We start from the raw sequence: 144,179 nt of genomic DNA, 5'->3' as shown, positions 1-144,179 counted from the left end.
TGTTACCGTTTTCATCTCGCGAGAGGGCATTCCAAGCATCTACCACCCTCTCCATGAAAAAATACTTCCTGACATTACTCCTGAGTCTGCCCCACTTCAACCTCAATTCATGTCCTCTAGTTCTACCACCTTCTCATCTCTGGAAGAGGTTTGTTTGCGGATGAATACCTTTCAAATATTTGAATGTCTGTATCATGTCACCCCTGTTTCTCCCTTCCTCCAGTGTATACATGTTCAGGTCAGCAAATCTCTCCTCGTACGATTTGCAATGCAAATCCCATACCATTTTTGTAGCTCTCCTTTGCACCACCTCAAGTCTTTTTACATCCTTGACAAGATGCAGCCTCCAAAACTTAACACAGTACTCCAAGTGGGGCCTCACCAATGACTTGTACAGGGACACCAACACCTCCTTTCTTCTGCTGGTTATACCCCTCTTGATGCAGCCTAGCATCCTTCTGGCCATGGCCACCGTCGTCTTGTCGCATTGTTTCTTCACCTTCAGATCCTTGGACACCATCACCCCATGGTCCCTCTCCTGAGTCGAGCCTACTAATCTCTCTTCTCCTATCTGGTAACTAGGAGTCCCTTTCTGTTTTTTTTGCTATTGATTTTGCTTGTAAACCACCTACTCCCTAAGGCCGTCTATCAAGTATAAATAAACTTGGAAAGTGTAATTTATTGGATTCCAAAAACTTTACTATTCTCCGTTTTAAAAGTGTTTCCATTAATCCACTCACCTCTTTCTTACTTCCGCTTTCATGTGGATGTAACGGCTCATGTGGATGGCGGCCACTCTAAACTCAAAGTCCTCGATTTCAAGCGAGCTGACTTTAACAAAATGGGAGAATACATGAGGAAGGAGCTAATGGGCTGGGAGGACATACGAGAAGTGGAAGGACAGTGGTCCACGCTAAAAGAAGTCATAAACAGGGCCACAGACCTTTATGTAAGGAGAGTAAATAAAAGCAAGAGAAAAAGGAAACCAATATGGTTCTCAAAGCAAGTGGCTGAGAAAATAAAGATTAAAGAGTTAGCGTTCCAGAAATATAGAAAATCTCAAGAGGAGGAACACGGGGAGGAATACCGGATGAAACTGAAAGAAGCCAAGAGAGAGGTACGTCTGGCGAAGGCGCAAGCGGAAGAACAAATGGCTAGAAATGTAAGGAGGGGAGACAAAAACTTCTTCAGGTATATTAGTGAAAGGAGAAAGACTATAAAGGGAATTGTGAGACTAAAAGAAACATCAAAACGCTATGTAGAAAATGATGAAGAAAAAGCCAATTTGCTAAATAGATACTTTTGTTCTGTTTCACTGATGAAAACCCTGGGGAAGGACCGAGAGGGACTGGCAAAAGTACACCTGAGAAGGAGGTGGATAGAGCGCCATTCACGGAAGAGATTGTGTATCAACAACTTGGAAAGCTGAAGGTGGACAAAGCCATGGGGCCGGACGGGATCCACCCCAGAGTACTGAGGGAGCTCAGAGAGGTTCTGGCGGGTCCTCTTAAAGACTTGTTTAATAGATCCTTGGAGACGGGAGAGGTTCCGAGGGATTGGAGAACGGCGGAGGTGGTCCCTCTTCACAAAAGTGGGGATAGGGAAGAAGCTGGAAACTACAGGCCGGTAAGCCTCACTTCGGTTATTGGAAAAGTAATGGAAGCCATGCTGAAGGAAAGGATAGTGAATTTCCTGGAAACCAATAAGTTGCAGGATCCGAGACAACATGGTTTCACCAAAGGGAAATCGTGCCAAACGAATCTCATTGAATTCTTTGACTGGGTGACGGGAGAATTAAATCAAGGACGTGCTATGGACGTCATCTACTTAGATTTCAGCAAGGCTTTTGACACGGTTCCCCACAGGAGGCTCTTAAATAAACTAGACGGCCTGAAGATAGGACCCGAAGTGGTGAACTGGATTAGGAACTGGTTGACGGACAGACGCCAGAGGGTGGTAGTAAATGGAGTTCGCTCGGAGGAAGGAAAGGTGAGTAGTGGAGTGCCTCAGGGATCGGTGCTGGGGCCCATTCTGTTCAATATATTTGTGAGTGACATTGCCGAGGGGTTACAAGGTAAGGTTTGCCTTTTTGCAGATGACACCAAGATTTCCAACAGAGTGGACACCCCGGAGGGTGTGGAAAACATGAAAAAAGATCTGAAGAAGCTAGAAGAATGGTCTAAGGTTTGGCAATTAAAATTCAATGCGAAGAAATGTAAAGTGATGCACTTGGGGAGGAGAAATCCAAGGGAGACGTATGTGTTAGGCGGGGAGAGTCTGATAGGCACGGAAGGGGAGAGGGATCTTGGGGTGATAGTATCTGAGGACCTGAAGGCGACGAAACAGTGCGACAAGGCGGTGGCAGTAGCTAGAAGATTGCTAGGCTGTATAGAGAGAGGAGTGACCAGCAGAAGAAAGGAGGTTTTAATGCCCTGTATAAGACGTTGGTGAGGCCCCACCTGGAGTATTGTGTTCAGTTTTGGAGGCCGTATCTTGCGAAGGATGTTAAAAAAATGGAAGCGGTGCAAAGAAAAGCTACGAGGATGGTATGGGATTTACGTTCCAAGACGTATAAAGAAAGGCTTGCTGACCTGAACATGTACACCCTGGAGGAAAGGAGGAACAGGGGTGATATGATACAGACGTTCAAATATTTGAAAGGTATTAATCCGCAAACGCACCTTTTCCGGAGATGGGAAGGCGGTAGAACGAGAGGACATGAAATGAGATTGAAGGGGGGCAGACTCAGGAAAGATGTCAGGAAGTATTTTTTCACGGAGAGGGTGGTGGACGCTTGGAATGCCCTCCCGCGGGAGGTGGTGGAGATGAAAACGGTAACGGAGTTCAAACATGCGTGGGATATGCATAGAGGAATCCTGTGCAGAGGGAATATATCCTCAGAAGCTTAGCTGAAATTGGGTGGCGGAGCAGTTGAGGGGAAGAGGGGGTGGTGGTTGGGAGGCGAGGATAGGGGTGGGCAGACTTATACGGTCTGTACCAGAGCCGGTGATGGGAGGCGGGACTGGTGGCTGGGAGGCGGGAAATACTGCTGGGCAGACTTATATGGTCTGTGCCCTGAAAAGGACAGGTACAAATTCAAGGTAAGGTATACACATATGAGTTTGTCATGGGCAGACTGGATGGACCATGCAGGTCTTTATCTGCCGTCATCTACTATGTTACTATGTTACTATGTTACTATGAAGAGGACCACATCTGCTCTTCTCCTGTCCTCTGGGACCATTTCCCATTAAACTTCCCTAATTTCCTCAGTACCCTTGGATATAAGCCATCCAGCCTCATTGCTTTGTCCACCTTTATTTTAGATTAGATTAGATTAGATTTATTTAAAATATCTCTTCATACAAAAAATGAGTTCTAACAGTTTACAATAAAAAAAAAATAATCAATTAGCAATTACACTAACGTACATTATTACAAAAATACACACAGTATTCTCAATCACAATAGTTAAAATAACCACCTACAACTGAATTATCACTTTGCTCAGAGACCTAATAACAATCATTAAACAACTAATAAGTCCATAATGCTTTTGAAACAGACATGTTTTCAAACTTTAATGGAAAATAATATAGCCAGCTCCTCACGAATTCAGTCCTCTGAAAATCATTCAGGGACTACCACCCCCTTCTGCGGTCCTGCTCCCGGCCCTTCAGCTGTGAACACTGAACAGAAATATTTGTTAAGTGATTCAGCCTTATCTTTATCAGCTTCTACATATTCCTCCCCTTTATCTTTAAGTCTCACAATGTCACTTTTGCTCGATGGACCTTTGGTCTTTCCCAGTATGGCAATACTTATGTACTTATACGATTAGTAGTAGTAGGACACAGTCCCTATTTCCACCTTCATGGCTTTGGGTTTAGTCTCTCTATCCACTTTTCAGTAAAACATGGGGATGGGACTTGATACACTACCTTTCTGTGGTTACAAGCAAAGCAGTTTATAAATTATATACAGGTACTTATTTTGTACCTGTCGCAAATCTCCTGGACTGGATGGCATTCATCCCAGAGTACTGATAGAATTGAAAAATGAACTTGCAGAACTATTGTTAACAATATGTAATTTATATTTAAAATCAAGCATGGTACCGGAAGATTGGAGGGTGGACAATGTAACGCCACATTTTAACAAAGGTTCCAGAGGTGAATCGGGAAATTATAGACTGGTGAACCTGACGTCAGTGCCGGGCAAAATAAAAGCACAAAATTACAGATCATATTCAAAAGCATGGATTAATGAGTAAAGCTAACATGCATTTAGTGAAGGGAAATCTTGCCTCACCAATCTACTACATTTCTTTGAAGGGGTGTACAAACGTGGATAAAGGTGAGCCGGTTGATATTGTGTATCTGGATTTTCAAAAGACATTTGACAAAGTATCTCATGAAAGATTCCAGAGGAAATTGGAGAGTCATGGGATAGGAGGTAGTGTCCTATTGTGGATTAAAAACTGGTTAAAAGATTGAAAACAGAGAGTAGGGTTACATGGTCAGTATTTTCAATTGAGAAGGGTAAATAGTGGAGCTCCCCAGGGGTCTGTGCTGGGACAGCTGCTTTTTAACAAATTTATAAATGACCTAGATATAGGAGTAACTAGTGAGTTAATTAAATTTCTCTGTGAACCATGTCCCTGTGATCACCGCTAAATCCAAATCAACCTCTTCCATCATAGGCTAATTTCCCATACTAGGGCATAAGTATACACTGCTTTCCAGATGTTGCCCCTCTTTCCCATTTCTATAGGCAGGACTGCCAAGCAGGGGCGTAGCCAGACTTCGGCGGGAGGGGGGTCCAGAGTCCGAGGTGAGGGGGCACATTTTAGCCCCCCCCCCCCCCGGTGCCACCGACCCTCCCCCCTCCGCCAACTTTGACGACCCCTGCCACGACCCTCTCGATCCCCCCTCCCGCTGCCAACCCTCGCTGGCGTGGGGACCCCAATCCCACCAGCCGAGGTCCTCTTTTTTCCCGCAAAGGCTTCGTTCTGTTTCTGACATCCTGCACGTTGTACGCGGGACTCCTTGGAAGAAGGAAAGTGTAACACTGGGAGGGGAATCTGTTGCACGGGGTGGGGGACGGTTAAGAGGAGAGAGAGAGGTGGGGGAGGGGGGATAAGCTGGATAGTGTAATTGCTCTGTCGGGTTCTAAGGCTTCGTTCTGTTTCTGTGAGTCTGACATCCTGCCAGAAACAGAACGAAGCCTTCACGGGAAGAAGAAGACCTAGGTTGGTGGTTGGGAGGCGAGGATAGTGGAGGGCAGACTTATATGGTCTGTGCCAGAGCTGGTGATGGGAGGCGGGACTGGTGTTTGGGAGGCGGGAAATACTGCTGGGCAGACTTGTACGGTCTGTGCCCTGAAAAAGGCAGGTACAAATCAAGGTAAGGTATACACGTATGAGTTTATCTTGTTGGGCAGACTGGATGGACCATGCAGGTCTTTTTCTGCCGTCATCTACTATGTTACTATGTTACCTCCTCGGCTGGCGGGGATTGGGGTCCCCTGCCAGCAAAGGTAGCTCACGGCGATGGCGGGGGAGGGTTGGCGGCGGAAGGGGGGATAGAGAGGGTCATCGGCAGAGGGGATCCAGGCCCAAATCTATAGGGGCCCAGGCCCCCCTGGCCCCACGTAGCTACGCCACTGCTGCAAGAGACTGAGCTGGGCCCCAGGATTGCTGCTGCCCCCCCAGAATCACTATTACCTCCTGCCTGCCGCAACTGTAAATACCTTGGTTGGCGGGGATCCCAAGGCCCCGTCAGCAGAAGAGATCTTCCTCCAGCGCTGCTCTTGTTCACTCTGCCGTGTGGGCTGCCCCTGCGGCTGCTTTTTCTCTCACGTCGCGCATGCTCAGTTTCAAAACCCAGTATGTGCGGCCTGAGGGGAAAAATTAGCCACTTGGCAGGCCATGCGGCAGAGTGAAAGGCAGTGCTAGAGGAAGGTCTCTTCTGCTGGGACCCCTGCCAGCCTGCTGTGTTTGCTCCTCCGGGTCCTCTCCAGCCTGCAAAGGGGGCCTGGAGCCTGAGTTTTCTCTCTCCTGCACCTGTCGGGACGCCATCACCTGGGTCTTGTCAGAAGCAGGAGAGAGAGAGAGAGACCCTGGCACTGGGCCCCCCTTGGAGGCCCAGGCCCAGGGAATTTTGCCCCCCCCTCTCTCCGGTGGCCCTGTCTATAGGGGTATTTAATGTTTCACGTAATTGAGGGATTTTAATGAAGTGGGGGTTTGTCAAGTATAGAAAGTGCCCTGTTGTGGGACTTGATTTAAACTGCTAACACCGGTTTTTGATGTGCTCTGCCTCTCCCTCTGCGCAGGCTGGAGGAGCCTCTCAGGAGCAGGCAGGCTATTTCTGCAGCACTGAGTTGAAAACCTAACACTGATAAATGTTGATTAAAAATAGGGGGAAAAAAAGCCCTTCCTAGGAGTGTCAGTAGGGGCATAATACTGTATTTCCATGGTGATTCGTGAAGGCCATGCATTTGGCGTGGTAATTATATTTACTTACAGGAAAAGTGCCTGCTGCTTAAGCCATTTGCTTCAATTACACTCTTTATTCATATGAGTGGGTATTGCTGACGTTACAGAGCAGCTTTAGTTGTGGATACTCAGAGAGTGTTTTCTGATCTATTTGGGCTCAGATTTGGGGCCCTGTGTTTTCTGAGCAAGATTTTGTACCCAGAGAACCGAAGCTAGGCCACTGATTCCCAGAGAAGTTTCTGCTCAGGTGTATGTGGGCTTCAGCTCTCATGTTATGTGACCTGCAGCCCCTGTACACGTGTGTGTGTGTGTGTTTATCTTTATGTATATGAATACATATTTGTGTGTGTTATTTTTATATATGCTTACATGTGTATCTGTATGATTATCTATATATATATGTGTGTGTTTGTGTTTATTTTTATATATCTTTCTGTGTTTTTCTTTAACTATATGTGTGTTTATCGTTATATATATCAATGTATGTGTTTATCTTTATATATCAGGCAGCACCTTGTCACATTCCTTTTCATCATTTATTGTTTATTCAGTTTGCTATATCGCTTGGTTGTGAGCAAATCAAAGTGGTTTATAGTTAAAATTAATGGGTACAGCTTGTAGGAAAGAAAAGAACGCCAAATGATGATAGGAAAGAACTAGCTACTATCATTCATTCAGGACATGAAAGATTTCATCCCACCAAACACTCCATAAATGAAACACCTGACAAGTTATCCAAGAGTGGAATTTATTATGGCTGCTGCATTCCACCTACTTACAATTGTGCAATTACATTCATGCCAACAGCAAGGAATTAATGGCACGAATGGATTTCTATCTAGAGCATTCGGGCAGGGTGTATAGCCTTTAGAGTCATACAGCTCCAACCATTTCTACCTTACCTCATGAAGCACTTTACTGCATTGCCAATGTCATATACCGTAGAAATGTCAAGGCTCTATCATCACTTCATTGAGGAGGGAAAGCCTTCTCTTCTTCATCGTTGACTTTTTCTTGATGCCTTCAGCCTGTTCATACTGTCCAAGTCCGAGGTAGGCACCACCAACCTTCTCCCTCCCCCATCCGTACAAGAGGGGGACTGCCCCTGGTTTTGACTTCATCCATGCCACTTCTAGCATGTGACAAAACCACTTCACATTTGACCACTGTTGAAGCTGATTTGGCCTGAAATATACTGCTGTGTTCTCTACCAGGCTAGGACCCATCAGCGACACCTCACTTGTCGCAATCTCCCCACCAACACAACTCTCAGCTGCGGCAATTCTTAAACCCAGGTGTACCGATGTCGCTCAAACCCCTATTTATATAGGTTGCTTTGTTGGAATGTCATCACCCTTGACTCTCTCATCCTCAGTTGAGATCACCCTTACTCCAAGCAAACATGTGCAACTGAACCTTATTGGACGAGCATGCCTAGTGGAACTAGTGAGCTTGCCCTGTATGCTTACGTACACAGGCACTTCTGCATGATTTTATATTAACTATGCAAAAGTTCTACATCTGTAATAGCGAAATGTGAAATCTCAAGCCTGCTCTCCAGCTCTCTCACTGTGGAGCCTTCCCCTAGCAATGTAACTGAAGTTGTAGTAATTCGATGAACGGAGAACGAGGATGAGTGCTGCAATGAGACCCTGTGTTAAAATACCACAACGTCCGATAAAATAACCCCATTTTAACCTCCCCCCCCGAAACGTCGCTACACAAAACAGTTCAATAGTAAGTAAAGTGTCTCCTTTCACCCACATATTAGGTAAACAATAATGAAAGCTGTATTCATGGAAAATGCTGTTTTATCAACAGAAATCGGCTTTCTGATTATTCCTACCCGACCTATAGACTAAAGTTCTACGGTCTGTGCTCTGAGAAAGGCAGGGACAAATCTGCCATCATTTACTATGTTACTCTTTGGGGTTCTACATGGAATGTTGCTCCTAACTGGGATTCCGGAATCTTGTAACTCTTGATGATTCCAGATATTTCAGAACTTTTAGGACAAGAACAGTACTGGGCAGGACTTCTACGGTCTTTGCCCTGAGAATGGCAAGGACAAATCAACTCGGGTATAAAGTATCGCATATCATGTAAAATGAGTTTATCTTGTTGGGCAGACTGGATGGACCATTCAGGTCTTTATCTGCTGTCATTTACTATGTTACATATTGTCTACCCTACTTGTAGGCTAAAGTAAGCACATATGTCAACATGTCAATGACATGCTAATTCAGGACTAGCCCTGTCCATAGGAACCGTAACAGCCACTTCAATAAAGAGCAATTCTCACCTCACCCACAAGCTATTGGCAGAGATCGCAGATAAGCCAAAGACCAGTTGGAATGTAGCAGGAACTACATTGTAGTGTAATCTGCATGTCGCTGCAACCTGTAGACCCTTCATGACACAACTCATGGGTGGGACTGGTATTCAGTCGGCATGGTAAATGTGCACAAGAGCGGTTGCCATGGACTGGCAGGAAAGGTATCCAGTGCCCGGAATTGTATTCATAGTGGTGACAGGTGAATTCTGAGCACTAATGTCAAAGTATGTTACCTGAGTGGGGAACTGTGTGTGTGGATAACTGCCACAATGCCGTAGGTGGATTTGGAGCGCATTGCTTCCATACTGAATTAACATTTTGAACCTGCCGCGTTATGTCATAAATGATCTCAACGAACGTCATGAGCTGCTACATAAAAGCAGTGCTGTTTCAGGGACAGTCCTATGGTCTAGACACAAGCCGTGCCATCCAAATAACAACCCTGCAACATTTAGAAAACAAAGCATACACATGTTTCCAAATTTATACCCTGCATGCTCCACTTGAAAATCTCAATCATTGTGGTAGTCAATGTCACTCTCCCTTTTCATATTGTTGTGATGCACCAGCTTCCTGGCTCCACCAAGACTTGTGTCAGCTGCTCCTTTCTACTATATGCCAGGTCTCGTACCACTAAATCAGCTGCAGAGTGGGGAGCTCCTTTCTTCACTGCAGCTGCCGACACTGCAAAGCTGCTAAAATCACAGAGAATTTACTTCCTGTTTCATGTGCGCTACATGAAGTATCCATTCTCTACTTTCAATTCCTGTGTGGTACTGTCCAGTGGCATAGCGAGACCCAGTATTTTGGATGGGCCCAGAGTTAACTTAGACAGGCCCTTCCACCACCCCCCCCCCCCCCCCCCCCCCAAAGATATTAAAAAAAATTGTAGTTTTATTTTCACCTACCCCACATCAACATCTCTTTTCCTCTGCGGCATCCTGGCATCTGCCTGAACATCGCTGACCTCATCCATCTAGCCCAGTATGGCCAGAATGTTGCCCAGTTTCTAACAGATCTAAATCCCTCATCTTTGCACTGTTATCTGCCTGCTCTTGGATCCTGTGCGTGGAACAGGAAACATTTCTGAAAACGCTGCCCTGGAGGATCTGGATTTCAGTCTTCTACCTAGGATCCTACATTTGGCTTCCAGAACCTCCCATATGTACCAAGACAGCCAGCTCCTCCCCAGCACTATCTAAAATCCTTTCTAGGTAACATGTGAGGTTCACCACCTTCACACCAGGCAGGCAAGTGACCAGGTGATCCTCATGTCCATCAGCCACCCAGCTATCTACATGTCTAATAATTGAATCACCAACTATAACAGCTGTCCTAACCCTTCCCTCCTGGGCAAGAGCTCCTGGAGACGCATTTTCAGTGCGAGAGGATATCACATCCTCTGGTGGACTGGTCTTGGCTACAGGATTACTTCCAAATTCACCAGGGCGATGCTCTCCTTTTAGGAGACCTTCCTCCTCCAAGGCAACACAGGGGCTACCAGACTGGAGGTGGGACTTCTCTACAACATCCCTGTAGGCTCAGCTCCTTCAAGTCTGCTACTCTAGCCTCAAGAGAATGGACTCGTTCTCTGAGAGCTAGGATCTCTTTGCATTGAGCACACACATATTACCTGTCACCAACTGGGAGATAATCATACATTTGACAGTCAATGCAAAAAAACTAGATAGCACCCCTCTCGCTACTGGACTGCTGTCTGCATCTTAGTATTATTGAGTTGTTTAATTAAAACTTCTTAAGGTAATAGGGATATTAGATTAATATAAAGAGTCTTAAGATATATGGTATAATGTGTAATTTATTTAGTGCTTGCTTCTCAGAAACTAATTAAATATAATTAAAACTCTAATGAAAACTAATTAGAATAATTGGCTATAAATGAACAGTTGTGCTAGGGTTGGGTGGGAGCTGGGAGAGGTGGGACTAAAGACTGAAGTAGGCCCTGCTGTGCCTTCTAGAGGCTATTTGTTAATGCTGTGACAGAAAGTTCAAGTTTTAAAACTATGGGGAAAAGGGTATGGGGTCTATTTAATAAAGTTTGCTTTTTTTTTTTTTAATTCTGTCTTTGTCAGTAACCTACAATTCCTCTTTTAAGCCCAAATCTTTAAGTTACCAAAGTAACCTTTGCAACTCTTCTACTTCCTCACACCTTAATTAACACCTATTTCAGGTCAGTACATGATGCAGCTGATGAGTCTTTGCCTGGTACAAGAGGTCAACTGGGAATTCTTCAATCAGAATTCTGTCAGTGCAGTTACAACTTCAGTTGCAGATTGACATGCTGAATGCTGATCTAACTGGGTTATATGAACAACAGAAACAAAAACTAATTCCAGAAAAAAAGGATAAAGCTCTGAAAGAAGCGAAGAAATGATGGAATTAGAAATGAAATTAAAGAGGAAGAAGAAGAATTCAGAAAAGGTTTCAGAAGGCCAGAGACAATAAGAGAAAAACGGTTCTGGAAGATTGTGAATAGAAGAGGGCCAGTCGTTGGTGCTGAATGCTATTGTAGACATCACTTTGCCATTGGCTACTCAGGTCCAATGTACATTGCAATCAGATCAGGAAAGCGTTTGTTGTCAACAGCATTGAGTCATTGTCTTGACTCTGAAAGGTTATTAGATCTGGGGAAGTGGTATTCATTGTTTGGTAAAAACCAGATTTTGGATTAACTGTAGACAGATGTTCCAATGAAAAGATGTTCACACTAGCAAAAAGTCATAAAGGTTGGCATTCGTAACATAATTTTCAAACTTAGATTCTCAGTTCTTAGGAAGTTACTAGGAATTACAAATTATAAAATAATAACGCAGTCATTTCTACTTTAACTGTACCAAAATTTCACAATAGAATATAATCAAACATTGTTAATTCTCTCTGCCCAGTACATATTGTTGGAAAAGAAACGATTTAACATTCTGTCTGAACAGCTTATAATTCAACAAAGAAGCTAAAAAGAGCGACATCTCCTTTTCAAATTTTGCTGCCTGAAAGGCCAGTAATTTTGCAAACAATTTTAATTTCCTTATACCTCTAGATGTTGGAAAAAAGATAGAAATTAAGATTTAGACAAATTAGTAAATAAAAGTGATCATACTATAATAGTGTAGCTGTTCCATTTAAGATTTTAAATAAAAGACATTGCAGTTTAAAGAAAACCCTTGACTCTACTGGAGCCAGTCTACTTTGTATAAACTGAGAGACCCTATCATACCTTTTAACCCATAATATGACTTATTATGGGAACATTGGGCACTACTACTACTACTTAACATTTCTAAAGCGCTACTAGGGTTACACAGCGCTGTACAATTTAACATAGAGGGACAGTCCCTGTTCAAAGAGCTTACAATCTAAGAGACAAGTGAACGGTCAGTCCGATAGGGGCGGTCAAATTGGGGCAGTCTGGATTTACTGAACGGTAAGGGTTAGGTGCCGAACGCAGCATTGAAGAGGTGGGCTTTAAGCAAGACTTGAAGATGGGCAGGGAGGGGGCTTGGCGTAAGGGCTCAGGAAGGTTGTTCCAAGCATAGGGTGAGGCGAGGCAGAATGAGCAATGAAAAAATAAGCCTTATTGCAGTATTTGAATGGACTGGCGCTTTTTCAATGTGTATTTGGGCTTTCTAAGTTATATTGCTATAATCTAGCTGATTTACTCTCCCCCCCCCTGTTTACTAAGGCTGCGTTAGTACGTTTATCGTTTATTTATTTCTATACCATTTCTTATTGCATACACAAACCAGAACGGTTTAATATCTTAAACAGTAACATTATCAAAATTTAAATAAATATAAGAACTCCATTAGTACCTGCTGCATGGCGATGCTGATACACCCCATTCACACTGAGGGCACCTTTTACCAAGCTGCGTCAAAAAGGAGCCAGTGCTGGCATCAGCGTGTGCTTTACATGCTCGCTGAGGCCCCCTTTTACTGCAGCTGGTAACATGGAAGGTCTCACTTTCCTGCAGGAAACTGCCAGGCGACAAGTAAAGCCCTTGACGCATGGCCATTTGTGGGGGGGGAGCCCTTACCACCACCCATTAAGGTAGAGGTAAGCGGCTCCTGTGCTAACCCAGCGGTAACCGGGCAGCACACAGCACTGCCCGATTACTACCGGGTACAGTCCCGGCGCTACAAAAATAAATACATTTTGTAGCGCCGGAAATGACAGCGTGGTAGGGGTGGGAAGTAGCCCTGGTGGTACTTCCATTATAGCGAGCAGTAAGTCCGCGATGGGCTTACCACCACAGAGTAAAAGGGAGCCCCTAGATGTCTATAAAATAATGAGTGGAGTTGAACGGGTAGATGTGAAGCGTCTGTTCACCTTTCCAAAAATACTAGGACTAGGGTGGTATGCGATGAAGCTACAATGTAGTAAATTTAAAATGAATCAGAGAAAAGTTTTCTTCACTCAACGTGTAATTAAACCTCTGGAATTCATTGCCAGAGAATGTGGTAAAGGCCATTAGCTTAGCGGAGTTTAAAAAAGGTTTGGACGGCTTCCTAAAAGGAAAAGTCCATAGACTGTTATTAATGGACTTGGGGAAAACCCACTATTTCTCGGATAAGCAGTATAAAATGTTTTTGTACATTTTGGGATCTTGCCGGGGTATTTGTGACCTGGATTGGCCACTGTTGGAAACAGGATGCTGGGCTTGATGGACCTTTGGTCTTTCCCAGTATGGCAATACTTATGTACTTTTGAATGGGCTGTGTCAGCATCACTGCACTGGCAGGTCACGCTAGTACAGCTTTGCAAAAGGAAAGGATTAGAGTTCTCTGTATTCAGTTTATGTACAAGTATCCAATCTTCCAGCAAATTAATGGCATTTTTGTTGAGGTCTCTGAGTAAACAGAGTGTGTAAACCTCATTGAAGCTGATTTCATAAGGACAAAGGGACAACTGTCTAATTGACAGTAGGATTTAAAAAATAATTATGTGTGGTCCAATTCAAGGGGGAAAAACTGACCAGATCCTGGGGCAATCTCTTAATTGTGTATTAAGTTATCAGTCTCATACGCAGTATTTGCTTATTAAATTGATTTCGAATAGACAGTATTTTGGTTTGAAAAATAATCTGCTGATGAGATGATGGCATTTTATTACATAAACCGCCTATCTCTAAATGAGGGTCTGTTAGATCATTAATTAATTTAAATAAGTATTTGGTATTTAGAACATCAGCGCCAACCAATCTGGAATAATATTCTCTTCATTATAATTTACACAAGGTGAATTAATTAGGTCAATTATTCTACATGATGATATGAAGAAAATAAATCTCTGTTGTACACCATTTTGCTTTCTTAAAAAACAGCCCTGATCTATACAATAAAAGCAGCAAACATGCCATTTTCTTAATGTTTTTTGGGGGGTTTATTTGGAAAGGGTATCATAAGGAACTTTTAATTATTACAATACAAATGAGCTTGAAAGGGACAAGAAAAAGAATTTTCAAATGGCAAAATATCTGCCTTCCGTCCACACTCATTGATTCAAAAAACAGACTTCTGATGGCAGAGAAAGATACCAAGCTTGAGCTAGTCTGCCCACGTCCCCTTCATTTCATCTATACAGATTAAAAAAAAATCCAACCGATCCAGTTCCATCATAAAGAATACATTAAACAATAATCCAGACCGCTCACCCACCACCGTGCTTTCCCCTTCATTTCTGTGTTTACCCCATGATATGGCCTGGTTCCAGCAACCTTTCTATGAAGCCAGTGGCTAGTCCTACGTAGTTCTATTCAGAAAGTCCCTGGCTTGGTTTGGCCTGGCCTGGACCTAGTGAGGCAGCATTCACAGCACCCATGAGTGGAGCTGAAATGAGACGTGCTGGACCCGGACCCCTGACTCAGGACATCAGTCTAATGATCTGATTAGCTAGGCTGGGGAGGGGGAGTTCCTGGGTGATTGTGGATGAAGGCTCATGGCACCAGATCCCAGCCCTGATTCTGATGTAGCTGGATGCCTGAAGGAGCATTTTCCAGAGCTTCCTGAGGTACAGTATTTAAACGTTTCTATCATATCCCACTGTTCTCCTTCTGGTACAGAACTTATGGGCCAGGTGGTTCTGCACTATTTTCATTCAGTTTCTCTCTAACTCTCTCTCTATAGGATTTCTTTCTACCACATAATTTCTCTACTCACCCATTTCTAATATCCGATGTCTTCACTCAACTCCCTCTACTCACCCATCTATACTAGAAAATCCACCAGTCATCCATCTGCACCACCTGTTATTCCATTACCCAGGAGCACCATTTCCATGACCCAGTTCCCATCCTCTTGGGCTCTGTATGGCTGCTGAGGTCAATCAAGCCCCAGGGATGTCTTGGGTAGCCATTAGTGAGTTGAAGTCATGGCCCCTTCCTGCCAACACCAGTAGTGTCTACATTGCCATGAGGGGATGGCAAGGAAAGCAAAAGGGGTGGGGGGAGTGTGTGTATGTGCTGTTTGGGGAGGGGGCTGCAGGCTGCTGTGACTTCCTGACATGGTGCCCATCAAGGCTCTCAGCAACCTTGACGTAAGTTTCAAGTTTATTATTCTTTGATATAATTGTCTATGGGCGAGGCCTTCAGGCAGTTTACAAAAGTATTCACATGTTAGGGTAGGAAAAGAGAAGTGCAATAGGCAGAAGAAGAGAAAGAGAGGCCAGAGGTAGGGGGAGAAACACCATAACATATAGGCAGGGCTTTTTTGGAGGGGGTACTTGGAGGTACTGAGTACCGGCACCGTTTCCATTGTCAGCTAAAATTGACCATGGAACCCATGTTTTAATGATAGAGCTCAGGTTCTACACACCAATTCTATCTTGTCATAGATTCTGTGACTGGTTGCAGGGGGCCTGGCTATTATGGGGTGGATCCTTCCAGTGATCACCCCACTCCTGAAGGGTGCCTAGTATTTGAGTACCGGCACCTTGTTTGCTAGAAAAAACACACTGCATATAGGAAACAGGATCAAAGAGGGGAGGGGGAGAAAAACGTAATGTACTGTCTAAGCAGGGTCGCCTGCCTATGAAGTCCCTAGGGGTAAGGAGAGGGAGTCATCTACAGGGCTTCTAGACACACCAAAAAGCGTTTCTGAAAAAAATGAGTTTTAAGGGCGGCATGATATTTGGTGTGGTTGGCCAGAGAGCAGAGCAGGGAATTGCAAAAGGGTGGGGACAGTTTCACTGAAGACTTTGGTGCGAACAGAGGCAAGATGGATCTGGTGCAAGGACTGGAGGAAGAGTGAAAGAATTTGGAGAAACTCTCTTTTGATACACACAAATATATTTGGCATTCAAAGATATCTTTATATTTACAAATTAATTACTAAAAGAAAAGGGAATTTTACTCCAGCTAGTCGATTCTAATTTGCACGATTCTCACAAACTGTTTAATATTTTGGAAACCTTTTAAAACACTGACACTTTATTGTTAGATACTGTTTCTGGCAACAGTCCTTCAGAAAGTGCTTTGGCTTTTTGAGGAAAAAAAAAACAGCGATTATCTAGTATGGATGAGGGCGTGTTTGCAGTTCCGCAGAATCAGATTCCAGGTGACCGAAGCTGGAAATATTTTGACCTAATAACAACTACCGAGACTAAAAAATTGTTTCCATAGTTCTGCTAACTGTAATTGCGGGCTGGATCCTTGTCCAACGTAAGTGATGAACTCCCTGTTATGCTTTTTTTTGTCTGTTTTGACTTCCTGGCTAAATTATTGCTTAAGGGGAGGGCGGTTTCCAGTGCACTGGGGTGAAAATGCACTGACTCCCATTCCAAAAAAATGCTGGAGGTGATTTGCAGGCTGCCAATAATTATTGCCTGGTGACATAAATACCACTACTTGTGTATCTTTTGGAAGCCTATGAGCTGTATTTGCAAAGCACTTAGACTTACGAAGGTACATAGCAACCTACTGAACTTTGTAATCTAACTGCTTTCAAAATGAGCCCCTATGTCTCCGTGAGTTTGGATAATTATTTGGAAGAACATAATGTGTTACATTCTTCGCAATCTAGCTTCAAGAAATGCTACAGTACTGAGACGGTTAGAGCTGCTATTTTTGGCTGTGGGTAGAACTCTATTGAGTCATGGTAGAAATATGACTGTTATCCAATTTGTAATCAAGTGCATTCGACCTGGTCGATCATAACAACTTATTGGCTGGGTTGAACGACATTGGAATATGTGACAGTGTCTTAAATTGGCTCCATGGTTTTCGGATTTCCATAGTAAACATAGTAGATGATGGCAGAAAAAAACCTGCACAGTCCATCCAGTCTGCCCAACAAGACAACTCATATGTTTCTACTTTTGTGTATACCCTACTTTGATTTGTACCTGTGCTCTTCAGGGCACAGACCGTATAAGTCTGCCCAACACTAGCCCCGCCTCCAACCACCAGCCCCGCCTTCCAACCACCGGCTCTGGCACAGACCGTATAAGTCTGCCCAGCACTATCCCCGCCTCCCAACCACCGGCTCTGGCACAGACCGTATAAGTCTGCCCAGCACTATCCCTGCCTCCCAACCTCCAGTCCCACCTCCCACCACTGGCTCTGGCACAGACCGTATAAGTCTGCCCCCGCACTATCCCCGCCTCCCAACCTCCAGCCCCGCCTCCCACTACCAGCTCTGCTATCCATCTCGGTTAAGCTCCTGAGGATCCTTTCCTTTTGAACGGATTCCTTTATGTTTATCCCACGCATGTTGAATCCCTTTCCGTTTTCCTCTCCACCACCTCCCACGGACTTATAGAGTAATAAGAATAGTAACTTTTCAGATAGTTGGAGTCCTGGATGTGGGGTGCTGCAGGGCTCCCCTCTCTCAACCATTATTATTCAATGTCTTCCTCCAATAACTTAATATACCTTTTTTTCATCTACTACCTGCTGCTTGTGAATGATATTGCCAATAGTTTATACTTATTATGCTTTCTATACTGCTCAAGCTGACTCCGCAGGGCAGAGCGGTGACCATACACTAAAAACATTAAAAGGAAAAAGAACTCCATTGTTTGATAGGAAAGTAGAGTCACTCGAGGGAGAAAGGACAAACAGGTAGAGAAAGGGAACCGGGGGATGGAAAATAAAACATCATTTGAAAGAAGAGGGGAAACTGGTAAACCTTGTGGTACTCCGAAAGCCTGGATGAACAGCGAAGTCTTGAGTATGGATTTAAACTTTTTAAAGGAGGTGTTGCTGTGGAGGGAAAGAGGAAGGTTCTTCCAGGCGTGAGATGAAAGAAAGAAAAATGTGCAATGTCTAGTCGATTCTAAATATGCAAATTTGGGACTTGGAAGGGTTAGACGACGTTCGTTTACAGAACGTAGGACTGTCGCTGGAGATAAGGAATTGTGAGACAGGAAAGGTAGTCGGGTAAACCTACTCGAAGAGCCTTGAATGTCAGTGCTACAACCTTGTAATGACGTGTTGTTGGACTGATAACCAATGATACTGCTTTAACAGATCCCTACCAGAAACAGGTACTTACGTGGGTCAAATCCTATCTGTCAGATAAACAACATTCAGTTCTGTTCAGCAACAGCACATCTTCACCTTGGGAACTGGACTGTGGGGTGCCACAGGGATCTATACTGTCTCCCATTTTACTTAATATCTACCTCAAGCCTCTGGCTGAGCTACTTTGGTCAATGGACGCAAAATTCTAGATCTGTGCTGATGATGTGCAACTACTCATACCCACTGAATGAGATCTAACCACAGCTCTGAGTAAACTGACTGCAACTCAAGAATGGGCAAACAACATCAAACTTTGCCTGAACCCAAATTAAACAGAGATTCTTTGGGTACCAAACACAAGTGGACAAAAACCTGACTTCTAAATACCTTACGGGAAGTATGAACTCCTCCTAAAAATCACAGGTCAGGAATCTTGGGATACTGCTAGACTCATCAATCACTCTGATCCCACAAATTCAAAAACTGTCTCTATCACCTACGGCAGCTACAAAGTCTCTCTCCATATATTGAAAAGATGAGTCTGACCACATTGGTCCATGAGATGATAACATCATGACTAGACTACTGTAATGCCCTGTACACTGGCCAAACCAAAAAGAGTTAACTAATTCATAATGCTGCAGCACGACTGATAGAAGGCTGCAATTGGAATGACCACATCACACCCTTCCTGCAAAAGCTACATTGGCTACCAGTACCTTACAGGGCCAAATTTAAAACTCCCGATTTTCAAGGTCCTCAGACAAAATGGGCCAGAGTACTTAAAGACCAAGGTAGCCCTTTACAAACTTTTTAAGACCTCTAAGGTCCTCTCAAGATCATCACTACCTGTACCCTCGTCAAAAGAAATTGTACATGGTTTATGATTTTTTTTTTTTTGGGGAGGGGGGAGGGTTGGGAGTGTTCACTAGGCTAAGAAAGCTTAGGCTGGGGGATATTTCAATAGGGAGGGGGGAGGGGGGAGAGGATTGGGGAGGGGAGGGGATTAAAGTTAAAAACTTTTTGAATGTTGCTTGGTATTGGAAGGTGCGAATTACTGTTGGGCTTCTGTTTACACCTTTTGCAAAGGGTGAATACGTTTGCACTATGTCAGTTTGTTCTTAATAAACATGTTGAAACATAAAAAAAAAAAAGAAGAAATTGTACAATGTGATACCTGCCAGCGACCTTCTCAGGAGTAGCCCCCACGCTCTGGAATTTACTCTCAGAGGGGCTATGTACTGTATAACTCGAGACTACCTCTACTTCAGGAAGCAGGTGAAAGCCTGGCTCTTCTCCCAAGCCTTTAACACATAGGGTTGACTGAATATACACTCACTCTGCACCTGGACTAGCTAGCTACACACACTGTAACTTAGATCAGTTCCTTATCTCTTGCTTAACTATACAACGAACTTGCCTTGAGTTTAACTAACCATCAACTAATCCCAATTGACTCTATATCAAGCATCTTGTTCGCATCATATATCTGCTCTTGGTCCCTATTGGTAAGCCGTATTGAAGAAACTCTTTAGCATCATATCTGTTAGTTGAATGTTCTAATGCTGCTTATTAGGTGTATCATTAGTATTATGCTATATTGTATTATACATCTGGTATTGAATTCCACTGCTGTTAAATGTGTATATTTTTGATACTGTTCACAGTAGTTCTGTTATTAGGTTTCAGTTTACTGTTTTCAAGTTTATGTCATTTATTATGTTTGTTTATTCTTGGTTATTTTACTATTGTTATGCTGTGAACAAAACTTTTTTATGTTAAACTGTATCTACTGTACACCGCCTTGGGTGAATCTCTTCATAAAGGTGGTTAATAACCCCAATAAGTAAATAAATAAATAACGATTGAGTAACAAGAGTAAACGGATAACAATGTGTGAGATTGGTTGAGAACTTGATCTCTTCTTACCACTGAAACTAAACTGTGATAAAACTAAATTCTTCTGGTTGGGTTCTTTATATTCTCAGCAGTTTACTATTGACTCTAATACCTTACTTTGAATTTCATTCCAAAATCTTAGGTTGGAATTGGATGGCTTTTTTTTTTTTACTGTTAATATTCATGTGAAATCATTAATAGGTAAATCTTTCTATATGCTACGAAAGCTAAGGACTGTGGGTTGTTATTTTGATCCCACTAAGTTTAGGCTGCTGGTTCAGGTGATTATTTTGTCTAGACTTGATTCTGTAATGTGATTTATATTGGCTGCTTTGTGATAAAGCAAGTACAGGTTATTCAAAATCAAGGCTTTTTTTGAGGGGGTACTTGGGGGTACTGAGTACCGGCAGCTTTTCCATTGTCTGCTAAAATTGACCCATGGAACCTAAGTTTTAGTGAAAGAGCTCAGGCTCTACACAACAATTCTGCCCTTGTCATAGATTCTGTGACTGGTTGCAGGGGTCTGGCTATTGTGGGGTGGATCCCTCAGTGATCACCCCACTCCTGAAGGGTGACCTAGCATTTGAGTACCGGCACCTTTTTTGCTAGACAAAACACACTGTGTAAGCCACATTGAGCCTGCAAAGAGGTGGGATAATGTGGGATACAAATGCAATAAATACAATGTAATCAGGGCTTTTTTGAGGGGGTATTTGGGGGTACTGAGTACCGGCACTTTTTCCGTTGTCTGCTAAAATTGAGCCAAGGACCCCAAGTTTTAATGAAAGAGCTCAGGCTCTACACACCAATTCTGCCTTGTCATAGATTCTGTGACTGGTTGCAGGGGGTCTGGCTATTGTGGGGTGGATCCCTCAGTGATCACTCCACTCCTGAAGGGTGGCCTCGCATTTGAGTACCGGCACCTTTTTCACTAGAAAAAGTGCACTGTTCAAAATACAGCTGCGAGATTGATCTATCAATTAGCAGATTTGAATCAGTGAATCTGTTATTAAGCAAGTTACATTGGAAGCCTGTTATTGCTAGGGATGAATTCAAATTGTGCTTTATCATTTTTAAGATTATTATGGGATGGATCCATCATACCTGAGCACTTTGCTTATCGTTTTACATAATAATGTGATAAGACCACGGGCTTAGCCAGACCTCGCCGGGAGGAGGGGCCAGAGCCCGAGGTGGGGGGGCACTGTTTAGCCGCCCCCCTGAGCTGCCGCTGCCACATTGGACCCCCCTGCCGGCCTGCCGACGATCCCCTTGACCCCCTCCGCCACCAACTCTCCCCCGCCGTTGCCACCCGCCCCACTTCCGCATCAGATACCTTTTTGCTGGTGGGGTCCCTGAACCCCCACAGCTGAAGAGTCTTCTTCAGCGCCGGAGTAGCGCCTTCATTCAATGAAGTTCCTGCGATCAGCTGTTTCGACGCCTTACGTCCTGCATGGGGCTACGTGCAAGGTGCAGGACGTAAGGAAACATCTGATCACAGGAACTTCGTTGAACGAGGGCGCTACTCCGGCGCTGAAGAAGGCTCTCTTCAGCTGGTGGGGTTCGGGGACCCCCGCCAGCAAAAAAGGTATCTGATGCGGCGGGGCAGGCGGCGACGGCGGGGGAGAGTTGGTGGCGGGAGGGGGGTTCAAGGTGATCGTCAGCAGGGGGGGCCAGGGCCCCTCAGGCCCCACGAAGCTACACCACTGGATAAGACAGACTAGGGATCGAATGCTATTATGTTTTCCTTCAGTGGGCCAGATTAAGTTGAAAAAACAATTTGATTCCTCCCTTCTTTATCAAATCGCTTTGGTATGGAATTCTTTTCCATTTGAGATTCGTACTTTTACCAATTATCTGATATTTTGTAAGATCTTGAAAACTTTTTTATTTTCCAAATAGTGAACGTCCAATAATTAATCTGATTGTTTATTAATTTTACTAATTATTACTCGTAATTAGTTTTTATTTGTATAAAGAGCAAGTATAATTTACCCCATTTGAACTTTTCAATCAACTTGATGGAGGAAAAGACTTCAGATGCTCGGCTTACTGTTGTATGTTCTGATGCCAGGCGAGATTCCTTAAAAACCTCCTGTTATTTTATGTTTTTAAAAAAATAGTTTTTAGGCAATATTCTTTTGAATTATTTTTTTTAACTTTTAATCTTTTTTTCATATATTAAAAATGTGTATAACTATCATTCTTACGGTACTATGTAAGCCACATTGAGCCTGTGAAAAGGTGGGAAAATGTGGGATACAAATGTAACAAATAAAATTAAATAAATAATAAAATTCTTTTCAGGAATTCTATAGTTTAAGGACACTTATCTTAATATGGATATGGCTCCCTTTGGTTTGCTCTTACAGAGCACCTCTGTTTCAGTGTTCACTTCTTCAGCAGTCAAAACGCCATCCCTTAGCATAACATGCCCAGCTATTCTTCCTCTGATTCCTTGTGATGAAGAGGAGTGTGGTAGCTGTGTTAGTCCACTCTTGAGGTTATCAATAGAAATCAAACAAAATAAAACATGGAAAAGAAAATAAGATGATACCTTTTTTATTGGACATAACTTAATACATTTCTTGATTAGCTTTCGAAGGTTGCCCTTCTTCGTCAGATCGGAAATAAGCAAATGTGCTAGCTGACAGTGTATATAAGTGAAAACATTAAGCATTACTATGACAGTCTGACAGGGTGGGAGGATGGGGGTGGGTCGGAGGTATGCATGGGGACATCAAAGCATATCATTGATATTCTAACAGGATGGGTGTGGGTAGGTGAGGGGAGGGTGATCAACAGAGACATACAGCTTTATGGTTTATAATGGGCTAGGAACCCCAGATCCTTGTTAAGTCCTTTCTGTTGGGTGTTAAAATATTCAATCATTCTGACTTCAAAGGTCTTACGTTCTTGTATGGTTTTAAAGTTACCTTTCAGGATTCTCACTGTGAAGTCACTGGTACAGTGTCTTGTTAAGAAAGGACTTAACAAGGATCTGGGGTTCCTAGCCCATTATAAACCATAAAGCTGTATGTCTCTGTTGATCACCCCACCCCTCACCTATCCACACCCATCCTGTTAGAATATCAATGATATGCTTTGATGTCCCCATGCATACCTCCGACCCACCCCCCTCCTCCCACCCTGTCAGACTGTCATAGTAATGCTTGAATGTTTTCACTTATATACACTGTCAGCTAGCACATTTGCTTATTTCCGATCTGACCAAGAAGGGCAACCTTCGAAAGCTAATCAAGAAATGTATTAAGTTATGTCCAATAAAAAAGGTATCATCTTATTTTCTTTTCCATGTTTATTTTGTTTGATTTCTATTGATAACCTTGTGATGAAGGAATCAGAGGAAGAATATCCATAATAAGATAAGTGTCTTTAAGCTATATCGTTCCTGAAAAGGAAGATATTTATACACATTTTTAATATATGCAATAAGATTAAAAGTAAAAAAATAATTCAAAAAGAGTATTGACTAAAAACCATTAAAAAAAACCCATAAAATAGCAGGAGGTTTTTAAGACTAATGAGGAAGCTTGCCCGGCATCTACAGTTGAGAACATACAACAGTAAGCGGAGCATCTGAAGTCTTTTCCTCCATCAAGTTGAATGAAAAGTCCAAATAGCGTAAATTATATTTGCTCTTTATAGATTAAGATTTTTCTCAACAGCAAGTTAGAGTCATATTATTGATTTAATTGCAATTGGTTTTATAATGTACTTCCTGGTTAATATTTGTTTCCAGTTTCTTTTCGGTATTGTGATCCGCAGTGAACCAAAATGTCTGTGGAGTAACGTCCCATATAACATAACATAACATAACATAACAAGGAAGGAATCTAGACTGCCCCAATTTGACTGCCCCTACTTGACTGTACATTTGTCCATTAGATTGTAAGCTCTTCGAGCATGGACTGTCCTTCTATGTTAACTTGTACAGCGCTGCGTAACCCTAGTAGCGCTTTAGAAATGTTAAATAGTAGTAGTAGTAGTAACATGTAGTTGGTTAGAGGAGGAGGAACGTAGGGATCTGAAAGGAGTGTATAGAACCAAGTGTCGCATAAGGCTGGTTTTCAGGATGTCCACAATGAATATGTATGAGAGAAATTTGCATATACTGACTCCATTGTGTGTCCCAAGGACTGGGTTAAGAACCCCTGGTCTAGATGAAAGGAGCCAGTTAGCCACTGTAGAGAGGTTGTCATTAAGGGAGGCAAGAGCAGGGGAAGTATTATCATCAAGAGGTGCTATGATTTTTATGTCTTCTGCGTAGACATATGCAGTAAGGCCAAGTGAGTGAATAAGGGTCAAAAGAGGAGCCATATAGATATTGGAGAAGGTGGGTGCCAGTAAGGAGCCCTGGGGGACCCCACAGCATAAGTAGAATTAAGCCATTGGACAAAGTAGTCCTGAACCGGGACTAGACTGTACCTGAGAAGCCTAAGTTTGACAGTCGGTGGAGAAGAATGGTGTAGTTTACTAGGTGAAAAGCAACAGATAAGTTGAGGGATAAAAGATGATAGGTTTATTTTGATCCAGGTGGTGAAGGATAGTAGTGGTGAGGCCAAGAGCTGTTCCTGTACAATGGGAGGTACAAAATCTTGTCTGATGGGGGTGTAGGGCGTTAGTCTACTCTCAAGATAGTCAGCTGATGAAGGACTATGTGTTCTGTTAGCTTGGAAACAAAAGGAAGCTGTGAAATTGAGTGGTAATTAAATAGGAGCGATGAACACAATTTATGGTCTTTGGGTTTAGGAAGAGACAGGCAGGTCTTCCATGATGATGGAACTGAGCCAATGGAGAGTGAAGAAGAAACTTTCTTCACATAGTGAGAGGGAAGCAGATCCAGAGATGTCAGCCTAACCGTCTGCAGATGAAGGGGTGATGTCAGCAAGGGAGACGAGGGCAAAAGAAGTAACGAGATTACTAGAGGTCTGTCTACCCCGAGGGGAGTGAGGGTGAGGGCAATGTAGGGGGGGGGAGGAGAGAAAGAAGAGCAGAGGGCGACGATCTTGTCCTGGAAGTGGGTAGGAAGAGCAGATGCTGAGGGAAGAGAGGAAGAAGTAGGTGGGATTTTTATAAATACTGACAATGGAGATCCACAAATTTCCAGATATTCAGCACCAATAGCTGGAGACTGGCCAGCGTTGAATATCCAAACAGGGAAGCCAGTGCAGGAACTGAACCTATAGCGGCAATATTCAGTCTGTCCTAAGTTATCCAGCTAAATTCTGGGACTGTACCAAAAACACTCACACTCTGATCTGGTATTATCCGGATAGTACAGAGGGGGTCTGTAAGGATATTCAGAGTCACTATCCGGATACTACAGAGGGGGGTCTATGAGGATATTCAGAGTCACTATCCGGATAGTACAGAGTGGGGTTTGTGAGGATATTCAGAGACGCTATCCGGATAGTACAGAGGAGGTCTGTGAGGATATTCAGAGACGCTATCCGGATAGTACAGAGGGGGTCTGTAAGGATATTCAGAGTCACTATCCGGATACTACAGAGGGGGGTCTATGAGGATATTCAGAGTCCCTATCCGGATAGTACAGAGGAGGTCTGTGAGGATATTCAGAGTCACTATCCGGATAGTACAGAGGGGGTCTGTGAGGACATTCAGAGACACTATCCGGATAGTGCAGAGGAGGTCTGTGAGGACATTCAGAGACACTATCCGGATAGTGCAGAGGAGGTCTGTGAGGACATTCAGAGACACTATCCGGACAGAATAGAGGGGGGTCTGTGAGGATATTCAGAGACGCTATCCAGATAGTACAGAGGAGGTTTGTGAGGATATTCAGAGACACTGTCCGGATAGTACAGAGGAGGTCTGTGAGGACATTCAGAGACACTATCCGGATAGTACAGAGGGGGTCTGTGAGGACATTCAGACACTATCCGGATAGTGCAGAGGAGGTCTGTGAGGATATTCAGAGTCACTATCCGGATAGTACAGAGGGGGTCTGTGAGGATATTCAGAGACACTATCCGGATAGTACAGAGGGGGGTCTGTGAGGACATTCAGAGTCACTATCCGGATAGTACAGAGGGGGGTCTGTGAGGACATTCAGAGTCACTATCCGGATAGTACAGAGGAGGTCTGTGAGGATATTCAGAGTCACTATCCGGATAGTGCAGAGGAGGTCTGTGAGGATATTCAGAAACACTATCCGGATAGTACAGAGGGGGTTTGTGAGGATATTCAGAGTCACTATCCGGATAGTACAGAGGGGGTCTATGAGGATATTCAGAGACGCTATCTGGATAGTACAGAGAGGGGTCTGTGAGGATATTCAGAGTCACTATCCGGATAGTACAGAGGGGGTCTATGAGGATATTCAGATACACTATCTGGATAGTGCGGGGGGGGGGGGGGGGGGTCTGTAAGGATATTCAGAGTCACTGTCCGGATAGTACAGAGGGGGTCTGTGAGGATATTCAGAGACGCTATCTGAATAGTACAGAGAGGGGTCTGTGAGGATATTCAGAGACGCTATCCGGATAGTACAGAGGGGGTCTGTGAGGATATTCAGAGACGCTATCCGGATAGTACAGAGGAGGTCTGTGAGGATATTCAGAGTCACTATCCGGATAGTACAGAGTGGGGTTTGTGAGGATATTCAGAGACGCTATCCGGATAGTACAGAGGAGGTCTGTGAGGATATTCAGAGACGCTATCCGGATAGTACAGAGGGGGTCTGTGAGGATATTCAGAGACGCTATCCGGATAGTACAGAGGGGGTCTGTGAGGATATTCAGAGACGCTATCCGGATAGTACAGAGGAGGTCTGTGAGGATATTCAGAGTCACTATCCGGATAGTACAGAGGGGGTCTGTGAGGACATTCAGAGACACTATCCGGATAGTGCAGAGGGGGTCTGTGAGGACATTCAGAGACACTATCCGGATAGTGCAGAGGAGGTCTGTGAGGACATTCAGAGACACTATCCGGATAGTGCAGAGGAGGTCTGTGAGGACATTCAGAGACACTATCCGGACAGAATAGAGGGGGTCTGTGAGGATATTCAGAGACGCTATCCAGATAGTACAGAGGAGGTTTGTGAGGATATTCAGAGACACTGTCCGGATAGTACAGAGGAGGTCTGTGAGGACATTCAGAGACACTATCCGGATAGTACAGAGGGGGTCTGTGAGGACATTCAGACACTATCCGGATAGTGCAGAGGAGGTCTGTGAGGATATTCAGAGTCACTATCCGGATAGTACAGAGGGGGTCTGTGAGGATATTCAGAGACACTATCCGGATACTACAGAGGGGGTCTGTGAGGATATTCAGAGACACTATCCGGATAGTACAGAGGGGGGTCTGTGAGGACATTCAGAGTCACTATCCGGATAGTACAGAGGAGGTCTGTGAGGATATTCAGAGTCACTATCCGGATAGTGCAGAGGAGGTCTGTGAGGATATTCAGAAACACTATCCAGATAGTACAGAGGGGGTCTATGAGGATATTCAGATACACTATCTGGATAGTGCGGGGGGGGGGGGGGGGGTCTGTAAGGATATTCAGAGTCACTGTCCGGATAGTACAGAGGGGGTCTGTGAGGATATTCAGAGACGCTATCTGGATAGTACAGAGAGGGGTCTGTGAGGATATTCAGAGTCACTGTCCGGATAGTACAGAGGAGGTTTGTGAGGATATTCAGAGTCACTATCCGGGTAGTACAGAGGGGGTCTGTGAGGATATTCAGAAACACTATCCGGATAGTACAGAGGGGGTCTGTGAGGATATTCAGAGAAGCTATCCCGATAGTGCCTCTGAATATCCTGATTAGGAGCCCTTAATCTGATAGCAGGTACTGATTTCTGGATAAGCAGTTTTTAATATTGACCCACAATGTCTTAGAATAGGACATGGAACCCTTTTTGTTATTGAGCTGAATCTTTATAATACATGGCGATGGTCCTTTCCCATTACACTGGTGCTTCAGTGGTGTTATACAGGATCAGAGCAGGGCACTGGGAGATCTCCAGGAAAGGGGAAGGAAGGAAGGGAGTTGTCTCAAGGGAATGCTTTAATATTGACGTCCAGAAAATCCCATCTAAACAAATGCAGACATTGATGGTTACGTCTCCTCAGATATATCAGGTGCTGGAGTTAGAGAAAGTTGTCTTCCTCCCACAACACACTCAGGCACATGCCTGCATCTATGACACACAAAGAGACACGTTTCCACAAATGGAACCAGTACAGCTACACTGACAGCATTACAACAGAAAGGACACGCAAGTACAGATTGGACTTTGATTTTGTTCCAGGTCATTATGATGACCTTAGTTTCCAGTGCAGGAAAGAAGGTACAGTTTCAGTTACCAGGGAGCCTTTCTCCTCCTATTAGCTGGACTGCTTGGCAAAGAGTCCCAAGGTTCACACTCTCCTGGGAGATTCATCCTGCAGTTACACGTCACAACGAATAGATGGGGCCTGGAACTCAGTACTTCTGAATGTGAAAGAGCTGGGAAGGTGTTCACCATCTGACTTTGCCTTTCCCAACAAATCTTACCCTAAGGGAATCCTGGAGGAGCAGCAGAAGGTCACTGCGGTTGACATCCCCCAAACCTCTCCCCCTAAGGAACAGCTGTGCCTTTTCCTCTCGTCCTCTTGCTTTTTCAAACTGTTCATGAGCTGCTTTCAGCAGTCTCCAGAAAGCCATAGCTTTGGGGCTGCTCGCTGAGGGTGAGGTGCTCCGTTGTGTGCTGGAAGACGTGTGCACTGGAGTCCTTGTGTGTCCCATTACTGCTCACCAGCTGATACTGATCAGTCATGCTGTTAATCCCAGTTCTAGTGGTGTACGTGTGTCTGTATGCCTCTTCAATGTCCTTCCCAACCTTCCAGCGTTTCCAGGTCTTCAGCAGCTCAGATTGGACCTGCAGCAGTGACGAGGACAGCAGTGATGAGAAGAGCAGGGCACACACACAACGCAGACATACATGTTCATACTAGTGGCTTGGCCAGACCTGACATTGTGGGTGGGCCCTGAGCTAATATAGCTAACGGCTCCTGGCTAGTTAAAGTGTTTAAGCGCCTAACTACCCTTCCCTACCCCCCCCCCCCATCCATCCCTGTAGCCTGGCATCAGCCCATAGCTATGCCCTTGCTGGGTGGGCCCAGGCCCACCCAATCTCGGTTCAGGCCCACCCAGTCTGACACTAATCAGTGCCTGTCTGCACAGCCACATTCAGTCACGTGCAGTTGTGCAAGGCAGCTTCCATGACGGTCCAGCAGCTCTCCCTGTCTTTACTGGGAGTCCATCGGGAGTCGTGCATCGGGGCGCAGGATGGGGACCTGCTTCAGTGGATGATGCGGGCGGGGTACCTCAGGATCTGCTGCAGACTTCATGTAATGGTGACACCTGCCCAGTGACCCGCCTGCACGGTCTGCTACAGCTGGGGTCTCCCTCCACACCGTCATGTGCATAGCACTTGACCCCCAGAAAACCTGCAGCAATTCTCTGGGTCGAATGCTGTGCTCGTGATGGTATGAGGGAGACACAAGCTATGGCAGACTAGAGCAGGTGGGCCGTGGGGCCACTGGGCAGCTGTCACCATTACATGAAGGTGTTGCGGGGGGGGGGGGGGGTACAAGTAGATGAGCATGGGCAATGCACTCTAAAGTCCCACTATATGCCATAGCCACAGGCACTGGAGAAGGCAGCTTGGTGATCTCGAGCCCTCCTCTCCAGAGTGCACCACCTGCATTCTGACTAAACAGCAATCAAGCCGGGCCTGATCGGGGGCAGCAGCAGACCTCTGTAGGGAAGGAAAAGCTGAAGCCCAGGTAAAAATTGTGTAATGCTGACGGGCTTCTGGGTGGGGCTCTGTAGTGCTAAGGATGTTAAAAATTTTTTTTTATATTTAACGATGCTTCTGGGTGGGGGAGGGGTAGGGAAGGGTAGGGCTGATGCCGGGCTACAGGGATGGATGTGTTTGTGTGTGTGTGGGGGGGGGGGGGGGGGGTTCATGGTCAGTTAAATAGTTTTGAATATTGAGCCTATAGCGCCCCCTCATATTAGCTTTGGGCCCACCCAAAATGTCAGGTCTGGCTACACCACTGCCACCCAGGCCCACCCGTAGCTATGCTCCTGGTTCATACCTGAGCAAAAGAAATCGTGTACCAGAGGTGTGAGCATGTAGCAAAGTGTGGGGGGGGGGGGGGGGGGGGGGATGTTTAGAAAACCTGGGTGGCAGCAAAGTTTTAGAAGCTAGGAAAAACCTGTATTTTCCCTTTTTAAAGCATTTCATGGAATGCGAGAGTTTCTAGAAGGGAGGGAGGGAGCATCTATCTGCCCCTTCATACACATTAGTGTGGCTTCATCTGTGGCCAGGACTTTTGGTAAGGTGGCTGTCTGTGCGCACATTGGGCAATTATGGATCTGGAAAGAGCAGCATTAGAAGTGGGATCTTGCCAGGTACTTGTGACCTGGATTGGCCACTGTTGGAAACAGGACGCTGGGTTTGATGGACCTTTTGTCTGTTCCAGTATGGCAATACTTATGTACTTATGAGTCTGTGGTGAGTTAGGGAGCTGCAAGAGTCTTACCATTGCTGCCGGAGACTGGGGAGAGGTTCAGTGGGACTCAGGACTGTCACTGCTGCGAGGGAACAGTGGTAGGCAGTGGTGTGCTGGAGCCGGCTCGCAAGAGCCAATTGTTAAATTTTTTAGAATCTTGCAAGCCGGTTGTTCTTCAGAGCGAGCCGGCTCTCCTCCCTCCCTCCCCCGAGCTACAGGGTCCCAGGCTCCAAGTCCAGTGTACATACCTGAAGAAGACAACACCCTGATGGTCCAGTGGATTCTTCGGGGCAGGCAGGAAAGATCGTCAGTCTTTCCTGCCCTGCCTGCTGCCGGCGCTGAGCTGAACCTCCCCTGCTGCTGGATTGCTCTTTAAAAATGGCCGCCAAGACTGCTGAAGTCTTGGAGGCCGCCCTTGTTAGGGTTACCATTTTGTGTCCTCTGAAAAAGAGGACACATGTCACGCCCCCTACCCCGCCCCTGCCACGCCTCATGCCACGCCCCCTTCAGGTCGGGTTCCGCCACGCCCCCCCCGTCACATAGTCCCCTCCCCCCCTCACTTACTATCTAGCCCTGGTGGTCTAGTAGCGTCTTCTCTTCGGGCAGGAAAGAGCCCCCTCTTTCCTGCCCGGAGCGCTGCCTGCCCTTGCCTGCTGCATCCTCCTCGGTATGGCTGGGGATTCAAAATGGCCACCGAGAGTTGAAGCGGCCTCGCGAGAGTTCAAATCTCGGCGGCCATTTGAATCCCCAACGAGAAGGATGATAGACAGGGGAGGCAGCGCTCCGGGCAGGAAAGAGGGGGCTCTTTCCTGCCCCGAAGACGTCACTAGACCACCAGGGAACATGGTAAGGAAGGGGAGGGGATGGGAGACCAGGTCACGACCCACGGCGCCGATCGCGCGCCCACCGCACGCACGCGCGCGCCTGCCCGCACCCGCGTTTGTCCAGAAATCCGGACAAACGTGGGCGCGGGCAAAATCCGCCGGACGCCCCGGACATGCCCTCAAAAAGAGGACATGTCCGGGGAAATCCGGACGTATGGTAACCCTAGCCCTTGTAAGTCTCGGCGGCCATTTTGAAGAGCGATGCCTCAGCAGCAGAGTCAGCGCCAGCAGCGGGCAGGAAAGACTGGCGATCTTTCCTGCCTGCCCCGAAGAATCCACTGGACCACCAGGGTGTTGCCTTCTTCAGGTATGTACACTGGACCCTGTAGCTCGGGGGAGGGAGGAAGGAGAGCCGGCTCGCCCTGAAGAACAAGAGCAAGACTTGTTTTCATTTATGGCTGCAGAAGTACAGTGGATAATTGGACAGGCTCAGACTGTTGCAGTCTACACAGGGACCTGTTGAATTACATAGATAATGGGACTTAACTGTTTGATGAAAAGGTTTTTAAAAATATCTGGTGAATGATTGTACCTTCAGTCCAGTTACTACTTTTTTGGAGGGAGGGGGGATGCTTAAGGACATTTATCTGATCCCAGCATTAATTTTTCTATGTTCAAGTCTTGGTTTATGTATGACATGATTTCTTATTTTTGAGTTTTGATATTTAGACATGGAATTCATTTTTTTTTTAATTACTTACTTTACCCTTTTTCTGGTGTTATAATATACCTAAAACCTTTCTATCAAATTGCAAAAGCAATACATGTGAGTTCATGAACCAAATTGGATTTATTTGATTAGAAAACCATCAAACTATCTTCACATGTTATGAGAATCAGGAGCTCAATGGAAGTTTCTATTTATTTACTTATTTATGGCATTTTATCCCACATGCAGAAGGAATGGATCCTCAGAAGCTTAGCTGAAATTGGGGGGAAGAGGGGGTGGTGGTTGGGAGGCGAGGATAGGGGAGGGCAGACTTATACGGTCTGTACCAGAGCCGCTGATGGGAGAGGGGGTGGTGGTTGGGAGGCAAGGATAGGGGAGGGCAGACTTATACGGTCTGTACCAGAGCCGCTGATGGGAGAGGGGGTGGTGGTTGGGAGGCGAGGATAGGGGAGGGCAGACTTATACGGTCTGTACCAGAGCCGCTGATGGGAGAGGGGGTGGTGGTTGGGAGGCGAGGATAGGGGAGGGCAGACTTATACGGTCTGTACCAGAGCCGCTGATGGGGGAGGGGGTGGTGGTTGGGAGGCGAGGATAGGGGAGGGCAGACTTATACGGTCTGTACCAGAGCCGCTGATGGGAGAGGGGGTGGTGGTTGGGAGGCGAGGATAGGGGAGGGCAGACTTATACGGTCTGTACCAGAGCCGCTGATGGGAGAGGGGGTGGTGGTTGGGAGGCGAGGATAGGGGAGGGCAGACTTATACGGTCTGTACCAGAGCCGCTGATGGGAGAGGGGGGGGGTGGTTGGGAGGCGAGGATAGGGGAGGGCAGACTTATACGGTCTGTACCAGAGCCGCTGATGGGAGAGGGGGTGGTGGTTGGGAGGCGAGGATAGGGGAGGGCAGACTTATACGGTCTGTACCAGAGCCGCTGATGGGAGAGGGGGTGGTGGTTGGGAGGCGAGGATAGGGGAGGGCAGACTTATACGGTCTGTACCAGAGCCGCTGATGGGAGAGGGGGTGGTGGTTGGGAGGCGAGGATAGGGGAGGGCAGACTTATACGGTCTGTACCAGAGCCGCTGATGGGACAGGGGGTGGTGGTTGGGAGGCGAGGATAGGGGAGGGCAGACTTATACGGTCTGTACCAGAGCCGCTGATGGGAGAGGGGGTGGTGGTTGGGAGGCGAGGATAGGGGAGGGCAGACTTATACGGTCTGTACCAGAGCCGCTGATGGGAGAGGGGGTGGTGGTTGGGAGGCGAGGATAGGGGAGGGCAGACTTATACGGTCTGTACCAGAGCCGCTGATGGGAGAGGGGGTGGTGGTTGGGAGGCGAGGATAGGGGAGGGCAGACTTATACGGTCTGTACCAGAGCCGCTGATGGGAGAGGGGGTGGTGGTTGGGAGGCGAGGATAGGGGAGGGCAGACTTATACGGTCTGTACCAGAGCCGCTGATGGGAGAGGGGGTGGTGGTTGGGAGGCGAGGATAGGGGAGGGCAGACTTATACGGTCTGTACCAGAGCCGCTGATGGGAGAGGGGGTGGTGGTTGGGAGGCGAGGATAGGGGAGGGCAGACTTATACGGTCTGTACCAGAGCCGCTGATGGGAGAGGGGGTGGTGGTTGGGAGGCGAGGATAGGGGAGGGCAGACTTATACGGTCTGTACCAGAGCCGCTGATGGGAGAGGGGGTGGTGGTTGGGAGGCGAGGATAGGGGAGGGCAGACTTATACGGTCTGTACCAGAGCCGCTGATGGGAGAGGGGGTGGTGGTTGGGAGGCGAGGATAGGGGAGGGCAGACTTATACGGTCTGTACCAGAGCCGCTGATGGGAGAGGGGGTGGTGGTTGGGAGGCGAGGATAGGGGAGGGCAGACTTATACGGTCTGTACCAGAGCCGCTGATGGGAGAGGGGGTGGTGGTTGGGAGGCGAGGATAGGGGAGGGCAGACTTATACGGTCTGTACCAGAGCCGCTGATGGGAGAGGGGGTGGTGGTTGGGAGGCGAGGATAGGGGAGGGCAGACTTATACGGTCTGTAACAGAGCCGGTGATGGGAGGCGGGACTGGTGGTTGGGAGGCGGGAAATACTGCTGGGCAGACTTATATGGTCTGTGTCCTGAAAAGGACAGGTACAAATTCAAGGTAAGGTATACACATATGAGTTTGTCTTGGGCAGACTGGATGGACCATGCAGGTCTTTTTCTGCCGTCATCTACTATGTTACTATGTAATTAGATTGGAACCTGGGAGCATTTAATTTTTTTTCCTGGAGAGAGTAATGCATTGCCCCCCCCCCCCAGGCTATAGTCAGCTCTGCAATTTGGGGGGTGCAGAAATGGATGGTGGGGGGGGGGGGGCGCAGAGGTGGACTGGGGAGAGAGCCTGTTGTTAAAAATTTACCATCACACCACTGGTGGTAGGACTTTAGTGGTTACGCAGACACTGGAGGAGGGGCAGAGGCCAAGAGAAATGGGCCACAGTTTGAGTAGTTTATGTTGTATCAGAACCCACCAAATTAAAAGAAATAGCACTCTAGGTGAGAAATAACAAAAAACGCATCAAACATACATCAGATTCAAAATGGCTCCTTTCACATTATTCTTTATTCAACTTTTTTTTTTTTTTGCTCTTTATGGACAAATGACTTTCTTTTCTACAAGGGAAAGTCAATCATTAGGTGAATTGTTACTGTTTTGGTGCCTATTAATTTGAGTCCTTGAAATTGCTTAGAATATACATGTCTGCTATTGCTTTGTGCCTTCTCCACACCTCACTGTCTCTCCGGGAAAAAACCCTGTCCTGAGCCTTCTTAGGCCCAAATCCCAAAAGGGTTTTCAGCAGTTCGGGGTGTGGAAACGACTTGCTGATCGGGTGCCTGGCACTGTTTCCCCCTTATCCATAGCACAGCAGAGAACACAGCTGAGACCTGCGTGGTTAGCCTGCGTGGCGGCTGCGGGTACAGGCCAAGAGCAGAAACTCAAAGAAGAAATCACATGACGCAGTTGTGATCCCTGAAGGATGAGATGTGATGGTGGCAGAGGTGCAGAATGTCTGCTAGCAAAAGGTGGAAGTAGGGACTCATGGAGAGGCTTCGGCCACTAAGCAGGTGCCCTGACATTCAAATAGGCTCCAGAAATTTATTATTTAGCTTTTGCTCACACCCTTTTTTTTCCAGTAGTTGCCCGGATTTGCCCCCCCCCCCCCCCCCCCGAGCCCTTTTATTTTACTCAATCAGAAATATAACGTGAAGATCAGTGGCTCCCGTCCAAGCCCTCGCTTTCATATGGGATACGTGCCCTAGATCCCGTGCTCTAGCCCTGCCCGTCAGGGAGTTCGAGAAGAGACAGTCAGGGTTTCTCCAGAGACTGGAAAGAAATGAGGATTTTCTCAGAGGTTTGGCTAGAAAACGAAGCAAAGATGGAGGAGCTGAGTCTCACTAACCTGCCCTTTTTCCTGCAGTGTTTCCATTAAACCTTGGCATGGAAATCGTTGCTTATAAATTTAGAGATTTATAAATCACTAGCTCCTGGCATTGGGCCTGCTTCTCTTTAAAAGGAGTAAGCAAAGTTCAGAATACCAAATGTTCTCAAGAGAGATGAATGTGTCTGGGACCCAGTGAGAGCTCAGATCCTCACTGCATGAACAAACTAACAGGATGCAGTAATCAGAGCGGGCAGAGCGGAGATAAGGTCTGTTCTAGGCCACAGTCAGCGATTGTGTATGTATTACTTCTGCATAGCACCTCCCACAAAGCTCATCCACCCACACCCCAAGTTGTTCAACCATAACTCCCTTCCTTCACCTCACACAGCTCCCGAAGTCCCCCTCTGATCCTCCCCCCCAGCAGCTTTTCTCCTCCCTACAATCAATCCCCCCATGCAGTTCCCTGCTTCTCCCCACACTGGTCTCCCCCAATGCTCCACTGCACAATCCCTCCCTGATCACTCTTCCAACTCCCTATTTACTCCTCTCTTCCCTGTGCAAAGGTCCAACTTCTCCAGTGCTCTCCTGCAACTCATCTCCTCCTCCAACATAGCATCTTCCAAAAATCTCTGTGTGGTCTTGGGACTAAGTGATTATTTTTCTTTTTTTGAGGACCAGCGGGATACGCAGTCCTACAAGTGGGTGATCTCATCCGACAGAGCCCAGACCACAACTTTCCAAGGTTTCTAGAGCAGTGCACCGCACACACACGGCACTTCCTGCATCCACATTATTGCACAAGGTCAGTTGAATTCTAGTTTTTCTCTGGAGCCCGTCAGATCCAAGAGTTTCTCTGTGCATTTAAATTTGTTTTACTGAGCGTGGTTTCTTTAGTTTCCTTAATTCACCAGATCAGTGCATTAAGTAGCACTGATCTGTAATTAAAGTCGGAAATTCATTGCCAGAGAATATGGTAAAAGTAGTTAGCTTAGCAGGGTTTAAAAAAAGGTTAGGATAATTTCCTAAAAGAAAAGTTCACATGCCTTTATTAAGGTAGACTTGGCAGTGGGGGACCAGTTTTGGATTGTAATGGGGTTTTTTTGTGGTTGTCTTGTGGAGGGTCAGAAGAACACAGACTCTCTACTGTTCCTTGATCTGTTGATTTCTCTGCTTCTCACATATTGCTTGGTCATGTTTGTTGTATCTTGTTGGAAAACTCAATAAAAATATTGAACATAAGATGGACTTTGGGAAAATCCACTGCTTATTTCTAGGATAAGCAGCATAAAATCTGCATTCCTGTTTTGGTATCTTTCCAACTACTTATGACCTGGATTGGCCACTTTTGAAAACAGGATACTGGGCTTACTGGACCATCAGTCTGTCCCAGTATGGCAACACTTATGTTCTTATGCTATTGATCACAGTTCTAACGCAAGTCATTTTTCCACTGCTATTTTTCTTCCAATGTTGCAGAAGCAGAAGATACCCCACCCTCCAAGAGCAACTTTGGATTTGGATTTAAGGTTTAAGATTTGAACCCTGGTTTCCTGTCCCTCTGCCCTAAACAGTAGGCCACTCCTTCACTCTAAGACTTAAGAACATAACAATGACCTTACTGGGTCAGACCGATGGTCCACCTAGCCCAGTATGGCCAATCTAGGTCACAAGTACCTGGTAGAAACCAAAATACAAGCAACATTTCATGCTACTAATCCCAGGTCAAGCAGTGGCTTCCCCATGTCTGTCTCAATAACAGTCTATGGACTTTTCCTCCAGGAATTTGTCCAAAACTTTTTTTAAACCCAGGTATGCTAACCCCTGTTAAGACATCCTTCGGCAATGAGTTCCACAGCTTAACTACTCATTGAGTGAAAAATATTTCCTCCTATTTGTTTAAAAAAAAATATTTCCATGTAATTTCAAAGAAGTGTAGGCAATGCACCAACATAACGTCAGAAAGTGGAACACAGAAATTATGCCTTGCATGCCCTGGGCCACAATATTTCTAGCTATACCTAAGCCTTTCCACATCTCTCTCACACCTCTCTCCCCTTCTTATCATCCCCCACAACACCGTTTGATTTTTATCAAATTTAATATATCGCTTTTCCCAACAAAATCTATATCTAAGCGGTTTACAAAGCAATCAAAATACACGGATATAAAGGGAAATAACTATGTTAAATGATTAAAACAGCTCATGTCCCTTAGAACACAATATAAAATCAGATTAAACCAAGAAATCCACACCAATCAACAAACATTTCCTAAGGAATTCCTCACCCAGCAACTGAGAACAAAAACCTGTTAACTGAGGTTTAGATTCAGGGTTGGCTCTTGGCTCTTCTCACTCTGGGGACTGTCTGGATGCCTCCTGGTCCATAATCCCACCTGTCACTCCTGCTGCAACTCTTCCTCCTGGGTCCTTCTCCAGCATGTGTCTGCTGCTGCTCCTCCTTACTGTCTCTGTTTGTCTATTGACCCATTTGAAGTTTCCTTTATTATTGCAAACCACTTTGTAATTATTATTATTTATTGCACTTGTATCCCACATTTTCCCACCTATTTGCAGGCTCAATGTGGCTTACAAAGACCTGTTATGGCATCGCCATACCAGTTTAAATAATACAATTGGTGTTACAAAGAAGTCAATGAAGACAAGAGGATTTGGTCAAGCAGTTGTAAAAGATACATTCTGAATAAAGTTGGATAGGTGTTAAGTGTTATAGGCCCTCATGATCAAAAGCCCCGCGCTGTTCCAAACAGCGCCCTAAAAATAGCGCCTGGACAGCGCAGGGCTTTTCTGCATCGATGATCAAAGATAATGCATGCTAATCTAAGCAGCGCTATTATCTTTGATTATCATGTTGAAGTGCGGGAGAATTGCGCCCGAGCATGCGCTCAGCACAATCCTCCCGCACTTGTTTGACAGGTCTGGGCTGTCAAAAGCCCAAACCTGTCAAACAGCCTGGCCCGAGGCCCGAACAATGAGGCCCCCCCCCCCAACCCCCCAGAAAACGTCATGGCCGCCGCCGCCGGCCAAACCCTCTCCCACCCTCCCACCCAGCGATGGGGGGGGGGGGGCTGGAGGATCGGTGGGTCTCCAGCCCCCGAACCCCCAGTAATCGCTGGTCCATCGACGGGGGGGGGGGGGGGGGTGCTGGAGGTCCGGTGGAATCGCTCCCTTACATGGTATGTAGCCCCACCCAGTGCATCCCAGGATGCAGGGGGCAGTGCTGGGCGCCGCCATTTTGGGCTTCGACTGACAGGAAGAGGATGGAGGCAGGCAGGCTGCGTCCCTCCTCCAACACAAGGTAGGGAGGCCGGGAGGGGGCCGGGACGGGGCCGTGGGGGTGTCACGACACCACGGACCACCAGGGAATTTAAGGAGAACGCTGGGGGGAGGATTTGGGGTGGGCTGGAGGTCCACCGGACCTGCAGCCCCCCCCCCCCCCCCCCCGTCGATGGAGCAATGATTTCTGGGGGTTTCGGGGGCTGGAGACCCACCGGACCTGCAGCCCCCCCCACCCACCGTTGATGGATCGACGATTTCTGGGGGTTTCGGGGGCTGGAGACCCACCGGACCTCCAGCCCCCGTTCGCGTTTGCCTTGGGGGGGGGGGGAAGGGGGGCCTGCCAGCATGCAACTGCATGCTGGATAGGGCTCACCATTCCTCCCCAATGATCCGCAAAATCTAACGCCAGCTCGGAGCTGGCGTTGATTTTGCTGCGGCCAGCGACCCAATCTTTGGCGCGCTGGTCGCTGATCATTGGGGATGAATGCGTTAAGCACCAATTAGCATGCATTTGCAAGCTAATTGCGCTAGAAGCCCTGTTTAGCATGCATTTGCATGCTACTTGCACTGAGAGCCCTTGAGTGCGCTGTTTCAGGCGCTCGAGGGCTCTGATCATAGGTCGGCTACAAACTCTGGCGCTAGTATGGTGTTAACAGCCTCTAGCGCCAGAGTTTGCTTTTGATCATGAGGGCCATAGTTAGTTAAGGGTTCTCGAGGTAAGTCTTCAGGGATTTTCAGAAATTAGTTAATTCATGAAAGGCAGAAAATTAACACAATACACTGACTTAAACATCAGTAAGGGTGTTCAGAGCCAGGAAGGGCTTTACGGCTGGCCTTGACCTAAACTAACTTCCAGGAAATAGAAGCCTCTGAAAGCATCAATAGATAATGTATAAAAAGGATTCTCAGGATCAGCTACAAGGCATCGGGAAACGGTAAGAAAGCATTTACACTTACCCACGGTGACCAACTGATCTCCCAAAACCTAATCTCTTTCTGTTCCCACTTATACCACCTCCCTCCCCCTGACTAACTCTGCTGCGATGTGTACACAGGGGCTTCCTTTCTGTGGTTATGGTTATAAAAAGAAAACAGTCATACAACATAAGGACTGAAGTAACAATCGGCTCAAGCTTTTAGGGAGGTGGCAATACTGTGAGTCATTGGATCTGCAGAGCCCCATCACTGTTAACCGCAGCATTCCCAAATGCCCTCTCAAATAGATACGTCCTAAGGGCAGTATGACATAGTAACATAGTAGATGACGGCAGAAAAAGACCTGCACGGTCCATCCAGTCTGCCCAACAAGATAACTCATATGTGCTACTTTTGTGTATATCCTACTTTGATTTGTACCTGTGCTCTTCAGGGCACAGACCGTATAAGTCTGCCCAGCACTATCCCCGCCTCCCACCACCGGCTCTGGCACAGACCGTATAAGTCTGCCCAGCGCTATCCCTGCCTCCCCAACCTCCAGTCCCGCCTCCCACCACTGGCTCTGGCACAGACCGTATTAGTCTGCCCCGCACTATCCCCGCCTCCCAACCTCCAGCCCCGCCTCCCACTACCGGCTCTGCTATCCAATCTCAGTTAAGCTCCTGAGGATCCTTTCCTTCTGAACACTTAGGGTAAGAAGTCTCTAGACGAGCTTGGGAAGAGAGAGCATTTCATAAGGATGGAGCAATACAATGAAAGGTAGCGTTTCTAGTAGATTCCAGGGAAGTGTAGATTTCTGGGAGATGAGATATACAATCTTTGATCATTCAAAGAGCGAAGGAGCCTCAGCGGGGTGTACGTAATAGTAAGAGAAGTGAGGTAGGAGGAGGTGCCACAATGGAGAGCCTTAAAGATGAGAGTAAGAATATTGAACTGTACATGGTAAACAACCAGAAGCCAGTGATAGGAAACAAATAGTGTGTGTGGGGGTGGGGGTGGGGGGTTAATGGTCAAAATGTTTGGCCCTAGCAAGGATTTGAAGAGTGGTGTTTTGCACTGTTTGGAGATGACACAGGGAAGATGCTGGTAATCCCGATAGTATTACAGTAGTCTAACCCGGAAATTATGAGTGAAAAGACATCTAAAAAGAGCAGATGTTGCAGCTGCCATCTGATATCTCCACCGGTATTTGTGACCTGGCTTAACCACTGTTGGAAACAGGATACTGGGCTAGATGGACCATTGGTCTGACCCAGTTTGGCTACTCTTATGTTCTTATGACACCCCTCAGTTCTTGTGCAGAAGGTTAAGTCATTGCAGTTACATACAGAACATTCTGGTCCCACTCCAGAAATTGTCAATCGCAGGGTACCAGCAGGTGTTAACACTCAGAGATTCTGATCCAATAGGATTCAAACACGAGTTCTGGAGAGAAGTCTAAAATCCAGTTACAAGGCAGGTGCCGTGATTTTCCTCCCAAGAGGGCGTCCATCTAAGAAAAATGTAGAGGAGCAGTGAGTGCAGAGCCTCACCAGGAGCTTAGGAGAAGGTAACTGCCAGTCTGTTTATCAGCTAAGCCCTGAAGCCTGAAATAAGTGACTGTTCAGAGAGGACAGTCTAATCCACAGCTGTCTGTCTGAGGCAGAAGATCTGGTCACAGGGAGACTGGATTCTAAACCTTAGTCAGCTAATAACAAAGACTGAAGCTGCTATCATCTGTAGATCCTAATTGGGGAAGGGGTTGAAGGCTGCAAGCAGTAACATTGATGAGAGCCACGTTCCTGTCTGTGTCAGGGGATATTTCACCCACCCAGAAGTTTATCCTACAGCTGGTCACAAGAGCAAGTGTTTAACACTAGAGACCGTCTGAAAACAGTAGTTTTGGTTCCAGCTAAAACGAATCCACGACTGAAATTCGCTGCTCAGTTTTGGCCTGAACTGAAACAAAAACCAAAACCGGTATCTCATGGGTCCTCCAAGACCAAACACTGCCGCTGCCACAGCACCCCCCCAGAAAATGGCTCCTGCTTATGCTGCTTCCAATCCCAAAATGACCTCCCACAGCAGTCTTGCGATGTTGCCACAGGTAGTCCTGGCAGCCATTTTGGCTGAGGAACACGTAGGAGGCAAGACTGATTGGGGATCACTCATGCCCAAAAGATGCCACTAGACCACCAGGCCATTTAAAGGTAGGCCTGGGGAGGGCTTTTAGGTGGTGGAAAGGCAGAGGAGTTGGGGTTGGACAGAGATCATTGGGGGGGGGGGGGGGGGGGGGGGAGGGGGAAACAGTTTTGGTTTCAGTCAAAAATGCACAAGCATTTTTGTCCAAAACCCAAATCCGAATTTCAGATCCAAAACTTAAGTAGAGGAGTGTGGTAGCCGTGTTAGTCCACTCTTAAGGTTATCAATAAAAATCAAACAAAATAAAACATGGAAAAGAAAATAAGATGATACCTTTTTTTATTGGACATAACTTAATACATTTCTTGATTAGCTTTCGAAGGTTGCCCTTCTTCCTCAGATCTGACGAAGAAGGGCAACCTTCGAAAGCTAATCAAGAAATGTATTAAGTTATGTCCAATAAAAAAAGGTATCATCTTATTTTCTTTTACATGTTTTATTTTGTTTGATTTCTATTGAGATCCAAAACTGAAACCAATGGGATAAAGAACACAGTAACCCTGTCAACACCCAATAAGAACCACCTGAAGAGTTCTGGAAATCAAATACTATAACAGAAATCTAACTTGAAAGACAAAAAGGAGACCAACTGCTGGAAGAGATCTGGAAATAAATAGCAAAGAACAGAGGAGTATATTTACCACCAGCTAAATGTTTGAACTGAGAGATGTTTGAACTGGTTGAAGTTCCTTCTAATGCTTCTCTGATGAAGTTTTCTGATCAATGTTGCCATCAATTTACCTGCCGCACATGTCCTTCTTCCTGTCACGTCCACTCCTGTGTTTGCGGAAACAGGAAGTACTTCACACAGGAGGCGGGACGAGGCAGGAAGAAGGACCTGTGGCTGGCACAGCAGATAATACAGTCCTGGTACACAGGAGCAGAAGGCAAGGCGGGGGGCCCAGGGGGTCCTTGCCCCTGGCCCAGCTTTGTCGCTCGGCGGCCCTGGTACCTGCTGTACACCGCCTTGGGTGAATCTCTTCATAAAGGCAGCTAGTAAATCCCGATAAATAAATAAATGGCTCTGAATATCAAGCCCAAAGTGTCCACAATATTAAGGTAAATTGATGGCAACATTGGTCAGAAAACTTCATCAGAGAAGCATTAGAAGGAACTTCAACCATTTCAAACATCTCTCAGACATTTAGCAGGTAGTAAATATACTCCTCTGTCTTATGCAATACACTGCAGCAGAGAGGAGCAAGAGACCAATCAGCCAAGCCGGCACCAGGCAGGCCCCCCTTGGAGGCCGGGCCCTGGGGAATCTTACCCAACCCTGCCCCCTCTCTCCGAGGCCCTGTCAGGTACAGTTTAACATAAATCTTACAATTTTTTTAACAGCATAACATCAGTTAAATGACCAAAATAGCTGCCACGAGCTCTCATGATACTTTGTGTAGTACCGTGAGCTGCTGGGAGGTGGAGATGGTGCTGGGCAGACTTATACGGTCTGTGCCAGAGCCGGTGGTGGGAGGCGGGGATAGTGCTGGGCAGACTTATACGGTCTGTGCCCTGAAAAGGACAGGTACAAATCAAGGTAAGGTATACACAAAAAGTAGCACATGTGAGTTTATCTTGTTGGGCAGACTGGATGGACCCGTGCAGGTCTTTTTCTGCTTTCTGCCGTCATCTACTATGTTACTATGAGAGGTCGTGGCAGCCATTTTGGAAGGGCGCTGCAAGGAAAAGGAGCGAGGGGGCTGTGCTCCTGCCCCCAATGAGCGCCACTGGACTACCAGTGATACAGGTAAGTCCCAGGGGGTCTACCTGGATGGCTGGGGGGGGTTAGGACGGGAACAGATTCTGGGGGAGAGACTAGTTTCTTGCTGCAGGCTGGGGGAGGGGCAGGAAAGGACAGAGTTTTGTCGGGGGGGGGGGGGGGGGTGGAAGGGGGATCAGGGGACCAGATTAAAAAAAATAAAAGTTATGCAGATGTGGGTCCCAGATGAATATTGGCAGGGCCTTCATAAGCCCACCTGAAATTAGCCCCCGATAGTCGAATATCAGCATTTAAAAAACTACTGACTGTCGTCGGCTGAATAACGGGGGTGGGGGGAGGGCTTGTCTTCTGCTGTTTATTTTGCTTATCTTGTAAAGATTTGTTAAATACTGAAGTGACCACTAAAGGACCTTTTTAATCTCAAAGCCTCTCTTGTCTCCAGGGCTCTTTTTGCTTCTGACATTTTCTGTACCGATATCATGGTAAACTCATAAGTTAAAAGGGAATCCTTGTTTCCTCAAGGTGGAGAAGCGATGAACCTGACAACCTTTTTGGAGTCCTCTTTGGAGGTCATTACCAAAAGAGCAACTTTATTAGTCTCTTTTGCATTAGAGATGGATAGGGATGCAGTTTTGAGACTTTCTTTGAGACATTTGGATTCTATGTTTTTGGGGTCAAAAATAAGGATTTATCCGGACTTATCAAGAGAGACTCAAATGCGGCGCAAGGCCTTTTTGACCCTGCGCCCAAGAACTGTGGCGATAGGAGCTAGCTTCCTATTGAAATTTCCCTGTGTTTGCAGAATTGTATTTCAATCCAAACAATTTCAGTTTTTTGACCCCAAACAACTGGAGGAATTTCTGCTTAGTAGAGAAGGAGTTCAGGTGGTGGTATAGTCCCATATGTACACTGTTTAACAGCTTTTGAGTGAAGAATCCAGGGCATGTGCTTCATTGGTAAAGTTATTATTATACAATTATTTCATAGATTATTTAAGTAATCTTACATCTTGATCTGATTTCTTATATTGAGGTCGATAATTTGTTGAAACTTACTAGTTTATTATATGTTTGATTAAGTGTGATTTCCAATTTGTGTATTATCATTCATAAAGGTGAAATTATGTTTGTTAAAAAGCTTAATAAAAATTAAAATTAATATAAAAGGGAATCCTTTACGGCATAGGCGCCTCGTATAAGAGGCTTGGGGAGGCTAAGCCTCCCCAGCCCAATCATCGACTTCCGCTTGTGGTGCAGCCCACCCTCCCGCCCGGCGCATTTTCATCTTTTATTTCCGTGGCAGCGACGTCAATGAAGAAAAAGACTACAGGCTCGCCGCCAGCTTTTCCCTTCTCTCTGCTCTTGCGGAAACAGGAAATGCATCACGGGACACTGTGTGCAGAGAGAAGGGAGAAGCTGGCGGCGAGCCTGTAGTCTTTTTCTTCATTGACGTCGCTGCCACGGAGCGTATGGAGGTAAGCTCCGCCCCCTTTAGCCTCCCCAAACAGTTGGGCTACCAACCGTCTATGCTTTACGGTCTGTGTGCTGTGCTTTAAGAGATAAGAGGGAAGAAGGCTATTTCTGGCCACAGACACTGTACTGTACCCACTTCATTGGTGACCCTCAGCTCCAACAGTCCAGGGGTCTACTACGCTTGAAGTATGGGAGACTGGTTCAATGGTTAATAGGGAACTGGCAACCCACACCTCTACTTTTTCTCCCATATCGGTCTTCCATAACCCACCCACTTCTCCTAGGAGTTGGCTTCGGCATGGGAGGGAGGGTAACCTGCGTGGAGGGCAGCCACCCCACTGGGCAGTCTGGATGGGCAGTCTTCATCTGCCATCATTCACTATCCAAAGAGAAGGACGCCCATCTTCCGACACAAATCGGGAGATGGGCGGCCTTCTCTCAGGGTCGGCCAAATCGGCATAATCGAAAGCCGATTTTGGCCGGCCTCAACTGCTTTCCATCGCAGGGACAGCCAAAGTTCAAGGGGGCGTGTCAGCAGTATACCGAAGGCAGGATGGGGGCGTGGTTAACAGATGGCCGTCCTCGGCCGATAATGGAAAAAAGAAGGGCGGCCCTGACGAGCATTTGGCCGACTTTACTTGGTCCCTTTTTGTTCAGCCTTGAACCTTGAAAAGGTGCCCGAACTGACCAGATGACCACTGAAGGGAATCGGGGATCAGCTCCCCTTAATCCCCCAGTGGTCACCAACCCCCTCCCACCCAAAAAAAAAATTTAAAAACATTTTTTTGCCAGCCTTTATGCCAGCCTCAAATGTCATACCCAGTTCCATCACAGCACTATGCAGGTCCCTGGAGCAGTTTTAGTGGGTACTGCAGTGCATTTCAGGCAGATGGACCCAGGCCCTTCCCCCCCTACCTGTTACATTTGTGGTGGTAAATGGGAGCCCTCCAAAACCCACCTGAAACCCACTGTACCCACATCTAGGTGCCCCCCGTTACTCTTTAAGGGCTATGGTAGTGTTGTACAGTTGTGGGTAGTGGGTTTTGGGGGGCTCAGCACACAAGGTAAGGGAGCTATGCACCTGGGAGCAACTTGTGAAGTCCACTGCAGTGCCCCCTAGGGTGCCCCGGTTGGTGTCCTGGCATGTGAGGGGGACCAGTGCACTACAAATGCTGGATCCTTCCACGACCAAATGGCTTGGATTTGGCTGGTTTTGAGAAAGCCGTCCTTAGTTTCCATTATCGGTGAAAACCAATGGCGGCCATCTCTAAGGTCGACCTAAATGTTGAGATTTGGCCGTCCCCGACTGTATTATCAAAACGAAAGATGGCCGCTCATCTTGTTTCGATAATACGGTCGGGGATGCCGCTTTACAGGGCCGTCCTTAGAGATGGGCGCCCCCGTTCGATTATGCTCCTCTATGTTACTAGTAAAAGCTTTGTATGGCACAACGTCAATGCGGTTAGTCCTGCCCTGGAGTGCAGCATCACTGTAGACGTGCTGAAAGCACTGGTGTCCTACTGTCTTTAGAGAAGAGCTGGTCAAGCAAGAGGGAAAGGCTAAAGGTGTACGTTACCTCTTTGTTCATGAAACAGTAGAGTATCGCTACCAACATCCCCTGCAACATAGAAAACAGGAACATTACGTGAACACCTGCATCCTGCTGTCATCGAGTTCCTAGAGATAGATTATTAGATGGACGTGTTTTTCAAATGACATCATGAACTTTGCACTCGCTGACCCGGGCTGAGCCTCTCCACTAGCAACAGCTCCATGGCTCAGAGGATGGTTTCACTTTATTTCACTCCTTATGTTAGTCATTTTCATGTTAACTGGATGCCTGAAAATTGTCCATCCTCAGCACTGCTAAAAAAAAATGAAATTACCCCCACATTTCCCTCTGAAATTTATCAAATGGAGATAAAGCTGGAGCCCGGTGGCAACACTTACCTGAAAGGAGCCCAGAAAAATGTCAAAGAAGAGTTTGATATCTCGCATTGTGCCTTGAGTTAGTTCTTCCGTTACGAAGGCGAAGATCACCTCGTGGGTCCCCAGCATTAAGAACAGGATCAGGGTTGATTTTGCCAGCCTAGAAGTTAACATCAGACACTGTGGGTTCAGGCAGAAGAAGATACTGCTGGGTCTGAGGTCAGGGTGAAACATGCTGGACCGGGAAGGAATAGGGTAGAGGACAGGAGTGACCTGAGCTGGAGACACCCCTTAGCTTCCACCACACTCACTGTGCCATGACCAAGCACGGGAGATAATGGACAGGGCATAATTCTGGTTCCCCTGTGAGGCCACACTGCCGGTTTTTGGGATTGATAGATCTTTCACCAGGATCCTCATGCTGGGACCTGCTTGGGTTCTCATCTGACCACTATCTCACAATGTATTTCAGGGGACATTTTTGTCCCACTGCTCACGCTGACTCAAACTTCCCGAGGTTACGGACACATAGCAAATGAGAGCAAAAAAAAACGACCAAAGGGATTCATCCAGTCTGACCAGATGTGCTTCTTCCAGACTCACTGAACACCAGCTCCCCATCCCCAGGTCTTGTAGCTACATTTTCAACCCCTTCACTCCAACTGCCCTCCACATCAGGCCAGGGGCGTAGCCAGACTTCGGCGGGAGGGGGGTCCAGAGCCCGAGGTGAGGGGGCACATTTTAGCCCCCCCCCTGTCGCCATTATCGACCCCCTCCCGCCGCCAACCCTCCCCCGCCGTCGCCTAACTTTGCTGGTGGGGGACCCCAATCCCCGCCAGCCGAGGTCCTCTTCTTCCCGTGAAGGCTTCATTCTGTTTCTGTGAGTCTGACGTCCTGCACGTCAGAAACAGAACGAAGCCTTCGCGGAAAGAAGAGGACCTCCTCGGCTGGCGGGGATTGGGGTCCCCCACCAGCAAAGGTAGCCCACGGCGACGGCAGGGGAGGGTTGGCGGCAGGAGGGGGGTCGAGAGGGTCGTCAGCAGGGGGGTCCAGGGCCAAATCTACGGGAGCCCAGACCCCCTCCCCGGCCCCACGTAGCTACGCCACTGCATCAGGCACGTCCAGAATGAGTTAAAATTCAGAGGAGTTTACTAAAGGGTGTTAGAATTTGGGCTGAGCACATCTTAATGGAGAACTTTCCCACACGCTAAGCCCGGATTCAACACGGCACTAGTTAAAGCATTTTTTAACACTTTTTTTTCCAGGTCATGTGCTAATGCTTGCATTAGTGCTGTGTTACCTATAAACAGTTAATGTGGGAGTGTTTAGGAGGTGTTAAGTGGTTCCACGTTAACTTCGCTGGTCAATGCTTGACGCCCAGGCTCCGCCCATGACACGCCCCCGCCAAAAACTAGCTAACGCAAGAGATAGAGCACACTAACGGGCAAAATATTACTTGGAGGTCACCTAAGTGCGCATTAGGGGCTTAATGACTTGGTTATTGGGCCCCTTTGAGAGACATGACTCTAAATTAGCCTCCTTGAAAATGTACTAGGGCTTCTGTTCCCAAATTTATATTCAAAATTTCACTAAACTCCTACATTTAGGAGCATGTAAAGTGAGTAGGAACAGGGGCGGATTTAGGGTGGGGAAATAAATTAGGAGCTTAGCACTGATAAATCTGGGCAAAGGAACAGAAGGCCAAAATTTATAAGCATAAATTAAGAGGAATTTTCAGCTGAAAATGAGCATAAATTTTAGGAACTCAGGGTGGTTTAAACAGGCAGGACAGCTTTCGCCTGCTTAAACCACGCAGAGCAGGACGGGAGCTGAATATAGGCTCCGAGCACTGTAGTAACTCTACGGTTAGAGCGGATCAGTCCGAGAGAGGAGTCAGGGGTTATGCAGGCACCAGCCGTTCTGGGTTAGGGTTACCATATGTCTGTATTTACCCGGACATGTCCTCTTTTTGAGGGCATGTCCGGGCAACCGGGCAGGTTTTGCCAATCTGCCCGTTTGTCCGGATGTCTGGACAAACGGGCAGGCTGGTGGGCGGATGGCCCGCCCGCCAGCCTACCTGTTTGTCCAGAAATCCGGACAAACGGGCAGATTGCTAGCCTCCCCTCCCCTTACTTACTAGTGCCCTGGTGGTCTAGTGACCTCTTCCAGCTTCGGGGCAGGAAAGAGCCCCCTCTTTCCTGCCCGGAGCGCTGCCCTGCATGCATCCTTCCTGTTGGTGATCTTGGTGCCGATTCAAAATGGCCGTCGAGAGCTGAAGTGACCTCGCGAGACTTCAACTCACGGCGGCCATTTTGAATCGGCGCTGAGATCACCAACAGGAAGGATGCATGCAGGGCAGCGCTCCGGGCAGGAAAGAGGGGGCTCTTTCCTGCCCTGAAGAGGTCACTAGACCACCAGAACAGTAGTAAGGTAAGGGGAGGGGGGGCGACGGGGTATGTGACGGGGGGAGGGGAAAATGTGACAGGGGGCGGAGCGAGGGTGTGAAAGGGGGCGGGGTGTGAAGGGGGTGGGGCGGGGCACATGTCCTCCTTTTTGGGGGACAAAATATGGTAACCCTATTCTGGGTCCCAGAGCCCGCAGAGTTAACCAGGCACAAAAAACAGTCCCAACTTTGCTTGGTTACCTATATAGGTAGAGCAGTGAACATCAGCCGCACCCTCATAACTTCCCAGTGCCACTGGTGACCTGGATAGTCAGTGCTGGTGTCAGGATAGAAGCATCTGGGTCTAATTCAGCCGGTGATGGTCAGCATTTACAGAAACGCTGACAGCCGCCGGCTGAATATTGATCTGTCAGCTTTTCTGGAATATCAGGGTCTTTGCCATTTGCAATAAAAGGCTGTTTCAGGTCTGGCCATCTTCCTCTCTAACTCTTCTAAGACCACCACTAAATCCAACACCCAGCCCCCTTCAAAAATCTACAGCTACCAAAATGACCATTGTCAAAGCAATCAGTCTCTGCTTGTTCATTGAACTTTAAATTTTAACTCTGGCCACTCCCTGCAAATTAAACACTGCAGTCACTGCATCAACACTCAATGCAAGTTAGCCACTGAAATTATAGCAACACCGCTCCATGCGGGTTACCCAATGCAGTCATGAAACCACTGCTCCATGCAAGTTACCCACCGAAATTACAGCACTACCACAGTGCTGTAGCGAGGGTGGCTAACACCTGGGGCGGGTCGCCGCTGCGCCCCCCCCCCTCGGCGCGCATTCTTACCACTGGCATAGGAAAGGGGATGGGTGGGAGGGCCACTCCGCACCGAGTGCACGTCGCTGGGAGCTGCGTCGGCTCCGCTGGGTCCCTGCTCTCTGTGCCCCGGAATAGGAAGTAACCTGTTCCGGGGCAGAGAGAGCAGGGAACCAGCGGAGCCGACACCCCCCCAGCGGCATGCACCCGGGGCGGACCGCCCCACCGCCCCCCTTCCTACGCCACTGCACTACCATTCAATGCAAGTTACCCACTGCATTGACAGCTCCACTGCTCCATGCAAGTTACCCACCGAAATTACAGCACTACCACAGTGCCATAGCGAGGGTGGCTAATACCCGGGGCGGGTCGCTGCTGCGCCCCCCCCCCTTGGCGCACATTCTTATCACTGGCATAGGAAAGGGGACGGGTGGGAGGGCCACTCCGCACCGAGTGCACGTCGCTGGGAGCTGCGTCGGCTCCGCTGGGTCCCTGCTCTCTGTGCCCCGGAATAGGAAGTAACCTGTTCCGGGGCAGAGAGAGCAGGGAACCAGCGGAGCCGACACCCCCCCAGCGGCATGCACCCGGGGCGGACCGCCCCACCACCCCCCTTCCTACGCCACTGCACTACCATTCAATGCAAGTTACCCACTGCAGTGACAGCTCCACTGCTCCATGCAAGTTACTTACTGAAATTATAGCATCACGGCTCCGGGCAAATTACCCACTGGAATCAGAGCACCAGAGCTCCATGTAGCTTAGCCCTTGAATAACCATGTGGCCTGTGCTGACATGAAGTAACTCTGCTATTTTTCACTTTCGCCAAAAAAAGATCCTCTAGTTTTATCATAGAACCTTTTGAGATGTTTACTGCTCTTGTCACACCACACAGTCCAGGAGAGTGTTGCAGGCATCCACCACTCTTGCAGGAAAACATATTTCCTCACATTGTTGACTGAGTTTTCCCCCTTGGACCTTTTCCACTGAAAAAGGTTTCCCTCTCGTGCATTATCAAAACCTTTCATCTTATGTTCCTACAGATCCTCCCATCTTCCTTTTCCTCTGGGGTCTATGTAAAAACATAAGATGCACAACCCAGGGACAGACGACAGGTTCCTGACTTAGAGAACGGACAGTCTAGTTCACAATTCCCCACAGGATCCCAAAGAGGAAACACGCTTTTTATTTTTCAAACCTAGAGATCCTCTGGACTCATCTCAGACCGTTTCAGTTGCCTCTCTCTGGTGTCTCTCTAGGCTACCTAGATCCCTTTGGGGGTACAAAGAGGCTTTTGAGTATGCCGCAGACCACAGATACTCCAGGAGGCTTATGAAAATCCTAGCAGAAAACACACACCCGGGTGTAGCATTTCTGGGGTTTAGTATTAATGAGAAACGCAGTGTGATGTTCCCTTCAAAAGGAATATTCAGTAAAGACTGTTCAATACCTATTCCTTTCTCTCCACCCCCCCCCCCCCTCAAGAATCCACTCCTATCTTCCCCTCCTATCACAGGGACACATGTACCTGAGCTTGCTGTCCGTGTATCGCATCTGATGTGCCCATAGCTTGGAAACAAGAATTCGTATTATTCGTATAAACATGACAAAGTTAATCTAAAAAAGAAGGAAAAATAAAACGTTAGCCTGGAAATTCAGCTTGGTGAGAAGAGGCAGGATACATCTGTGCTAATGTGTCCCTCCAACATCCATCAGTGTTACTCTGCCGGGACCCAGGCAATGCAGTCAGTGTTATTCCACAGTAATTCAGGCAGTACAATCAGTCAGGGTTACTCTGGTGTAGTACTGAAATAGAAGATTCTCACCAGTATACATAAAAACACTGCAGACCTGGGTATCCACCAGAATCCCATGTGATTGTGAGTGGTCCAGCATCTGAAAATAAAGAATGAGAAGGAAAAGACAGACAAGAGAAATGAGGGAGAAGGAAAACCAGAGTGTTTAGGACATATTTACTCTTCAGAAGTAAACAGCATAAAAGACAATAATAACAGAAACGACTCACTCTGTAGAAAGTAAGGGCTTCATTTGATAGAATTATTTTTAACCAAGGACACAGCCCCCCATGCTGTGTGGGCTGGGGGTGCCCACATTAAACACAGGTGATTAGATAACTGCCAAATTTTCAGGCTACCAAATACCTGAGCCACAGTGGAGTCAGTTTCTGCACCAATGCCACCTCAAAGGGACGCTACTATATCCCTTCCCCCCCCCAAAAGAAAAATCTCTGTCTCTGGTCTCAGGCAGGGGCATAGCCACGGGTGGGCCTGGACGGGCCCAGGCCCACCCACTTTCTCTCCAGGCCCACCCATCCAAATCCTTCATCGCTGTCGCTGCCTTTTCTCCCGCAGTTTCGGGGAACGGCTGCCCGGGAGGCAGCGATCAGCGTTACCTGTCAGTGCCTGCCCTGAAATTGTGCTTCTCCTCTCCCCAGGCTTCGCCCCGCTCGTTTCCTCGCTCGTCGCGCAGCGCTGCGCTGCTATTCAAACAGGCAGCTCCTCTCCTCTCTGCCGCGTCCATCCGGCCCTACTAAACAGGAAGTGCATCAGAGGGCCGGATGGACGCGGCAGAGAGGAGCGGAGCTGCCTGTTTAAATAGAAGCGCAGCGCCACGAGCGAAGAAAACAAGCGGGCCGAAACCTGGGGAGAAGAGAAGCACAATTTCAGGGCAGGCACTGACAGGTAACGCTGATCGCTGCCTCCCGGAAGCCGCGGGAGAAAAGGCAGCGACAGCGATGAAGGATTTGGATGGCGGGCCTGGAAGAGTAAGTGCTGGATTTGTGGTTGGTTGGTTGGTTGGGGGGGGGGGTGGGGGAGAGGAAAGGGAAGGGAAGGGATACTTTTGCCAGAGACAGAGTCAGACTTGTAGGAGGAAGGGTATTAGAGGGAACTGGAAAGGAAGAGAGCTGCTGGAGGTGGGAGGAAAAGGAGGAGGGGATCAGGATAGAAGGGAGAGAGCTGCTGGACATGGGAGGAAGGGGCTGGAGCGCTTCTGGAAGAGGGAGGGAAGGGAGAGAGCTGCTGGACATGAGAAGAAGAGGAGGAGGGGACTGAATGGAAGGGAGAGAGCTGCTGGACATGGGAGGGAGAGGAGGAAGGGGTTGGAGAGCTGCTGGACAAGGGAGCAAGAGGAGGAAGGGACTGGAGGGAAGGGAGAGAGCTGCTGGACATGGGAGGAAGAGAAGGAGGGGACGATGGAAGGGAGAGAGCTGCTGAAGGAAGGGGAGGAGGGGACTGAATGGAAGGGAGAGAGCTGCTGGACATGGGAGGGAGAGGAGGAAGGGGCTGGAGAGCTGCTGGACAAGCTAGGAAGAGGAAGAAGGGACTGGAGGGAAAGGGGGAGAGCTCCTGGACATGGGAGGAAGAGGAGGAGGGGACTGGATGGAAGGGAGAGAGCTGCTGGACATGGGAGGGAGAGGAGGAAGGGGTTGGAGAGCTGCTGGACAAGGGAGAAAGAGGAGGAAGGGACTGGAGGGAAGGGAAAGAGCTGCTGGACATGGGAGGAAGAGAAGGAGGGGACGATGGAAGGGAGAGAGCTGCTGAAGGAAGAGGAGGAGGGGATCTGGGTGGAAGGGAGAGAGCTGTTAGATGTGGGAGGAAGAGGAGGAGGGGATCTGGATGGAAGGGAGAGAGCTGCTGGACATGGGAGGAGAACTGGAGGGAAGGGAGAGAACTGCTGGTACAGCACAAGGAGGGAGGGAAGGGAAACAGAAATACCAGACCAAGGAGATGAAGGAAAAGGGAATATTAAACCTACAGCTTGAGGGAGGGAGGCAGGAAATCAAGCAACCAAACCAGATGCTGGAAAGAGGAGGGAGTGAGAGGGAGAGAAGCTGGATGGGGTAGGGTCAGAGAGGGTAGAGATACAGTGGTGGAAATAAGTATTTGATCCCTTGCTGATTTTGTAAGTTTGCCCACTGACAAAGACATGAGCAGCCCATAATTGAAGGGTAGGTTATTGGTAACAGTGAGAGATAGCACATCACAAATTAAATCCGGAAAATCACATTGTGGAAAGTATATGAATTTATTTGCATTCTGCAGAGGGAAATAAGTATTTGATCCCCCACCAACCAGTAAGAGATCTGGCCCCTACAGACCAGGTAGATGCTCCAAATCAACTCGTTACCTGCATGACAGACAGCTGTCGACAATGGTCACCTGTATGAAAGACACCTGTCCACAGACTCAGTGAATCAGTCAGACTCTAACCTCTACAAAATGGCCAAGAGCAAGGAGCTGTCTAAGGATGTCAGGGACAAGATCATACACCTGCACAAGGCTGGAATGGGCTACAAAACCATCAGTAAGACGCTGGGCGAGAAGGAGACAACTGTTGGTGCCATAGTAAGAAAATGGAAGAAGTACAAAATGACTGTCAATCGACAAAGATCTGGGGCTCCACGCAAAATCTCACCTCGTGGGGTATCCCTGATCATGAGGAAGGTTAGAAATCAGCCTACAACTACAAGGGGGGAACTTGTCAATGATCTCAAGGCAGCTGGGACCACTGTCACCACGAAAACCATTGGTAACACATTACGACATAACGGATTGCAATCCTGCAGTGCCCGCAAGGTCCCCCTGCTCCGGAAGGCACATGTGACGGCCCGTCTGAAGTTTGCCAGTGAACACCTGGATGATGCCGAGAGTGATTGGGAGAAGGTGCTGTGGTCAGATGAGACAAAAATTGAGCTCTTTGGCATGAACTCAACTCGCCGTGTTTGGAGGAAGAGAAATGCTGCCTATGACCCAAAGAACACCGTCCCCACTGTCAAGCATGGAGGTGGAAATGTTATGTTTTGGGGGTGTTTCTCTGCTAAGGGCACAGGACTACTTCACCGCATCAATGGGAGAATGGATGGGGCCATGTACCGTACAATTCTGAGTGACAACCTCCTTCCCTCCGCCAGGGCCTTAAAAATGGGTCGTGGCTGGGTCTTCCAGCACGACAATGACCCAAAACATACAGCCAAGGCAACAAAGGAGTGGCTCAGGAAGAAGCACATTAGGGTCATGGAGTGGCCTAGCCAGTCACCAGACCTTAATCCCATTGAAAACTTATGGAGGGAGCTGAAGCTGCGAGTTGCCAAGCGACAGCCCAGAACTCTTAATGATTTAGAGATGATCTGCAAAGAGGAGTGGACCAAAATTCCTCCTGACATGTGTGCAAACTTCATCATCAACTACAGAAGACGTCTGACCGCTGTGCTTGCCAACAAGGGTTTTGCCACCAAGTATTAGGTCTTGTTTGCCAGAGGGATTAAATACTTATTTCCCTCTGCAGAATGCAAATAAATTCATATACTTTCCACAATGTGATTTTCCGGATTTAATTTGTGATGTGCTATCTCTCACTGTTACCAATAACCTACCCTTCAATTATGGGCTGCTCATGTCTTTGTCAGTGGGCAAACTTACAAAATCAGCAAGGGATCAAATACTTATTTCCACCACTGTATATTGGCACTGGGGACAAAGAGAGGGGAGAAGATGGACAGAGTAATATAGGGACACAGAGAAAAGGAGATACTAAACATGGAGGAAGATAGAGGTACAGAGATGGAAGAAGATGGAATGATGGCAGAGAAAGAGGGAAAACAGATGGAAGGATGGCAGAGAAAGAGGGAAAACGGATGGATGGGGAGAGAGACACTGGATGGAAGGATGCAGAGAGAAAGGGGAGAGACTGGAAGGATGTGGAGAGAGAAGGGACACTGAACAGAAAAGGGTAGAGAGATAGACACTGGTTAGAAGGAGGGAGAGAGACATTAGATGGAAGGATCAGGAGAGAGGGTAGATGGATGGAAGGATGGGGAGAGAAAGAGGGAAGACGCTGGATGGAAGGGTAGGGAGAAAGAGGTGACACTGGATGGAAGGATGCAGAAGGAAAGAGGGGAGACTATTGGAAGGATGGGGAGAGAGAGGGGAGACACTGGAAGGATGGGGAGAGAAAGAGGAGAGCTGCTGCATGGAAAGGGGGAGTAGTGAAAGATTGGAGAATAAGAGGAAGGGGCATGGGGAGAACAAGGGTGAGAAAAAGATGAAAAGCCATAAGTAGATGAAGGAAATTAAAGAATGGATAGTAAGAATGAATTAAATCTGGACACAGAGAGAGGCAGAAAAATATTGAAGAAAGCAAAGAAAAAGGAGAGAAAAATGACAAATGGCCAGGAAACCCTGGCAGAAGAGTTAAGCGAAAACGTAAGAAAGCAGAATCTAGAGACACAATGAGATAAAGTAAACGGCCATACAACAAAGGTAAAGAAAATAATTTTATTTTTAATTTAGGATAAAGTAATATGGTGTTAATAAAGTTTCAGAGACCAATACTTCCTTCCTTAGGTCAGGAGAGGATACCGTAACAGCATTATACTGACCTGAGGCAGGAGGTTTTGGCCTCTGAAAGCTCACTTAAAAGGATTAGGCTATTAAATAAATTGTCTGAAATTGGATGCACTGAAAAGCAGCACTTTACCCTGTGTGACAAATGCATCTGAGTGTGACTAAATTTTGCTGGGGGGGGGGGGGTACAGAGAAAATTTTGTGCCCACCCACTTTGGGTTCAGGCCCACCCAAAATTGGCAGTCTGGCTACGCCACTGGTCTCAGGGCTCCTCACACCCCCTTCTCCTGCATATGGACTTGCTCATGTTTTATGAGCAGTTTGGGTTTTGTAAATTATGTTAGTTTCATAACAAAACACTACAGTAAACTGCCACAGAAGTTCCTCATATGAAATTGCTCAGCTCGCGGTATATTTATTCACAGCCTTTTTGAAGGAATTCACTCAAGGTGGTGTGCAGTAAGAATAGATCAGACATGAGCAATAGGCAATTAGAGTAGTAAAAATATTCAACTAACAATACAAAGTATGACATGGTATGCTACTTGCAATGTCAACACAATACGTAATAGAACTTTATAATTGACAGTGAAGGATATAGGCAAAGATGGCTCAAGATGAACAAATTATAGGGAAAAGTGGTCAAATCTTGGGCCAAGACCCAGGTCTCTGCTCTTCAACTTACGTTTCAGGCCTGGTCTGTCCTCCCAGTATTACAGAAACAGTCACATGCCACATCTAGACAACAAAATCCAACCATTTCCAACTCAGAACACTATAGGCATGAGAACAACATAGCCCTACATATATCCATGTGTGTGTAAGGCACAAGGGCACATCCACAAAAATATCGGCATTCTCCAAACATTCTCCATTCTCCAAACATCTACGCATTCTCCAAACATTCTCCAAACATCTACGCATTCTCCAAACAATCTCCAAACATCTACGCATTCTCCAAACAATCTCCAAACATCTACACAGACGATGTCACAATATACATCCCGTTCAAACACGATCTAACAGAAATCATAAATGAAATCAAACACAGCCTCCAAATAATGAATTCATGGGCGGATGCATTCCAACTAAAGCTCAACGCAGAAAAAACACAATGTCTCATCCTCTCATCACAATATAACACGAACAAACCCACTACTGTAAACACCCCAGGCTATACCCTTCCTGTTTCAGAAAGCCTGAAAATTCTCGGAGTTACAATTGATCGAAATTTCACACTAGAAAGCCATGCGAAAAATACAACAAAGAAAATGTTCCATTCAATGTGGAAACTCAAAAGAGTAAAACTTTTCCTCCCAAGGGAAATATTCCGCAGCCTGGTGCAATCTATGCCCGATGCAAAGAACAAATCATTAAGAAACTCCAAACTTCCCAAAACACAGCAGCCAGACTCATATTTGAAAAAACGAAATATGACAGCGCCAACCCCCTAAGAGAAAAATTACACTGGCTCCCACTCAAAGAATGTATTGCGTTCAAAATTTGCACCCTGGTTCATAAAATCATTCACGGCGAGGCCCCGGTCTACATGTCAGACATCATAGACATACCAACCAGGAACACAAAAAGGTCAGCACACACATTCCTGAATCTCTATTACCCCAGCTGCAAAGGACTAAAATACAAATCAACATATGCATCCAGCTTCTCTTACATAAGCACGCAACTATGGAATGCACTACCAACATCATAAAAACAATGCACGGCCTAACTAACTTCCGAAAATCACTAAAAACCAACCTGTTCAATAAGGCATGATCCATCCTAAATACCAGACAACGAAACTCATACCAGAACTGGACAAAACCGTATTCTTTATACTTGACTGCTTCATTTACTCTGTCACTAACGAACTTTAACGCAATACCACTTTATTTCTCATGCCGGAATGAACTCTCTATACTTGATTGCTTAATTTACTCTATCATTTATGAACTTTAATGCAATACCACTTTGTATTTCTCATTCCGGAAATGGCGATCACCACTACGGCATAATGTAAGCCACACTGAGCCTGCAAATAGGTGGGAAAATGTGGGATACAAATGCAATAAATAAATAAATACCTCAGCGAACGTGAACACTCACTGTGCCTATCAGAGTTCAATGTGTCTTACACGCAAGTACCGTAGGCAATTCCCTGCTCCAGTAAGCCTGTCCAGTAGGTTGCTTCACCAACTCCACCCCTACGCACATGTGTACATACAACTGAAGGCACAGTTCCAGCACAGAAGCTCACGCCCACACATACTTACTGAATGTTTTCATATTTGTACTTCACAGCCACCCAGGGGACAACGAAAGCAACCGGAGCTCCTGTGACAAAACACAAAGAGGGTGAGGAGAGGCGTGGGATCCTCTCTTCTGAGAATATGAAGAGGGTGAGGAGAAGACAGGGCCCCTCTCTTGTCACAACAAAAAGAGAGTGGAGAAGGGAGAGGAGTGGGACCCTCCCTTGTGAGAACGTGAAGAGGGTGAGGAGGGGACTGGGACCCTCCCATGTGAGAACATGAACAGGGTGGGGAGGTGACCTTTCCTTGTAGGAATATGAATAGGGTGAGGAGGGGACAGGGTCCCTCTCTTGTGACAATAAAAAGAGAGTGGGGAAGAGAGAGGAGTGGGATCCTTACTTGTGAGAACATGAAGAGAGTGAGGAGGGAAGTGACACCCTCCTACGTGAGAACATGGTAAGGAGAGGACAGGGTACCTCCCTTCTGAGAACAAAAAGAGGGTGGGGAAAGACGAGAAGTGGGACCCTCCCTTGTGAGAACATGAAGAGGGTGAGGAGGGGACTTGGACCCTCCCATGTGAGAACATGAACAGGGTGGGGAGGTGACCTTTCCTTGTAGGAATATGAATAGGGTGAGGAGGGGACAGGGTCCCTCTCTTGTGACAATAAAAAGAGAGTGGGGAAGAGAGAGGAGTGGGATCCTTACTTGTGAGAACATGAAGAGAGTGGGGAAAGAAGAGAAGTGGGACCCTCCCTTGTGAGAACGTGAAGAGGGTGAGGAGGGGACTGGGACCCTCCCATGTGAGAACATGAACAGGGTGGGGAGGTGACCTTTCCTTGTAGGAATATGAATAGGGTGAGGAGGGGACAGGGTCCCTCTCTTGTGACAATAAAAAGAGAGTGGGGAAGAGAGAGGAGTGGGATCCTTACTTGTGAGAACATAAAAAGGGTGAGGAGGGGACTGGGACCCTCCCTTGTGAGAACATGAAGAGAGTGAGGAGGGAAGTGACACCCTCCTACGTGAGAACATGGTAAGGAGAGGACAGGGTACCTCCCTTCTGAGAACAAAAAGAGGGTGGGGAAAGAAGAGAAGTGGGACCCTCCCTTGTGAGAACATGAAGAGGGTGAGGAGGGGACTTGGACCCTCCCATGTGAGAACATGGTGGGGATGGGAGGTAGTTCTTTACAGCTAGAGGTATTTCTACTGTATGTAGGCAGGACTGGATGTTGGGAGGGGAAAATGTATTTGAAAGCCAAAAGACATACAAACTCTCTTCTCACCCCAGAGGAAAGAATACCCAGATACACAAATACCCAACAATGGGAAGGAACACAGTTCTCCCTCTCACCTCTAGGCGGAGTCACCTACATCAAATCCCCACACTCACTCCTTTTACTCACCCCAACCAATGAAGACATAAAGGGTGAAATAGCTCTTCTCCGAGGAGCCAGCCACCTTCAGCAGGTTGTGTAGATAAATTCCTTCCGCTAAGAGCCAACAGTAATTAGCTATAATTCCATACTGCATGAGCACCGAGGCTGCACGACACCCTGCCAGCGCCTGAAAGAGAAGAGAGACCCTGACAGCACTGAAACTACTGCCGTCTTCACTAGGAAAGGCCGCAATGGACAGAGAATGGGCTGTGGATAAGGTTTTGACAGGAGGAGTGTGGAAAGCAGAGGATTTGATTAGATTTATTACTTATAACCCACTTTTCCAAGACTAGAACAAAGGGGAGAGGAGAAGGGGAGGGAGAGCAAGTGGTGAGGGGAAGTCAGTGGAGATGGCAAGAAGAAAGAAGGGAGGGACAGAACTAGACCCTTCTCCTGCAAGAGAGAAGGGGGTCCATACAGGCCACATTAGGAGAAGTCTGTAAGCTCACATCACTACTCAGCCAGAGCTGCACACTGAAGTCATCATCTATGACCTGATTATAACGAGTCTTGAGAAGAGCATCTATCACCAGGATGGAGGAGCACTTCAGGATGAAGGAGGCGAAGAGGTTCATGTGGATATAATTCCGTGTACAGTGCAACTTACTGCAGAAAATGACAAAACTTCAAGATCCATCTTCCCACTTCATCCAGCACATAGTACAGAACGTATCTTCCTAGTCACCTATTATTTCTGTGTGTGGTGTCTGGATCCTCACCTGAAACCTGCCAGGATGCTGAGAGCTAGGATGAGGGTCCCCAGAGAGACGGAGTAACCCACTGTGTACGTGACCATAAACCTCTGGTACGTCTGACCATATTGTTTCTGGAAACAGAGAAAGCAAATTCTAAAACTGGGTACTGCCTTTCCTTAACTCAGCCATTTTTTAAATTGGGATTTATTAACTCCCTTTAATGAAGAGATTCACCCAAATCTGTGTACAGCAAAGATAGCTTAACATAAAATTTAAAATTTTGTTATCAGCATAACCAAATATCAGCCTAAATGCAATCCATGAGGTACATTTGGAGATGGCAAACTGAACCCTAATAACAGGACTAATATGAAACCGTATCAGAACAACACAGTAGAACAATAATTTAACAGAAATATGATAAAAGTCAGCTGGGTACAAATGATTCAACATAATAGACAGAATGGAGAAGCATTCGTATGCGATACTTACAATGTCAGCACAATACAAATGAAACCCCTTAATAGGTAAAGTAACACAGAGAGATAAACACCATGTCAGCACAGTACAAATGACAGCCTTAATAGGCACGAATTACAGCATTCAGGAGAAGCTAAGGCTAACATGAGACAGAGCTGGGATTAGGGCTCAGATCACTGCTTAGTAACAGCACATATTCCCATGAGACAGAGCTGGGAACAGGGCTCAGATCACTGCTTAGTAACAGCACATATTCCCATGAGACAGAGCTGGGAACAGGGCTCAAGCTCACTACTCAGTAACAGCACATTTCCCATGAGACAGAGCTGGGAACAGGGCTCAGTTCACTCCTCAGTAACAGCACATTTTCCATGAGACAGAGCTGGGTTTAGGGCTCAGATCACTGCTCAGTAACAGCACATATTCCCAAGAGACAGAGCTGGGAACAGGGCTCAAGCTCACTACTCAGTAACAGCACATATTCCCATGAGACAGAGCTGGGAACAGGGCTCAAGCTCACTACTCAGTAACAGCACATTTCCCATGAGACGCAGCTGGGATTAGGGCTCAGATCACTGCTCAGTAACAGCACATATTCCCATGAGACAGAGCTGGGAACAGGGCTCAAGCTCACTACTCAGTAACAGCACATTTCCCATGAGACAGAGCTGGGAACAGGGCTCAGTTCACTCCTCAGTAACAGCACATTTTCCATGAGACAGAGCTGGGTTTAGGGCTCAGATCACTGCTCAGTAACAGCACATATTCCCATGAGACAGAGCTGGGAACAGGGCTCAAGCTCACTACTCAGTAACAGCACATTTCCCAAGGGATAAAGCTAGGGATTGACAAGGGACTCTCTCCTCTCTGAGCCAGTATTGACCTATTGCCATAGCATGACAGTAGCAGGGCAGGTTTTAGATATGAGGCGGCCCAGGGCAGAAATGAAGAAGGGGCCCCTGATTCCCCCTCCCCTGATCTCCTCTCTTGCATTGCTACTACGCAGTCTAGGCATCTCTTCCCTTTCTCCCCAATACAATCCGTCTCCCTCCCTTCCCCTCACCTCTCTTCTCAGAGGAGCCCCAGCATGGCAGCCATCCTGAAGCTTTCCCTCTCTGCCCCGATCTGCCCAGGCAGAAACAGGAAATTGCATAAGAGGGGGCCAGCGGCAGAGAGGGAAAGTTTTGGGCCCCTTTGAGAAGGGAAATAAAAATATTAAAGAAGATCAGGAAGGAAGGAGGAGACAGACTGTGGTGGGGTGAAGGGGAAAAGATGCCTCTATTGCGGGGCCCCCTGGAGTTGTGGGGCCTAGGGCAGCTGCCCTCTTTGCCCTCCTAACGCCGACCCTGACAGTAGGGGACTGCGAGGAAATGTATAGAAGATTTCTAGTTCACTTTAACAACACTCCATCACAGAGCTGCCTTAAAGGGCATGGCCCAGGCCAGGCAGAGCAAGAAGGGCATGGTACAGGCAGTGAGATAAAACCCCTTTGCCTAGATAGGTCCAGGGCAGGCAAGAAAAGCGCTCCAGCATATGTCTTCACCACATATGTCTAAGCAGCAGAAGCTTCATTCAGGTAGGCCAAGTTTTATATTTGGTCTTGAAAATCACTAATCCTTGAGGCCTGATTTTGATTACCTGTGAAGACTAATGCACACTAGGACTGTTAATTTCCAATTTATTATGCCTGTAAAGGGAACAGGTTTGCATAAAGTATGTGGGGGAAAAATGGGCCGGCAGTGTGTCTCAGCAGGAGACTTTCCCCGCTTTGGCTGGAGTGCAGGAAACCTGCCAAAGCGGGAGTCTCCTGCCAAATGAAAGACTGGGCAGGTCTGAACTAGTGAAGAAAGTGTTGTAAACCAGAATGGAGTGTTTACACCAGGCCCTGGTGGAGGAGCTGCAGCCCAATGTGCAGGTGCAACGTGAACAGCAACAAGCTTTGCAGAAAGCTTTGGAATTACAGCAGAACTCTCTGGCTCGGGTGACCCAAATACTGTAGGCGCACTCCCCGTTCCAGGTATCATTAAAGATGACCTCTGAGGATAGTCTCTATTCGGGTGTCTGTATGGGAGCCTCAATCGAGAGTATAAGCCATGCTTGTAAGGTCTCCTGATGAAGGTAAACAAAACAAGGCCAGTGTTGATACCAATGGACTAAGACTGTGCATTTTATGGACTCTACTATTTACAGCTCTGAAATGACAATGAACACGAATCCTTCGTTGTTGTGGTAGTCAGCACAATACTGCATCCATTTTGGATTACCAGCGATTATGCTGAAAAAATGGAGAAGTTGCACAAGATACGTGATGTTGGGTTGTGACAAGATGTACTGTTCAAGGAGCAGTTGAAAGAGTTACAGTAAAATATCAACTGAAATTATTGTTGAGAATTTTCTTATCGAGGGATATATTTGTCCAAGTCAGCTTTCAAAGGAAGCGTCAACAGCAGATTATGGAAAGGACAATTATGTTTAAGATAAGTCAGTTTTATATATGTTTGTAACCCAGCGCTCATTCTGTAACAGTATTTTGTAAATTTTAGGAGGGTATGGAAAGAATGTAATATACTTTTGTTTGTGAAATTTTTTTTCTGAATATGATAAAGAATGATAATTATTGTTCAGAATTTATAATTAGTCATTTTTATGGGGTAAATTACAAGTTGACTAATAGAAAAATTGGTAGCCTTTGAATTTATTCAAGTTACTCTAGAGAAAGAACTCGGGGGGATCCTAGATATCATCAGAGAATCCCTGGAAGAACCACCTAGTCCAGGGCAAAATCTGGTGGAATACTTATTGCAAATGCAGAAAAGGATGAAGAAATCAGGAGAGGCTACGAGTCTGTGCCCGGAGAAAGCCCAAGCAAGACAAGCCTAAGCATACAATCCTGTGGCAATCCAAAGACTCTTACAGCCTCAAGACAAAGTTCATGTACTTCTACCTCATCAGTGAGCAAGTTGCTGTGCAAATGGCACAGGCCCTACAAAGTAGCTGAGAAAGTTCAACCAAATAAACAAAATTAAGTAATATGTGATCATATTAAAGATGTGGAGTCCTGTGATTGCAGTGTTGGTTCAGGAGGAAAAATCTGTACCTGAGATTCCATCACAATCTGAGCCCTTCTAAGTTCCATTTGGAGACCAGCTCTCAGATCTCCAGAAAGTGGATATGGAACAATGGGTTCACCTGAGTAGGGATGTCTTTTCTGCTACCCCAGGCTGGATATACTTTGCATCCCACGACACTATTACAGAGCTGGAGTGGTTGTCCATCACAATCGTCCATATCGTATTACAGAGGCCTGGCTACAGGCTATGGCTAAAGAAGTGAAGGAGATGCTGGAACTTGTGTTTATAGAGAAAGCCACCAGCAACGGGTCATCCCCCATCACATTGGTTCCTAAACAGATGGGAGCATTCAGTTTTGCATCAACCTCAGAAAAGAGAACACAGTCTCCAAACTCGAAGCACATCCAGTGCCAAGAGTGGACGACCTAAATGAAAAATTAGGAGGAGCCCATTTCATTTCAATGGTAGACCTAATTAAGAGATATTGACAGGTGCCCCTTACTCCAGCTGCCAAGAAGATGGCTTTCTCAAGCCCTCAGAGGTTTATGGTGCAGCCCTTTGGACTACTTGGAGCTCCTGCCACATTTTAGTGTCCGGCGGACCACCTGCTGAGACCGTATGGTAGCTAAGCAGCTGCATAACTGGATGACACTGTAATCTAGAATAAAGACTGGAAGACTCAACTGATCGAGACAGAAGAAGTCCCAAACAATCTGAGAGCAGCAGTGTTAACTGCAAACCCAAAGAAATGTTTCTTGGGAGGACTGGAAGTCCAGTACTTGGGGTACTCCATTGGGAAAGGACAGGTGAGATCCCAGATCTGTGCTTTACTTTGATTTATTCAAGTGTAGCCAGTGGTGTGCTGGTAAATGTTTAACAACAGGCTCTCTCCCTGGTCCACCTCTGCACCCCCCCCCCCCCCGGTCCACCTCTGCGCCCCTCCCCCAAATCGCAGAGCTGGCTATAGCCGGGGAGAGAGCCTGGGGGTGGGGGGGTGGGGAGCAATGCATTACTCCAGGAAAAAAAAATTAAATGATCCCAGGTTTCAATCTAATTCATGTTTAATGTGGGATAAAATGCCATAAATAAGTAAATAAATATAAACTTTTAATGTTGAGCACCTGATTCTCAAAGTGGACATATTCCAAACACTAAAATGAAAATAAAATGATTTTTTTTCTACCTTTGTTGTCTGGTGACTTTGTTTTTCTGATCATGCTGGCCCAGTATCCAATTCTGCTGCTATCTGTCCTCTTACTCCGTTTCCAGGGCTTCCTTTCCATTTATTTCTTTACTTTCCGCCTTTCTTCTTCATTTCTTGCCCTACATCCGTAAGTAAAAGCTGGGTCCTCCGCAGACTTGACTGTCTAATGAATCCAGCTTCTGCCTATTTTCTTCATCCATGTGCAGTTTTTCTCCTCTCTTCCTTTTCCCTCATCTCATCTCCTTCCTCACTCTTCCCTTCCCTCCATCCATGTTCAGCATTTCTTCTCTCTCCCTTCCCTCTCTTCCATCCACGTCCAGCAACCCTCCTCTCCCCTGCCCTCCCCTCCGTCCACCCATATCCAGCAACCCTCCTCTCCCCCCTGCCCTCCCCTCCAGCCATCCATACCCAGCGATTCTTCTCTCTCACCTGCCACCTCCATCCATCCATATCCAGCAGCTGTCCTCTATCCCCTCCCCTCCATGTCCAGCAATTTCTCCTCTCTCCCTGAGCCCTGCCTTCCCGTCCATCTCTATCGATGGCTTCAATGCTCCTCTCTCCCTTGCCCTCATGCTCCAATGTCCACCTGCCCGCCCTCTTCTCCCCCTAACATCCCTCTTTTTGCTCCTGCCGCCCTGGGGGGGGGGGGGGGGGGGGGTTAAATCGTTGATTTACCTCTGTCGCAGCAGCCGCAGTAAAAGCCCGTCTCTAGCCTTCCCTTCGTTTCCTGTCAGTGTCCCGCCCTCGCGGAAAGAGGAAATGACGTCAGAAGAAGGCGGGGCACTGACGGGAAAGAAGGGAAGGCTAGAGACGGGCTTGTGTAAATGTGCAATTTTTAATTTGCTTTCAAATGAGATTACCAGCAGTTCTTGAATCTCATATTAGAGATTCCTAAATCAGCCCTCAATTAAGTCACCCTCATTTTAAGCCAAAACTAAACCACTTTAATTAAAAACAGAGCTAAAGGTAAACAATTAATTTTTAATTTAAAAACAAACAGTACTGTACACAGCTTCCCCTGTATCAGTGAACGGGCAAAAGTGGATGCCACTTAAAATCATCCCAACTCCTAGTCGCATCAAGTCTAAACTATTGGAAAGGAAGTAAACAGCACTTTGCCCGTTATCTTTTAGATAAGCGCTGTCAAAATTCCAGTTCTGCAATACTTCAGCAAAGCAAAATCACACCTTGTTTTAAGGGGATCCACCTGTTGTGATACGGGAAAGATGTGGGTTTTCTTGCCCTACAGCCGGTTGCCTGGAGGAAGCATACGGCAGCTACTTTGCAGGATCCCCAATCACAGAGCGTCTGGCAGGAACCAGCGAGAGACGCTTCTTTGAAAGTTTGTTTGCTTTCTGCTGGCCGTGTCTTTGCGTTGCGGTTGCTAGGCGACGCCTGTCTGGACACCACGTGAATGGAATGTTCGGCCCCTCCCCTTGCGCCCCGCGCTCTGAGTCCAGCCTTGTCCCAAATAAACTCAGCTACTAGCACGAGACAGGCCCGGGAAGAACCTGTATGAGCCTTTATCAATGCCAGCAGGGGTTGAGGTGCATAATGCTACTCCCACTGCGGCTGGTGTGACCTAGGTAAATCAACGATTTAAACCTGCCAGAGCAGCGGGAGGTGAGGTAAGCATGGCTTGTGGCGCCCTCCTGCCATGCTTACCTCACTTACCACCGGGTTGCGCCGCCCCTGGGAGCTGGCTTGCCTTCCAAAACAACCGGCTCGCAAGAGCTTTAAAAATTTAACAACCGGCTCTTGCGAGCCGGTGTGAGCCGGCTCCAGCACACCACTGTGTGTAGCCCTGCCTATCCTTTACATGCCTACATGGTGCACAACACAAATGTTTAGGCCTTCTATTGCAAACTGCCTAGAACTGCTTTGTAATGATGGAATAAATATGACCCAACACCTGTCCTTGTTCCTGTGGGTGATTATTTGGGACAGAAATATTTGGGACGTCTCATATTCCGCCAGAACCGATATACTCATATCACCCCTTTCCTAAGGTCACTTCACTGGCTCCCAATCAGATACCGCATTCAATTCAAGCTTCTCCTTCTTACCTACAAATGCACTCAGTCTGCCGCCCCTCACTACCTTTCTACCCTCATCTCCCCTTACGTTCCCGCCCGTAACCTCCGTTCACAGGACAAATCCCTCCTCTCTGTACCCTTCTCCACCACCGCCAACTCCAGGCTCCGCTCATTCTGCCTCGCCTCACCCTATACTTGGAACAACCTTCCTGAGCCCCTACGCCAAGCCCCCTCCCTGCCCATCTTCAAGTCTTTGCTTAAAACCCACCTCTTCAATGCTGCATTCGGCACCTAACTCTTACCGTTCAGTAAATTCAGACTGCCCCAATTTGACCGTTCACTTGTCTACTAGATTGTAAGCTCTTTGAGCAGGGACCGTCCCTCTATGTTAAATTGTACAGCACTGCGTACCCTAGTAGCGCTTTGGAAATGTTAAGTAGTAGTAGTAGAAATACGTTAAGTGTCCAGGCACTACAGAGAGTGAAACAGCTGCTTGAGAATAGAAATCTTGAAAAATTGTCTGAAGTACATTTTCCAATTGCTTCCCTCACAACAACAATACAAAAGTGATGATAGTTGAATCTCACCTGGTCTCGAAGCTCATCTCCATTCTTTTCACACTCTGTGGCATTTCTTTCAGCATGTCCATTGGGCATGGGAATCCATTGACCATCAGGCCCACACCTCCTGTAAACGTATCCATCCTGCACTGTGAGAAGCACACAGATAGGGAGAGAAAGCAGGCGTGTTAGGTGAACGGAGTGCAGGTCTAGCAGGTAGGTCACACTTCTGCATTTCTCAAATGGTACCTTTGCTATGCCATGGCAAGTACCAGGGACAGGACACACGGACTGTTGTGTTTGGAAGTGCATCAGGCCAGCAGGCGAATCTATCAAAAGTGCGATTACAGACCAACTCTATGGAGACATGAAAAGACATAGGAGATGATTGCAAAAGATGCATGCATGCGTGGAGATGTCTGGTTCTGTATCTACTTGTATGTGTACTCTGGGAAGGTGTCTGCAGACTGGTGCATATCTGTGTGTTTATGTTGCACATGTAATGCTTGACATGTAAGTTTGGATATGTTGCTGCATGTATGTGTAGACATATCTGTTTCTGTGTACATTGAGCATGTTTCTACAAGCACATGCGCAGTGGCGTACCAAGGGCGGGGCGGTGGGGGCGGTCCACCCCGGGTGCACGTCGCTGGAGGGGTGCAGATAGAAGCCGCACGCCTGTCGGCTCCGCTGATTCCCTGCTCCCTCTGTGCCAGAACAGGTTACTTCCTGTTCAGGGACAGAGGGAGCAGGGAGCCGAAAGCTGCGTGGCTGCTCCCAGCAGCCAAGAATGCACCCGGGGGGGGGGGGGGGGTGATGCGCCGGGGGGGGGGGTCGTGCTGCACCTGGGGGGGTGCGCATCAGCGATCCGCCCCGGGTGGCAGCCGACCTAGGATCATCACTGTACATGCGTGTTTCTACATAGATCTTTGTGTGCTGCATGCGTGTCTGTGCATATTATGTGTCCTCCATAGACACATATCTGTTTCTATGTATATTGAGCATGTGTGTACATGCACATCAAATCAAATCAATTCTTTTATACTGTTAATATCCCCTTTTTCAAGGTTCAGTGCAGTTTACATTCTAGGTGAGACAAAAGCTAATAATGTTAGTTTAAGGTATGAGAAACATTAGAGACCATTGGATTAATGCATGAGACTAAAAACATTAAGGAAAGAATAATGGATGATTCTAGGAAGTAGAAGTCATGATGGATTATTATAAAGCAGTCTTTGGGGAGAGAAAGGTTTTTAGCCTCTTCCTGAAGTTGAGGTAGCTGTTTTCGGTTCTGATGGGAATAGGTAGAGAGTTCCATATTTTAACTCCAAGTACAGGGAATAGAGAGCTGAACATCTTCTGATTTTGAATTGTCTTTTCAAACGGTGACACTAGCATCAATTGTTCTTTCACTCTGATAGACTGGACCAACGTAGCAAAGTGGTCTTAGTCAGTAGTTCAGAGGTGAAACCGTGTAAGATTTGGAAAAGTAAGCAAGCAGCTTTGAACCTGAGTCTTTCTGCTATGGGAAGCCAGTGCAATTAAGATGAGTTGAAACACTAGTGTATCTATTCACTCTGTATATTAGTCTAGCAGCGCTATTCTGTACTGACACTTAATACCAAGAAATGGAACATTACAGCAATCCAAGTGAGGTAGGGCTAGCATTTGGACTAGTAGTGGAAAGGCTTTTTGGTTGAAGAATGGTCTGACTAGACGTAGCTGTCTCAATTTGAATAGTGTTTTCTTCCATAGCTGGTTAACATGGGAAGACAAGGTGAGTGAAGAATCAAGCAAGACCCCTAGTACTCTGTCCAATGGTCAAAGATTTACAGTTAAGTCTGAACCCAAAGGTATTGATGATGGGACCTCAACTCCCTGATTTTGGAATTTCAGGACCTTGTTTTTTTGCGCATTTAATGTCAGTTTATTGGTCAGAGCCCAGGTGCTAACAGCAGTCTTGCCGTTCACTACAGACTGAGTTGAATCTTTGATGCTGTCACTAGTAAGAGAAGCAGGACGTCATCTGCGTAAGATAATAGTAGTCCATTAAGACCCAGGTGTATTGAGGCCAGGGAAGATATAAAGAGATTGAACAGAATAGGTGAGAGGCGAGATCCATGCGGGACCCCGCAGTTAGGAGACCAGTAGTTGGAAAGTTGGTTGTTTTGCTTGACAGAAGAGCTTCAGTTTGAAAGGAATTCACTGAACCATTTGATCACAGTCCCTGTTGCCACATATGTCCTCTGTAGACACATATTTTATTTATTTAGATTTTGCTCACACCTTTTTCAGTAGTAGCTCAAGGTGAGTTATATTCACTGGGTATTTCCCTGTCCCTGGTGGGCTCACAGTCTAAGTTTGTACCTGAGGCAATGGAGTGTTAAGTGACTTGCCCAAGATCACAAGGACCAGCAGTGGGATTTGAACCGGCCACCTCTGGATTGCAAGACGGTGCTGTAACCACTAGGCCACTCCTCTACCCCAAAGAAGCTTGTTACTCTTTGGGGTTCTACATGGAATGTTGCTACACTTTGAAATTCTGCATGGAATCTTTATGGAATCTTGTTATTCTTTAGAATTCTAGAATCTTTATTTAGATTTTGCTCACACCTTTTTCAGTAGTAGCTCAAGGTGAGTTACATTCAGGTACGGTGGATGTTTCTCTGTCCCAGGAGGGCTCACAGTCTAAGTTTGTACCTGAGGCAATGGAGGGTTGTGACTTGCCCAAGATCACAAGGAGCAGCAGTGGGATTTGAACCGGCCACCTCTGGATTGCAAGACCAGTGCTCTAACCACTAGGCCACTCCTCCACTCTATTGCTGTTTCTATCTACATTGAGCATGTGTGTACATGCATGTTTCAACATATATATTGTGTGCTGCATGTGTGTCTGTGCATGTACGTTTGTCATGTGTGTTTTCACCTGTTGGAGCAGGACCCTGGGACATGTTTTGCTGACATTCAGTTTCATACTTCCTCCATTCTTTGTACACATAATCCGTCATCTGGGCTGAGGGTCCCTGTAGGGGATGAGAAACGCATTGTGTAAGTCTGACCCAGGACAAGCTATCTGAAGAGGACTGAACCACTCAGCCGTTTCTTCTTGGGTAGCTAGAATCCTATTACAAGGATTTACTTCTGGAACGAGCTGGATCGGGAGGCTTCTCATATAAAAATTAAACAGGGAATCACAAGTAGCAGCCGACCGAATTTCAGTTTCATTTATGGTGCCAAAACCAACCCCAAATTTTGACCTAAAAGGTTATTTTAATTTTTGGCCAAACCCAAGCCAAAAATTTGTGTTTTGTCCCGTTTGACTCCCTCCCTCCTCCCGAACCAGGGCTGTGGAGTCGGTACACCAAACCTTCAATTCCAACTGCTCTATTTTTCCAATGTCCAACTCTGACTCCGACTCCTAATGATATTTTAAATATTTTGTTCTGGATCTAAAGCACTGGTAAATATAACTTATATTTACTATTATTTTAGATCCAGGATATATATATATAAAAAGCGGAAGACTGGCAGTGATTTGGGCCTCTAACCACCTATTAAAAGTGATTAAACTAGACGGAAGCTGGGGGAGAGTTGGACCCTCTAATGTTGTGGTCCCTCGGGCACTGCCCTATTGTCCCCAATGGTCAGTCCATCCCTATATATCTCTAGCTATATCTATACATATATAGATATAGATAAATAGATGGACAGATAGACAGACATAAAATAAAACAATAAATTTACCATATATTATAATTTTGTAAGTTTTTATTTTGAAGCGGAGTTGGAGTCAGTACGTTTTTACTGACTCTGATTCCAACTCCACCCAAAATTGGTTCCGACAGACTCCCACTCCACAGCCTTGCCCTAAAACAGAAGTTGCCCCTCCTCCTGGACCCCTTTCCACCTGTAGGCCCCCCTGGACCTATCTTACAATCCCTGATGGTCTATGGGTATAGTTAGGGTGGTGGTGGTGGGAGGGGGGGGGTCCCCAGTTACTCCTGTCCATTCCTGCTCTGCTTTCAAAATAGCTGCCGTGACTGGGGCATCACTTCTGACCTGACTACACCACTAGACCACCAGGGATAATAAGGTAGTCCTGGGTGGTGGTGGGGGGGCGGGGGCTGCTCTTTGCATTTTTCTTTGTACCGCATTTGCAAGTAATGTAGTTATGATCTTGCACAAGAGTTTATATGGTAACTAGAGAGCTCCAAATAAATGCTTTTGATACAAGGGTTTAGCAGGAATTGAAGTCTGTAAATTTGGGATGATAAACTCCTCAGGAGTAAGTGTGGTGCAAAGTCAGCCACCGTAAAAGCAAACTCCCCCTGATATTAAGCTGCTGCTGTCTGGTGCTGATCCTGGATATTCAATGCTTGGCTGTATCTGGTTTCAGTTTCAATCACGGCAACTTAACCGGTTAAGCCGATGTTCAGCGCTGACCAGTTAAGTGCTTAGTGATTAGCGATAGGCCTGCTATTTATACCGCCTATCTTAATCGCTAAACTTAGCCAGTTAGCACTGAATATTTGCGCTTAAGCAGCTAAGTTGCGCCACACAGCTGGTTAGCCCAGGGGTTTTCAACCCAGGCACATCCTGAAAACCTGGACTGGCTGGGTGTGACACGAGGACTGGGTTGAAAACCTCTGGGTAGCCCTAAGCGCTAATAGTCAGCAAAGATAACCATGTTCAAGATTAGTGGATAGACGGCTAAACACGATTTAACCGGCCAGGAGCTGTTCCTGACCAGTTAAATAGCATTCAATATTGAACCCACTGTGGCTTTTAGTTTATTAACTGTGGTCCAGATGTGTGGAGGCTATGGAGTTAAAACAGTCTTTCGTTATTTAAATTATATTCTGGCTTGGATGCTATGGGTTTAGCAGAGGGATACAGACTGCCAGTCCCCAGCAGCCCTCACTGGTTCACATTCACACAACCAAATTTGAGTTTTCAGTTTTGGCTGAAAGCTTTCAGACAATTTTGGTGGCAGTTTCAGTTTTGGTAGGCCTCTAATCACACATGTTAAAAAAAAAAAGAGAGAGTTTCAGGCATAAGACCTAGTGTGAGGCCTACGGAGCAGGAAATACCTGGCAGAAGAAAAGGAGGGCCAGCAAGACGCTGTGAAGAAAGAGCCGGCACATCCCTCTGTCAGACGGCAGTATTGCATCAGGAGAGCCCCAAGGGACCTTGTCACACCACAACCTCTGGAGAAGAAGCACTTCCAAGGACTTGACACAACCTCACAGAAACCCCTGTGTAGACCAGAAGACCATGATGGGAGAGTACATTTCATGAAGTAGTTCAATGGTAGATTCCTGTATGTTACTACCCCCCTCCAGCAGGACTGGTCAAATATCCACGTTCTGCTCTCATACTTCAGGGCTCCACATTCCACTATCCAGAACAAACACATCATAAGCTCATCAACGCATCACCCCACACGCCATATGCTGTCCAGTGTCCTTAGAGAATTACCCCACGTCCTCTGTACACCTGAAATATCACCAGGAATCCAGGCCCAAGTCTCAGCTTCCTTGACTGACACTGCTGCCTGGATGTCCACAGTCATCTGAAACTGAGCTTCTTACCTCCCCCAAACCCACCTTTCCCCTTCCTCCAGTCTATATTTCTGTGAATAACATGTCTCCTCAGCTCCTAAACTTGGGGTCATCTTTGACTCCTCTCTCTCTTTCTCTGCACCTATTTAACAGACTGCTAAAAACCTGTCTTTTTTTTCTCTATAACATCACCAAAATTCAGTGGCGTTCCTGGGGGGGCTGGCACCTGGGCCGGATCACCGATGTGCCCCCCCCGTGAAAGGACACCCCCGTGAAGGAACCCCCGCCAGGTGCACGCCGCTGGGGGGGGGGGGGGTGCCGCGCGTGCCTGTCCTCCGTTGTTACCTGTTCCGGGGCAGAGAAGAAGTATGGAACAACGGAGGACAGGCGCGTGCGGCACCCCCCCCCAACGGCATGCACCCGGGGCGGACCGCACCCACCGCCCCCCCCTAGGAACGCCACTGCCAAAATTCAACCCTTCCTTTCTGAACAGACTACCAAAACCTTTATCCACACTCTTATCATCTCACGCTTAGGTTTCTGAAACTCGTTCCTCACAGGTCTCCTACCAAACCATCTCTCTCCCCTTCAAAGCTCTGCTCTAGAACTTACCTTCCACCTGTGTTGTTACCCTCACAAAACCCCTTTTCTCAAATCACTTCATTGGCTCCATCTTTTCATTTTTTTTCATTTATTAGCATTTATGTCCCACATTATCCAAAGTTACTTTTGTTCAACGTGGCTCACAATAGATGTCATAACATGAATCAAGTACAAAATTGTCTAAGTCAACAAGAAAAAAGATCAAAAGATAACAGCATCATTTAAACAAAAAAACATGTGCCTTAATCACTCTCATCACTAAAACATTTTCTAACGAGAAAAGTTTTCAGATGTTTATGAAAATTTAGATAGTTATCCAAACACTTTAATTCTCTGGGCAGCGAGTTCCACCATTTGAGCTCAAATAGGAAAAATTGACTTATACATGAGATTCTTACAACTAGGGTAGTGGAAGGTACGATAATTCCTAGCTCCCAAGATCGCATCACATGACGGAATATTTAGCAAGCCTGCCATATAACCTGGGGCTATGCCAAACAGTATTTGATATACAAGGGTACACAACTTAAAAACACTATGTGCTTTAATTGATAGTCAATGTAATGCTTACAATAAGGGAAGGGATTTGACATACCACCTTTCTCTGGTTACATTCAAAGTGGTTTACATAGTATATACAGGTACTCATGGAGGGTTAGGTGACTTGCCCAGAGTCACAAGGAGCTACAGTGGGAATTAAACCCAGTTCTCCTGCTTTCCAGGCCACTGCACTAGCCATTAGGCCACTCCTCCACTCCAATAGTGAGCAAACTCTTTCCAAGTGGGATTTCCTGTAAGTCAACCTAGCTGCTGTATTTTGTGCCATTTGTAATATTGTCAAAATGTTCTCCTTGCAACCAGCATACACCCCATTACAGCAGTCAACACGCTAGTACCACAGACTGCACCAGCATATGTAAAGTTTCCCTAGGGAAATAACCTCTGATTCTTTAAAATTCAAATCCTTATCTTTATTGGCATATCAGAATAACAAAGAACCACACACATCAGGAAAAAACAGCTTAAGCAGAACAAAAGACCCTCCCCTCAGCACCCTCCCTCCCTCCCCACCCATCCCCATCCTCCCTGTACACCCCCCCCCCCCCTCCTATGCCAATATCACCTCTGTATCCCAGCACAGAAACACTAGTCAGTCCAGAATAAAGAGTACCAGGAAATCAGATCTCCAAGGTATTCAAATAAACTGAGCGAACACATATAGTATTTAAACAGGACATCCAGATTTCAAAAAGTGTTTCTTAGCCTTTGGCCTTGTCCTTTCTAAAGACATATGATCCACAGTGAGGAGTTCATGCATCTGATTGCGCATTGAAGTAACGTTGGAGGATCTGGACAGATCCATTGAAGTAAAATGCAACGGCCTCTGATTTTTTTTTAAGCTTCCATAGCATCCTAAATACTCTGGTGGAAACATAAACAACCTGTTCTTTGAAATTTAGTTTCCCATCAAAGATTACCCCATCTATAATGATACTAGGACACAAATTGCTACAAAAAGGATTTGTAATAACTAAAAATATGGTTTTCTCTCTAAATGTCTATTTTCTAATATATTTCCACTAATCATGATGTAATTGTAAGCCACATTGAGCCTGCAAAGAGGTGGGAAAATGTGGGATACAAATGCAATAAATAAATAAATAAATATTTAATTTCAATTTAAATGCTGCAGGACTTTGTAAAACCCACACCTTGTTCAATCGAATCCAAAAGTTCACCTATCCCTTTGTCAAGTGGAATGTATACAGTCATCTGCGTAAACAAAAGGATTAAACCCCACAAGATCCTCCATGGCGAATCCCCAAGTTACATGACCAACTTGATCAATCTCCCAACCAGAAATGGGTCCAAATCTTCCAGAACATATCTCCATCTTCCCAACTGCAAAGGCCTCAAATACAAAACCTACTATGCATCCAACTTCTCCGTTATAGGCAGCCAACTCTGGAACGCAATACCAAGACACATCCGAACAACCAACGAACACCTACCCTTCCGAAAGCTGCTGAAGACTTACCTCTTCAAAAAAGCCTACTCAAACAACCCAACTTAAATCTCGAACTTAATTCCACACCACCAACACTACCCATACTCCAATCCTCTCCCCCACATCTCCCCCCTTTGTTCTACTCGCTTAACTTAAACATCTCTTGATACCTTGTATCATACGTTGTGTATCTACAGTGGGGGAAATAAGTATTTGATCCCTTGCTGATTTTGTAAGTTTGCCCACTGACAAAGACATGAGCAGCCCATAATTGAAGGGTAGGTTATTGGTAACAGTGAGAGATAGCACATCACAAATTAAATCCGGAAAATCACATTGTGGAAAGTATATGAATTTATTTGCATTCTGCAGAGGGAAATAAGTATTTAATCCCTCTGGCAAACAAGACCTAATACTTGGTGGCAAAACCCTTGTTGGCAAGCACAGCGGTCAGACGTCTTCTGTAGTTGATGATGAGGTTTGCACACATGTCAGGAGGAATTTTGGTCCACTCCTCTTTGCAGATCATCTCTAAATCATTAAGAGTTCTGGGCTGTCGCTTGGCAACTCGCATCTTCAGCTCCCTCCATAAGTTTTCAATGGGATTAAGGTCTGGTGACTGGCTAGGCCACTCCATGACCCTAATGTGCTTCTTCCTGAGCCACTCCTTTGTTGCCTTGGCTGTATGTTTTGGGTCATTGTCGTGCTGGAAGACCCAGCCACGATCCATTTTTAAGGCCCTGGCGGAGGGAAGGAGGTTGTCACTCAGAATTGTACGGTACATGGCCCCATCCATTCTCCCATTGATGCGGTGAAGTAGTCCTGTGCCCTTAGCAGAGAAACACCCCCAAAACATAACATTTCCACCTCCATGCTTGACAGTGGGGACGGTGTTCTTTGGGTCATAGGCAGCATTTCTCTTCCTCCAAACACGGCGAGTTGAGTTCATGCCAAAGAGCTCAATTTTTGTCTCATCTGACCACAGCACCTTCTCCCAATCACTCTCGGCATCATCCAGGTGTTCACTGGCAAACTTCAGACGGGCCGTCACATGTGCCTTCCGGAGCAGGGGGACCTTGCGGGCACTGCAGGATTGCAATCCGTTATGTCGTAATGTGTTACCAATGGTTTTCGTGGTGACAGTGGTCCCAGCTGCCTTGAGATCATTGACAAGTTCCCCCCTTGTAGTTGTAGGCTGATTTCTAACCTTCCTCATGATCAAGGATACCCCACGAGGTGAGATTTTGCGTGGAGCCCCAGATCTTTGTCGATTGACAGTCATTTTGTACTTCTTCCATTTTCTTACTATGGCACCAACAGTTGTCTCCTTCTCGCCCAGCGTCTTACTGATGGTTTTGTAGCCCATTCCAGCCTTGTGCAGGTGTATGATCTTGTCCCTGACATCCTTAGACAGCTCCTTGCTCTTGGCCATTTTGTAGAGGTTAGAGTCTGACTGATTCACTGAGTCTGTGGACAGGTGTCTTTCATACAGGTGACCATTGCCGACAGCTGTCTGTCATGCAGGTAACGAGTTGATTTGGAGCATCTACCTGGTCTGTAGGGGCCAGATCTCTTACTGGTTGGTGGGGGATCAAATACTTATTTCCCTCTGCAGAATACAAATAAATTCATATACTTTCCACAATGTGATTTTCCGGATTTAATTTGTGATGTGCTATCTCTCACTGTTACCAATAACCTACCCTTCAATTATGGGCTGCTCATGTCTTTGTCAGTGGGCAAACTTACAAAATCAGCAAGGGATCAAATACTTATTTCCCCCACTGTATGTAACACTCTGTACCATATCTTGTACCACACTTTGTGTTATCTCTATGTATCTTGCACCATAGCTTGTAAGCCGCACTGAGCCTGCTATCAAGCGGGAAAGAACAGGGTATAAATGCTATAAATAAATAAATAAAGTATCTTCCCCATAATATTGAACACATCCCTGTGAAACTCTGCAATCAGCTTTCCAACAAGATGAAATTCTTCCTGACATCTTTACTTCATAGGATCTACATTTTAGAAATCCCCTAAACCAACTGAGCACTTCCCCCCTCCCCCAATTCCAATCTTGCCCAACAGCTTTAATAATATATCATGGTTTACCATGTCAATAGGGCTCAACATATCAAACCAGAGAAGAATAATCTTTTTACCTCTACTATTTTCCCTTCTGAAATTTGCAATAGGTATTTTCAGTACTGCTAAACAGAGGTCTAAACCTCAATTGGGAATCATGTAATAAAGAAAATCTAAACAAATAGTCCATCAGCTCTTTGGCAACTATTCCTTCCATCACCTTAACCATTGGGGATAGAAGCCACAGGCCTATAATTTGCAACTTCACTTCTATTGATCTTCAAATTCTTTGGGATTGGTGTCAACATAATTCTACCTATCTCTTTAGGAAACAGCATAAATGACAGATAAGCTCTGAATTGTTCAACAAATTTCACAGGAGATTCTTTCATTACATAATTTGGACAAATATCCAATGTACAAAAACCCAATGAAAAAAATCAGTAAAGTTGGTTTAACAATTTCCAGTGTTGGTAGACTGAAAGTAGATCTTCAATAAACATTTCCATATTGATTTCAACCTTAGGGAGACCTCTCCTAATATCAATAATCTTATTTTCAAAATATTTGGCCAGATCATCTGAAGAGGGAGGACTATCATAGTAACATAGTAGATGACGGCAGAAAAAGACCTGCACGGTCCATCTAGTCTGCCCAACAAGATAAACTCATATGTGCTATTTCTTGTGTATACCTTACCTTGATTTGTATCTGCCATTTTCAGGACACAGACCGTAGAAGTCTTGCCCAGAACTAGCCCCATTTTCAGGACACAGACCGTAGAAGTCTTGCCCAGAACTAGCCCCACCACCCAAACACCAGCCCCGCCTCCCAATCTCGGCTAAGCTTCTGAGGATCCATTCCTTCTGCACAGGATTCCTTTATGTTTATCCCACACATGCTTGAATTCCGCTACCGTTTTCATCTCCACCACCTCTCGCGGGAGGGCATTCCAAGTATCTACCACTCTCTCCATGAAAAAATACTTCCTGACATTTTTCTTCAGTCTGCCACCCCCTTCACTCTCATATCATGTCCTCTCATTCTACCGCCCTCCCATCTCCGGAAAAAGGTTCGTTTGCGGATTAATACCTTTCAAATATTTGAACGTCTGTATCATATCACCCCTGTTTCTCCTTTCCTCCAGGGCATACATGTTCAGGTCCGCAAGTCTCTCCTCATACGTCTTGTAACGCAAATCCCATACCATTCTCATAGTTTTTCTTTGCACCGCTTCCATTTTTTTTACATCCTTAGCAATTTCCATATTGATTTCAACCTTAGGGAGACCTCTCCTAATATCAATAATCTTATTTTCAAAATATTTGGCCAGCTCATCTGAAGAGGGAGGACTATCATTTCTATTAATATAATAAATTCTGTACTAAACCATACAATTTTTTCACATTTCCGTATTCAGTTCAAGCTCCTCTTATTGACTTACAAAGTTCATTCATTCTGCAGCTCATCAATATCTCTCTACTCTTATCTCTCCTTACACCCCACCCTGAGTAAGTCACTCTTACCTGTGCCCTTCTCTTCCACTGCCTGATCCAGGCTCCATTCTTTCCATCTTGCTTCTCCATAGGCCTGGAATAAACATCCTGAGTCGGGACGTCATACTCCCTCTCCGGCCCTATTTATATCCAGCCTAGAAGTCCAACTTTATGATATACTACTGTATAAATTAAGCTCATTAGGGATTGTGGGTAAGGTTTTGGCTTGGATAAAATCATTTCTTACTCTTAGAAATTATAGGGTTAAAATGATTTGTAGTAGTAGTAGTAAAATGGTAGACCAAATCTCGGCTAGATGGATTCCACTCTGTGGAGTGCCTCAGGGCTCTCCACTGCCCCTGGTACTATTTAATGCATACATGACAGATTTTTATCATTCTTCTTTTAGTGTTAAATTTTTTTGGATGCTGATGATATGTTTTTGTTGACACCAATTTCCCGATTTTTAGTGCTATTTAACCGGCCAGAACGGCTGCTGACCAGTTAATTAGCGCTTAACCTGCAATCCGCTGATATTCAGCAGGGGATGACTGGCTATACCCTGCTGAATATCCCCGGTTATATCACATGATATAACTGGATATCCGCCAATTTTTAAAGCGAGTTTAGCGGTCATCTTTGGCTGCTTCAAACTGTACAATATCTTTGGCCGGTTTCAAGATAACCAGCTATAAGTCTGATTATCAACTTAGCTGGTTATGCTGAAACCAGCCAAAAATAAACCGGATACTCAATGACGGTCACCAGAAAAGGCCTGGCCTTGAATATTCGGGCTCAACGCTGACTGCAGGAGTTACCCGGTCTAACTCCCGCGGTGTGAAAATTGGCCTCTTGGTGTTTATCTGGATACATTTTGTCCCTGAAGCCCCACATTGATATAGTTATTAAAGCTACTTTCTATAAATTACATTGTCTCAGAAGAATTTGTTCTCTCTTTGAGGAAAAATATTTTTCAATCTTATTCCAGGCAGTAGTTCTTTCTAAATTAGACTACTGTAATGGTCTATGTTGCCTTCTTTCAACTAAATTGATTTCTAGATTACAAGTGATACACTACACTGCAGTTAAAATGATTTTTGGACAAAAGAGGTCAGATTATGTTACGCCCACTGTGATAAAACTTCACTGGTTGCCCATTAAGGCCCATATTATTTTTAAATGATCATGTTGGATCTATAAGCTGTTTATAGGCACATGCCCAGAATATCCATTTTCCTTGTTTTCCTTCCCATTCTCCTCTTCTTCCTCATGAGCTAGAGACTCTTTGTCTTATTTATTTTCCATCTTTGGCTAGAGTTAAACACAAAAAATCATTATCAACTTCATGGCCTTACCAAGCAGTCTCAGCTTGGTTCCCTGCCCTGATTTCTCCTTATTTGCTATTTCGTAAACAATTGAAGGCTTATTTGTTTTTAAAAATTTCTTGATTAGATCTGTATCTCATGTAGAGTTTTCCTGAATTTTATGTCATCCGCTTTGAACCTGTATATGGGTGTTGGCAGACTATAATTATCAATCCTGTTCAGAAGGAATGGATCCTCAGAAGCTTAGCCGAGATTGGGTGGCAGAGCCGGTGGTGGGAGGCGGGGCTGGTGGTTGGGAGGCGGGGCTGGTGTTGGGCAAGACTTCTACGGTCTGTGCCCTGAAAATGGCAGATACAAATCAAGGTCAGGTATACACAAGAAGTAGCACATATGAGTTTATCTTGTTGGGCAGGTCTTTTTCTGCCTCCATCTACTATGTTACTCACGTTAGTATTGTGTACAATTCTGGTCGCCGCATCTCAAGAAAGATATAGTAGAATTGGAAAAGGTACAGCGAAGGGCGACTAAAATGATAGCGGGGATAGGACGACTTCCCTATGAAGAAAGATTAAGGAGGTTAGGGCTTTTCAGCTTGGAGAAGAGACGGCTGAGGGGAGACATGATAGAGGTATATAAAATAATGAGTGGAGTGGAACAGGTGGATGTGAAGCGTCTGTTCACGCTTTCCAAAAATACTAGGACTAGGGGGCATGCGATGAAACTACAGTGTAGTAAGTTTAAAACAAATCGTAGAAAATTTTTCTTCACCCAACGTATAATTAAACTCTGGAATTCGTTGCTGGAGAAAGTGGTGAAGGCGGTTAGCTTAGCAGAGTTTAAAAAGGGGTTGGACGGTTTCCTAAAGGACAAGTCCATAAACCGCTACTAAATGGACTGGGGAAAAATCCACAATTCCAGGAATAACATGTATAGAATGTTTGTACGTTTGGGAAGCTTGCCAGGTGCCCTTGGCCTGGATTGGCCGCTGTCGTGGACAGGATGCTGGGCTCGATGGACCCTTGGTCTTTTCCCAGTTTGGCATTACTTATGTACTTATGTACTATTACCATTAATTCCCATGTCATTCCCATAATTAAAGAAACTCCCTAATTCTTGTACTTGTCTCATTTGTCTGCCTGGAACTGATTGTAAGCTCCATGGGGTAGGCACCGTCTCTTGTGTATGATAAAGAGCAGCAGTACTATTAGGAGTGTCTATAGCACACATCTGCTCATCGTAGCATCAGCCAGTGTCCACAGCACACACTCCTGGGAGCAATTTGATGTTGGGTACACTGACCTGAGGTGCAGCTCTATGGGAGCAGTTCTACCTCCATTTAGGTGCCCTAAGAATGCACAGTGGGAGTCCATTCTGGAACAGCACCTGGGTGCCCAGATTCTGGCATCGAAAACAGCCTAACCCGGTACAGGGGCACTCGATATTTACAAGCCCACATTTCCACTAGTCATAGTGGAGGAATAACTGCAGGAATGTGCATAAATTATATGGATAAGGGGGAGCTCCGCTCATATACATGTGCCCTGGTATTTACACTCTAGGTCAGAAGTGCGCTCGGGCATTTTGCCAGCCCTTTCCCAGCTAACTGTATACTTAAACACGTAAGTGCTAGAATTTGAGACATTTCTGAGTATACAGGGTGCAGATTAGACAATTTCCCTTCACGTGTAAAAGGCCACTGGATATCTATTAAAAAAGCAGCAGCTTTACATTTGGCAGAGCAGCAAACCTATAATTGCTTTTTTAATATTAACTTATGTGATGTCCCTGGATGGACATCCCATGGTCTGAATATCAGGCCTTATGATATTTTTGGCTGGGGACTGAAGTATATGATGTTTTTACTCGGACAATCTCTTTGGTTGGGTACCGAACTCTATGATGCTTTTGTATGAACAGTCTCTTTTGGTTGAACAGTCTCTTTGGGCACCGAACTCTATGATGTTTTTAGTTGGACAATCTCTTTGGTAGAGAACTGAACTTTATGATGCTTTTGTATGAACAGTCTCTTTTGGTTGAACAGTCTCTTTGGGCACCGAACTCTATGATGTTTTTAGTTGGACAGTCTCTTTGGTTGAGAACTGAAGTCTGTGATGTTTTTGGTGGGGCAATCTCATTGATTAGGTGCTTAAAATCTCTGATGTCTCTGGATAGAGTCTGTGGTTGGGAACTGAAGTCTGATGTCTCTGAATAGACAGTCTCTTTTGTTAGGTGCTAGAGTCTGTGATGTTTGTAGTTGGACAGTCTCTCTCTTTGGTTGGGAACTGAAGTCTGTGACGTTTTTGGTTGGACAACAAACTCTATGATGTTTTTGGACAGTCTCTTTAGTTGGGCACTGAACTCAACTCTATGATGTTTTTAGTTGGACAGTCTCTTTGGTTGAGAACTGAAGTCTGTGATGTTTTTGGTGGGGCAATCTCATTGATTAGGTGCTTAAAATCTCTGATGTCTCTGGATAGAGTCTGTGGTTGGGAACTGAAGTCTGATGTCTCTGAATAGACAGTCTCTTTTGTAAGGTGCTAGAGTCTGTGATGTTTGTAGTTGGACAGTCTCTCTCTTTGGTTGGGAACTGAACTCTATGATGTTTTTGGTGGAACAGTCTCATTGATTAGGTGCTAATGAGGCATATTTTCAAAGCACTTTGGGAGGCTAAGTTCCATAGGTTTCTATGGAACTTTGGGAGGCTAAGTGCTTTGAAAATATGCCTCATAATCTCTGACGTGTCTGGATCACGACTATGGTTGGGAACTGAAGTCTGATGTCTCTGACTAGACAGTCTCATTTCTTAGGTGTTAAAGTCTGTGATGTTTGTGGTTGGACAGTCTCTTTGATTGGGCACTGAACTCAACTCTATGATGTTTTTGGACAGTCTCTTTAGTTGGGCACTGAACTCAACTCTATGATGTTTTTAGTTGGACAGTCTCTTTTGGTTGGGAACCGAACTCTATGATGTTTCTGACTGGGTCCATTTTGGTGCCAATAAAGGTTGTCTTCCTGGACAATCAGCTGTGTGGGATCTTCTTACATTTACTGCCAGAGCTGATACTTCTGTTGTCTTCTCTATTTCTTTTTGTTGCTTTTGAATATTCGTAGAGGTGTCGTCCTGTTGTTCGCTTTGACTGGACAGTCTCATTGATTAGGTGATAAAATCTCTGATGTCTCTGGATAGTCTATAGTTGGGAACTGAAGTCTGACGTCTCTAAATGCAAATTCTCATTTGTTAGGTGCTAAAGTCGCTGATGTTTGTGGTTGGAAAGTCTCTGTAGTGGGGAGCTGAAGTCTGTGATGTTTTTGGGTTGGATAATCTCATTTGATAGTTGTTAAAGTCGGTGGTGTCTCTGGTTGGACAGAATCTGATCACAGATTACTGTAGAAAGAATGTGGTTTTGGTGTTGTGAAGAAACAAAATTTGCCCTTATACAGAAGTCGGTGAGATGCAGATCTAATACGTTATAGTTGAGCTAAACTGGTCTGCTTCGAATTTGCACACAGTGCTTTACAGAATCTGCAGGAATGCACATCGAGCACTCAGAAACGTGTGCAGTTATTTTCAAAATGAAAAGTGTGTGCTTGCTCTTGTTCTGAAAATTTGCAGCTAGCTACACAGTGAAAGTGTAAATAAATCCTCAAGGTAGAAGATAATTCCATGGAGGGTCGTTTTTGAAAGAGTGTCCAAGTCAGAATCGGTGCGTCCTGTTCATAACCTCCACAACAAACATCCATCTCACAGCAGTTTTCAAACAGCAAATCATCCAGATTTCCAGTTTGAAAATAAATGAGGATGTTCTTATGCCCATCCTGAACACCAATTCTACAAACTGAAACGTTTAAATTATGAACTGGGGAAAAAAAAGGCACAGGAATGTTGGTTTGGCAGCATTTTTCAAAAATGGCCACACAGATGTCCTCGCAGAACAGAGGACCAGCCAAACAAGGGACACAGGTTCAAATCCCACCGTAACTCCAAGACCTGAAAAATACCTACTGTACCTGAATGTACAACAGTTCAATACTACTACTACTACTTAACATTTCTAGAGCGCTACTAGGGTTACGCAGCGCTGTACAGTTTAACAAAAAAGGATAGTCCCTGCTCAAAAGAGCTTACAATCTAATGGGCGAAATGTCAAGTTGGTGCAGTCTAGATTGCTTGAATAAAAGGTATAGTGGTTAGGTGCCGAAGGCAACATTGAAGAGGTGGGCTTTGAGCAAGGCTTTGAAGATGGGCAGGGAGAGGGCCTAGCGTATGGGCTCAGGGAGTTTATTCCAAGCATGGAGTGAGGCGAGGCAGAAAGGGTGGAGCCTGGAGTTGGCGGTGGTGGAGAAGGGTACTGAAAGGAGGGATTTGTCTTGAGAGCGGAGGTTACGGGTAGGGACGTAGGGGGAGATGAGGGTAGAGAGGTAGGGAGGGGCTGCAGATCTAGTGCATTTGTAGGCTAGTAGGAGAAGCTTGAACTGTAAGCGGTACCTAATCGGAAGCCAGTGCAGTGACTTGAGGAGAGGGGTGGTATGGGTATATTGGTCCAGGCGGAAGATAAGACGTGCAGCAGAGTTCTGAACGGACTGAAGGGGGGGATAGCCTTCAGCCTTGCAGGTGTCTTATATCTTTAGGTATAGTTAGTATTTTTCTGTTCCTGGAGGGAACCCCAGAAAATAAAAATGAATAGAGTTAGTGTGTCCCTTAGTTTAAGGTCACTGCACTAACCACTAGGTAACTCCTCTGACCTGTTGCTATTATCTACAGCTGACAAAGAGCCTGGTTTTCCTTTACCAGTTTCATTTTCAGCAGAGAGAGAAGGGGACAGCAACCACTGGGTGATTAGAGAGGGGTCATGACTTAAGCCCTCAATAACAGCACTTTATTGTAACTTGAATGTGACTGAAATAGGTCTACATAAAAGCATCCTCCTTTTTAGACAGGGATGCTTCTCATGTTTGAAAATCGGTGTTGGACATCCTACGTTTGAGCCTTCCATAGCACTGCCAAAAACACGCCAGCAAAACACCTCCTTGCTATTTGTATAAACTGCAGAATGAAACGTTCAAATTCCGACTTTCTAAAATTGGGATTTGGATGTTTTTTAGGCATTTTGAGGCATTCTGCTTTCAAAATTAGCACCATAGTGTTCTAGATCTCAAAAAAGATATAAAGGAATTAGAGAAGGTGCAGTGAAGGGCGACGAAAATGAAAAAGGGAATGGAACGACTTCCCTATGAGGAAAGGCTGAGAAGGTTAGGGCTCTTCAGCTTGGAGAAAAGGCGGCTGAGGGGTGATACGATAGAAGTCTACAAGATAATGAGCGGATTAGAGCGGATAGATGTGAAGCGTTTGTTTACACTTTCAAACAATAATAGAACTAGGGGACACAAGATGAAGCTAGAATATGGTAGATTTAAAACAAATAGGAGAAAGTTTTTCTTTACTCAGCGTGTAGTTAGACTCTGGAACTCGTTGTCGGAGAATGTAGTGACAGCAGCTGGTCTTACGGAATTTAAAGGGGGTTTGGACAGATTCCTGAGGGAAATGTCCATTGAACATTATTACATTTTATTTTGGGGGGGGGGGGGTTGCCGGGGTCTTGAAGCCTGGATTGGCCGCTGTCAGAGACAGGATGCTGGGCTTGATGGACCCTTGGTCTTTTCCCAGTATGGCAGTACCTTTGTACTTATGTAGATTCAAAAGCCTGTTGAGCGATTAGTTGTTAGGCGTCACTGCCCAGGAAAAGGATTTAGGTATCGTCGATGATGATACATTGAAACCCCTCTGCTCAGTGTGCAGCGGTGGCTAAGAAAGCAAATAGAATGTCAGGAATTATTACGAAAGGAATGGAAAACAAAAGTGAGGACGTTATAATGCCTTTGTATTGCTCCATGATGCAACCGCACCTCGAATACTGTGTGCAATTCTGGTCACCGCATCTCAAAAAAAGATACATCAGAATTAGAAAAGTACAGAGAAGGGTGACAAAAAAAGATGGGATGACTTCCCTATGAGGAAAGGCTAAAGTGGCTAGGGCTCTTCAGCTTGGAGAAAAGGCAGCTGAGGGGAGATATGATAGAGGTCTATAAAATACTGAGTGGATTCGAATGGGTAGATGTGAATCACTGTTTACTCTTGTCACCTCTCGTTTAGACTACTGCAATCTGCTTCTTACTGGCCTCCCACTTAGTCACCTCTCCCCTCTCCAGTCGGTTCAAAACTCTGCTGCCCGTCTCATCTTCCGCCAGGGTCGCTTTACTCATACTACCCCTCTCCTCAAGACCCTTCACTGGCTCCCTATCCGTTTTCGCATCCTGTTCAAACTTCTTCTACTAACCTATAAATGTATTCACTCTGCTGCTCCCCAGTATCTCTCCACACTCGTCCTTCCCTACACCCCTTCCCGTGCACTCCGCTCCATGGATAAATCCTTCTTATCTGTTCCCTTCTCCACTACTGCCAACTCCAGACTTCGTGCCTTCTGTCTCGCTGCACCCTACGCCTGGAATAAACTTCCTGAGCCCCTACGTCTTGCCCCATCCTTGGCCACCTTTAAATCTAGACTGAAAGCCCACCTCTTTAACATTGCTTTTGACTCGTAACCACTTGTAACCACTCGCCTCCACCTACCCTCCTCTCTTCCTTCCCGTTCACATTAATTGATTTGATTTGCTTATTTTTTATTTTTTGTCTCTTAGATTGTAAGCTCTTTGAGCAGGGACTGTCTTTCTTCTATGTTTGTGCAGCGCTGCGTATGCCTTGTAGCGCTATAGAAATGCTAAATAGTAGTAGTAGTAGTAGTAGTAGGGGCACGCAATGAAACTACTAAGTAGTAAATTTAAAACAAACTGGAGAAAATATTTCTTCACTCAAGGTGTAATTAAACATTTAAATTTGTTGCTGGAGAATGTGGTGAAAGCAGTTAGCTTAGCAGGATTTAAAAAAAAAAAAAAGGTTTGGACAAGTCCCTAGATGAAATGTTCATAGTCCACTATTGAGCGAGACATGGGGGAAGTAACTGCTTGCCCTGGGATTGGTAGCATGGAATGTTGCTATGTGGGATTCTGCCAGGTACTTGTAACCTGGATTGTCCACTGCTAGAAACAGGATACTGGGCTTCAGGGACCTTTGATCTGTCCCAGTATGGCAATGCTTATGTTCTTATAGTCTTTATCCAGAAATAGCGATACTGACTGGCCCCGGGAATGCTTCAGCCTCGCCTCTTTTTCTGCTGGCGATATTCTTTACATGCTCAGGAGGTGAGGGAGGGTCTAAACCAGGCGGTTCTGTCTAGCTAATTCCAAAGCAAACCAGATGAATCTTTTATTGACTTAAGGTGCCACAATTCAAATAATGCTAATCTGATAACAGCTGCAGACAGGTCTGATGCTGGGTTCGTGCAGTCATGTGCTGGAAAACTGACACTTACATGTGTAGCTGCTGGGGGTCGTACGCATGGGTGGAGCCTGGGAGGGGCACAGCTGTGTCTCCACCTCATGTACATGGCTTTCCACACTTAGGCGACCTCAGTTACGCTGTGCGGAAATTTAAGCCTATTCTATAACATTTAGGACCATTATAGTGGCCAAGAAGTCCATTTTGTCTGCATGGTTGTCCTCTGGAGGCCCTACGGCCCACTGTTGGCTGGGAGGAATGCTAGAACTAATGCGTTTTGAACGACTAGAAACAAATAACTTACTCTCTGTCAAAAAACAGAAATTTAAACGGAGATGGACACCATTTTGGGACAGTTTAACTCCTACAGCAAGAAGCTACTTATTAAACATGTGAATTTTCAGCTGCTAATAATATGATCTGGATGGATGTTAATGAGGAGTAGTGAGGGTGGGAAGGGGGGGAAGGGGAGGGAAGGGGGGGAAGGGGAGGGGCTAAATCATAAAACCATGAAGACTTATTGAACTGAAGTAGTGTGTTGTAATACTAACCCATATGATGTTTATTGAGTTTGTTCCTTATATTCTTTTATTTTTATTCTTGTAAACTTCAATAAAAATCATTGAAACATAAAATTTAGGCCTAGAGAATACACTTAGGTCAGGGTCGTAGCCAGACAGCAGATTTTGGGTGGACCTATGCAAGAAGTGGGTGGGCACCAAGTGTTCTCCACCCCACCAAAAAAAATCTCAGCTGGTGGAAAAATGTTTCTGTCCACTTCGGCAGTCTGCGGCAGGCAGGCGCTGAAAACTGAGAATGTGCAGGTGCCGGTATCATGGACAGTAGCGTTTTCGTTACCATCAGGGGGAAGTCTTCAACTGGCAGAGATTGGGATCCCCACCAGCTACTGCTAAATGTGTATTACTTTTGGGTGGGCCTGAGCCCTATGTGGGTGGGCCCTGGCCCACCCCGGCCCACCTGTGGCTATGCCACTGACTTAGGTGTATTTTGTTTCCTGTGTGGAATTTTCTGGCACCATATATAGAATCTACTCAAAATGTCTTGACACCCAGTTCAGAGTTTCAGAATCTGAACACGTGTCCGACATAATGTCAACTGATTGATTTATTTATTTGTAGCATTTGTATCCCACATTTTCCCGCCAATTTGCAGGCTCAATGTGGCTTTTTCATTGCATAATTAATTCTAATCTAACCTAATAGTGGCAGAGTTATAGAACTGCACATAATTCCGAAAGGATTTACTCATAAATTGAAGCATCCTTTCTGCATTTATTTTATTGATTTATTTACATTTTGATCACACATTTTCAGCTCAAGGTGGGTTACATTCAGGTACACTAGGTAATTAAAGCCTCTTGAAAGGAAACCTGAAGGTTGTTTCTTCCTGGGATGAGCTCTGCAGTTCCTGTAGCATCCGAATATGGCAAGTCAGCCAGACTCTCTCCCCCTCCCCATATCACCAGGCCTGGCTCAGGCTGGATCAGCACAAGGAGGTGAGCGACTGCCCTGTCTGGAGGCTGGTACTGAACCCAGGATCGCGCCTCAGGGCTCGGTCTCTATCTTTCTGCCATGCTGTGCTCATGTGTTTGATCTTTCCCACCTCAGTTCTGGATTCCTGACTTCCCTCCTTCAGACTCTATTTAACTGACCTTCCCAGGCTTGCATACTATCATTTCCTTCTCTCTTCTGTGTCATCTCTTTACTTGCTGAGTGAAAATAAAGTTCCCCATTGACTCACACTCATTCCCCAGGGATTCTAGTCACAGGAACACAGGTAATGAGGGCAGATAAAGACCAAAGTGCCCCAGCAGGGCGTTTAGGGGTTCTAACTACCACTCCAGGGGGGTTTCCCACCACCACCTTTTAGAAGAACAGTGTAATCAATATTACAATTCTTCTTATAGCTACATCCTTGGTTAGGTTCAGTGCAGATTACACAGAAAAAGGCTTGAGCACTACCAGGGATATACAACGCTTTATACGTTAATCCCGTATCCTTAATACCCATTAAAATCCTTAAATTTAAGGAATTAACATTTGCTAGTCAGGAACTTATGAAACAAAAAGCTGTTTACTGCCTTTCTGCACAGATTCAGTATCCAAACACCACATTCCAGTGATAAAAATAAACTTGAAGCAAAAAACCAGTTTCTTCCTGCTTTTCCCCAACTCAGGACTGAGTTTCACTTAAGCTTCATCAGGAGGAAATATTTTTTTGGGATTGATTTTATTTTTATCACTGGAATATGGTGTTTGGTGTTCTAAAATTAGTGCGTGCTAAACGCTAGAGTTGCCTATATGTTTCTATGGGTGACCTTAGCGTTTAGCGTGTGCTAACGCTAAAAACGCTAGCGTGCCCTTAGCACTGCTTAGTAAAACAGGGCCCTGAATCTGACTGAGGTAGACCTGGGATGATTGTTTTGAACTGGCTCCATTGTCACTAATGGAGGGATACGAGCAGTGGTATGCTGGAGCCGGCTCGCACCGGCTCGCAAGAGCCGGTTGTTAATTTTTGTGGCATTTTGCGAGCTGGTAGTTGAGACAGGGTGAGCTGGTTTGCCTCTCCTCCCCTCAAGCCACGGGGTCCCTGCACATACCTGAAAGCATCCACCCTGGTGGTCTTGTGGATTCTTCGGGGCAGGAAAGATCCCTAGTCTTTCCTGCCTGCTGCCGGCGTTGACCCATCCGTTGCTGCATCGCTCTTTAAAAATGGCTGCCGAGATTTCCAGCGGCGGCCTCGTGAGACTTCCACTGAAGTCTTGCGAGGCCACCCTTGTAAGTCACATGCAGCAGAAATGGAAATTGAACCCATGTTGCCAGGATCAAAGCCCGCTACACTAACCATTAAGCCACTCCTCCTCTGTTTTGGACGTCTTGCATTTGGACGTCTTTTGTTCGAAAATGGACCAAAAAAAGGACGTACAAATCAAAGGATGAAGAAGGGCAACCTTCGAAAGCTAATCAAGAAATGTATTAAGTTATGTCCAATAAAAAAGGTATCAGGACGTCCATAGTATTTTCGAACACAAAAGACAGACGTCCATCTTTTTCGAAAATAACCTTTCCTGTTTGGAATTTGGACATCTTTGTAAAACGTCCAAATTCTGATTTAGACGTTTCTTTCAAAAATGCACCTCTATATCTTTTTAGAAATGCGGTGATAAGAATTGAACACAATATTCAAAGTATAGTTGCACTATGGACCAATACAAAGACATTATAACGTCCTCACTTTTGTTTTCCACTCCTTTCCTAATACCTAACATTCTATTTGCTTTCTTAGCCGCCGCAGCACACTGAGCAGAGGGTTTCAACGTATCATGAACAACAAGGTCGAGATCCCTTTCTTGGTTGGTGACTCCTAACGTGGAATCTTGCATTACGTAGCTATAGTTTGGGTTCCTCTTTCCCACATGCATCACTTTGCACTTGCTCACATTAAACATCATCTGCCATTTAGACAGCCACTGGGTCTCCCAAGGTCCTCTTGTAATTTTTCACAATCTTCTCGCAATTTAACAACTTTGAATAACTTTGTGTCATCAGCAAATTTAATTACCACTCTAGTTACTCCCATCTCTAGATCATTTATAAATATGTTAATAAGCAGCGGTCCCAGCACTGACCATTTAACCCTACTCTCTGTTTTCTAGCCTTTAACTAGTTTTTAATCCACAATCAGACTCTACCTCCTATCTCATGACTCTCCAATTTCTTCTGGAGCCTTTCATGAGGTACTTTATCAAATGCCTTTTGAAAATCCAGATACACAATCAGTGGAGTAGCCAGAAGGCAATTTTTGGGTGGGCCAACAGGTCGGATGGGTGGGCACTAGGGTTGCCAACTTTCTGAAAGAGAAACACCCACCACCTGATGCACCCGTGGCTCTGCATCACCCCATGCTCCACCCCTACTCCGCTCCCAATAACTTCAATGAGGGTAACAGTGCAGGCCACACTGAAGCTTGAGGGAAGTCCAAAAGACTGCACTCTTCAGTCCCCATTGAGCCATGGTCCCCCAACACATATATGCTTCTCCTGTATCAGGGTTTGTCAATTCTTTTGTGGCCACAACCCCATAATAGAGGCCAAATAAAATTATGTGACCCCCCTAGAGGCGCAGAACAATTATGTACCTATAGAGAGCTCCCTCAAGTTGTGTCCCCATTTGGTATCCCAACCCACAGTTTGGGAAGCTCTGTCTTATATGGTATTGAAGCCAAATACATTCTGCATCCACAGAACCCCCTGGCCCTTCCCCAACAGTGGATGCAGAGCAGGGCTAGGACACTTCCCCATAAAACTCACCAAATACATATTTGTCTCTTGTGTAATCTCAATAACAGATATGTAAAGTAATCCAAGCTGCTCAGAACCTAGATCAAATCTATCATTCCAGCACTAGCTCCCAAAACAAGGATTCTACCTACAATATCTTAGGGCCCTAAATATTACAGTGATGTCCTAAATATCAATACATCTATTAGGAAAACTGAACAAGCCAAATTACTACAGAATGCTACATAGAATATTCATACTAAAAGAATACCTTGGTCACACACACAGACAGTGGCGTTCCTAGGGGGGCTGACACCCGGGGCGGATCGCCGATGCGCTCCGCCCCCCCCGGGTGCAGCGCCCCCCCCCCTCCGTGTGCAGCGCAACCCCCCCCCCCGGCAAAAGAACCCCCCCCCCCCGGGTGCACGCCACTGGGGCGGGGGTGCCGTGCGCCTGTCCGCTTCGTTCGTTTCCATGCTCCTTCTGCCCCGGAACAGGAAGTAACCTGTTCCGGGGCAGAGGGAGCACAGAACGAACGTAAAAAAAAAACAGAACTGAAGGACTCGATGGACGGGAGTGGAGGGAAGGGAGCGAACCAGCTAGGGATTGGGGATATCAAGTGCACCATTCCTGGGTGGGCCTTGGGCAAAAGTGGGTGGGCCTGGGCCCACCCAGGCCCACCCGTGGCTACGCCCCTGTTAACACAGTATCGACTGGCTCACCTTTATCCACATTTGTTCACCTCTTCAAAGAAATATAGTAGATTAGTGAGGCAAGATTTCCCTTCACTAAATCCATGTTGGCTTTGTCTCATTAATCCTTTTGAATATACTCTGTAATTTTGTTCTTTATAATAGTTTCTACTATTTTGCCCAGCACCAATATCAGGCTCACTGGTGTATAATTTCCTGGATCATCTCTGAACCCCAACTATCTCCTTGCATCTATTGAACCCCCCCTAATAACTATCACTTACCCCCTTTCCCATCCCCATCAACAGCACCCTACATCTTCTGACTACTTCCCCAGTTACTATCTCTTGACCAGTTCTCCCTCTCCAGAAATTCCTCCAAGCCAGGGAAGCTCAGGATTCAAATCCCACTCCTGCCACTGCCACTCCTTGTGACCTTCAGCGAGTCCCTTTATCTCATAAGTACATAAGTATTGCCATAGTGGGACAGACCAAAGGTCCATCAAGCCCAGTATCCTGTTTCCAACAGTGACCAATCCAGGTCACAAATACTACTACTACCACTACTATTTAACATTTCTAAAGCGCTACCAGGGTTACGCAGCGCTGTACAATCTAACAAAGAAGGACAATCTAAAGGACAAAAAAGTGCAGTCAATCAAATTGGGGGCAGTCTAGATTTCCTGAATAGATGAATAATGGTTAGGTGCTGAAAGCGACATTGAAGAGGTGGGCTTTGAGCGAGGATTTGAAGATGGGCAGCGAGGGGGCTTGGCGTATGGGCTCAGGGAGTTTATTCCACGCATAGGGTGAGGCGAGGCAGAAAGGGCGGAGTCTGAAGTTGGCGGTGGTGGAGAAGGGTACTGAGAGGAGGGATTTGGCCTGTGATCGGAGGTTACGGGTAGGAGCGTAAGGGGAGATGAGGGTAGAGAGGTAATGAGGGGCTGCAGATTGAGTGCATTTGTAGGTTAGTAGGAGAAGCTTAAACTGTATGCTGTACCTGATCGGAAGCCAGTGAAGTGGCAAGATCCCAAAAAAGTACAAAACATTTTATACTGCTTATCCCAGAAATAGTGGATTTTCCCCAAGTCCATTTAATAATGGTCTATGGAATTTTCCTTTAGGAAGTCATCCAAACTTTTTAAAACCCCGCTAAGCTAACTGTCTTTACCACATTCTCTGGCAACAAATTCCAGAGTTTAATTACACATCGAGTGAAGAAACATTTTCTCCCATTCGTTTTAAATTTACTAAGTTAGGATAACAATAAAGCATTAAAAACTCCCTTTCCATTACATTTACATGTTCAATAAAACATTACAAACTCTCTTTCCCTTACAGTTAGAATAAAACATTATAAACTCCCTTTCCCTTATATTTACACTTACAATGAAACATTACAAACTCTCTTTCCCTTATATTTACACTTACAATGAAACATTATAAACTCTCTCTCCCTTACATTTACACTTACAATAAAACATTATAAACTCTTTTTCCCTTACATCTACACGTATAATAAAACATTATAAACTCTCATTCCCTTATATTGACACTTACAATGAAACATTATAAACTCTCTCTCCCTTACATTTTGACTTACAATAAAACATTATAAATTCCCTTTCCCTTACATTAAAAAAAAACTCTATAAGAACATACGTGTTGCCATACTGGAACTGACCAAAGTTCCATCAAGCCCAGCATCCTGTTTCCAACGGTGGTCAATCCAGGTTACAAGTACCTGGTAAGATCCCAAAACAGTTCAATTCATTTTATGCTGCTTATCCTAGAAATACTGCCAAACACCGCTGCAACACTCTACCTGATATATCTAATATCAACACCAAAAACAAAAGTCGAGTAAAATGGGATAATCTATATGGTGGAGTTTGTTTAGGCATGTGTCAATGATCAGAATGATAGCAGCCATGAAGACATCTAATAACGGCCTGCTACTAGAATATGAGACCTTGCCTAAACAAACTCCACCATATAGATTCTCCCATTTTACTCTACTTTTGTTTTTGGTATCCTAGAAATAAGCAGTGGATTTTCCTCAAGTCCATTTTAATAATGGTCTATGGACTTTTCCTTTAGGAAGCCATCTAAACCTTTTTTAAACCCAGCTAAGCTATCTGCCTTTACCACATTCTCTGGCAACGAATTCCAGAGTTTAATTACACGTTGAGTGAAGAAACAATTTCTACGATTTGTTTTAAATTTACTACTTTGTAGCTTCATTGCATGCTCCCTAGTCCTAGTATTTTTGGAAAGAATAAACAAGCGATTCACGTCTACCCGTTCCACTCATTATTTTATAGACCTCTATCATGCCTCCCCTCAGTCGCCTTTTCTCCAAGCTGAAGAGCCCTAGACGCTTCAGCCTTTCCTCATAGGGAAGTCGTCCCATCCCCTTTATCATTTTCGTCGCCCTTCTCTGCACCTTTTCTAATTCCATGCATATTCATTGTGGATATCCTGAAAACCTAATGGGGCTAGGTGTGCCTCAAGGACTGGGGTTGAGAAGCACTGCAATAAAGCATTAAAAACATTTTTTGCCCTTACATTTATACTTGCAATAAAACAAACTCTCTTTCCCTTACAAATTTCTCAGGCTCCGTGGTGTCCGTGCTCCTGAAGAGTTACACACCAGTGCGATGCTCCTGCTTGGAACGATTACATACTGGCTCATATCTTCTGATGCAAATACACTCATATCAGCAATGAGTTCTACTGAATAATATCTATTTAAGCAAAGTACGTTACAAATGTTCTCATGACATCCTGTTTCTCAGTATACTGATCGTGGATGACCAGCGGTCAGAGGGAAACCGGAACAGAGACAGACCCCAAACCTAACAAGCAAAGAGGAGGAAGGGTCTGTACTGTAAAATGTGAACAGGGGGCCAGGACTTCACCCTTGCAATCTTTGCAAAATGAGAGACAGCTGTAGTTCAGGTCCTGCAACTCTCTACAGAAAGGGAAGATTACAGGTGGTAAGATATACTAAGGTGATACTGGCAGAGAGAGGAGGATGAGGAGGAGGAGGTGAAAGCGAAGGGGAGGAAGAGGAGATGGAGATTGGACAGTAAAGTGAGAGATGGAGGAAAAGACAAGCAGAAGTACATAAGTGCATAAGTAATGCCACACTGGGAAAAGACCAAGGGTCCATCGAGCCCAGCATCCTGTCCACGACAGAGGCCAATCCAGGCCAAGGGCACCTGGTGAGCTTCCCAAACGTACAAACATTCTATACAATCAAGCCATTGTGACATCACTAATGAGGTTGGCTCTTATTGGTGGAATGAGCCACTATGACATCACAATAGGTTAAATCACTGCTCTATGTAATAAAAGTGAGCCAAGTAGAGGACATAAGTACATAAGTAATGCCACACTGGGAAAAGACCAAGGGTCCATCGAGCCCAGCATCCTGTCCACGACAGAGGCCAATCCAGGCCAAGGGCACCTGGTGAGCTTCCCAAACGTACAAACATTCTATACATGTTATTCCTGGAATTTTGGAAGGGATTAGGGAAGGGAAGATGAAGGACAGCAGAGAATAAACATAAACAGCTCAGAGAAGATACCAGAAGCTGGAGAGAAGAAGGAAGGGATGGAAGAGATGGTATTGAGGAAGAAAGGAGTGTCGTTTAGTTCCTCATGGTACCAGAAATTGATGTGTAGGAAATGACGCAGCTTTCCTTCAGGCAGGTATATTACTACAGAAAAAAAAGTACATCTCCTTCTCTATCATCACTTTCTTGCTCCCTTTTCTCTCACACCTAACTACCCTTTTTCCAGGTTTCTTCCACACGTCTCCTCAGATTTACCTCCAACCCTCCCCCATCTTCACCTTATCTCTGCTCCCTCCCTTCCTTCCCCATCCTTCTTTTTATTCCCTGCTTTCTCATACCCTTCCCTTCAACAGGAAGTCTGGGGAGAGGAAACAATGGCCTGATCTCTAAAATTTATAGAGCTACTACTACTTAGCATTTCTATAGCGCTGCCAGGGTTACGCAGCGCTGTACAAGTTTAACATGGGGAAGGACAGTCCCTGCTCAAGAGAGCTTACAATCTAAAGGTTACAAACTATGTAGTCAGTGTAGGTAACATGAATGGGGAGGGTGGTTAGGCGCCAAAAGCAAGGGAGAAGAGATGGGCTTTGAGTAAGGACTTGAAAATGGGCAGGGAGGGCGCATGGCGTATGGGCTCTGGAAGTCTGTTCCAGGCATAAGGTGATGCGAGGCAGAAGGGGCAGAGTCTGGAGTTAGCGGTGGTGGAGAAGGGTACAGATAAGAGTGATTTGTCCTGAGAGCGGAGGTTACGGGTGGGAACATACAGGGAGATGAGGGTAGAGAGGTAATGGGGGGCTGCAGATTGAGTGCACTTGAAGGTCAATAGGAGAAGCTTGAACTGTATACGGTAACGGCTCGGGAGCCAGTGAAGCGACTTGAGGAGAGGGGTGATATGAGAGTATCGGTTCACGCGGTAGATAAGCCGTGCGGCGGAATTTTGGACAGAGCTCTGGGCAAAGCAGACCAGTGGGAGATTCCTCTACATGAAGGGGCCTGGAATGGGTGGTTGATGCCCCCACTGGGGAGAAGGAGAGGCGAGAGAATTAGGAATATGGGCAGAGTTCTCTGGCAGTGTCCTATCCACAAGTGCAGTACAAGATCAATGTCACTCCAGCCCTAACAGTGTATAGTTCGGGTGGAAGAGGTTCCTGCTGCAGGGGATGTGCAAGACAGGAATCCTTTTTCCACATGTTATGGGAATTTGAAAAGAAGAAGAATTATTGGGAGGCAGTGTCTCATTACATGGGGGCTTGTGGGAAAGAAGATTAGTTTAGACTCAGGCCTTTTCTTGTTAGGAATAGCATTCCTAGAGGCGAGCGGGGCTGCATGGAGCTGGGCTGAAACATATCTGTGGGGATCATGCTGCTGCCTGTAGAAAGAAACGAGTAGAAAGACCTCAACTGGGGGAATAAGAACATAAGAACAGCCATAATGGGTCAGACCAATGGTCCATCTAACCCAGTATCCTACTTCCAACAGTGGCCAATGAAGGTCTCAAGTACCTGGCAGAAACCCAATTAGTACCACCATTCCATGCTACCAATCCCAGGACACGCAGTTGCTTCCCCATATCTGTCTCAATAACAGACTGTGGACTTTTCTTCCAGGAACCTGTCCAAAACTTGTTTAAACACAGATACGTTAACCGCTGTAACCACATCCTCTGGCAATGAGTTCCAGAGCTTAACTATTTGTTGACAAAAAAATATTTCCTCCTATTTGATGTAAAGGTATTTTCCATGTAACTTCCTTGAGTGTTCCCTGGTCTTTGCACTTTTTGAAAGAGTAAAAAAATCAACTCACTTCTCGTTCTACACCACTCAGAATTTGTCTCTTTTCCAAGCTGAAGATCCCCTTTATGATTTTGGCCGCTCTTCTTTGAACCTTTTCTAATTCCACTATATCTTTTTAGAGATAGGACGACCAGAATTGAACACAATACTCAAGGTGAGGTCACACCATGGAGCGATACAGAGGCATTATAACTTTCTTGGTCTTATTTTGCATCCCTTTCCTAATAATTCCTAGCATCCTGCTTGCTTATTTGGCTTCCACCCCTCATTGGGCAGAAGATTCAGCGTATTATCTACAAAACCACCTAGATCTTTTTCTTGAGTGCTGACTCCTAAGGTGGACCTTAGCATCATGTAACTAGGGGCCATGCAATGAAGCTACAATGTAGCAAATTTAAAACGAATTGGAGAAAATGTTTCTTCACTGAAAGTGTAATTAAATTCTGGAATTCGTTGCCAGAGAATGTGGTAAAGGTGGTTAGCTTAGCGTAGTTTAAAAAAGGTTTGGACAGCTTCCTAAAGGAAAAGTCCATAGACCGTTATTAAATGGACTTGGGGGAAAATCCACTATTTCTAGGATAAGCAGTATAAAATGTTTTGCACATTTTTGGGATCTTGCCGGGTATTTGTGACCTGGATTGGCCACTGTTGGAAACAGGATGCTGGGCTCGATGGACCTTTGGTCTTTCCCAGTATGGTAATACTTATGTACTTTCCAATGTGCATCACTTTTCATTTTCCACATTAAATTTCATCTGCCATTTGGATACCCAGTTTTCCAATTTCTTAAGTTCTTCCTGCAATTTTTCACCGTCTGAATGTGATTTAACAACTTGACTAGTTTTGTGTCACCTGCAAACTTAATCATCTTCACTTATTCTGATTTCCAGATAATTTATTAACATGTTAAATAGAACCGATCCCAGTACAGATCCTTGAGGCACTCCACTATTCACCCTCCTCCCCACTGACAGAAATGGCCATTTAACCTAGGCTCTGTTTTCTATCCATTAACCAGTTCCTAATCCACAACAGAACATTGCTTCCTTATCCCACAGCTTTATAATTTTCTCAGGAGTCTCTCGTGAGGGAATTTGTCAAAAGCTTCCTGAAAATCTACATAAACACCAACCAGCTCACCTTTATCCACATGTTTATTCACACCTCCAAAGAAATGAAGCAAATTGGTGAGGCAAGACTTCCCTTGCCTCAGCCCACTCTGTCCCATTAAACCATGTTTGTCTATGTGTTTGGTAATTTTATTCTTTATAATAGTTTCCATTACTTTGTCTGAAGTCAGGCTTACCAGTCTGCAATTTCCCAGATCACTACTGGAACCCTTTTTAAAAACTGGCGTTACATTGACCACTTTCCAATCTTCAGTTTACATAAGTACATAAGTACATAAGTAGTGCCATACTGGGAAAGACCAAAGGTCCATCTAGCCCAGCATCCTGTCACCGACAGTGGCCAATCCAGGTCAAGGGCACCTGGCACGCTCCCCAAACGTAAAAACATTCCAGACAAGTTATACCTAAAAATGCGGAATTTTTCCAAGTCCATTTAATAGCGGTCTATGGACTTGTCCTTTAGGAATCTATCTAACCCCTTTTTAAACTCCGTCAAGCTAACCGCCCGTACCACGTTCTCCGGCAACGAATTCCAGAGTCTAATTACACGTTGGGTGAAGAAAAAGTTTCTCCGATTCGTTTTAAATTTACCACACTGTAGCTTCAACTCATGCCCTCTAGTCCTAGTATTTTTGGATAGCGTGAACAGTCGCTTCACATCCACCCGATCCATTCCACTCATTATTTTATACACTTCTATCATATCTCCCCTCAGTTTAATGACAGGTTACAGATCACGAACAGCAGATCAGCAATTAAATGTTTGAGTTCTTTCAGTACCCTGGGCTGCATACCATCCAGTCCAGGTGATTTACTGCTCTTTAATTTGTCGATTTGGTTCAGTACGTCTTCCAGGTTCATTGAGATTTCTTTCAGTTCCTCCGCATCGTCACCCTTGAAAACCGTTTCCTGTACAGGTAGATCTCTTTCATCTTCCTCCGTAAAGACCGACGCAAAGAATTCATTCAGTCTCTCCACTATGGCCTTGTCCTTCCTGAGTACCCATTTTGCTCCTTGATGATCTAACAGACCCACATATTCCCTCACAAGTTTCTGCTTCTGATGTACCTGAAAAAGTTATTACTATGAGTTTTTGTTTCTGTGGCAAGTTTCTCTTGGTATTCTCTTTAAGCCTTCTTTATCAATGCTTTCCATCTAACTTGCAAGTGCTTATGTTGCTTCTTATTTTCTTCATTTTGATCCTTCTTGAATTTTTTTGAAAGATGTTCTTTTGGTTCTAATTGCTGGCTGTCATTTGCTCTTCTTTTCATCTTTATCAATATGTAGAATACATCTGGTCTAGGCTTCCAAGATTATATTTTTAAACGTCTATGACTGATGTGGAGGGGCATAATCGAACGCGAACGCCTATCTCCATGAGCGTCTATGTCCGAAAACGGGTACATGAAGAGGCGGGACAGACCGTATTTTCGAAAAAAATGGACGTTTTTCAGCTGGGCATTTGGTTTTTTTTAGCGATAATGGAAACTAAAAACGCCCAGCTCAAAAACGTCCTAATCCGAGCCATTTGGTCGTGAGAGGGGCCACGATTCGTAGCACACTCGCCCCCCCTGACATGCCAGGACACCAACTGGGCACCCTAGAGGTCAGTGCGGTGGACTTCAGACAACACTCCCACATGCATAGCTCCCTTACCACGGGTGCTGAGTTTGTAAAGTGGGATTTTTTTGGTGGGAGGGGTTAGTGACCACTGGGGGAGTCCGGGGAGGTCATCCCCGATTCCCTCCAGTGGTCATCTGGTCAGTTGAGGCACTTTTTTGGGACCTATTCGTGAAAAAAAAAAAGGGTCCAAAAAAGTGACCCAAAATCGCGGTAAAAACGCCTTTTTTTTTTTTTCAATTATCAGCTAAAGACGTCCATCTCTCCTCGGCTGATAACCACGCCCCAGTTCCGTCTTCACCATGCCTCCAACACGCCCCCATCAACTTTACCCGTTTCCGTGACATATTGCAGTTGGAAACGCCTAAAATCGGCTTTTGATTATACCGATTTGGGCGCCCGCGGGAGAAAGACGCCCATCTCCCGATTTGGGTCGCAATATAGGCGTTTTTCTCTTTCGATTATAAGCTGGCTAATGTCCTAATGTTTGCAGTTAATCCTTTTAGATTCTTTTTAACTATCTTCCTCTTTTCATCATAGTCGCCCTTTGAAAAAATTAAATGCTCCTATGGATGGTAAATTTCCTTAGTGACTTCACTCCAGATATTAGCTCAAATTTTGTCATGTTATGATCGCCTTTTCCCAGCGGACCCAACACTGTTAGTTCTCATACTAAGCCCTACATTCCACTATGGGCTACCTCCTGTCTTGTCGGTTCCTGGACCAGTTGCTCTAAGAAGTAGTCATTTATTCCATCTAGGAATTTGACCTCCATGGCACTCCCTGATGTGACATTTATCCTGTCAATATTGGGGTAATTAAAATCATTCCTTATTACACTGATACCCAATTTGCCAGCTTTCTGTTAACACTTCTTCATCGGTCTGTTCGTTCTGTCCTAGCGGACGGTAGTACAGCCCTACCAGTATACTCCTTCCCTTCACATGTGGAATTTATTTATTTAAACATTTGTAGACCACCTAAAACTAATTTTTTATCCATAAAGTTTCCACCCTGCTATTTGTTTCATGTAGAATGTTTATTTTGTTTGACTCAATTCCCTCTAACATATAGCAAAACCCCCCTCCATTTTGATGCACTCTATCATTATGAAATAATTTGTACCCTGATTGCCCTCTTTCCCCAGGTCTCTGAGATGCCTATTGTATCTATCTCTTCATTTTGCTCTATATGTTGTAACTCTCCCATCTTATTTTTTAGGCTTCTAGGATTTGGAGAAGGTGGGGAGATGATACAGTATGATAAGGTAAGACGACTGCTATGATTATAAAGTCTGGAGCCCCAACATTGTATTTATCAATCAGATTTACACTGTCCATAGTAACCAATAACATTCGACTTCCATAAATGATTTGCATGAGGGATAGGGGAAGGAGGGGGGAATGATCAAGAACTCTTGGAATGGACAATGAGGTGTGATGGAGCCTAGAGTGGGTTAATCTATAGAAGCATCCTTTGAGGAGTTTGCTGTAGGACAATATGATGGGAAGGAAGGGAGAGGGGTCTATGAAAGGAATAAGGGGGAGAAGAAACTAAGAGAGTAAGCAGACCATGGCAGTGAGTACGTTTTACAGATTTAGATTTGACTGACTGTCATACTTTTGCCTGTTCCTAATAATGGGGGGGGGGGGGGGGGGGAGGGTTCCTAGTGCTTCTTTGATGAGTCTTAGAATAGTGTTCTGAGTTTGGTCTTTACCATAAAAGTCAATGGGAACTCATCATGCCCCAGTCAAAAGGATTTGTCCACTCTCCTCTGTCTGGAGAGGGTTATTTATGTATTTATTAGGATTTATTTAGCACCTTTTTGAAGGAATTCACTCAAGATGGTCTATAGCAAGAATAAGTCAAACATAAGCAATACACAATTACACCAGTAAAAATATTCAAATAACAAGCCAAAGTATGGCAAAGTACACTACATTGCAATGTCAACACAATACATAATAAAACATTTTAATACACAGCATAGGCTATAAGCACAGATGGAACATATAGATAGATAAGATAGAGCACATAAGACCATGTCTATACATCTGGGGCTTTATTCAGCCACTGTCAGACAGATATCGTACAAACGGAAAAAGCTGAAGACTACAGCGACTCCACTCAGGCACCATCCTCCCACGAGCAACAGGAAAATCAGCCACAATAACCCCAGACTAACATCTGAAGATATACAGGGTACCTCAGGCTGCTGCTACTGTGAGGGTTCCTGTGTCAACTGCAGAAAAAAAAAACGAGGGGTCCTTTTACAAAGGTGAACTAGTGTTTTTAGTACACGCTAAATGCTAGAGACACCCATAGGAATAAAAATGCTATCACGCCTTTCATTTAAGAAAAAAACTAAGACATTTCTTTCTCAAGAAGCCCAACGAATATTCCATCTTGCCAACCACTGTAAAACACAGCATCATACAGACTTGTAAATGTAATTGAATCAATGTGATTTTTAATAACTGTTAAACCGAAACTTGTGGGATACAAGTATGACTAAATAAAATAAAAAGACCCTCTGAATGAGAACAGGGTTCGGGGGAGGATAGCTAGAAAGAATCCACCAGTCTCTACCAAGAACGCTGCTGCCTGTCTCACGTTTGCCAAAGACTCTCTGGTCACAATAACACACACTTTGGTGAAAAAGACACAACTGTCTTCCAAAGTAGGAATCTTATTCCAACTGGCAATTGAGGTATCATGGCACTGGGATGCTGTCCTGTATCTGAACCCGAATTCTGTTTTATATCAGAAAACTGCAAGGAAGAAAGTCACGATTTGCCTAATGGGAAAATAAATTGTAAAACTGATAATACCAAATACCAAAGTTTATTAAATCAAAAAGTCCATAATATTCGTTCCTCCTGTAAGTGTTAAATTTTAATCATTAGAATCTCAAATCTCCAGATAGGGGAAATCACAATGATTTTACCACCCTCTATCATGAAAAGGAGTCATTTCTTATCATTACTTCCTTCAAGGAAGAATCTGAAGCTGAGCCAAAAGAGGCTCACACAGCAAGGAACAACCCTAAACATTCAAGTAAATCTACTAGAGAATGGCTGAAGAAAAGTTTTCACATTCTACACATTATATGCAAGAGCTCGTGAGCTCTTCATGCAGGGAAGCCCTGAAATGCCACAGAGCTGAAGCAGTTCAGTATGGAATGGACCAAAATTCCTCGGGGGTGATGTAAGAGATTAGTCACCATCTACAGGAAACATCTAGCTGAAGTCAAAGAGGTGCCACCAGTTAACAAATCTATTGTATGATATTGTAAAGCTTATATTCCGCCTTTAATCTTAAGGATGCAAGACGGAAGAGAACGCCACATTCAAAGGAATTTACAACAATCTTCCTTATCAAGCTAAGCCAAATAAAATTTACAATCCTTGATTTAAAAATAAATAAGTGCCTTTCGAAAAAGAAGAGAAGATGAAATTTAGCCTAGAATGGTTGGCAGAGCTGGTGGTTGGGAGGCGGGGCTAGTGCTGGGCAGACTTATACGGTCTGTGCCAGGGCTGGTGGTTGGGTGGCGGGGATAGTGCTGGGCAGACTTATACGGTCTGTGCCAGAGCTGGTGGTGGGAGGCAGGGATAGTGCTGGGCAGACCTATACAGTCTGTGCCAGAGCCGGTGGTGGGAGGCGGGGCTGGTGGTTGGGAGGCGGGGATGGTGCTGGGCAGACTTATAGGGTCTGAGCCAGAGCTGGTGGTTGGGAGGCGGGGATAGGGTTGGCCAGACTTATACGGTTTGTGCACTGAAGAGGATAAACAAATAAAAAAGTAGCACATATGAATTTATCTTCTTGGGCAGACTGGATGGACCGTGCAGGTCTTTTTCTGCCGTCATCTACTATGTTTACTATCCACCTTATAATTGAAAGAGAAAAACGCCTAGATTTCAACCCAAATCGGGAGATAGACGTTTATCTCACAAAAACGAATAAATCGGTATAATGGAAAGCCGATTTTGGACGTTTTCAACTGCACTCCATCGCGGAAGCATACAAAGTTGACGGGGGCGTGTCGGAGGCATGGCAAACGTGGAACTGGGGCGTGGTTATCGGCTGAGGAGAGATGGGCGCCTTTCGCCGATAATGGAAAAAAAGTATGTGTTTGTAGCTAGAATTTAGGGCACTTTTCCTGGACCCTGTTTTTTCACGAATAAGGCCCAAAAAGGGCCCTAAATGACCAGATTACCCCCAGAGGGAATCGGGGATGACCTCCCCTGACTCCCCCAGTGGTCACTAACCCCCTCCCACCACAAAACATGATGTTTCACAACTTTTTATTTTCACCCTCAAATGTCATACCCACCTCCCTAGCAGCAGTATGCAGGTCCCTGGAGCAGTTGTTAGGGGGTGCAGTGGACTTCAGGCAGGTGGACCCAGGCCCATCCCCCCCCTACCTGTTACAATTGTGCTGCTTAATGCTTAGTCATCCAACCCCCCCAAACCCACTGTACCCACATGTAGGTGCCCCCCTTCACCCCTTAGGGCTATAGTAATGGTGTAGACTTGTGGGCAGTGGGTTTTGAGGGGGATTTGGGGGGCTCAACACACAAGGGAAGGGTGCTATGCACCTGGGAGCTCTTTTATCTTTTTTTTTTGTTTTGTAAAAGTGCCCCCTAGGGTGGCCGGTTGGTGTCCTGGCATGTGAGGGGGACCAGTGCACTACGACTCCTGGCCCCTCCCACGAACAAATGCCTTGGATTTATTCGTTTTTGAGCTGGGCGCTTTCATTTTCCATTATCACTGAAAAACAAAAACGCCCAGCTCACAAATTGTCGAATAAAACATGGACGTTTATTTTTTTCGAAAATACGGTTCGGTCTGCCCCTTCACGGACCCGTTCTCGGAGATAAACGCCCATGGAGATAGACGTTTTCGTTCAATTATGCCCCTCTATGTTTACTATGAAATTTGATTAATGTGATAGGGAATATTATTCCAAATCTTGGCACTTTGATATATAAAACATCGCTTTCAAATAGACTTTTGGCTTATCCTTTTCATTGATGGAAAAATCTAAGTTCAATCTCTGTACACTTCTCAAATTCAATGTATTAACACGAAATGTTAAAAGCTGCACTGTATTTTCAGAATTAAGTCCATAAAAGCTTTTGTAAATCATACAGGCTATTTTAAAATGAAAATGTGACTCCACTTTAAGCCAGTGTTGTTTGTTCAAAAGTGGAGTAGCTTCAGGAAAATTTCCTGGCATAAAAATCAACCTTGAGATGTAATTTGCAACAATTGCAATTTCCTACCTAATTTTAATGCTTTGATGTTTCACTCATATATACTGTCATCTACCAACATTTGCTTATTTCCGATCTGACGAAGAAGGGCCACCTTCGAAAGCTAATCGAGAAATGTATTAAGTTATGTCCAATAAAAAAGGTATCATCTTATTTTCTTTTCCATGTTTTATTTTGTTTGATTTCTATTGATAACCTTTAAAAGTGGACCAACATGGCTACCACACCTCTCTACTCAATGTAATAGGAAAATACACGGAATTGCAATACGAAAACTTATAGGGCTTAGAGATGATGTTTAGCTCATAAAAAATGTGATTGAAAAAGAATTTTTTTCTACAAGCTCATTGATCTGAAATCCAAAAGTCAATTTTGAATGTAGGATCATACCTAGCACTTTAGATTTACTTCTGAATTTAAACGATTCTCTGAGAACAAAATAATATTAGTTGGAGACAAACCACAGCAATTTAGTTTTCTGTTTATTTAATCTAAGAAGGTTGTTTGTCCAATTACCGACTATGGTTCTATAATGCGTCATATAAAGAACAGTATCTTTAAAAGCTCTTTGTTCTGGGCAGAGAATAAATATATTATATGCATAGCAGTGGCGTTCCTGGCCTGGATGGCACCCAGGGCGGAGCGCCAATGCGCCCCCCCCCCCCCCGCTAAATGACACCTTCCCCCCCCTCCAGCGAAATGACACCCCCCCCCCCCCGGGTGCACGCCGCTGGGGGGGGGGGGTGCTGCGGCGTGCGCCTGCTCCGAGTTTGCTAAACTTCGCTTCACTGCAGCTCCCTCTGCCCTGGAACAGGAAGTAACCTGTTCCGGGGCAGAGGGAGCTGCAGCGAACGAGCGATGAAGTTTAGCGAACTCGGAACAGGCGCGTACCGCGGCACCCCCCCAGCGGCGTGCACCCGGGGCGGACCACCCCCCCTTGGTACGCCACTGATGCATAGGAGTTCAGCCAAATATCTACCCAAAGAACTCAAGTATACATTAAACAATTACGGAATCAGCCCCACAGGTTGATGGCCAAAAAGTTGATTCTTCCCCATTTTTTCTGACATTATGGGGCTCATTTTTGAAACAGAAAACCATCCCAAAAATGGCATAACAGCCAAAACAAAGAAAATGTTTAACTCAATGTGGAAGCTCAAACGAGTGAAACCTTTCTTCCCGAGGGAAATATTTCGCAATTTACTGCAATCCATGGCACTAAGCCATCTAGATTACTGCAACGGAATCTACGCAGGATGTAAAGAACAAACCATAAAGAAACTCCAAACTGCTCAAAACACAGCAGCCAGGTTTATATTTGGAAAAACAAGATTCGAAAGCGCCAAACCTTTACCAGAAAAACTGCACTGGCTCCCAATCAAAGAAGGGAGGCAAATCCGATCTGTTGCTGCTGCACTTTCAGTCACGGAGCGAGGTGACAGGTGAGGCGCTGTGATGATTTCAATGCAGGGGGCCCAGTGGCGGGTGGGGACTGCGGCAACTACCTCGGGGGGGGGGGCCCGACCCAGTCTGTCAGCGGCCCTGTCCTACATCTTGGGGTGATAGTATCTGAGGATCTGAAGGCGACAAAACAGTGTGACAAGGCGGTGGCCATAGCTAGAAGGTTGCTAGGCTGTATTGAGAGAGGTGTGATCAGCAGAAGAAAGGAAGTGTTGATGCCCCTGTACAAGTCGTTGGTGAGGCCCCACCTGGAGTATTGTGTTCAGTTTTGGAGGCCGTACCTTGCGAAGGATGTTAAAAAAATGGAAGCGGTGCAAAGAAAAGCTATGAGAATGGTACAGGATTTGCATTCCAAGACGTATGAAGAGAGACTTGCTGACCTGAACGTGTATACCCTGGAGGAAAGGAGAAACAGGGGTGATATGATACAGACGTTCAAATATTTGAAATGTATAAATCTGCAAACGAACCTTTTCCGGAGTTGGGAAGGCGGTAGAACGAGAGGACATGAAATGAGATTGAAGGGGGGCAGACGCAAGAAAAATGTCAGGAAGTATTTTTTCACAGAGAGAGTGGTGGATACTTGGAATGCCCTCCCGCGGGAGATGGTGGAGATGAAAACGGCAATGGAATTCAAACATGCGTGGGATAAACATAAAGGAATCCTGTTCAGAAGGAAGGGATCCTCAGAAACTTAGCCGAGATTGGGTGGCAGAGCCGATGGGGGGAGGCGGGGCTGGTGGTTGGGAGGTGGGGCTAGTGTTGGGCAGACTTACACGGTCTGTGCCCTGACAATGGCAGATACAAATCAAGGTAAGGTATACAGAAAAAGTAGCACACGTGAAATTATCTTGTTGGGCAGACTGGATGGACCGTGCAGGTCTTTTTCTGCCGTCATCTACTATGTTAGAGACGCTACGTTTTAGCAGAATCCTTCTCCTGAGTCAGACATGCAGAACAGGGACAGACCCTCCCCTCATACAAAATAGTGGACCACAAAAAACATGTAGACAAAAACTGAAATGGAGACCCCCAAGTATGTCAAACTCTACAAGCAGTGAAAATACTGGTAAAAGACAGACAGAAATGCATTTTCTTCTTTAAATTCAAAAATAGAAAAAGAGGTACATTTCCCAAAGCTGACACATACCAATCGTTAAAAAGTATTACATAAAAATATATACTTTTCTTTTTTTAACTTTTGTTCACTGGGTGCTTTTCTAATTGGGTTGGTCCCGGTTTGTTCCACTATTTGTGTCAGTCTTCTAAATTTTTTCCAGCTTTGTTGTTCCATTTCTTTACATCCATCCGGCATTGACCTTTCCTTTTATTATGTTTCTTTTTTTTCATTTTTCTCTTCTCTGCCTCTATATCCACCCATGTATGATTTTTACCCCTCATTCTCCCTTTCTCTCACCCTCTAGTACTGAGTCACCTTCTTTTCACTTTCATCTCCCTCATGTTTATTGTTGATTTAATTTTGAATTGATAATGAATGTGACTGTTGGGCAGACTGGATGGGCCATTCAGTTCTTTATCTGCCGTCACTTACTATCTTACTACGTATGTTACTTCCTGCTCTGCATCCATCTTTAGCATTGATCTTTCAACTTTCTTCCATTTTTCTGCCTCCTTCCAAATCTATCTACTTGTCCTCTTCTTCCCCTCAGTGGCATTCCTGGGGGGGGGGGGCGGTGGGTGTGTGCAACGCGCCTGTTGGCTCCGCTCGTTCCGTGCTCCCTCTGCTCCGGAACAGGGTACGAGCGAAGCCGACAGGTGCGTGGCAGCCCCCCAGCAGGTAAAAATGCACCCGGGGGGGGGAGGGTCCTTTCGCCGGGGGGGGGGGGGGGGCGCATCGGCGATCTGCCCCGGGTGTCAGCCACCCTAGGAACGCCACTGCTTCCCCTCTCTTCAATCCATGTGCATTTGCTCCCTCTTTCTTCCAATTGTGGGCATCATGTCCCCCTCTCCCTTCCCTTCCTTCCATGTACAGCATGTCCCCTCCCCTCTCCCTTCCCTTCCCTCCATGTGCAGCATGTCCCCTCCCCTCTCCCTTCCCTCCATGTACAGCATGTCCCCTCCCCTCTCCCTTCCCTTCCCTCCATGTGCAGCATGTCCCCTCCCCTCTCCCTTCCCTCCATGTACAGCATGTCCCCTCCCCTCTCCCTTCCCTTCTCTCCATGTGCAGCATATCCCCTCCCCTCTCCCTTCCCTCCATGTACAGCATGTCCCCTCCCCTCTCCCTTCACTTCCCTCCATGTGCAGCATGTCCCCTCCCCTCTCCCTTCCCTCCATGTACAGCATGTCCCCTCCCCTCTCCCTTCCCTTCCCTCCATGTGCAGCATGTCCCCTCCCCTCTCCCTTCCCTCCATGTACAGCATGTCCCCTCCCCTCTCCCTTCCCTTCCCTCCATGTGCAGCATGTCCCCTCCCCTCTCCCTTCCCTTCCATCCATGTGCAGCATGTCCCCTCCCCTCTCCCTTCCCTTCCATCCATGTGCAGCATGTCCCCTCCCCTCTCCCTTCCCTTCCATCCATGTGCAGCATATCCCACTCTCCCTTCTCTTCCACAGAGAAATTTGGTTCCCTTCTCAGAGACATAGCTGGGCATTTTGAGGAACGTTTCTCCACGTGAGGAGGTATATATGCATGTTTTGCATGTGGAGGGAATGATCTGCCATTGTTCAGGACATTTTTTTGACCCAGGGACCAGTATAGCACGTTTTGCATAGTGTATTTTCGATCTGCGGAAACATCGATCTCCAAAAGTCTAGGAAGTTTTCGGTACATTCTCTTTTAAAACTTTTATTTGGTGTATTTTTGAATTTTGGAAAATGTTTAATTTTTTTCTTCCATTATGGACTTTGTTTTTTAAATGTTTTCCGATAAACGTATATTTTTCCATTTGGACATCATATCGAAAATTCCCCTCCACATGTTCTATTTTTCAAAAATGCTATGAACCAATTAAAGACCCTGCCTGTAATTCCCATCTCACTTAATCTACTCAACAACAGAGAGTGATCTACAGCATCAAAAGCTGCAGAAATATCAACTGCAGAAGAATTACCTTCTTTCCCACGGCCAAATATTTCCTTATTTCCATTACCAACTTGATTAACAGGGTCTCCATACTATGCACTAGCCGAAAACAATGCTGAGGAGTGTAAATATGTTACTACTACTATTACTTAACATTTCTAGAGCGCTACTAGGGTTACGCAGCGCTGTACAAATTAACAAAGAAGGACGGTCCCTGCTCAAAGGAGCTTACAATCTAAAGGACGAAATGTCAAGTTGGGGCAGTCTAAATTTCCTGAGGTGTAGTGGTTAGGTGCCGAAGGCGACATTGAAGAGGTGGGCTTTGAGCAATGATTTGAAGATGGGCAGGGGGGGGGACTGGCGTATGGGCTCAGGGAGTTTGTTCCAAGCATGGGGTGAGGCGAGGCAGAAAGGGCAGAGCCTGGAGTTGGCAGTGGTGGAGACGGGTACTGAAAGGAGGGATTTGTCTTTAGAGTGGAGGTTACAGGTAGGAACGTAAGGGGAGATGAGGGTAGAGAGGTAAGGAGGGGTCGCAGATCAAGTGCATTTGTAGGTTAGTAGGAGAAGCTTGAACTGTATGCGGTACCTGATTGGAAGCCAGTGAAGTGACTTGAGGAGAGGGGTGATATGAGTATATTGGTCGAGGCGGAAGATAAGACGTGCAGCAGAGTTCTGAACGGACTGGATAATGATGAAGAAAAAGCAAATTTGCTAAATAGATACTTTTGTTCTGTTTTCACAGAAGAAAATCCTGGAGAAGGACCACGATGGACTGCAAAAAGTATAAATGAGATTGAAGTGGATAGAACACCGTTCACGGAAGAGAGTGTGTATGAACAGCTTGTAAAGCTAAAGGTGGATAGGGACCGGATGGGATCCACCCCAGGATATTGAGGGAGCTCAGAGAGGTTCTGGCGGGTCCTCTTAAAGATTTGTTTAACATATCCTTGCAGACGGGCGAGGTTCAGAAGGATTGGAGAACGGCGGAGGTGGTCCTTCTTCACAAGAGTGGTGATAGGGAAGAAGCTGGAAACTACAGGCCGGTAAGCCTCACTTCGGTTATTGGAAAAGTAATGGAAGCGATGCTGAAGGAAAGGATAGTGAATTTCCTGGAAGCCAATAAGTTGCAAGATCCGAGACAACATGGTTTTACCAAAGGGAAATCGTGCCAAACGAATCTCATTGAGTTCTTTGATTGGGTGACAGGAGAATTGAATCAGGGACGAGCTATGGACGTAATCCACTTAGATTTCAGCAAAGCTTTTGACTCGGTTCCCCACAGGAGGCTCTTAAATAAACTGGAAGGGCTGAAGATAGGACCCGAAGTGGTGAACTGGATTAGGAACTGGTTGACGGACAGACGACAGAGGGTGGTGGTAAATGGAATTCGCTTGGAGGAGGGAAAGGTGAGTAGTGGTGTGCCTCAGGGATTGGTGCTGGGACCGATTCTGTTCAATATATTTGTGAGTGACATTGCCGAAGGGTTAGAAGGTAAAGTTTGCCTATTTGCGGATGATACTAAGATCTGCAACAGAGTGGACACCCGGGAGGGAGTGGAAAACATGAAAAAGGATCTGAGGAAGCTAGAAGAATGGTCTAAGGTTTGGCAATTAAAATTCAATGCGAAGAAATGCAAAGTGATGCACTTAGGGAATAGAAACCCTCGGGAGATGTATGTGTTAGGCGGGGAGAATCTGATAGGTACGGACGGGGAGAGGGATCTTGGGGTGATAGTATCTGAGGATCTGAAGGCGACGAAACAGTGTGACAAGGCGGTGGCCGTAGCTAGAAGGTTGTTAGGCTGTATAGAGAGAGGTGTGACCAGCAGAAGAAAGGAGGTGTTGATGCCCCTGTATAAGTCGTTGGTGAGGCCCCACCTAGAGTATTGTGTTCAGTTTTGGAGGCCGTACCTTGCGAAGGATGTAAAAAGAATTGAAGCGGTGCAAAGAAAAGCTACGAGAATGGTAAGGGATTTGCATTACAAGACGTATGAGGAGAGACTTGATGACCTGAACATGTATACTCTGGAAGAAAGGAGAAACAGGGGTGATATGATACAGACATTCAAATATTTGAAAAATATTAATCCACAAACGAACCTTTTCCGGAGGTGCGAAGGCGGTAGAACGAGAGGACATGAAATGAGATTGAAGGGGGGCAGACTCAAGAAAAATGTCAGGAAGTATTTTTTCACGGAGAGAGTAGTGGATGCTTGGAATGCCCTCCCGCGGGAGGTGGTGGAAAAGAAAATGGTAACAGAATTCAAACACGCGTGGGATAAACATAAAGGAATCCTATTCAGAAGGAATGGATCCTAAGGAGCTTAGCCGAGATTGGGTGGCAGAGCCAGCCGGTGGTGGGAGGCGAGGATAGTGCTGGGCAGACTTACACGGTCTGTGCCAGAGCCAGTGGTGGGAGGCGGGGCTGGTGGTTGGGAGGCGGGGATAGTGCTGGACAGACTTATACGGTCTGAAGAGGACAGGTACAAATCAAAGTAGGGTATACACAAAAAGTAGCACATATGAGTTTGTCTTGTTGGGCAGACTGGATGGACCATGCAGGTCTTTTTCTGCCGTCATTTACTATGTTACTATGTTACTATGACTGAAGGGGGGATAGATGGCTAAGTGGGAGGCCAGTGAGGAGTAGGTTGCAGTAGTCAAGGCGAGAGGTAATGAGAGAGTGGATGAGAGTTCGGGTGGTGTGCTCAGAGAGTAAAGGGCGAATTTTGCTAATGTTATAGAGGAAGAAGCGACAGGTCTTGGCTATCTGCTGGATATGCACAGAGAAGGAGAGGGAGGAGTCGAAGATGACACCGAGGTTGCGGGCAGATGAGACGGGGACGATGAGGGTGTTATCAACTGAGATAGAGAGTGGAGGGAGAGGAGAAGTGGGTTTGGGTGGGAAGACAAGAAGTTCGGTCTTGGCCATGTTCAGTTTCAGGTGGCGGTTGGACATCCAGGCAGCAATGTCGATGTTGATCTAGCGAGGTATATTGACAATAAATTCCAAAAGTTAGTATTCATGAGATAGTCAGATCTGTCCCCAATGTTCTTTGGTATCGCGATAAGCACAATTCTAGTGATGTCCTTAGGATAAGATCCCTCCAACAAGATTATTTTAACAAAACTAGTAAGCCATTGTAAGATATCTGAAGGTACTTCTTTTAGATAAAAAGATCAACATATCCAAGGAGCAACCTTTAATTAATAGCTTGTTAAAAGACATGCGGAATGTGAAATATTGCAGGAAGACCTTAGGAAATTGGAAGACTGGGCATCCAAATGGCAGATGAAATTTAAGGTGAACAAATGCAAAGTTATGCACATTGAGAAGAATAACCCAAAACATAGTTACCTGATGCTAGGGTCCACCTTGGGGGTCAGCATCCAAGAAAAAGATCTAGGTGTCGTTGTAGACAGTACACTGAAATCTTCTGTCCAGTGTGCGGCAACAGCCAAAACATAAAACACGATGCCAGGAATTATTTATTTTATTTATAGCATTTATATCCCACAATTTCCCACCCACGGGCAGGCTCAATGTGGCTTACAACAGTCTGTAAAAACATACATTAATTCAGCAAACAAACAATCAATTTCACAGAAGTTTCCTTATTAGAAAAGGAATGGTAAGTAAGACTGAGAATGCCTCTGTATCGCTCCATGATGCAATCTCACCTTGAGTACTGCGTTCAGTTCTGGTCGTCATATCTCAAAATAATATATAGCGGAATTAGAAAAGGTTCAAAGAAGAGAGACTAAAATGATAAAGGGGATGGAACTCCTCTCGTATGAGGAAAGGCTAAAGAGGTTAGGGCTCTTCAGCTTGGAAAAGAGACGGACGAGGGCAGACATGATTGAGGTCTACAAAATCCTGAGTGGTTTAGTAGAAGTTAATCGATTTTTTACTCATTCCAAAAGTACAAAGACTAGGGGACACTCAAAGAAGTTACATGGAAATGCTTTTAAAAGAAATAGGAGGAAATATTTTTTCACTCAACGAATAGTTAAGGTGAACGTGGTAACAGCGGTTTGCATATCTGGGTTTAACAAAGGTTTGGACAAGTTCCTGAAGGAAAAGCCCATAGTCTACTATTGAGACAGACATGGAGGAAGCAACTGCTTGCCCCGGGATTGGTAGCATGGAATGTTGCTAGTAATTGGGTTTCTGCGAGGTACTTGTGAACAGGATTGGCCACTGTTGGAAGCAGGATAATGGGCTAGGTGGACCATTGGTCTGACCCAGTATGGCTATTCTTATGTTCTTCAATACTAAATCTGATGAGACTGGGGCAAAGTTAGCTCAAAGTCTATCAGTTGGTATTTCCTCTAACTGATCATTCTCTCTCAAAGCTTGTGTACCAATTCAGTCCGTATATTGAACTAAATGAATTTCTAATGTTATTAAGTTTAGATTGAAAAGAATTGAGCCAACTTTTCAGCAGAAGGCTAAATAGACTCAGGGATCATCAGTACCCTGTCCGAATAAGTCAAGGTGTGGTAAATCTTGAATAACGTAAGCGTTGCCATGCTGCGACAGACTGAAGGTCCATCAAGCCCAGTATCCTGTTTCTAACAGAAGTCAATCTAGGTCACAAGTACCTGCCAGGATCCCAAAAGAGTAAAACAGATTTTAATCCCAGAAATAAGCAGTGAATTTTCCCAAGTCCATCTTAATAATTTATTTATTTATTACATTTGTACCCCGCGCTTTCCCGCTCATCGCAGGCTCAATGCGGCTTACATAGTAACAAGAGAATACAATCTATAGTAAACGAATCAACAAAGGGGGTATGTGATAGGACAAATGAACAAGGAGTAAATGGGATAGAAGAGGTATGAGAAAAAGGATAGGGATAGGTAAGGCGGTGGAGCGATTAAGGAGAAGATGGGAAGAGCATGGAGGGTAAGAAGGTTGGTAGGAGATATTTCTGAGTCATTGTAGATAGTGGTTATTTGAACTGGTAGACTTATAATGACTTATGAACTTTTCTTTTAGGAAATTATCCAAACCTTTTTGATACCCCGCTATGCTAACTGCTTTTACCACATTCTCTGGCAATGAATTCTAGAGTTTAATTACACATTAAGTGAAGAAATATTTTCTCCAATTTGTTTTACATATACTATTTTGTAGCTTCATTGCGTGCCCCCTGGTCCTAGTATTTTTGGAAAGAGTAAACAAGCAATTCACATCCACCCATTCCTTTCCACTCATTACTTTCATATCTCCCCTCAGCCGTCTTTTCTCCAAGCTGAAGAGTCCTAGCTGCTTTCACTTTTCCTCTTAGGGAAGTCGTCCCATCCCCTTTATCATTTTCATCACTCTTCTCTGTATCTTTTCTAATTCCACTATATCTTTTTTGAGAAGCAGTGACCAAAACTACACACAGTATTTGAAGTGCGGTCGCACCGTGGAGTGATACAAAGGCATTATAACATCCTCATTTTTGTTTTCCATTCCTTTCCTAATAATAAGTAACATTCTATTTGCTTTCGTAGCCGCAACAGCACACTGAGCAGAAGGTTTCAACATATCATCAACGGCAAAACCTAGATCCCTTGGTCGGTGACTCCTAAAGTGGAACCTTGCATTACATAGCTATAATTCTGGTCCCTCTTTCCAACATGCGTCACTTTGCACTTGCTCACATTAAACGTCATCTGCCATTTGGATGCACAGTCTTGTAAGGTCATCTTGCAATTTTTCACAATCCTCTTGTGATTTAACATCTTCGAATAACTTTGTGTCATCAACAAATTGAATTACTTCACTAGTTATTCCCATCTCTAGATCATTTATAAGTATGTTAAAAAGCAACGGTCCCATAATAAAGTATTTTTGCTTCCTTAATGGCCAACTTATATTGTCTCATCTTTTCTCTCCAATTAGAATAGGAAATGTCATCCTTATATTTCCTCTAATGTTTTTCTAATGATCTACAGGACTTTTTCAGCATTACCCAAGTGTCTGAGTACCAAGGATTATCCATTTTTTTTGCTTTGTTTTCACATTACGACTTATTGTTGAATCTTTTTGTTGCATAAATAATCAAAATATATCCTTTTTGTCTGCATTATTTTATCCAGTGAGATTATCCTTTTCTCTTATCAAGCCTTGTTATGAGTATAAACTGTGCAACATCCCTAGGAGGTTCACAAACATTTTCTCAGTCCCATAGGTACAAGGAAGGAAGGCCTTGATCCAAGTGTATAGATTCAGTAGCAGGGGAGTGTGATGGGGGGAGCTGGAGGGCAGGCCAGAATTCTGAAGTAACAGTCATTGGAATGCTTTTCATCTTGCACTACATATATTTTGATAGTCATTTCTTGCTCATATCTGACCTGAAGAAGGTGACTCTGCCTTTGAAAGCTTCTCAAAAAATATATTGTTAGTCCAACAATGAAGGTATCTTCCGTGGCTTGTTGGTCTAGGGGTATGATTCTCACTTAGGCTGTGAGAGGTTCTGAGTTCAAATCCCAGATGAGCCCCTCTTGGGTATTTGGGTTTCTGCCAGGTACATAAGTATTGCCATACTGGGACAGACCAAAGGTCCACCAAGCCCAGCATCCTGTGGCCAACCTGGCTTGGCCACTGTTTGGAAACGGGATAGACTATTGGTCTGACCCAGTATGGCTGTTCTTATTTTCCTCTCTTTGGTTTTGTTTTAGGGAAAGGGATAGAATTTGATCTACTGCCTTTCTGTGGTTACAGTCTAAGTGGTTTACATAATATATACAGATATTTATTTTGTACCTGGGGCAAGGGAGGGTTAAATGACTTGCCCAGAGTCACAAGGAGCTGCAGTGGGAACTGAACCTGGTTCTCAGTCCACTACATTAATGAGTAGGCTACCCCCACTTTAAAGTGGACTAACACAGCAATTATACTACTTTCTCCGAGGGGTTGGCAGTCAGTGCTGTATATTCCACTGGCCACTGCAAAACCTGGGGAAACCGAGTCCATCTCCATCCTACCGTGAAAATGATGGTTGTGGGTTGGCATCACACTTTCTCAGACCTGAAGAACTGTCAGTAACTGGCCTGGTTCCAGCTGGCACAGTGAGGTGGAAGGTATGAAAAAGATCAGTGGCAGAGAATGAGGAAGGAGGGGGCAAAGGATTGGGGGTCAGGAACGGGAAGCTGTGGAAAGGATTTAGAGGTCAGGAATGGGAAGCTGAGGAAAGGGAAGCAATTGGAGGTCAGGAATGGGAAGCTGTGGAAAGGATTTAGAAGTCAGGAATGGGAAGCTGAGGAAATGATTTAGAGGTCAGGAATGGGAAGCTGAGGAAAGGGAAGCAATTGGAGGTCAGGAATGGGAAGCTGTGGAAAGGATTTAGAAGTCAGGAATGGGAAGCTGAGGAAATGATTTAGAAGTCAGGAATGGGAAGCTGTAGAAAGGGAAGCGACTGGAGGTCAGGAACGGGAAGCTGTGGAAAGGATTTAGAAGTCAGGAATGGGAAGCTGAGGAAAAGGAAGCAATTGGAGGTCAGGAACGGGAAGCTGTGGAAAGGATTTAGAGGTCAGGAATGGGAAGCTGAGGAAAGGGAAGCAATTGGAGGTCAGGAATGGGAAGCTGTGGAAAGGATTTAGAAGTCAGGAATGGGAAGCTGAGGAAATGATTTAGAAGTCAGGAATGGGAAGCTGTAGAAAGGGAAGCGACTGGAGGTCAGGAACGGGAAGCTGTGGAAAGGATTTAGAAGTCAGGAATGGGAAGCTGAGGAAAAGGAAGCAATTGGAGGTCAGGAACGGGAAGCTGTGGAAAGGATTTAGAAGTCAGGAATGGGAAGCTATGGAAAGGGAAGCGATTGGCAGTCAGGATCGGGAAGCTGTGGAAAGGATTTAGAAGTCAGGAATGGGAAGCTGTGGAAAGTGAAGCGATTGGAGGTCAGGAACGGGAAGCAGTGGAAAGGATTTAGAAGTCAGGATTGGGAAGCTGTGGAAAGGGTTTGAAGGTCAGGAGAGTTAGAAAAGGGACTGGGTGGGAAGATCAGAGGAAGGACAGATACATCTATTTTTTATTAGGCTATAATAATCATGTTTACTTCAGGAATTACTGCCCTATGCACTCAATGTATAACAGCAAAATAAACACACATTACATAACAGACAGCAATAAACTTAGCGCATCAAAAATAAACAAGTGTTACGACTGTTATGAACTCCATCAAATTAAAATGTCCGAGCAAGACACAATAGAAAAACCAAATCAGATCAAAATATGACAGACAGAATAGAATAAAAATAGGTTCGTCAAGTAAAAAGATCCACATCTTTAATTGCTTAATGTGGAATAATCTGTTAGGACATTTCCTAGAGGAGGGAAAAAGCAGGAAAAGGATGTAGGTACAGATTATTCCTGGGACCATTAAAATGCTTCACGGGCTTATCCCAAGGTACAGACAGAAGAGTTAAAGGCAGACGTTTCTCAGTACACTTTGGGCTCTGATCATTTACAGCGTTAAAACAAATACTGTATACAAGTGGAAAGCAGAGGAATTTTTCTTTTAAATACTGGCATATTGAGCTTCCTATTAGGACAGCCTTAAAGTATGTGAGCAGTTCAATTTTCTATTACTTTCTATAAATCTTTATATTCTGCTGTTCATTAAAACATCACAGCGATTTACAGAAGAACAGAAAGGGTTGCTCCACTGGGTCAGACAGAAGGTCCATCTAGTCCAGTATCCTGCTTCCAACACTGGCCAATCCAGGTCACAAGTACCTGGCAGGATCCCAAAGAAGAGCGAGATTTCATGCTGCCTAATCTCCGAGATAAGCAGCGGCTTTTCCCAGGTCTACCTTAACAGTTTATGGACTTTTCCTCCAGAAATTTGTTCAAACCTCTTTTTTTTTAAACCGAGCTACGTTAACTGCTTTTACCACGCCTTCCGGCAATGAGTTCCAGAGCTACCATTGATTAAGCCCAGTAAAATGCCCAGGGCCATCCAATGGTAGGGACCATCTGAAATTGCCACCTCCCTTACTTGCCTCTCCTCCCCCCCCACAATCCCGTGCCCGGGTCTGGGTCCAGGATCTCTCCACCTTGACCTCTGTCATGGCAGACACAGCATTGAAGGCTGCTCTCTATCCAACGGGGCCTTTCTTCTGCCATGTCCCACCGCTCTGATGCAATTTCCTGTGGGAGGCACATGGTAGACAAAAGGGCCCATCAGACAAGAATAGTTTTCGGTGATACCTCTGCCACAACATGCCACAGCATTTAGAAGAGCAGCAGAGCGGGGGCACAGGGAGACCTGGGGGTGGGGGAACTGAGGTAAGAGAGACCTGGAGCATAGGTGAGGTGGAAAAAAGGGGGCAGATGCTGGACTGGGGGGGGGGGGAGAGCAGAGGGAAGAGACAGAGACACACACACACAGACTGGACTGGGGGAGAGATGCTGGCTCAACAGAGGGAAGGAGGGAGATGCCAGACTACAAAAGATGGATTGGGGGTCAAAGGGAGTGTAGGAGGAAGGGAAGAGAAATGAGGGAATCTAGTCATGAGGAGGAAGAGGGGCACAAAACAGATCCTGGCTCTGGAGGGATCATAGGGACAGGGACACAGAGGGGAGACACTTGATAGGACGGATAAAGACACATAAGAAAGATGGTGGTGGACATAGAGAAGAAAGGTCAAAAGAACAGGAGATTCTGGACAGAGTTAAGAAAAAGGAAAAGCAGACAAGAGACACTAAGACCAAAGCAACACTCACACAACAAAGGTAGGAAAAAAACATTTTTTTTCTGAATAAGAAAAGTCTAGCGGCTCCACTGCAAACCTCAAGCCCAAACGCCACAGAAACGTAGTAGCTGTTAAGACCTGCTGTGAACCTGGTCGAAGAAGCCTCTGTCCCAAGATCTGTTGGATCTCATGGTAATAGAGCTAAAACGTAGAATGCAAAATTCAGAGTAATTTCATGATATGTTTTTGACAGAGGTAGAATAAAAAAAATTATTGTCCTGGGAACGTAGAAGACGCACTAAAGTGTGAGGAATCGACACATTCAAAAGTGAATGCCAGCAGACTGGTCTTAATTGCCTTAAAAGCAAGGATAAGTAGCTTCAATTTTACTCTACAGGCAACCAACAACCAATGGCTTTCCTTTAGAAGAGAAGAGACATAGTCAAAAGGTTGAATTATACAATAACAGCTGGATGTTTCTTCAGCGCAGATAGATGGATACTATTATAAAGAATATTACAATAGTCCAATCGACTAACAATCAACCAATGTTTATTATGTTTATTAGATTCCTGATATAACGCTTTTCTGTGGTAGAACCACAGTGGTTTACATGTATCATATGCAGGTACTTTGTCTCTAGTGGACTCACAATCAAAGGAGTCCTTTTACTAAACTGCGGGAAAAAGGGCCCTTTGCTTATGACCGGGGGGGGGGGGGGGGGGGGGCGCGTTTTTCCCACGCACCAGGGCCCTTTTTGACGCAGTGGGTAAAAACATCCCAGGCACACATGGCCATATGGTAAGAGAACTCTTACCGCATGGCCGTGCGACAGGGAGCCTTTACCACCACCCATTGAGGTGGTGAAAAGGGCTCCTGTTCTAACCCCATGGTAACTGGGCAGAGCACAGAAATGCCAGATTACCACCAGGTTATCACCACGCAAGCCATTTCTGGGGGTTTTCTTTTTCCCTTGGAAATGGCAAGCACTCAGGGCAGGACTACCGCTGGTAGCCGCATTGGGCCGGCAGTAGTCCCGAAAGAGCGAGCAGTAAGCATTGGGCTTACTTCTGCTATGTAAAAGCGTCCCTAAGTTTTTTGTACCTAGGGCAATGGAGGAATAACTCACCTAACAGAGACCTAAGTTACCCTACTGTACCAAAAAAAAAAAAAAAAAACCAAGAACCCCCCCCCAGGCTCCTCTAACTAAGTAAATTTGTACATCAAAGGCCAAGGTGAGGATCAAAGACTAAGATCTGAAGAGTCAGGGCATAACCATCAACATGAGGTTCTAAGGTAGTAACCCATATAGCAACACATTTTTCAAGACTGAGCTTAAGGTGGTTTAAGTTCTAGTCATTGAGCAATACGTGATGACAAAGCCATAATTCAGCAGTTGTACATCAAGAACATTAGTATCAACAACACAGGGTAGTTATGTATCGTCTGCAAACAAATAAGGAGTAATTCCTAGAGAATGAACAACACTGGTGCAAATACAGAGCCCTGAGGAACCCCAGTAGTTAATTTCTGTCGAAAAGAGTTGGTATACCCTCTAAATGCTCAGGCAGTCAAACAGTGGCAACCATACTGAGATCAGACGGTCTGGAAAAAAAGCTAGTGGTTGATTTACTAAGTCAAACCTGTGGATAGGTCAAGTGAAATAATAATGGCATAGTTTACGGAATTCAGAAATTGACGTACTTCACTAACCAGAAACATCAGGCAAGTTTCTGTACTGTGATGTTCTCAAAATCGGAACTCTCAGAAATGGAGAACATTTCTCTTAGTAAGGACAGACTTAAACTGGAGAAGAGCAACCCTATCCTGTATCTTAGTAACAAACAGAATATTGCAGCAGTGTGAGGACCAAGATTTGATTTTGAACAATAGCATCTTTCCAGCTAGAGACTAGCACTAATGATGTCAAGGACAGAAGGAAAGAGCCCTTCCACCAGGGTTTTGATAAGATAAGCTGGAATAGGACCCAGAATTCATGTTGCTTCAGACATGTCATTAATAAGTTTGGAAAGGTAAAAAAGTGAAGCGTTGTTAAAAGCAGAACTATTTGGGCTAGGACCACAAAAAGACTGAGAAAGGTGTCCAACCTTATGTACAAAAAGTTAAGCTCTGGCATCAAGATCTGGAGTCTGCGAGGAGACAACAACAAGAGAGGCCAAGTTAGATATAAGACTAAAGAGTTTCTTCGATGAACTAGTGCTCATTCTAATAAGGTTAGAAAAATATTTCTTTTTAGCCTATTTAATACTATTACGATAACTACGCAGCTGTCCTCTACATAACCAAAGGACATCGCCAGGTCCTCTCAGCCTTTTAAGCAGGCAAAGGTCATGATGAAACCAAGACTGATGATAACACTCAAAGCATTCGCAAGAGAGAGGAATTCCACAAAGAGGCTTTGAAAATGAGCACATTTATCTTCTAATGTTAAAGAAGTAGATGGTTTTAGCAAAGCTGAACAAGTAGCAGCAACCAAGCCAACATCCCAAGACTCTAAGTTTCTTGTTACTACTACGCTTTCATCAGGAGAAGCAGGCAAAATACAAAAAAAAGTAAGAGGTGAATGGAAAGAGTCCAGGAAAGAGGGGCTGAAGTAGAAGCCGACAGGACGTCCAACAGGAAGCCTTCAACAAGGAGCCTGCAAAGTTTGCCCACCAGAACAATGTGCAAAACATCTGTAAAATGAAGAAATTCAGTTTTCCCTACAAGTACGAGGTGGGTCTTCAATGAATATTAAGGCTTCCCAGAACAATTAGTTTAGAGACACATGAGGAGACATCCAATAAAGTTATGCTAATTGATCCCAACCCACTTAATTTATAGTGAGGACAATAAACCAGCAAAAAGTGTTCTAAGAAATCCAAATAAGCCAAAAGTGCCTCAAAGTACGGCAACTGAAGATGTAATCTCAACTTTTGGTAGGGATTTATGAAATAAGAGAGCAACGCCACTTCCCTGTTGATTGAAATTATATTTGGCCAGATAGGAAAGATCTGGGGGTGAGGACTGAACAAGGTAAGATTCCTCTCCTGACTTTAACCAAGTTTCATTATGTCAAAAATGGAGCAATGATGCTCTAGAATAAATTCCTGGAGTAAAGAAATGTTCCTGACATTAAGGAGCCCAATCTCACGTAGTAGATGGAGAACTATGAATCTTTCAGATAAAGGAAAAAACAAATTTCAGTTACAGCACCGAAATTAGCTCAAAATCCTTTTCCTACCTGGTTTCAGAATCAGCTGAGAGATTATTTTAATTTTCAGTCATGTTTTCGGTTTAGGCAACTGAAAAATTATAGTTTATTTAGAAAGATGTTGGATACCTTGCTGTTTAGAAGATATCATCTGAATTAATTGTCGCTATGGTTTGTTGAAATTCTGAAATGCTTTGTTGTGTTATTGAAGAATTCCTCAAGAAAATACATATATCATCTTGATTGTAACCCGCACTGAACTGGTTGGTAGTTGCGGGATATAAGACTATAATAATAATGTGTCCAGCACATCCCCATCCCTTTCTGAACCATCCCCAGGGATCTAGCATCTCCCATTCCCTTTCCTACTCCCTCCCAAGTGTCCAGAATCTCTTCTTCTCTAGCACCCCTGTCAAGGGTCCAGCATCTCCCCTTCCCTTTTCTACTCCCCCCTAATATGTTCAGCATCTCCCCACCCCTAGCCTTCCCCAAGGGACCAGCATCTTCCCTTACTTTCCCTAGTCCCTCTCCTAGCCCTCCCCTCTCTAAGGATCCAGAATTTCCCCTTGCTTTTCCTCCTCTTCCTTTTCTTAGCCCCCTCCTCAAGTTTCTAGCATCTCCCCTTTCCCTCCATTGGCCCTCCTTCTAAGTGGCCAGCATCTTTCCTTCTGTAGGGAATTTAGAGCAAATTTTTGGCAACATTGTGGAAGCAAAGAGTATATTCTCAACAGGATACATTCAAAATGTGAAGTACAGTAGGATGTCTAGGGTGCCACCTCTGGCTCTGTGCTGCTCTCCCCCCCCCCCCCCAACTCACACACACAAAATAAATTTCAACTACACAGAATCTTTCCTTCTGCAGAAGTTGTCCATGTAGTAGGGTGGGTATGAAAAGGCAATGCAATTTCTGCTCACCATTCCTCTGTAAATCCTCTAGCACCTATAATGTCACAGTCACAGCCCTCCTCACTGTGTCCAGCATCTCCCCTCTCATCCCTTCCCCAACTTCTTTCTTCCCTTTCATCTGAGTCTGCAACCACATCTGCCGCCTCCCCCTATCTCTGCCTGGGAGTATTGCATCTCTAAAAAGTACCGTGCGTGGTATAGGCCCCTGCTTAGGGCCTGCCATTGTCCTTTCCCTTCTCATGCAAACTTCCTGTCAAGAAGGGTGGGATGTGGCAAGCTTTGAGAATGGGCGAGCGCTGAAAGGCCCCACACCACATGGGTTGCTTTAAAGTGCCACTGCCCTATCACACCAGAGCCGCACTGCTGACATTCCTGCACTCCAGGCAGGTGCCTAGTGTGCTTAGTGGTAGAGCCAGCCCTGAGTTATTTGCAAAAGGAAACTGGGCAGATATGACTAGATTTAAAGTTGATTATTCTGCATTCCAAACCAGAGCTCAAGACAGGTTACAAATATAGGTGCAGTGGGTGGGATTCCTTGCTCACCCTAAAAGAAGCTTCTATGTCTGTACGCACGGACAGGTATCATTTTATTAATAAGAGTACTGACAGTATTAGTGCAGTCTAGCACCGTTCTGCATCTTAGTAAAGCTGGCCATAAGATTTACCTGGAGTATTGTGTTCAGTTTTGGAGGCCGTATCTTGTTAAGGATGTAAAAAGAATTGAAGCGGTGCAAAGAAAAGCTACGAGGATGGTATGGGATTTGCGTTACAAGACGTATGAGGAGAGACTTGCTGAACTAAACATGTATACTCTGGAGGAAAGGAGAAACAGGGGTGATATGATACAGACGTTCAAATATTTGAAAGGTATTAATCCGCAAACGAACCTTTTCCGGAGATGGGAAGATGGTAGAACGAGAGGACATGAAATGAGATTGAAGGAGGGCAGACTCAAGAAAAATGTCAGGAAGTATTTTTTCACAGAGAGAGTTAGTGGATGCTTGGAATGCCCTCCCGCGGGAGGTGGTGGAAATGAAAACGGTAACGGAATTCAAACATGCGTGGGATAAGCATAAAGGAATCCTGTGCCGAAGGAATGGATCCTCAGGAGCTTAGTCAAGATCAGGAGGCGGGGCTGATGGTTGGGAGGTGGGGATAGTGCTGGGCAGACTTATACGGTCTGTGCCAGAGCCGGTGGTGGGAAGCGGGACTGGTGGTTGGGAGGCGGGGATAGTGCTGGACAGACTTGTACGGTCTGTGCCAGAGCCGGTGGTTGGGAGGCAGGGCTGGTGGTTGGGAGGCGAGGATAGAGCTGGGCAGACTTATACGGTCTGTGCCAGAGCCGGTGGTGGGAGGCGGGGCTGGTGGTTGGGAGGCGGGGATAGTGCAGGGCAGACTTATACGGTCTGTGCCCTGAAGAGCACAGGTACAAATCAAAGTAGGGTATACACAAAAAGTAGCAAATATGAGTTATCTTGTTGGGCAGACTGGATGGACCGTGCAGGTCTTTTTCTGCCGTCATCTACTATGTTACTATACCCACGACAAGGAGGGATTCCATAGTAACCTAGTAAATGTCAGCAGGGACCCATCCAGTCTGCCCAGTAAGGGGCTTCAGATTAGAAGTGCTGTTCTGTGCTGTTTACCCCTCCTTTGTCTTGGGGTGGCTTCTCCGTTTCTCAATTCCTTACTGTCTGATCAGTCATGATATCCGGTGCTTGGGTTTCATAGAATTTAAGGAGAGGGGCAATAAAGTGGCAGATGAGTTTTAGTTAAGATAAGAGCAGCCGGATGCACATGGAGAAAAGCGATCCATTAGTGGGGCCAGAACTGTTCCAGAAAGACCTTGGACAAGTCTCGAAAACAGAGGTCTCCAGCTTGTATGTTGTAGGGGAAGAAAGGGTGGGTCAAAGCTACTGGTGCTGGTGGAAAATTCTAATTTCTTCAATTACGGACTGCGCTAACCATTCCCACCAGCAGGAGGAGAAAGTGAGCAGGAACTTCCCTACTACTGCCCCCTCCTGTGCCAGTTTCTCCCTAAAACAGGACCTGCATAGTGTGGGCAGTTCAGGAGACTATGGAAACCCTTAGTAGAGAAAGAGGCAGCAGCAAGAACAAGGTACTGAGTTCCCGATGACTCTTTCCAAGGGGGCAAAGCAGTGTGTGCTGGAGCCAGCTCGTACCGGCTCAACAGCCGTTTGTTAAGTTTTTAAGAATTTGGGGAGCTGGATGTTAAAGTAGCCTCTCCCCCAACTGAGTCCTCTCCTGAACTCCCTTTTCCTTTGCTGGCAGGGATGCCGAGTCCTGCCACCACTTCCTGCTGCCTTCCAGCTCTGAGCATCATGCCAGGGCTTCTCGCACATGCTCCGAGCCAGAAACAAGCACTGGTGAGTGGCGACAGTCCATTTATTTGACTGGCGGGGCTCAGCATCCCTGTCAGCAAAGATATGCCTAGCACGTCCGCACGGGGGGGGGGGGGGGGAGAGAGGAATGTGTTGTACCTCTAGACCACCCCTGAGCCCCCCCCTCCAAATTGCAGCCCGTTGTTAAAAAGTTACCAGCACACCACTGGGGCAAAGGAAGGTGATGGTGTCAGGAAGTGGGATATTGGCCCCAGGCCAGCTCAAGCGACTGTGGTGCCCTGAGCCAGCTTCTGCTTTTTCATCCCATCTTTTGCCCAATCTTGCGTTATGAGCCGTACAGATGGGTAAATTGTCAGCCAGCATGGTCACCACATTAAGTTAAATGCTGGCAGTGGTGTTTAACTTAATCTGTAGATTCAGCCCTGCTATCTATACAGATAACGGTCCCTGATTATTTCACGTGTCCGGAAAAAGGGACCCGTTAACGTAGTTTCAAAATACTTTGCAATTGTTTAAACATTTAGTCTGACCTTTCAAAGTACATTAGTATAATGGTTTTTTTCTTGATTAATTCATAATTTGTGTTCAAAGTGTCCTTCTTCAAACTTGGCACAGAGCTGTCGGCTCAACGACCTCTGGGGTTTCATTAATTAAGAGCTCAACTGTTTTGCGAGCTCAATGCGCTGGAGCTTCATCCTGTTGACAAATAAAGTACTCAGAAAGGCCTCAAATTTCAGACAGAAGTTTCTGCTGCAGTAGAGTTTTGGGTTGTTTGGAAAACTTACGGACACCGTATATATGGATACTATAGGGACTGCGTTGACAATATCTGTTTAGTTTTGATCTGTTATTCAACAGGGCCTCAACTAAATGAGTAACGTATCCAGATATCAGCTGACTATCACAGCTATTCGGACACATTTTTGGCCTGTCCTCACTCCCCCCAACCCAGCCCACAAATATACAGATACCATCCGATATCCAAAACTACGAATGGCTCCCGGCTGGTTAAATAGTGTTTAAGTGCCTAACTGTGGATATTCAGCGAGAGAGAACTGGTTACCTCCTGGTCAGAGGCCAGGTGCTAACCGACTACATCACATAACATAGTCAGTTAGGTGAACATAATAAGTGCCAAACTGAGTGCCGGTGAGGTAACCTTTCTAGATGAAATAAATGTCTGCTTCTTGGAGCAACTGGTCCAGGAACCATTGGAGCACTCCCAATATTGAGAAAATTCCTTGTATGTGTCCAGGGAGCGGTTATTTTCATTGGGTTTAGCACCCCCAATAATTTTGAAAAGTTGGCTCCTATGCCAGGAACCAATGAGAGGGGGAGCCATTTTAGATCTAGTCCTTAGTGGAATGGGGGGCCTAGCACGAGAGGTAACGGTGCTGAATCCGCTTAAAAAGCAGGGCCATCTTTGACCGCTAAAACGTTAACCAATTAGCGATGAATATTCGAACAGCTGATTAACTTTTTAGCAGCCACAATAAACTCGGATATTCGATGCCAGTAGCCGGAAACAGCTCAGCGTTGAATACCCAGGTTTAACGTCGGCAACGGACAGCAAACACACTGTCTGCCACTGGCTGAATATCGAGCCCATAGTATCTGTCCGTTTGGTGACTGAAACAGTCTGACATTATCCATATATATATATATATATTTGAAAATACATTGATAAAATATAATCAGTCATTCGCATGGAACATTCCTAGACCAATCAATGAAACTCCCCCAACAACAGGTGCAGAGCAGAAAGAACTTAACACGCAGAAGGAATGGATCCACAGAAGCTTACCTGAAATTGGGTGGCGGGGGGGAAGAGGGGTTGGTGGTTGAGAGGCTAGGATGGGGGAGGGCAGACTTATACGGGGTCTGTGCCAGAGCCGATGATGGGAGGCGGGACTGGTGGTTGGGAGGCGGGAAATACTGCTGGGCAGACTTATACGGTCTGTGCCCTGAAAAAGACAGGTACAAATCAAGGTAAGGTATACACATATGAGTTTATCGTGGGCAGACTAGATGGACCGTGCAGGTCTTTTTCTGCCGTCATCTACTATGTTACTATGTAGAAAAGATTCTGCTCAAATTCTGGTGTCTCATCAGTGACAGCAACAAACTCTCTCCACTGCCAGAAGGAACATAGAAATATGTCTGGTTTAGTTTAACTGTTTGTGATTTATTTAATTGTGTATATTCATTGTTTCTTTTTTATTTAACTTCTTTTTTTTTAATTTCTGAGAATGATTACAAGATCATTTCTTATTTTTAAACATTATCAAACAACATAATAATAATAATAATAATAATACCAACATTCCAGTGCATTTCAAGGAGAAAACATCAGAAGAAATAGCCCACATAAATCTCAGTGTAATTATCTGTCTCTTACAGGCACAAATTAAAACTTTAACCACTATTCCTTTATATCGCAAAACATAGAAAACTTCATTTCACCCCAGAATGCGTAAGTGAAGACTTTCCCAAAAAGAAATTTCTCTAAGTGTGAAGGATCTAAAAATAAAACCAGATAAGTTACCAAACATATCGTACCAGCACCAAGTTGCATCAACTTTACCTATGAGGAGTCAGCACTGGAAACATTCTAGAAAACCAACTTACCTCCGCTTGAGAAATGAGACCATTACAAATTTCTACACAGAATCCCTGACCTCAGTTACCCGCAGAAAACACAAACAACATCTAGTAAAGAATATGAAACTGCAAATTATAAATAACTACATCAAAAAAAGAAATGGTAGCCCCAAGAAACCGAACTTTGTAAGCCACGGAACAGTAAAGAAAGAGAAACGGAAGTGCATTTCTTCCTGAGCTGAACAAAGCATAAGAAATGCACATTTCCAAAGACGACATATTTCATTTTCTAGCAACGGAAAATAAACTGGTGAATTGCTCAGCTGTGGCAACGTGGTTTTTTTTTAAACCCCTGCAGCAGTGTTTAAAAGATACACAGACTGTGCTCAGTGCCTCTATGGGGCTAATATTATAAGTGGGGACGCTTCCTTCCCATCTGAATGCCCCTTGCGTTTATCTGCTCCGCCACTCGCGTGTGCCAAACAGAAACACTTTTAGTAAACAGCCGCCACTCACACATGTGTGGAAGGAGAATGAATTGCAAAAAGGCTGGTATTCTGAAAAAGTCTGTGCTCAGGTGGTGTGTAAACACGAGGAACTAGCCATTTCATGTACAGCGGTGACAATCTGCCGCTAGAAGTACAGCTAAGTTACAAGTTCCGTTACCCTGGAACAGGGGCGTAGCCAGGCACTCAATTTTAGGTGGGCCTGGGCCCAAGATGGGTGGGCAGAAGAACCCTGCCCCATCCTACAGGTGATTTAGTCTCTCCTTCTCTCACCTGCATGCCATATGGTCTCTCAAACATCCCCCCTCTCCCGCATACCTTTTAAATAGCAGATTTTCACCGGCAGTGAGCAACAACTAATACACACTGTTCACGTTGGCCCCACAGCCTTCCCACTGATGCAACTTCCTGTTTCCACATAGGCGGGAATACATCAGAGGGAAGGCTGTGGGGCCGGTGCGAGTAGTATGTATCAGTCGCTGCTTGCCGCAGGCGAAGATCTGCTATTTGCAAGGTATGTAGGAGGGACAGATGTTGGGAGTTTTCAGCTGGTGAGGCTTGGTAATCCCTACCAGCCACATCATTGGTGTGCTGCTACTGGGTGGGCCTGAGCCCAAAGTGGTTGGGCCTGGGCCCATCCAGGCCCACCCTTGGCTACGCCACTGCCCTGGAATTTGTTTTCTGCTGGGAAATTTAGAGCAAATTTCACCAGCGATATGGAAGCAATGAGCAGATTATCCATAGAATATATTCAAAATTTGGGCACATTAGGACATGAGGATGCCCCCCCCCCCCAAACTTCACCTACACAGAAGATAGATGAACAAATGTTTACAGAAATTAGGAAAGCTGGCAAATTCGGCAACATTATAATAGTGGGTGATTTCAATTATCCTGAATATTGATTGGATAAATATTACATCAGGTAGCGCTAGGGAGGTAAAATTTCTAGATATAATAAATGACTGCTTCTTGGAGCAACTGGTCCAGGAACCAATGAGAAGAGGGAGATGTTTTAGACCTAGTCATTAGAGGAATGCGGGGCATAGTACGAGAGGTAACAGTGTTGGATCCGCTGGGAAACTGTGATCATAACATGATCAAATTTATGATCAGCGTGGAATGCCCTCCCGCGGGAGGTGGTGGAGATGAAAACGGTAATGGAATTCAAACATGTGTGGGATAAACACAAAGGAATCCTGTTTAGAAGGAATAGAGCCACAGAAGCTGAGTGGAGATTGGGTGGCAACGCCAGTAACTGGGAAGCAAAACCAGTGCTGGGCAGACTTCTACGGTCTATGCCCTGATCGTGACTGAATAGACAGAGATGGGCTAGAGTGTAAATTTTAAAGGGCTTCGACGTTAGCTTCAGAACAGTACTGGGCAGACTTCTATGGTCTGTGCCCTGAGAAAGGCAAGGACAAATCAAACTCTGATATAGATATAAAGTATCGCATACCATGTAAAATGAGTTTATCTTGTTGGGAAGACTGGATGGACCGTACAGGTCTTTACCTGCTGTCATTTAGTATGTTACTATGTAAATTTGAGCTATCTGGAGTGAAGTCACTAAGGAAATCTACTGTAGCAACTTTGAATTTTCGAAAGGGCGACTATAACAAAATGAGGAAAATGGTAGAAAAGAAGCTGAAAGGATCGGCCACAAAGGTTAGGACTTTAAATCAGGGTGTGGATGTTGTTTAAAAATGCCACTGTGGAAGCCCAGATCAGATGTATTCCACATATAAACAATGGTGAAAAAAAAGAGCAAATGACAGCAAGCATGGTTAAAAGTGAAGTGAAGTGAAAGAGGCTATTAGAGCACTATTAAGCCAGATGCAAAGCATTGATAAAGAAGGCTAAAAGAGACAAAAACTCAGGAAGCCTGTGGGATCATTAGATCAGGAAGGAGCAAAAGAAGCACTCAGGGAGGACAAGGCTCATAGCGGAGAGATTGAATTAATTCTTTGCTTTGGTCTTTATGGAGGAAGATGCAAGAGATCTACCTATACCAGAAATGGTTTTCAGGGGTGATAAGGAGGTCCTGAAAGAAATCTTATGAATCTAGAAGACGTACTGAGCCAAACCGACAAGTTGGAGAGTGAGAAATCACCTGGACTGGATGGTATACACCCCAAAGTATTGAAAGAACTCAAACATGTAATTGCTGATCTGGTGCTAGTGACCTGTAACCTGTTGTTAAAATTGTCTGTAGTACCTGAAGACTGGAGGGTGGTCAGTGTGAGGCCGATTTTTAAAAAGGGTTTCAGGGGTGATCCAGGAAATTACAGGCTGGGAAGCCTGACTTCAGTGATGGGCATAAAAGTGGAAACCCAGAATAAAATTACAGAACACATAGACAAACATGGTTTAATGGGACAGAGCCAGCATGGGATCAGCCAAGGGAAGTGTTGCCTCACCACTTTGCTTCATGTCAATAAAGGTGAGCCGGTTCATGTAGTGTATCTAGATTTTCAGAAAGCTTTGACAAAGTACCTCATGAGAGACTCCTGAGAAAAATTAAGGAGTCACTGGATAGGAGGAAATGTCCTTCTTTGGATTAAGAATTGGTTATTGGACAGAAAACAGAAGATAGGATTAAATAGTCATTTTTCTCAATGGAGGAGGGTAATAATGGACTGTGCCATAGCCGCTGAGATGGGGGGGCAGGGGGGACAAAATTCCCCGGGCCAGGGCTTCCAAGGGGGGCCTGGCACCGCAGTCCCACCCGCCCTCCGTCGTCAACCGTCTGCCCCCTGCATTGAAATCGCAGTCTCACCTCCGTGAAAGCAGCGCTGCAAGCAGCAGAACGCCTCCCTTTGACCCTCCTTCCTTCCCTGTGTCCCGCCCTCATCTGACATAACTTCCGCGAGGGCGGGACACAAGGAGGGAAGGAGGGCCAAAGGGAGGCGTTCTGCTGCTTGCAGCGCTGCTTTCACAGAGGTGAGACTGCGATTTCAATGCAGGGGGCCCAGCCTGGTGGCGGACGGAGGGGGGGAGCGGTGGTGGCAACCTTGGGGGGGGGGGTGGAATGCGGAGTGGCAGTGGCAACCTCGGGGGGGGGGGGGAGCAGTGGCTGTGGCGATCTCGGGGAGGGGGGAGTGGTGGTGACCTCGGGGGGGGGGGGGGAGCGGCGGCGGTGACCTCGGGAGGCGGGGCAGCAAGAGGGCAGTCTCTCGGCGGCCCTGGACTGCGCCAGGGATCTGTACTGAGACTGGTGCTTTCCTAACATACTTACAAAAGATCTGGAAATTGGAATGATGAGTGAAGTGATTAAATTTGCAGATGACACAAAATTAATCAAAGTTGTCAAAACGCATACAGATTGTGAAAAATTGCAGGAAAGGGATGATATACTGCCTTTCTGTAGTTTTTGCAACTACATTCAAAGTGGTTTACATAGTATGTAATTTCTACCTGTGGCAATGGAGGGTTAAGTGACTTGCCCAGAGTCAGAAGGAGCTGCAGTGGGAATTGAATCCAGTTCCCCAGGATCAAGGTCCACTGCACTAACCACTAGGCTACTCCTCCACCTAGACCTTAGGAAATTGGAAGACTGGGCACTCAAATGGCAGATGAAATTTAATGTAGACAAATGGAAGTGATGCACATTGGGAAGAATAATCTGATCATAGTTACCTGATCCTACCTAGGGTCCAACTTAGGAGTCAGCACTCAAGAAAAAGACTTAGTTGCCATTGTAGACAATATACTGAAATCATCTGTCCAGTGTGCAGCGGCAGCCAAAAAAAAAGCAAACAGGATGCTAGGAATTATTAGGAGACGGATGCAAAATAAGAACAAAAATATTATAATGGCTCTGTATCGCTCCATGGTGCAACTTCACCTAGTGGAATTAGAAAAGGTTCAAAAGAGAGACCAAAATGATAGAGGGGATGGAATACCTCTCATATGAGGAAAGGCAAAAGAGGTTAGGGCTCTTCAGCTTGGAAAAGAGACGGATGAGGGGGGATATGATTGAGGTCTACAAAATCCTGAGTGGTGTAGAACGAATAGAAGTAAATCGATTTTTTACTTGTTTCAAAAGTACAAAGACCAGGGGACACTCAATGAAATTGCATGAAAATTCTTTTAAAGCAAATGGGAGGAAATATTTTTTTCACTCAAAGAATAGTTAAGCTCTGGGACTTGTTGCCAGAGGATGTGGTGATGGCGGTTAGCATATCTGGGTTTTTAAAAAGTTTGGTCAAGTTCCTGGAGGAAAAATCCAATGAGATGGACATGGGGAAGCCACTGCTTGCCCTGGGATTGGCAGCATGAAATGTTGCTACTATTTGGGTTTCTGCCAAGTACTTGTGACCTGGATTGGCCACTGCTAGAAGCAGGATACTGGACTACCGGTAGATGGGCCATTGATCTGGCCCAGTATGGATTTTGTGCATTAGGTAGGTGAGAAAGAGGTTCATAACCCCTCATTAAGCCCCCAACAACTCACTATGTATTTATGAATCAAGCTTTATTAACTGTCTTTATGAAGAGATTCACCCAAGGCAAACCCCACAGGTGGTGCTATGGCAGTGCCAGCAAGTCACTGTCCTTCCCTTTACCCTGGCCCCCACTTGATTCAAAACAGCAAAATCCGACATTGACAATATGGGGGAAGAGGGAGAGACCTGGAAGGAATTTCAAGAACTTTCTCTCTCTCTCCACACACACAAACCATAGCACTCCCATGCACTATAACACATGACCCTGTCATAAACCCCCCAACAATCCACAACCCCCTACATACCCCCCTCCCCAAACACACACAATCAAACCCTGACACCTCAGTGGCTCCCCGGTCCCCACACACTCATAGATCAAGTCACCCACATATACCCCCCTCACACAAAAATCACGACACTACCATATGCTCCCCCCTTACACACACACACACAAAACCATGAAACCCCCATGACCCCCTCACACACACCAAGACACCGACACCTCCCAAGCAGAAACCCCAACTCCCCATCCCTGCACCCCTACACTACAGAAACTGCACATTACCCTATTCACCCGAACCCCAGTACTGCCAACCCCCCCCCCCCAGCTCCCAGCACGGTAAAGGCAGCTCCTTTCTCCGAGAGGGACGTTGCTGCCCCTTAGCCTGGATTCGCCCTACACAACAGGCAGTGCAGAGAGCAAAGGGCAACAGGCTGGATCCGAGGGTACCTGGCACAGGACGAGTCCCAGCGGCACTCCGGCTCCCCCCGGGGCACATCTTCCGGTTCCAATGGCGACCACGAGAAGTTTCGGGGCAGCTCCAAACTAACCTCCGACCAGCGCAGGAGAAAGTGCAAACGGTACAGAAACCAGAGCAAATCTCACCCGAGCGCTCCAGATCCAGCACTCGCGGCTGCCCCCTGCCTGCAGCGGCAGCAATTACCGGCAGCAGCCCTAGAGACCGCTACAGGGAGCAGAGACCACTAGATAGGTGGAGAAAAGATCAGGTACAGGGAAAAGAGACATCTAGGGGGGAGCGAAAATCAGATTAAGGGAGCAGAGACCACTAGATACGTGGAGAAAAGATCAGATAGAGTGAAAAGAGACATCCAGGAACAGCGGAAATTAGATTAAGGGAGCAGAGACACCTTGATACATGGAGAAAAGATCAGGTAGAGGGAAAAATGACATCGTGAAGAAAACATTAGATACAGGGAAAAGAGACATCCAGGGGGAGCAAAAATCAGATCCAGGGAGCAGAGACCACTAGATACGTGGAGAAAAGATCAGATAGAGTGAAAAGAGACATACAGGAACAGCGGAAATCAGATTAAGGGAGCAGATACACCTTGATACATGGAGAAAAGATCAGGTAGAGTGAAAAGAGACATCCAGGAACAGCGGAAATTAGATTAAGGGAGCAGAGACACCTTGATACATGGAGAAAAGATCAGGTAGAGGGAAAAATGACATCCAGGGGGAACAAAAATCAGATTCAGGGATCAGAGACCACTAGATACGTGGAGAAAAGATCAGATACAGGGAAAAGAGACACCCAGGGGGAGCAAAAATCAGATCCAGGGAGCAGAAACCACTAGATATGTGGAGAAAAGATCAGATAGAGTGAAAAGAGACATCCAGGAACAGCGGAAATCAGATTAAGGGAGCAGAGACACCTTGATACATGGAGAAAAGATCAGGTAGAGTGAAAAGAGACATCCAGGAACAGCGGAAATTAGATTAAGGGAGCAGAGACCACTAGATACGTGGAGAAAAGATCAGATACAGGGAAAAGAGACACCCAGGGGGAACAAAAATCAGATTCGGGGATCAGAGACCACTAGATACGTGGAGAAAAGATCAGATACAGGGAAAAGAGACACCCAGGGGGAACAAAAATCAGATTCGGGGATCAGAGACCATTAGAAAAGATCAGATACAGGGGAAAGAGAAACCCAGGGGGAATAAAATCATAACCAGGGAGCAGAGACTACAAGATACCTGGAGAACAGATACAGGGAAAAGAGACACCTAGGGGAGAAGAAATCATAAATCGGATTCAGCAAGCAGAGACCACTAGATACGTGGAGAAAAGAGATATCAACGGAGAGCAAATATCAGATTCAGGGAGCTGAGACACCTCTGTGAAGCAAAAAAATCAGATTCAGGGTGAAGAGACACCCAGAGGGAGCAAAACTCAGATTCAAGGAGCAGAGACCACCAGATACCTGGAGAAAATATCAGATACAGGGAGAAGAGACACCCAGAGGGAACAAAAATTCAGATTCAGGGATCAGAGACCACCAGATACCTGGAGAAAAGATCAGATACAGGGAGAAGAGACACCCAGAGGGAACAAAAATTCAGATTCAGGGAACAGAGACCACCAGATACCTGGAGAAAAGATCAGATAACTGGAGAAGAGACAGCATCAGAGAGCAAAAATCAGATTCAGGGATCAGAGACCACCAGATACCTGGAGAAAAGATCAGATACAGGGAGAAGAGACACCCAGAGGGAACAAAAATTCAGATTCAGGGAACAGAGACCACCAGATACCTGGAGAAAAGATCAGATACAGGGAGAAGAGACACCCAGAGGGAACAAAAATTCAGATTCAGGGAACAGAGACCACCAGATACCTGGAGAAAAGATCAGATACAGGGAGAAGAGACACCCAGAGGGAACAAAAATTCAGATTCAGGGAACAGAGACCACCAGATACCTGGAGAAAAGATCAGATACAGGGAGAAGAGACACCCAGAGATAACAAAAATTCAGATTCAGGGAACAGAGACCACCAGATACCAGGAGAAAAGATCAGATACAGGGAGAAGAGACACCCAGAGGGAACAAAAATTCAGATTCAGGGAGCAGAGACCACCAGATACCTGGAGAAAAGATCAGATATAGGTCGAAGAGACACCCAGAGATAACAAAAATTCAGATTCAGGGAACAGAGACCACCAGATACTAGGAGAAAAGATCAGATACAGGGAGAAGAGACACCCAGAGGGAACAAAAATTCAGATTCAGGGAACAGAGACCACCAGATACCTGGAGAAAAGATCAGATACAGGGAGAAGAGACACCCAGAGGGAACAAAAATTCAGATTCAGGGAACAGAGACCACCAGATACCAGGAGAAAAGATCAGATACAGGGAGAAGAGACACCCAGAGGGAACAAAAATTCAGATTCAGGGAACAGAGACCACCAGATACCTGGAGAAAAGATCAGATACAGGGAGAAGAGACACCCAGAGGGAACAAAAATTCAGATTCAGGGAACAGAGACCACCAGGTACCTGGAGAAAAGATCAGATACAGGGAGAAGAGACACCCAGAGGGAACAAAAATTCAGATTCAGGGAATAGAGACCACCAGGTACCTGGAGAAAAGATCAGATACAGGGAGAAGAGACACCCAGAGGGAACAAAAATTCAGATTCAGGGAATAGAGACCACCAGATACCAGGAGAAAAGATCAGATACAGGGAGAAGAGACACCCAGAGGGAACAAAAATTCAGATTCAGGGAACAGAGACCACCAGATACCTGGAGAAAAGATCAGATACAGGGAGAAGAGACACCCAGAGGGAACAAAAATTCAGGGAACAGAGACCACCAGATACCTGGAGAAAAGATCAGATACAGGGAGAAGAGACACCCAGAGGGAACAAAAATTCAGATTCAGGGAACAGAGACCACCAGACACCTGGAGAAAAGATCAGATACAGGGAGAAGAGACACCCAGAAGGAACAAAAATTCAGGGAACAGAGACCACCAGATACCTTGGGAAAAGATCAGATACAGGGAGAAGAGACACCCAGAAGGAACAAAAATTCAGGGAACAGAGACCACCAGATACCTTGGGAAAAGATCAGATACAGGGAGAAGAGACACCCAGAGGGAACAAAAATTCAGATTCAGGGAACAGAGACCACCAGACACCTGGAGAAAAGATCAGATACAGGGAGAAGAGACACCCAGAAGGAACAAAAATTCAGGGAACAGAGACCACCAGATACCTTGGGAAAAGATCAGATACAGGGAGAAGAGACACCCAGAAGGAACAAAAATTCAGGGAACAGAGACCACCAGATACCTTGGGAAAAGATCAGATACAGGGAGAAGAGACACCCAGAAGGAACAAAAATTCAGGGAACAGAGACCACCAGATACCTTGGGAAAAGATCAGATACAGGGAGAAGAGACACCCAGAGGGAACAAAAATTCAGATTCAGGGAACAGAGACCACCAGATACCTGGAGAAAAGATCAGATACAGGGAGAAGAGATACAGGGAATTAAGATCAAATTTAAAGAACAGGGAAGAAGAGAGGACATGTGGGAAAAGAGACACAATGGAGTAGGGAAGGGGCAGGAGGGAGACAGAAGGGGTTAAGAGAAGAGGTGGAGAAACCTACCTACCCCAAAGAGGAAAAGGCTTCTGATGGGGCCAGATAGTAGGCAACTTTTTTTTGTTGGGGGGGAGGGAGGGAACGATATCAAAATGTTCATGTATAATTTGACAGAAACTCTCCCTCCCAGAGGCGCAATTTACTTATGTATTTATTAACTTGCAATTTTGTATTTGGTTTCAAAATGAAATAGATCAATAATTAATTGAGTTAGAAAGAATTACAATAATCACAGAATATACAGTGGGGGAAATAAGTATTTGATTCCTTGCTGATTTTGTAAGTTTGCCCACTGACAAAGACATGAGCAGCCCATAATTGAAGGGTAGGTTATTGGTAACAGTGAGAGATAGCACATCACAAATTAAATCCGGAAAATCACATTGTGGAAAGTATATGAATTTATTTGCATTCTGCAGAGGGAAATAAGTATTTGATCCCCCACCAACCAGTAAGAGATCTGGCCCCTACAGACCAGGTAGATGCTCCAAATCAACTCGTTACCTGCATGACAGACAGCTGTCGGCAATGGTCACCTGTATGAAAGACACCTGTCCACAGACTCAGTGAATCAGTCAGACTCTAACCTCTACAAAATGGCCAAGAGCAAGGAGCTGTCTAAGGATGTCAGGGACAAGATCATACACCTGCACAAGGCTGGAATGGGCTACAAAACCATCAGTAAGACGCTGGGCGAGAAGGAGACAACTGTTGGTGCCATAGTAAGAAAATGGAAGAAGTACAAAATGACTGTCAATCGACAAAGATCTGGGGCTCCACGCAAAATCTCACCTCGTGGGGTATCCTTGATCATGAGGAAGGTTAGAAATCAGCCTACAACTACAAGGGGGGAACTTGTCAATGATCTCAAGGCAGCTGGGACCACTGTCACCACGAAAACCATTGGTAACACATTACGACATAACGGATTGCAATCCTGCAGTGCCCGCAAGGTCCCCCTGCTCCGGAAGGCACATGTGACGGCCCGTCTGAAGTTTGCCAGTGAACACCTGGATGATGCCGAGAGTGATTGGGAGAAGGTGCTGTGGTCAGATGAGACAAAAATTGAGCTCTTTGGCATGAACTCAACTCGCCGTGTTTGGAGGAAGAGAAATGCTGCCTATGACCCAAAGAACACCGTCCCCACTGTCAAGCATGGAGGTGGAAATGTTATGTTTTGGGGGTGTTTCTCTGCTAAGGGCACAGGACTACTTCACCGCATCAATGGGAGAATGGATGGGGCCATGTACCGTACAATTCTGAGTGACAACCTCCTTCCCTCCGCCAGGGCCTTAAAAATGGGTCGTGGCTGGGTCTTCCAGCACGACAATGACCCAAAACATACAGCCAAGGCAACAAAGGAGTGGCTCAGGAAGAAGCACATTAGGGTCATGGAGTGGCCTAGCCAGTCACCAGACCTTAATCCCATTGAAAACTTATGGAGGGAGCTGAAGCTGCGAGTTGCCAAGCGACAGCCCAGAACTCTTAATGATTTAGAGATGATCTGCAAAGAGGAGTGGACCAAAATTCCTCCTGACATGTGTGCAAACCTCATCATCAACTACAGAAGACGTCTGACCGCTGTGCTTGCCAACAAGGGTTTTGCCACCAAGTATTAGGTCTTGTTTGCCAGAGGGATTAAATACTTATTTCCCTCTGCAGAATGCAAATAAATTCATATACTTTCCACAATGTGATTTTCCGGATTTAATTTGTGATGTGCTATCTCTCACTGTTACCAATAACCTACCCTTCAATTATGGGCTGCTCATGTCTTTGTCAGTGGGCAAACTTACAAAATCAGCAAGGGATCAAATACTTATTTCCCCCACTGTATATTAAACTGTACAGGAGACCAGGGCTGCCGAGAGACACAGCGGGGCCCGGGGCAGGACCAAGCAGCCGCCCCTCCCTGGGCCAGTGCCCCCCCCCACCCGCCCACTTCTTTACCTTTCTGTCTCTGATCACTGCTCCCTCAGTCTGTCCTCTCCTGGTCCTGTGAAAGTCGGGACTCAGATGCTAGGCCACCCTTAAGGAGTGGGGTGATCACAGAGGGACCCGCCCCATAATAGCCAGGCCCCCTGTCTATGAGAAGACAGAATTGGTGTGTAGAGCCTGAGCTTTATCATTAAAACTTGGGTTCCATGGGTCAATTTTAGCAGACAATGGAAAAGGTGCCAATACTCAGTACCCCCAAGTACCCCCTCAAAAAAAGCCCTAAATATACATCCAAATAGTAGAGAGATCTATCATGAAAAAAACCTTGGAAGCTGAGTAAACATACAAAGGAAACTGGCAGAAGAGCATCGTCTTGTGTAAGACAACGAAGACTCCGCAGCTATCGATCCGTTCCCTTCTTCAAGAAATCGGATCTCTGATGGCTGAAAGAAGATATGACTCAAGAAGCCGTCCTTGGGTTTGATGCTTCCCAGGGCAATTGTTTCATACAAGCATAAGGGAACACTAACCAGAACATTTACACAAAGGGCTATGACTCAGAAAGGACACCAAATTTTATTCTAGAAGCAGCTGAGATCTGCGTCCAACTGAAACCTGTGTAAATCTTCATGCCTAAATACAAAGCAGATCTTCTGGTTCCTATAACCCTGGAACACCCTGGACCCACCTGTGCTTATCCAATGGCCACGCTTAAAACTTTACGTGAACATCTTTATAGAATACCAACTAGGAAGATGTGTGTAAATGCAAATTGTTGCCAATTAGTACAATAATTGCTTCGTAAAACCAATAATTAGCTCATTACTCACGTAAATTACATGTGCAATTTTTAAGCGCTATTTATAGGATTTGAGGGAAAATAAAACCAATCAAAATATATTTTATATATAGTTGAAAGCATGAAGAATCAGATTATACAGAAACATGAACAAGGAAACATCAAAAGAAATCATAACAATTATTATAATTTTAAACCCCCAAATATCCAAGTAACTGTCCATATAAATAACCAGCAGAATTCAAAGGAAACAGCAACTACCACTTCCTACCCCATTAATCAAAACAAGGAAGCGGCACAGGATAGGGGATGAAGTTATTTGTGCTTGAGAGAAGAGAGGGATCTGGGGCAACTGTACCTGAGCATCTTGAGGTGGCCAAAGGGTACAGTCGATAGGTGATGGGAAAAGCCAGAAACGGCCAGCAGGAAACAAGAGGAGATGGTACCTCTGTGTTAGAACTACTACTACTACTATTTAACATTTCTAAAGCGCTACTAGGGTTACTAGGGCAATTCTAGACACCATGGAGTTAGTTCAAAGGGCGACTGCTAAAGCCTTCATCATAAAGTACAAAAGACATAGGTACAGCGTCTTCAAACGACTTCACGCCCTTGGGCATTTTTCAAGTTCTGCTTTCTAAGAAATGCAGTTCAAAATGCGTTAAAGTAGGAACCTCTTTGAATGTGAACAAACGGTTCTCAAAATATTAAAAAAGTCATCAAGAATAAGAAACCAAAAAGATTTGATTGCATAAGGCTTAACAATATTTGTCGTAACAAATCCAAATTAGCTGTTTCTAAAAATTGCTCTAACAAGATCCCATAATAAACTAAACTGAGCACATCTGTGTCTGCTCGGAGGTACTGAGCGGATTTGAATATCCTAGAAGGAGACTCAAGTGAACTTTATTCATGATTTAAGTATGTAAATCTCATGCGTAAGTGAAAATTTTAGAAAGGCTCAGTTTATATGTGGATGTCCATAGTGCATAGAAACTGCGTTTTGGGAGGGGGAGGGGCAGGTTTGGGCCTGGACTAAGTGGGGCAATAAGCTACATGTGTTTTCCCCATTTCAAAAAAACAGCATTTCTATCACCTACACTTGCAATATTGGGATTAACAGCCGGTCGAGCCGGTGGTGGGAGGCGGGACTGGTGGTTGGGAGGCAGGGATAGTGTTGAGCAGACTTATATGGTCTGTGCCAGAGCCGGTGGTGGGAGGCGGGGCTGGTGGTTGGGAGGCAGGGATAGTGCTGAGCAGACTTATACGGTCTGTGCCAGAGCTGGTGGTGGGAGGCGGGGATAGTGCTGGGCAGACTTATACGGTCTGTGCCAGAGCCGGTGGTGGGAGGCGGG

The 144,179-nt window shown here is 45.5% G+C and overlaps 1 protein-coding gene across 1 annotated transcript; it reads right to left on the bottom strand.

Annotated features, from left to right (window-relative positions):
- Positions 1-27,842: 27,842 nt before the first annotated feature.
- On the bottom strand, positions 27,843-136,969 carry GCGR (glucagon receptor). The gene is made up of 14 exons (XM_030205156.1): positions 136,396-136,969; positions 73,666-73,830; positions 71,502-71,598; positions 68,825-68,932; positions 68,603-68,724; positions 61,249-61,355; positions 60,979-61,135; positions 60,497-60,656; positions 59,121-59,181; positions 52,306-52,375; positions 52,008-52,096; positions 47,291-47,429; positions 46,917-46,958; positions 27,843-29,124 (listed from the first exon to the last, which is right to left on the bottom strand). The coding sequence occupies exons 2-14, from the start codon at positions 73,717-73,719 to the stop codon at positions 28,876-28,878; spliced, it is 1,455 nt and encodes a 484-aa protein (XP_030061016.1). The 5' UTR covers positions 73,720-73,830; positions 136,396-136,969; the 3' UTR covers positions 27,843-28,875.
- Between the last annotated feature and the right edge of the window lie 7,210 nt (positions 136,970-144,179).

This window comes from Microcaecilia unicolor, chromosome 6, assembly GCF_901765095.1.
Source record: "Microcaecilia unicolor chromosome 6, aMicUni1.1, whole genome shotgun sequence".
NCBI lineage: Eukaryota > Metazoa > Chordata > Amphibia > Gymnophiona > Siphonopidae > Microcaecilia > Microcaecilia unicolor.
The sequence above is the reverse complement of the archived record's forward strand: the minus strand, read 5'-3'. Positions and strand labels throughout refer to the sequence as shown.

Bases quoted from the DNA above. Each gene is read 5' to 3' on its own strand.
- GCGR (XM_030205156.1), bottom strand. From the start codon at position 73,719: ATGTGCCGGCTCTTTCTTCACAGCGTCTTGCTGGCCCTCCTTTTCTTC. The intron at 68,933-71,501 runs GTGAAAACACAC...ATGTCTCCATAG, and splicing joins CCAGGGTCCTGCTCCAACAG to AGTTGGTCTGTAATCGCACT. The intron at 68,725-68,824 runs GTACCATTTGAG...TGCTTCTCACAG, and splicing joins CTTGCCATGGCATAGCAAAG to TGCAGGATGGATACGTTTAC.